Below are 137972 nucleotides of genomic sequence, written 5' to 3' on the forward strand. Positions count from 1 at the left end.
AGTCAAACTCAGATCCTGTCACATGACAAGACGTTCGTTCTCTATTGAATCCTGAGGATACACACACATGGACTTCTGCAGATACCAAAGACGCACATGATAAATGCAATTTAGATGCAACTGTTTTTGTGCAAATTACATCTGTTGTGCGAGTGACAGAATTTCCAGAAGCCCACGTATTCCCACTTAAAGAAAAAGAGAAAGTCGTCACTAAAGTTACTCAGTGTTGTTGCTTTTTCATTATACAGTTCTAGCACTCAGAGGCGAGTAGCGCACTCGTTTGGTATCAGTCATGTCATTTTCTATTACTTCATAGAACCTCGCAAAACCATAGCACATTCACACTCAGAGTTACAGGACCACTGGTTGGACCACCTGTACAACCACCCCTATTGTAGTGAGTTGTAAAACATGATTTGAATGATAACTTATTTCCAGCCACTACATTCTGGGGCGGGCCACACGGTGGTGTTGTGGTTAGCACTCTCGCCTTGCAGCGAGAAGACCCAGGTTCGAGCCCCGGTTGGAACAAGGGCCTTTCTGCATGGAGTTTGCATGTTCTCCCCGTGTGTGCGTGGGTTCTCTCCGGGTTCTCCGGCTTCCTCCCACAGTCCAAAAACATGCAATGTGGGGATTAGGTAAATTGGACACTCTAAATTGACCATAGGAGTGAGTCTGAGAGTGAATGGTTGTTTGTCTCTATCTATGTGTGGCCCTGCGATGGACTGGCGAACTGTCCAGGGTGTACCCCGCCTATCGCCCGATGTAGCTGAGATTGGCACAGCACCCCCCGCGACCCTCTGGTGGAGGATAAAGTGGTTAGATGATGACTGACATTCTGGGGCTTTCAGCTAAAAGATATGCTCTGAAGTCTCACACTAGCAGACTGAATATTCATATGTAACATTGAAATATTAACAACGTCTGTTGCATTCAAACCATTTTCAAATGAGTTGACAAAACCCTGAGCTACAGCTCTTGTGTTTCTCAGTATAGTGGTGTTTAAGTCTCATTTGACATTCAACAGCGTCTTTACATTAGTGAAGAGTCTGAGTGAAAATGCACATAATCCTGAAAAAACGTACTTATCTACCTTATAAAGTGTATTCTACTGTTCGCAGTCGTTCAACAACAAAAATCACCAAACGTCAGATACTGCAGCCTTAATTTCATTAAACATTTACCAGTGATTGCAGGCAGAAAAATTACATTTACAAAATACAAAATGACGTGCAATTCCATACTTTACAAATGAACAATTGAGTACTTGTTTGCGTTGTAAAATGTAAAAAAAATGTTTTGCGATTGCAGATTGTTGCTTGAATGCATCTTGTGGCTGTTCTTCTAAGCTCTAAGTTAACTCGCCCCATTGGTGACCTCTTTACCTTGCAAAATATAAGTGATAATCCTTCCCTGTTTTTCTCTTATTCCTCCTTCACCAGTTCTGGACCAGCGCTACAACACGTTTGCCAGTTAAGATCACTGTTTGACAGCCTTTTCCAAAAGGAAAGGGGGCGGTTTACAGAGTGACACAACCATCAGAGTCAGTGGAGAAAAGCAGCAACTTTAGCTCACAGGCACACACTTACTGGTCCACTGCTGTCTTGATTGATAGGTTATATTCTATATTATTTTGATTTTGTTACAAACTTACCAAACAAGGCAGCAGTAGACCAGCAGATGCTGTGTCCTATGAGCTGCCAGGCTTGTGGTGTAGTGACACTGAGGACTCTTAACCACGTGTCACAGAACTGAAGCTCCAGTACGTGACATCTTCATCCTGTATGTTGGAACATACCCGAACACTATCGGTATCTCATGTCAGAAGAAGCAAACACAACTTTTCCTGATTCAGTCGTACTCCACCTGGCTTTATGAGCACGGTGTTGCCAGTCGTGTTAAAGCGATCACTTCCTCTGGGTTGACATGCATCACAACACTGTTACTGAGAAATGCAGACACTTCTGTGAACTCATTTGGCTTCGATGTAAAGGTAAATTCATTTATATTTAAAAGTTACACACTCCAGCTTTAAATGTCAGCAGGCAGCTAAATAGTAATGTGGCCTTTTCTAAATCACGTTAAAGTACATCCCAGTGTTGAACGATATATTATGGCACGGTCCTAGCTGGGATTGGCTCTACATTGCTCCACTGCCTTTAAAGGATAAGTGGTACTGATGATGGATGATTAGATAGATGATTAATACCCTGACAACAAATAAGAATGAGAATACACTGTGTTTCAGTAGCATGAAGACTTCAGTATGATCAAACTCACACCATGTGCTTATTCCAGCCAATGTTCATGGATAAGCACTCTTCTCTTTAGTCATTGTTAGTATATATATATATATATAAAAATAATAATAATAAATAAAAAAAAACTTGAATGGAACTGTTTTTTTGTGAGACAGTTATTTCATTGACCTTCAAGATCAGCGAGGAGTACATTTTTCAGGCCATGTTTTCGGATGTGAGGGGAGTAAATATTTTATTCGGTGTAGGAGGTGTTTTGCCATTCAGACGAGCTTGTGTGTGTGTGTGTGTGTCCATGTACTGTCTGGGAGGCTCAGCCCAGGACGTAAATCTCTATTGTTATGGAGTGTTAGCGCTTGTTAGTGAGTCACAGTGGGTAACAAAGGATCATGGTTTCCCTGAACAGACGAGAGTCTTAAAATCAAAGCTTGGGAACAATGAAAATCAAATGACGTGTTTGTCACAGCAAACTCACCACTGATCCTCGTAAAATCATAACCCTATTAAAATAATCAGAACCCAATTACTGCTCGCTTACTTCATGAACTAAATAACTTTGCTTTCTTGACTCGCTTTATGTAGGATAACGAGCGACTGGCAGTCCAGCGTGTGCTGTAGAACTGAGAAATAAATAAATAGATATTGGTAAAGGAGCGGTGTACATGGATATATGGAAAATCACAACCTTTTTGAAGTCATTCATCACAAACGTTTATATGCAAAAATAAACAGCAGTTTTTTGTTTCTCACACAGTAAACTGTCTTACCAAGATATTACTCACTCCTGAACTCAGAGGTTTCTACAAGAGCAAGACCCAAGACATCCTCTCCACCACGACAAAGTCTTCCTAAAGACTCTGCCAAATACAGACTCGACCGCTGGAAAGCTTCCGACACTTTACCACCAAATGAAGCTCTTCAGAATCCTTGCAAGTCTCTACCTCAAGGTACTCACCTGCCCAGAAGGGGATGGGTTGTCCTGAACAGAGCCAGGAGCGGAGCAGGCAGAACTAGAGACAACCTACTGAACTCAGCCGTGTCGTCGTGGTCATCCTAAACACATTCAACACATTCTCTGTGAGTGTCCACAAATCACCAGTCAAGACCTACATGAAGCCAACCACAGAGCCCTGAACTGATTGCAACAATGGAATGAGAAGGTATGATGATCACTTGAGATGTTTCCTTCTTCTCCAGTGAGTCTTTGGTACTTTTCTCAGACCTGATATTTGTTGTATAGATTTATCAGGTACAGTCGCTAACTGACCTGATGAGATTTGTTTATAATGGTAGTAATGGTCACAGAAGTTCAGAGGTCACAGAGGGGTTTGTAATAAAAAGCTTCATAAATTTGAAATTTGGGTGATACAAGTTTTAATTATCCAACAGAGCATGTGATTGGAATTTTCTAAATTTAATATGCAAAAATATAATTTTGATCACCTCACAACCTCAAAGCAGCTCTTGTGACCTCAGGTTGAGAACCATGGCACTAGAGGTGATAACGGTGTATGACCTTAAGATGCGTTTATACTGTAAAAGACAAGGGAAGACAATGCAAATTAGCATGTAACATAAATGGTTGTTGCTGTTGAACGAACTCTCGAGGGAAATTCAGCCAAAGAGATAAAGATTTCAACATTTCGTCCAAATGTCGGTAAGAAAAGTAAGAGGAAATGAAAATGGTCTCCTGTAGCAAACAAGTCACACATCACATCAGATGGTTGGGATGATTGAAGCGTGTTTGTTTCTTTTGTCAGACCCATAAACTGCTACAACAGCAAATGTGTCACCTGTGCAAGGACGCAATAAATCAAACAATCCTTAAGTATTCAAAAATATATTCAACTGTTCTTTTGGGCTTGATCTGCCAGGCCATTAAATCCTCGCTGAGTCATTCTGCTGGTTCTTAATTAATGAGGCCACTTTGGAGATTTATACTTAGGACCAATTACACCATCTATGACTCTCTGGCAGAATCAATCAGTGCTGTTTATATGGCATCATAAGTGAGTAAGCAACTCCCTTGATTGGTATAATGGCATCTATTCAATGTCATGCTTGGTTAATTAGTCTCTGTGCTCACAGTATATGCTTCTTTTTCTTTGTCATTTGAAAATGCATCACCTCAGGTGTTTTTTTCAGGAGAAATGTTTGACATAGGACTTTCTGCTTGAGCCCCGTCTGCTACAGTTGACAGAGGTAAAGCATCGTCTGTCATTATTCCAACAACTGTCGTTATTCCAGATTACCCAAATCTAATCTCTGAAGTGTCATTCTTGTTTCTATTTAATGCATTTTTAGCAACACAGGTATGTACTCGCATACTTGAGAAGTACGACTAGAGTACGTACTCGCCAAGTACGGGAGTACACAAGTACAAGCTCTTCAATTGGAACTCGGGATGTCCCGATCCGATATTGATAAAAATCCATATATATTGTTATTATTTTCACATTTAGTTTTTTTTTTTTATTAATCCCCTTAGGAAAAGTATTCCTCCCCATTTTGACCCATCCTAGAATTAGGAGCAGTGAGCTGCCACACTGAGTAGCGCCACCTTGCTCAGGGGTACCCCAGCCCTTTTTGGCCAGGTGGGGATTTGAACCGGCGACCCTCCGGTTACAAGTCAAGTTCCCTTTCCACTTTAAGTTATTTTTCCAAATATAAATATTAAATATTTTAAATATTTAACTTAATTTATTTTTATTAAAATATACAGTACCATCTGGAAAATATTACAGAAGTGTAGCGTGTATATATGTATGTATTTAAATACATGTAGAATGACAGTGCGACTTTAATATAATTCTAAATAAGTAAAACATTAATAATATACAAACTTTCAAACTGTCAGGTGAAAACATTTACATTAAAAACAAAATAACGCGTCAACAACAAATCTATCAATCACACCAAGTATCTAGAGATCATTTCAACACGAGAGGCCGAGGTAACGCTGCTCTGTCCACACAGGCGGAGCTGTTCATCTCTGACAACGTCGCTGCCAAATTATAAATACGTCATTTAACCATAAAGCATTGTCGCACTCTCTGTTATGGAAACATCACCACTCCTGATTGACTAAAGCGCAGTTATAATTCCACACAGACTTCAAAAAGTAAAGTGTGACTGAACTGTTGAATGCACACATCTCCGCTCCAAAAATGTAACCTCTGTTGCAGCTTCAGAGTTAATAACACACTTTGCTTTTAGCCTGACGACCTGACAGCATTTTCAAACCATTCAACAAAGTTTTTTAAAGCGCTTTGTAAAAAAACAACAACAAAAAAACAGATGCTGCTGAGGAAAAGTGACAACTTTAACCTGAACTTTAACCAGCCATTGAACAGCAACAGAACTTTGTTTAGCGTTTTAAGTGTGAAAACAGCAAAATGAATACACATATGTATTATATAGTATAAAACAAAACTCTGTAAAACGGGTGACAGGTAAGCATTTAGTTATTTAATAAATCAGCTTGGTTTATTTATGTGTTGGGTCCAGTTTCTAAGATGTAACCTGTTTTTCATCATTTTCAGTTGATATATTTTTGACTGGACTATTAGTCAGACGAAACAAGCTGCACTTGGAAAATAACGATGGTGTTTTTTCACCACAAATCCAGTCAAATGATTTATCATACAAAATAAACCACCAAATAAAAGTATATCATTTGTCTTGCCAATGGTTCCAGGTGTTTGGTGTTGATGCTAACCCATAAACCTCTTTCTGGACACTTTGTTTTCCAACCTGCTGACAGTTAAAACAAATCAGTGGTGCACACTCAGCCATGTACTGTAACTGTATGTGCAGGCAAAAGTACACAATCGCTAATATTTAAAATTGGAAACGTAATTGTCTTATGTGTAATGTTTAAAGTTGTTAAACTTCAAGTTGTTTTGAGAAAGAGTAAAAGTAAAAACATGTCTCCATTAATGGCATCCATGTTCATGACCTCCCCCGTGTTTTTTTTTGTTTTTACAATAAATTAATAAATTGTAGTTTCAAGCCATTTTACTCCAGAAATCTTAAAAAAAATAAAGGAAAATTCAGGTTTTATTAATTACTCAATCTGCAACTGCAATTCCCTACTCCCACTTCCATAGACACTGACAGCAGTGTCACACTCACCACTTCACAAGGGCTGGCCATCAGGCAGCGTGTCCCTGGATTATTTATCATCAACTCTGCTATGGATATGCCTGTAGTGCTGCCCCCTTGTGGTCGACCAATGGCTCACAACCATTGCTTTATGTTTAACTGGTGCGAAAATGGGTCGGTTAGCTGAGAGCACTGAGGTCCTGAAGTCTGAACGGGAACTTTCAAAGGACTGTGGACCTGGATGGGCCCTTCATTTTTTGACACTCTGAATCACTTTGTGGTTTAAACATATGGAGGACGGAAGTAGAGAGGAGTCACTAGTACATATCTGTTAAATTAGGGAGGGATTTCCAAGACAACTTAGTTGGTAATAAATTAATGAAATTTAAATGACCATTTTGGTGGTTTGCAGTTGTTTTTAGTGGCATCCCTCTCAGCTTACCCACCCTGTATCACCCCAATTTTTCTTGTTCTTCCACTTCTTCTTCCTTCCTTCCTTCCTTCCTTCCTTCCTTCCACTTAAAACACAGAAACAGAGGCTGAGCCAAAACCTATCATTTTTTTATTCATGCTTTTACCGGCCAGCAAAAAGAATTGGATTCCTTTAAAATGGAGCAGGACGAACAGTTTAAAAACAGCATTATCCTTCCAACAACCTTCAATCAATTAGCCTTCCTATTTAAGAACAAAAAAAACACTACTAATGGGCACTAAAGAGTTCTGGCACACACGCATACACACACATAAATCTCACTATTTTTTGTTAGTTTTTTAGTGATGGGCCAGTAACCTCAACATTAACACTGGTGAAAGAGGGCAGATGTAGACATTTGCAGGGTAATCTGTGATGCACACTGAGAGCCAGTTTTTCTGCTGCCCGTGTCCGACACACACACACACACACACACACTGCAAACCCCCTCTGGATGGTGCAGCCAACAGAAAATGGGTAGAGATGCTCCACTGGCTCAGCGTCCAAAATAAACTCCAACTTGAGCTGAGAGTGAGAAACCATTCAGAATAAACAGCTGTCATGCTCACTAAATCACAGTGCTGCCCGACAACAGAGAGGCTCACGGCAATTTCAATGAAGTGTAATTGCATGAAAGCTGCTGAAACACTTTGAAAATCATACATAATCGCCAAATGCATCACGGCGGTCACCTTCTCACAGCCCTCGTACCTGCGTCTTACACCAGACGCTAACACTTGACCAAATGTCTTGACGCATGGCGTCTGTAGACCATTTTCCAGAGGAACGCCGTTTTCATCATCTAACAGACAACGCATGTCTTTTTCCTCGCATACACATTCCTGACAAACTGGACGTCTCTCCATCAACTCAGTGTAGATGGACTGCAAAGTGTCCTGAGCTATAAATCTATTAATATTCACATTAGCCTGTCTCCTGCTGTTTTGGCATCGCAGGGCACAAAATCCATCCAGCGGTTCTCAAACATCTTATACCAAATAGCACCTTCAAAATATCGAGTTCTCAAATGAACACCATTATCACCAACGTTGGAATATTTCGCTAAGCTAAATTAGATTAAGATGGAGCAAAAGATAAGGTGAGTCGAATTATTGTTATTATTTTATTTATCATTATTATTGTGTTATTTTACAGGGAGAATGTACATTTTTGTGTGAATTAGCCTTAATATTGAATCATGTATTTCTTGTAGCCTATGTGTAAGTTTATACTTGCTGTAGCACAGCAAGGAATGACATCATCCCAGCCTGTTTGTTGTGAGCTGTATCTAACATAAACTGCATGTGAGCGTTCTTCGTCTCAGCCTCTCAGACGTGTCCAGCCTATGCATATGACGCAGATGTTATTACAGTTAAAAGTTGCGTCTTGATTCCCTATTTCTTCACAGATGAGTTCATCTGTATGACTCCAAACGCTCCAGAGTGTTTGACACGTGTTGCAGGTCGACCATAAATGTCTCGCACCATCTGCAGAAGAGAGACGTGTCAAAAATGACGGGGATCAAACACCACTGACAGCCATTAAAGCTTATGATGAACCTCAGTTTTGCTTTTTCAATTCTTTTTTAAACTACACATCCGTGTATTCAAAAGGAAAGAGTGAAGCAGAAGAGAGTGAGCAGGTCCAAATTGCACATACAAAGTGTGAAAGCACCAAAAATAGAAGTGATCACATGTTCGCAGACAAATGAAAAGGTCAGTAATGAGAAAAGCAATTGAAATGAGGAGGAAAAGGTCAAAATGATAGAGAGGGCGAAGAAAAGCAAGCAATGACACCAATAAACCACACACTGTGAAGTGACGCCGTCTATGAGTGTACATGTCAATGCATGTGGCCTGCTGTAATGATACAGTGGCACAGTGGAGTGGGGCGGGCGGGCGGGCTGCGGGTGTCAAGCTTGATTCCTCCAACATTCTCTACTTATTAAACAGAAAGGGTAAAGGAGAGACACACAGAGAGAGAGAGAGGAGGAAGTGGAAGAGGAGAAAGCATAATGGCAGAGGAAAAAAGATGGAATAGTTGATAGACGGAGGGAACTGAGGGAACACATACACTGCAAAAAAAAGTTTCTGGAAGTGCAACTTTGAGAAATTTTAGCCAGTTGTGTTTTAATGACCTTGTTTCAACATACATTAGAGTCTAGAAGTTGTTGCAAAATATGCTTACGGATTGTTTTTGTTTAAACAATAACATTTAAAGAAATTGCATTTCTTTATTGTTGGTGTTCATTGATGTCATGTATACGTCTTTCATATTTGAGCTAAGTTTGGTCTTTTTTGTTGACAAATTCAGAGGGAGAGACGGTAAAAAGAGTCAAATCCTGACGGAACATGTTTCATATGAATTCATATTCAGTTACACACCACTTCCCTTAAACTAATGTACTTTGTTTCAAGCTAAACAGTATATTTTCCATTTGTTGAATGGAGTCTATCATTAATGTTCAGGGGGATGACTTTAACATTCCCCTAGAGGCCACATCGAGTAATGTCGCAGGGGACAATCACTGAATTGTTTGCTTTTCTAATATTGTATGGAAAAAAAATACATTTAAACGATGTGTGAAATATTGACCGCGGGAGGAAAAACATCATTCATTTTTATAACTACTGGACATATTTTAGCATATAATTTACCAGCAGAGATGAAGATGGAAGAAGAAGATGGAAAGTGGGGAGAGTCAATAAACTAAAGATCACTTTCATCAAACCAAAAAAACAGGAGTTAACAACCTCATAAAAACAAGCCGTATTAAATCATGCTCATTCGGTCCAACCCAACTCTTTCTCAATCGACTTTTCCATCTCCTCTTCTAACCTTTATCCCCCTTTTTCTCTCTTATGTTCTCTCAGGACTGATTGGTGCTGCCAGATTTTGATATGAAAAACATTTGTTTAACACCTGTCCACTGCTCATCTCCTCTGGTTCTCTCAACTCAATCCATCCTGTGTCTCTTTCCCTCCCTGCCCGTCTGTCTCTCTTTCAGTATTCAGCTCATTCTCCGTCATCTTCATCTTCCTCTAACCCTCTCTCTGGTGTGTGCGTTTTTTTGTTTTTTTTTATTGCAGAAGAGGATATGAGTCATGTGTGATTCTTCGATTACTCCAGCACATGTGGACGGTCTATAAATCCATCATCACGTGGTTCTCTCTCTTTGCACACACATATTCTTTGAGGAGAGGAATTGAAAAAGAGATGTGGTTGGGAAAAGAAAGAGACGTGAACATGGTGGTCTAGGTGTGTGTCCAACCCATCAAATACACAAACACACAAAATGAGGACACTCATGGACATAATGCATTCCCCAGCTCTTACCCTAACCTTCAAGATTCAAGATTCAAGATTCAAGATTCAAAGTGTTTATTGTCATATGCACAGTAAAGAAACACGTTTCCCTGTACAATGAAATTCTTACTTTGCTGTCCACTCAAAACACCAGCATGAAGTAGAAAAGAAAAGAGATGCTTTTGTAAAAAAAAGTATAAATATACATAAGAAAAATATAAATATTACAAAGAAACTAAAATAACATATATGCATAAAATAAGTGTAAACATATGCATATAAACAAGAAATAAGAACTGTACATAAAGTGACTGTACTTAACCATCACAACTAAATGGCCCAGTCAAAAATGTGACCCGCCTCCAGAAAACAAGCAACAAGTCGGCCCAGCACGAGTCGTGTCAATAAAGAAAATATAAATCAATCAATTGTGAGTTTCACTTTTTGCAGAATATACAAGATGAAATCACAAAGAAGCCACTCCACGTTTCAAATAACAGTTTAGGGAGCCTTAAAAACAAAAACTTTGATTTGAGTTGTTATTATTTCAATTTGGGTTATTTAAGAGAAAGACAGAAAAATCCTGCTGGTTCCTCGTTGGATGAAACTGAAGAAATCGAGAGGAGTGATGAAGACGACGAAGAATCCCTTTAATCATTTAATGTCCTTTGGTCCTCACAAAGATACACCAAGAACACACACACTCATGTATCGATCCAGTTTAAGACTTGCATTAACTTCCATTCATTCATGGCCTTATCCCTACACCTTAACCATAATCAGTTAATGTCTAACCCTAACCTTAACCTAACCACAGTTCAAATCTTAGGCCTAAACTCAACCTGTGGCTCAAAAATGAGGCTCTGCCACATTAGGACCAGGTTTTGCTCTCCATTAGGACTACTGGTCTGACAATGTTGTGTTTATTCCAGAAAATGTCAGAAAATAGGTAACAAATACAAAAACACACGCACACACACACGCATGTAAACATAAAGAGTATAGGTTTTCAGATTAAGGTGATAAAGGCACACCTGTCAATCAAAGCAGAACCACAACATGAGACATGAGAGCGACAGAGTGCAGCTCATAAGATGAACTCATTATGACACATGGTCTCCCTCACACACACACAGCACAAAGATGAGTTTCATATCGTCGGTTGCTCTGCGATGATTCATGTGTTGGTGAGACGATCAGAAAGACGCACAGCTGTTCCCTCAGAACGTACCTGTTTTCAAATGACGACCCAACCCAATTACCTCAAAGTGTTTCTGCAGCGAGTGATGATTGTCTCGCCGCCTCCAGCTTAACAATGTAAAACAACCGAGAGAACTGTTCTGTTTCTGTTAAAAACAACAACAACAGTTTATAAAGTGTGTATAGTTACACATACCTGAACTTTTATTTAAGTTAAAGGGATAGTTCAGTTATTTATGAGGTACCAACATGTAGTCAGTGCTGACATTTGCATGTGAGACTTCCAAAGCAAACTATACTCAGTATCGGTCCAATATTGGCCAAATCACTGGATGGAAAATCTGACAGAAATCTAAAATCCGACCTTCATGTATACTGTATATCGCATGCTTAACCATCCACAGACTGTAGAACGTAAATACAAATCAGCGATAGCATATTAGCTGAGTCATGTTGTGGGCTTTTTATGGGAGAAGAATATTTGTTACATTGTTGGAGAATGAGGTTTTTGAAATAGCTTGAAATGGCGACAGGGCAAATATGTTGTTAACAGCGTCACAGTTTAAAAAGGTCTAAAATGACTATCTGACTGATATCGCGATAGACTGATATAACTGAGTTGCTCACCCAGCGCATATGCCAAAAAAAGTTTCTGACTTCCTGGTTTGTGTCCGGGTTGTGCGGCCCATAGAGCGCGCGCAGTGGTGCTACTCCCATAATGCCTCTCGTCCGCGTTCTCCACTTGCTTCGGGCTTCAAACCATGGATTTGTAAATAAATGTCAAAACCAACAATAGTGAACACAGTAAGCTATATCTAAGTATAATGACGTCATCGATTTAATGGTTCATTTAATTGATCGTGGCTATTAGTTTATATGTGTTGTTACAGGAATGATGTTGTTTTCTTGACTGATATGTCGTATGCTTGTCATCAAAAATGTTATAAAATACAAAATGTTGCTGTCACAGAACTCAGGGATTTTACATATTATTGTCCAAGAAATCCAAGTGGATTATTGTCCACGAGTGGCCACCATGACAACACTGTCTTCAAGGCAGAGGGGGCGGTGCTCTATCCAGTTCTTATAATACATCCATGGGAAGTATGTGCAGTTTACAAACTCAAGTTTCCATTTATAAAAGAATGACTAAAGGTGAGATAATGCTGCAAATATATTATTAACATTTCATAAATAATCTTAAAAGGCCGTACATTGTTATATTATTTTTTTTTAAAATGAACTCAAATCAGTTTTGTTTTGTCAGTTATGTTTTCATAAGAAACGAGCGCAGTAAAGTCAGTGCTGACATTGTAAAACATGGAAAAACAAAATCACAACAACATTCAAACTGTGTCTTCTTAACAATGTAAATCACCTTGCAAACCAGTGTAATGGGATTGAGTAATTTTAGTCCAGAAAACCTCTTGGTAAACACATGGAGACTGTGTAGTAAAACTGAAAGAGACAATCCTGTTGGGAAAGTTTCCCAGAGATGTCGTTAATCTGAGGAGGAGAGAGTCGAGACCTTTACGCTCATTCCTGTCAAAGCCATCAAATGCTTTTCAAACACTGCAAATGTATTTTCTCGATGGCAGAAAAAAAAAACAGATTACACAAGCCTTCAGAAACTGCTGCAGTTTAAAGTGGATTAACACAGACTGAGCAACTGTGTAAAACTCACTACTTAATAACACCAACACAAACAACACAGGATTAGGATACAAGACCATGCTGTAGTGGTCCACTCTCTATTTTACAACAGTTGACAGTGAATCATCAACACTTTATGGAGCTAACATCAGCCAAGGCTTTATAGCCATGGACTGGAATCCCAAGATGGCAGCCATTTATTCAGATGAAAATTGCTCAAGCGCATGAGCCAAAAGAAATTGCATGACCACAGATGCACATTATGTTTGTGACCTTGGTCCCTTACAGGCTTTATTTAGGCACAATAGCACTCATGTGAAAACAGAATTTACAAAACTGTCGCAAAGTTTTGAAAATATCGAATTTTAATGGATGAAAAAAATATTATACAAAGAGAAATGTAGTTTCATTTAGTACAGCCTAGAAAAACCGGAAGCATGACTGTCTTCCAGATTGGTGCAACCCATAATTCCATCTCTGGAATTAAAGGTATAATTATTTTGTCTTTATTGATCAGTAATTTCATCGTTAGAACTCTCAGTCAACAACAACGCTCTACGTGTATGTCGCGTAAGTAAAAGTAGCAGTGAGAGTTTCCGAGTTAAAAATCTAAGGTCAGGTGGCTTTTTCCTGGAAATTCCAGGTTCTGACTACAAATGGAAATATAGATTCGTTCTGGGCCAGACTATCATCAATCTGAGCAAGTTTGGTTCAGATCGGACCAGGATTGGCAAAGTTGTAACAGTTTGTTTTATTTAGTACTTTCTGCCACCACCAGGAGGCATTGTAGTAAAAATGTACCCCTGGTTGTCTTCAGCAACTACCCATCATCAATTATAGCAGGTTTGGTTGGTATAGGACCTTCCACCGTGAAGTGATAAGAGTTTTGTTCTCTGTCACGAAAAATGAGAATGTGCGCCAACTTTGGCGCCCCCTATCTCATACGCCATGCGACATTTTAAAAAGCTTTTGCTTATTTAATTTCCTCAAGTGGTTCACAGTGACCTCACCAAGTTCAAAGGTGATCGCACAAGAACTCTAGGACTAGTTCATTCAAATACCAAGGGTCATATTGTCTTTGTCAACAGGGGGCGTTGTTCCCGAAATTTTTTATTTCCATATAGACGTCTTCTGGGCTGGACTATCATCAATCCTAGCAAGTTTGGTTCAAATGGGACTAGGATTAGGACTAGGAGTTGCAGCAGTGTGGTAATGGTAATGGTAATGTTGCATCATTACCATGGCAACATCATGTAACGATACGCCATCATCTACCTTGTGTTTAGTGTCTTACATGTGTTACCGTCTGTACGTGGTTTAGACCAATCACAGAGCAGTTCAGAGAGAACGTGTGCTTCTATTGGCTGTTTCACTGCATCGACTGTGCACGCAGGTCTCGTGGGTGGAGTCTAAAAGAGGGTGAAGGCAATACGCAATAACACAATGAAGCTCTATTCCAACTGTAATCTACAGCCATGGTTCTCAAACTGTGGTACGTGTACCACCAGTAGTACACACGCTTCCTCTGGTGCAGAAAAGTAGAAATACTTCATTAGTGTACAAAGTACAACATTTGTATACTTTACTTTGTTATTTGCATTTCTATCAACTTTTACTCCATCTTACTTCATTATTACCAAATAAAATCACAAGAAGAGTTGGTAATGGTCCGTCTTCTCGATGAGCTGCTTTTCACTACAGTTTTGCCATTCGTCCATTCACGGGTCAAGTGTCTCGCTCAAGGACACGCACAGACTAGCAGAGCCAGGAATTGAACCCACAACCTAGCACTGAGCTGCCATGGCTCAATCCTAACTCCTCACTTTTTTAATACTTTTACTTCTAAAATGTTTATATCTTATTTTATATCAGAAAATGACTTTTGATACTTAAATACAGTACATGTCATATACTTTAAGACTAAGTATCCCTTTTAGTTACCTTGTACAAGACTGCTCTGGTCAGAAATATTGTTGTGTTTATTCCAGGGTATGTGATCAGGGTCCGGAACCGGAGCGCATAGAAAATGAAATGAAAAACAAACAATAATAATAATAAATTAAATAATAATAATAATAATTAATAATAATTAACTTCATTTTAATCTAATTTCACTATTCCAGAATGTGAAGTACTGTATATGTGAGGAAGAGGAGGAAGATGATGAGAGAGCAAATTATCCCATGGGTAATAAATCTGCCTCCTGATTGAGAAGCAGTGATCGAGAGTCTCACAGTAAATTAAGGGAAACTTTACCATATTCTGTAGAGGAGAGAGGGGAATGCTAATGTTTAAGTTATTGAAAAGTTATTGAAAGACAACATCACTGATGTTAGAGGCAGAACGACACAAACCCGTTCACTTTGTTGTCAAAACAAAGACATGAATGTTTTTTTCAGCTGCGCACAAATTCTGCTGACAATTGCTAACCTTGAAATAAATATAGAGCAAGCGTGTGCATCGTTCAAAGGACCTGGAAAACTGGAGTGTTCCAAACATCTGCAGTGATATTGATCTGTATACGCTACTCAAAAACATATTTGAACTTAAAGAGCACAAAAGAGCACAAACACAGGTATGAAACAGATTTGTGAGTAATTATCCACAATTCCCACTGGTTCTAGGTGACATTACTGACAATGGCACTGACAGAGGTAGGATGAAAAATTGGAAATGAGCATGCGGCACAAACATTGTTTTCATCTCCGTGCTCAATAAAATATTATTGAAAGAAGCTTTAAATCAATACAAAATCCACAACTCTTTAAGTATGTGTTCCCCATTCACTTAAGACTTAAACATTCAGCCAATTCTCTACTCTCTGAGGGTCACAGTCACACTCATGCTGACATCATCGTGGTCACTGTCAGTGTCCAGTTTATCGAATCAGCATGTGTTTGGACTGCGGGAGGAAGTAAGTACACGGCTCACGGTCAAACAAGGACAAAAACAATTGTGATGAAGTTGAACTAGTTTCCAATGAAAAACAGTTTCATTAAATCGGTTTTAACATAAAAATGGTCAAATGTTTTAGTTATAGATCAGGTACCATCACTCTCAACACAGCACAGCCCAGTCTGAACACAAAAGCCTTTACTAAGGCATGTTGTTGCATTATTTTAGACCATGTCCATCCATATCCATGATGTTGTGCTTTGCTTAAAGGATGTATTGTAATATAGCAGCAACATCTATAAATGTGATGTGGTAAAACAGAATAAAACAAAGCAATGTACTTTTTAAATTCATCCACCTTATGCAACAGAAAAGCTGTGAAAACCCGTGTTTACATTTTTATTTATTTGTCAGTGTTTGTATTTATTATTACTTTTCTTTTGGTGCACGAATGTGTCTGTAAAACACTACAACACAATGCTTTATATAATTATATTTTTCTCAGTATTCAAGCAGGAGAAAGGTAAGCTGAGATGTATCTTTATTTATCTCACAAACTTCAGGGTGAGTTTTAGTGGCTTTGCTGCTGCTGCTGCATGAATATAAGCAAAAAGCCACGTGGATTATGATGTGACAGTTCCCATTCATGTTGCACAGTCACGTATCAGATATATACCTGCTATAGAACCATGCACATATTGAAGTCAGACCTATTCATTTTTTATTTTTGAATCTTAAACAAAATAAGAGAGACAGAGGGGGAGTGGCACCTACAGTGTCATCAAGGGAAGTGACACTGATCAGATTTGTAAATGAGAAAGTCTGTGTCAGGTAATATGTAACATGGGTTATTTATGTTATGTCAAACTAAGTCAACCTCCTAAAGATAAGAAGCTTTTTTATGAAAATCTGATTTTCATTAATCAGTAACTTGATGAGTGGTAACGTCCTGTTTGACAGAGACGTGGAGCTTTGATGTGCTTCTCTTTTACCTGCAGTGCTGCTGATGCTGTGATTGCACAGTCCAGAGACTCAGTGAAGCATGAACGCTGCCGCTTCAAACCGCACTTAATCACACACTGCAGCACAGAGTAAATATCTAATCACACACACCACACCGCTGATGCACACACTAATGTGTTTATCATGCACACACACACACACACACAATCCAAATGTACGCCGATAAACACAAACAAATACTGACATGTGTCTCTCAGGTATGGAGAAGGAATTCCATCTTTTTCCACTTTGTGAATCAGTCAGATGAGGAGGTGTGCATGCACACACACACACACACACACGCACACACACACACCACTGTTTGTGATCCATCTCACTGCCACACCTCAATGGATTCAATCATAAGGGAGCGTTTTTCTTCTTCTTCTTTTCCGTTTTATTTTCCTTTTCTCTCTCTTAACTACACACAAACATTCAGGTTTGCTCAGTTATCCTTTGAAGGACTCTGCACTGAGTTCCCTTCATCTGGCCACATTCACCAAATCCACCAAAGACCTTAACCTAATCACAATTCAAATCTTAGCCTTTCACTTAAGGTAGCTCCCTCAATAATGAGGTTCCACTTCATTAGGACCAGGCTTTGGTCTCCGTAAGGACTACTGGTCCTGACAAGGTCAGTGTTTTTAAGGTCTGAAGGGGGAAACATGAACACACACACACACACACACACGTTCTCTCCCTCCTTTGTTTCTCATTTGGAACTCAATAACTTCAGTGTGGGCGTTCCCACAGCTCTCAACGTGAAACTAAACACAGATATGCAGATATGCTACACGCTGAGTTATTGCCAATATCAGGCATCTACATACATTATTTAATGAAGGTATATGCATGTGTGTGTGACAGTATAGAAACAAGTTACAACTGCGGTCCATACACTCAAGCTGCACATGAGTCAATCCCTAACCCTGACTTCTGACATGTTTAACTGTCAGAGCTGGACCTAGTATCTCTGTCAAGTAAAACCCTCAGATTGTTTGAATCACCAGCTCTTCATGCAATAACTGTTTGTCTGTTGTTGTTGTTGTTGCTGTTGTTGTTGTTTTTGTAAAAAAACAAACCAGAAGCAGTCGACAGATCAGTTCCCGTGTGCTGAGGGATTTTTCCATATCAAGTCAGCAGGTGTGAAAAGACTACAAGAAGCAAAATGTTTGATATTTACCTCCAGCGAGCAGGAACGCATTAACTTCTGGGGCGGATCTGATTTAGGGGTTGGTTAGAGGAATTTCTTTTCCTGCTTCTTTTAAAATGGTGATATAGGGTGTTTTTCATCATTTTTATGCATTTCGTCAGGAATAAACCATTTTGAAAAACATCAGGGCAGTGCAGGGTGCTTATATCTCTGAACAGATACAATGTGGGATGGATCTGGATTTTATAAATGGAAATAAGTCTTTTTTTTTTTTAGGAGTAAATATGCAGCAGCTCACATTTCAGTCGTTTTGCGATGACCCCTGCACTCTGTGAAATGGATTTTGTGTTATTTAAATGATTTTCTGAATGTTTTCAATTTCCTGTTTTTCCTGCATGTTGAATTGTCGTTTGTTTTACTTGATGGCGATTATTCCATCTATGTTTACGAGATTGTTTTGCTCTGCCCTGATGTGATAGTCGTGTAGTGTGTGCGCTCCCCAGTGTCTCTGTTACACTCTCTGTTGTGTTACTTTATTTCCTCCATGGCAAACCACTCCCTTCCCACTTAGCACAAGGTGTAAATGATCTCTTCTGGTTTGGTAACATGACGTCTGGTAAATATGTATCGTGTGCAGTCAGGGGTTGATGTCACAGCAGACTTTTTTAATCATCAGCACATATGAAGTTGTTTCTTCCACCGAGGAATAAGGAAACGAGGAATAAGGAAACGAGCCATATCTAGAAGCCTTAGAATTAAAGTTTTGACTCTGTTAAAATAAAACTACTGAAGATCATCCAGTACCAGAGAATAGTCAACACTATGAAACACTGGAAAATGTCCAAGCAGCAGCCACAGATATATTTCCAACGACTATAAATTCATTATTTAATGTCATTCATTCATTCAACCGTCCACACAAACATTATTAAAGGCCACATAGACCGGAAGCTCCAATTAACGCTGCGTTTGTGTGTGTGTATCTGCGTCATTACCTCGTTTATGAAACCCTAAAGTTTCAAAACAAACAGTTCAGCCACTGCTGAGAAAATAGGGTTTCACTGTTTTTCTGGGCTCTGCGAAGCGGATCGGCACTTCCTTAATTTGATGTCGTCATCAGAAATCCTCACCACCGTAGCGCCTCCTGGTGCGGGCACTAGTCCGGGCACATCCGGTTGCGTACATTCAACCGCAGAAGAAGAAGAACTACTCTGGTTGTAGCTGCTGAGATGCAGAGCATCCACCGTGCCAGAGGGGGAGCTGTGTATCTGAGAGCTGGCCTATCTATTACGTCACTTCCAGGTACCTGGCCAATCACAGGACAGTGGGAAAGCTCTCGTTAGCTGGCCAATCACAACACAGTCCACATTCTGTGGGTGTGGTTTTGGTCTGAAACAGCGCGGCTGACGGGAGCGTCAGTGAGGAGATATTTTGATTGGCTCGTTTGCAGCTATTAGGAGGTTTTTAACCATGAAAACAAGTTAATATACGTAAGTAGACCTCCATAACTAACATATATGTGTGATACAAGCACTCGATGTCACCTTTAAAAATATCTTTATACACTATATGAGGCCACTTTGTAATAGTACACAGATGTGGAACTGAGCTGCTATTTCCATAGTTAGAATTATTTACAAAAATAAGAATATGGACCACTTCTGCATTCAAAAGCAAGACTTTTTGTATTCTGTTTGAATAGTTGTAACCTCTGCAGGGGATGGTATAAATTAAAAGCCAAATTATGGGATGTCCTCATCACTTTGATTGATATTCAATACATTGTTATTTCCTGAGTGACTTAACTTAACTTCTGGTTTCTAAAAGTGACATGGTGCAGTTTAACACTTTCCTCAACAAAGCTTTAAATGCTGTTACACTGTATACATACAGTATAGTATATATGCTTACTCAGTTCAGTCAGGAATGACATGCTCTTGCATGCTTTGACAGTTGTATTAGTTCCTGTTTAGTTCCAGTCTCCTATCATCGTCTTCAAGTCTTCATCGTCTCATCTGGTCCCTCATTCTTCATCTTTCAGTCTCATCACCAACACCAGTGTCTGGACTTTGTCATAGATTATCATATACACTTAAGTGTTCTTTTCACTCTACAGTCCTGTGTGCCAGCAGAAATCTGTGAAAATGAAAGCTCTTTTGTTCAGCACCTTTTCCCCCGAGCAGCTGCTTGTAGCTTTTCTCCGATGGCAGAAATCAAGGCGAGTATCTGTCGAAACTTCCCCGGGAAAATATACACACGGCAACAGAGGCAAAGAGGGGGAGTGATAGGAAGATAAAACAATTGCACACTTTGACTGAAACATGTGCAGTCAAGCCGTCTGCTGCCAAATCAATATTTAATGAATTAAACTTCAGCTGCACAGTTAATGAGTTAATGATGTTGACTGTGTGGGAAACACAGGTCACATGTGTCCATGAACATCTTTATATGGTTTTCAGTAGACGTCAACAGGCGGTCACATGGTTGGTGAAGTGGTTGGTGCAAATGCAATATGGGGATTAGGTCAATTAGACACCCTGAACTGACTCTAGGTGCGGCCCTGCGATGGACTGTCCACCCCGCCTGTGGCCCTACGTCAGTTGGGATTGGCCCTGCACCCCCTGTGGCCCTCATGTGGAGGATAAAGCGGTAGAAAATGTCAAAAGATGTTCTCAGACTTTCTACATTAATCTTCACTACTGCTCATCCTTTGACGATCACAGGGGAACCTTATGTCATGGCCCCTGGTTTCTTTTTTTGTCAGATTATTCTCTTTGGGATTTTTGTTATGTTTTTGGGGTTTTTTAACTTAAGGTATCTCATCCCCAAGGCTCATTGTTAATTGGACACTCTAAACTGACTCCAGCCAAGAGGGCTACAGTTCATCCAGTGTGCTCCTAGTGGATAAATGTGTGGATTGCATCAGGAAGGGCATCTGGGATTAAAAAAATATTATAATATTAAAAAATGTTGTGTCTGGTTTACTGGAGTTTCTCCTTCTGTGTACTTTGTTAAGTGTTACTTCCCCTCCTGTCTTACCTTTAGCCTCACTCTGTCATACATGTGTTTAATCTGTATTGGATTATCCCTATCTCCCTAGTGTATTTGGATGGTTCATTTGTTTAAGTTCACTGTTAAGTTCCTTATTTCTTCCTTGTTGCCCCTGTTCCTGTCCCCGGTGTTTCTAGGTGTTTTACTTATTGTCATTTCCAAATGTTTTGTGTGTTTTTTTAACCCTTTGTTTCTTTTTGATTTATTAAATTATTATATTTTCTCTCCTGCATTTGGGTCAAATTTGTAAAAATACCTTAAGTAATCCCAGCGGACGTGTGGTAAGAGGCATGGTTCACTCTGAAGAGGACATCACATCACCATCACTGTGTGTAAAAAAGGTAAAACTAAATAAAATAATAATAATTCTAAGACAGTGTCATCTATTGCCTCTGACATAAATAAATAAGTAAATAAATGTGCCTTTAATGGCATTAAGACAAATAAAGACAAATGTAACAGACGCATCCAGGGTGAAAACAATACACTCTTTGCCTTTCACGTTCTTTTCATGACAGTTCATTGAGGAATCTCCACAATCCACAGCCTCAAGACACAAAGCTTACAGGTGGAGCCCTGAACTATGGAGGTAGGTTGACTAATTAAAAAGGGAAAATCCTATTTACACATCGCAAGAACAGCTTGACTCAACACTGAATTCTCAAATCTCACCTGAGGCCCCAAATATTGCACTGCATCTGAATCTGAGAACCTAAATCCAACTGTGTGTCAGAGCACAGCGGGTTGCAGCGTGGAGCGTAAATCAGATGTTAAAACTAAATGGAGACGTCCGATCTTATTTACTCCTGCTCCTCTGCTCCTCACTGTGTCCTAGTCATTGCAACTCCTCCTCTCGTCTTCACTTCCGTCCACGTCTTTCTCTCCCAAGTATAAACTCTGATGTGCACGACTGACTCTTAAGAAAAGAGTTAAAGTGCAGAGGTATTAAACCTACTGTGGTTCACATGTCCACATGCAAACCCAGTCACCAGGAGATTATTGTATGTTTATGCAAATCATAAATACTTGAATTATTATTATGTTCTTCTGCTGAGGTCAAACTGTCATAGGCATGATTACAGACCAAAAATAAAGGTTTAACCCATACATCTATGTTTGGGGTTAGGTGTTTAAAAAAAAACAACAGTATTAATATCTAGACTCCTGATTTTTCTTTTTGTTAAATCAGTTTTCACAAAAAAAAACACCATCATTCTTCTGGCAGTCGTTGTGCTTTCACACTTTTTCAGTGCAATTTAGATTCTACCAGCATACGTTCATTGCTTAAACAAGTGCCAGTGTCTCCAAACACACACACACACACACACACACACGCCTCTTCTTATTTTTGGAGAATGAGCTCTGTCTGTGGTTGTAACTTCCTGCATGCCTCCAGATAAACAGCATGTTGCTTGATAAATGACTCAGTGACGCTGATGAGATTCACTGATACTGCATGACAACAGGAGAGTTTAGTCCTATAATTGTGTCCCATGCAAAACTTAGACTTAAACTCTCCTGTGTGTCACATAATAACAACAAATCTACTGATACGCGCACACGTAATCAAAAAGGCGATTGTGTTCATTTTAACACTTTCTCATATTTTTCTAAGATAAAATGCTGAATGTCAAAAATGTCAGTTGAAATTAATTTAGAAATAATGATTATAAAAATAATACATTAAATGACCTCTGAAAAAAATTATTATAAAATAATAATAATAGCAATAATGTTTTTTTTTGTTTTTTTTCATAAAGACCGGATCAACTCACTCGGTGAGTGGTTATTTCCCTTTGAATGCATTTTAGACTTTTCATCCAAGAGGAAATCACCATGGCGATGTCTATATTTAGGACCAAATGAGTCTTGCCATGAATGAAACACAATGAGTTAGAGTTCAACATGTAGTCAGTGACAAACTCGCTTTCACAGTATGAGACGCCCTGACAGTTATTAAAGGTTTATTATAGCATGTTCTCCTCTGCACATCTGTTCACCATGGGCTTCTGTTTTAATCAAGACTTTCTCTTTGAGAGTCTTTTGAGCACTGCAGGCTCTTAATGGCTCTTCTGAGGTCTAGATTCAAAATAAAACTTTTTCTTTTGTTTCCTTTTGGACATCAAGTTATTAAGTGGGCTGTCCAAATGAAAAACAAAAGTCTAAACGACACACAATGAATAACAAGCATGTTCTTCACTGTGGCTCATTTCATTAAATACTGTCTCCCAGTTTTGATGACCTTTGACCAGGGGCTGTTTTGAGGGACCTCGGGGCCTTAGATTTGACTTTAGTGTCATTGCAGTCTCAGAATACAGTAAGTTGTTATTGTGGACTTGGATGTAAGCAGCAGATCTCAGGGGCCCCTCCTCAGGCAGTGGTTTGCCCTGTTGCTGCAATGACCCTGTATCTGCATATATATATATATATATACATATATATACTTATAATTATATCCATAAAAAGCATAGTTTTATTCAGATTGTGTATAATGATGTGCTTTTTTTGACATTTAAAAAGAATTGTTGTCGTGAAGTCATGGGAGAGGCGGAGTTCCTAAAAATCGCGGTGACCATGGAGCGGTGAAGATGACCATGGAGCGTTTAACAGTTACATCCCTGTTGACAAACAAACACAATCCTCCTCGTCTCTCACTCTTCACCCGCTCACAGAGCTTTGCCGGTACATTAACGTGAATTGTCCATTCAATTCATGAATGAATGAATGAATCACACAAACATACTGGTGAGAATAGTTGCCCTTGGACACTTGACTATTCTCTAAATGTTTTTATTTCACACAGTGAGGTCTTTCACAGCAACAACAGGCGTTCTAATCAAGGGAACGACAGAGAGATGAAACAACCAAGACAGGTGTGCAACCATGTGCTCTCGCCGTAGCAGAATCACTACAATTAGAATGTTCACAGCTAACTCAGTTGGTATATGTTGCTGAAATAAGACATTTTACAAGTTATTGTATTCCCTGTGCTTTACAGGAGAAGCATGAAGAAAATCCCATTCACACAACACATCGTCCTCTTCCTCGACTCCTTCCTCCTCCTCCTCCAACCGTATATGTTTCTTTATTTACATTTTGTTTTGTTCTTTTTAGATTTGTCTCCTTGTTCATTTTAACCCTTCATAGCTCCTCGTCTTTCCCCTAAAACTCCATCCTGCCAGCAAGAGCCCGTTAGCGCTGTTAGCATAGACGGCGGACACTGTTTACATTCTACTGAATGAGGCCTAAAACTAGCTAACTAGTTTCCAGCCTCCGACCAAGAAATCTGTGAGTCATCGGAGAGCGTTTCACAAAACAAAGATAGTTCTTGACTCAGGGGAAACTAAGGGAGGGAAACACGAGTATTCAAAAACTCTAGTAATGACTGGCTTCATGCAAATGCAGTGACGTGTTCCTCTCCAGTCAGAAAAGGCTGTGTAACGATCTGCACCTCAAACCCGACCTAAACTCCAACAACTGTCTCTTTAACGAGACATTAGTGCATCTGCTTGTGACTCGGGTGAACCCTGGGAACCATTGACCCTCAGAGCGCCGCATCACTGCCACAGACGCCTCACTGACCGTCTCACAGCACCTGCTGCTTTTCAGTTACATGTCTCCAAACTGTCGTTCCACTTCTGGGCTGGGCCGAATCACACGGACCAGCCATCGCTTCAGTAAAACACTTGCAATTAGCCCGCGTGACATCGTGCTGCTGTGTTTAGAGGACGCTTCCACATCACATGCGTGCTTGTGTTAAATGAAGCCTGGGCGTGCCTCAGCGTAGGTAACACTCCATTATTTGTCCATTTCATCTGCATGGCTGCCTGAACATTATAACACACTAATTAGAGCTGTAAACACATGCAAAGATAAACACCCTGAACCATTTACTTTGCTAATTTCCCTGAGCCCCGGTCCCTGCGTCTTGGTCCTTGTGCTCCCGCTCTGATTCCGCTCAAGTGATCACTCTTGACTTGTCTGTCTATAAGGACATCATTTGTTTGTTCCCTCAGCGACAAAAGAGTGACCTGTCCTGACCCCGGAGGAGATGCGCAGGGAGGGAACAGTTTCATCTTCATCCCTGAATAGATGTGATTACATCTCTGGCCAGGGTGGTGGGGTGGGGGTAGAAAAAGGGAGGGAGAAACGGGGTGGGGGGGTGAAGGCAGGAGGTGACAGGAGGGAAAAATAAGAGGTGGAGAGATAATGACAAGCAGCGAGGCTGAAGTGGAACAAAGCGGATGAGGTCTCTCACCTCCTCTTGTTCCTCATCTGGGTCACTGCTGTGATTACCCAAGACGAAATGAGCAGGAAACACTGTTCCTTAATATTGTTTAGGCAGATGGATAAGGTACATTAGCCACAGCGGCACCGTTGTGTGGTCTGCTCTTGTAGAGCTCAGTGGGTGCAGCATGATTAAATTCTTACTGTGGTAAGCTGCTGCAGGGGCTCAGGTTCTATGGATTTACAAGATAAGATGACAATGTTCCAGTAAGGAAACAAATGTTTTCTGAGGCAAACCGTGATGGTCGCGAGGCACCATGGTCCCCATCATCTCAAATATTGAACCATCCTTTTATTATTTACTGTACTATTTGCTCCCATTTACTGCTGTTAACCACATATTGGGAGTTAGTTCACAGAGATAAGCACGAGGTAGGACACAAGTTAAAGTCTGAGTCCCAATCACCATGGCTGATGGATCCATCCATACATAAGAGCTCCGCCCCCTCTGCCTTGAAGACATTTATATATCTTTATTTTCTATATTTTAAATTCATGGAGTTGTATGTTTGTGTCTGGGAAATGTACAATATGAAAACTTAAAGAGAAATGAAGGCCATTTTTTATAAAATATTTACTTTATATATATATATATATATGTTTACTTATGTTAACATATTATCGCCACTGGTCACCATGGTCACCAATGAAGAAGAACGAGAAGGTGCTTGATGATGTCAAATTCATCCCAGTAAATGTAAATTAAGGGGCCACCACAGCAGACACCTGCTTTTTCACTCATTCAATTCATTTGATGTGAACGCCTGAAACAACCCTCCTATTTATCCAGGCTTTGGACCTGCACTCACTGCAGTGTTCTGGACGTGACCCTCCGCCCTCCATGGCTTTGGAGAATACAGAGTGTCCAATTAAACAGTAACTTGCTCAGAAAAGTAACCCAGCCCTTAACCTGTCTGAGTTGCTGCTTCAGTCCCATGATTTGTAAAAGTCTTCCGTTATTCCCTGAATCTTTTTGCAGTTACACAGTGATCTTCTGTCGTTACATCAAGAGATGCCAAAGAACAGGCTGATGGAAATCCGCTCTCATCTGTCGTCCAGTCCAGGTTTTTGGTTCCATGTATTGCAGGTTTCATGTCCACATGTAAGAAAAGAGGAAATGTTGAGTCAAGTTGACCAATGAGGTCATGTTGTTGTTTAGTCTTAATTATATCAACGATAGTAAGTAAGTGAGAGGCTGAAACTCCAATGAAGAACCTGCCTCCCGTGTGTTCAGCACGGTTCAGGGGGTTTTATTGACAAGCGAGTGACAGTGGTGTCAGTATATTACGCTGCACTTTACTGTAACGTGGAGGCATTAAAGGAAAAGAAATGTGGCAGTGTTTCAACAACAGCTGCCTCACTGTTATTTCAAATTGAAATAACTCTGCGACGACAGTCGTAATGTTCCTCTATGAGTAACAGGGTGAACACACTGAACACACCGAGGTCTTATCCACACGCAAACTCAACTTCTCTTTTTGTTTTTGTTCTAAAAACATTATTGTTTCAAATAACGTCTTCATACCCACAAAGTGACTCTAAAGGCTGTAATATATATGACAGGTCTGTATGCCGTGCTGTAATGCTGCTGCCACAGAAATACACCAAAAACGATTAATAGGGTTAGAGAGGTGGGGCTATGACATCATCACTTCCACGTGCAATATACTTATGTCATTTCCTATGCTCATCCTTTATGTGTACTGTAAATATCAAGTCCATACTGTGTTTACTTATAGTCTTAGTGTTAATATCTTTACATATTGTACGGTTTTTGATAATGCATGTTATTATATTATTATATATTATCTTTATCTTTACTGTCTTTGCTGCTGTAACAATGTAAATGTCCCTACTGCAGGACAAATAAATCTTATATTATCTTATTTTATATGACATCAAGTTACGCACTTTCCCAAATATGAATGAATAAAAAGTCAAAACGTTTAAAAATTCTCCAAAACTGTTGCCATGTCTACAGGCATACAGGCCACTCTGCCAAAGATGGTGGATAATTCAAACTAATCTGGTTACCAGATTAGTCTCCAGCCTCTTTTCATCATTAACGTCTGGGTGAGAATGGATACGAGCGATGATTATAATGCACACTGTTCACGCAGCCGTTTAAAGTCATTGATATAAAAGTAAAACCTCTCCATGGTGTTTTATTCTGGTGTGTTTGCATCTGTGACGTCAAACATGACTCAGCAAAGGGGACAAAAACAGGAAAGCAAGCTCCTCTGCTTGTATTGGAAAAGGAGGTTCATCACAGACATGTTTAATAAATAATCAAATGAAAAGAGCCATTAACGTTATCAGTGACACCTGGAGCAACTGCGGCAACACAGGTCTGGGGTTCAATCCCCCGGCTCTGCTCGTCTACATGTCCATGTGTCCCTGGGGAAGACACTCTGATGATCGCATTCTACTGGACAATACTCGCTGTTCTAAGGAAGAAAATAAGATCATTTTCCCATAAAGTTCCATCCAAATGGATTTGTTTTTGGAGCCGACGGAGTCGCCCCCTGCTGGCCATTCAGTATATCGTTACCTCCAGGTTGTCTTCAGGGAGGAAAGCACCAGACGACATCCATGTGTTATCTGCGGTCTATGTGAAAAGTGCTTCAAGACTAGAAAACGACTGTGACGTGTAGATTGTTGTTGCCTGGTCATTGTGGCTCTGCTGACTATGGTGAACGCTTGAGCCTCCAAGTGAAATAACAGCAAAACATGAGCTCACACAATATCATGAGCAGCTAATCTGAGTCGGGATTAAAGGCAGGGAAATTCATATCAATAAAAAAAAACCCTTCAACTTTCTCCCTGGAGACAATTCAAAGGCTTGTGGAGCAGTTATAAGACATGACATGATACACACTGGAGCGAGGCTCTAAAGTAAAACAGGAAATAGACAAGGACAAGATAAAACAAGGCAATATACTACAAAATAAGACAATTTAAGTCCAAACCAAATTCACAGCATCTCTCCAGTTCACATGTATTGTTTTGTCTTAGCTCAGTGACACAAACTTCCCTAAGTGTTGCTGCATACATGCAAATACAGATTTTCTCTGTGGACTTTGGTGTGGGAGAGTGAGCAGTTTACTAACAGATATGGCCTTAAGGTGTTATTATAGAATATATTATAAGCAGCACTCATTTGTATCATGTGTCCTCGGTGGTAGCCATGTAGCTGTGTCACAAGCGGGTTCTCAGCATAAGGGGCGCAGTCAGCACCAACCCTGAACTATCACTTGAGTGAATCTGCGTTAATAAGAGAAAAGACAGTCTTAAAGAGACTTCAAATAACTCACTGTGAGTGTCTGAAAAGAGATTGATGTGGACACTTTTGCAGCTTCAGTCTTTCATTCTGGGCAGAAGATGATGAACTGATGAACACAGAGCAAACACAGAGACACACTGACTACACATGGACTCTATTCTAAAAAGTGGCCTCATTTTCTTAGTTATTTACCTAATGTCCCAAAAATCAATGCAGTAATGGCTTCTGTTGTCCAAATACTAAATGCCACACTTTTAATACACAATGGTAAATAAAAGGTGACGGGTAATAAGAGGACTAACACATTAATTGCGCCACACATTCATTTTGTGCAGCAAAAATAAAAAAGAAACAGCAGGAAACTTTTTGGATGAATGGAGAGTGGACCAAAATGGGGAGGACAGATGTTAAAATACAGAGAAGGGCTATTGTGTGTCGTCAGCACACTCATGCAAACAGTATGTTTACTCTGCTTCTTTTCACTTACATGGAATTATTATTATAAAAGCTGCCAAGGCAATAGCACCAATTCATTCCTACTACTCAGGGACACACAGGCCTCTCACAATGGCCCCAAATACAATCAACAAGGACACACACACACACACACACGCACACACCTGAGGAGTGTTATCTGAGTTCTGCCTCAGAAAGCACCACCACCGCTGCGACTGCTAGATTTGAACCAAGGCCACGGATAAATACAACTGAGACCTTCCTGTGTCATAATACCGCGAGAAAAACACACTTTTCGAGAAAGTGTAGTGGCCTCAGCTTCGATTTGTCCGTCCCATCTCCGTCCTCCCACACATCTGTCCTCCCACACATCTGTCCTCCCCGCACAACACACAAACAACACAGACGTCACCCCATCACACGTACAACCAAACAAAACTACTGTGATGATATTCAGGCAGCAGGGTGTCAACATTATGCACCTCACCCCGCCTCACCTGTGCGTCGTCAAACACAAATCGGCTCACAGAGCTCCTCCCCCTGTGGCTCTGTGAGCCGATCCGCCATACATATTCAAAAAGTCAACATGGGTCACAGCGTGACTTGGCACACACTGTAAAACTCTGCAAATGCCAGGATGTAAGTATACGTACATGTTCTAGTTGATCCTCATGCTGCGGCATTTTTATATGTGCACATGTGTCAGGAATCGAACCCACAACAACAACAAATATAGAAATAATCCGTGTTTAAGTAAATATCTTTGTAGGCACATTGAGATGTTTTCTAACATGAAAATAACTTAGAAATAAAACAAACTTTCTAGCTATTTATGCTTTTTAACATCAAATATATACACTTCTGCCTGAACAATGACTGTGATGCATTCAGATGTAACAGGAAACAATTAACTAACACAGGTGATCTTGCAGGAAGTGATGTCATCAGGAACTCGACCGTCAAAATAAACTTCCCTTAATAAACCCAGACATGAGCGTCACAGGTTTGAATCTTCTAATAAGATGTTCAAGACTTCTCTATAAAGATAAACAGTGCAGACTTGTTTTCTTTAAGCTCCGCCCCAATTCAATTCCCTTATTCAAACAAGTGAGATGTTTGCGTTCAAACAGATTATTAAGTTTCCTGCTTAGACATAACACAGTGAGACATGAGGTTGCTGCTTGTAATACAGTCAGTTTAAACTGGTAGATGAGGGCAGAGATTCCCAAACACTGGGTCGTGACCCACAGACGGGTCATGGGATTTTTTTTGTTTTAGTTTTAGTTTTAGTTCAGATTTATGTTTTGAATAATATACATGAAGTTGTATTTTTTTTCACCTATTGGAAATTATGTGTTTACAAAATTAAAATGATATTAGGTGTTAAATTTGCTCCTTTATTGTAATTTGGGTCACAATCATTGACTTTTGTGTAAATGTATAAATTGTAATTAAAGTGAATTTCCTGTCGTATGTTTGTCACGGTTGGTGCAGTGGTTAGTGCTCTTGCCTTTGCAGCAAGAAGACCTGGGTTCGAGCTCCGGTTGGAACTGTCACATTCATTTTGCATGAACAATATGTTTTATGATGGAATACTGTTATAACAGTTGTTTGACTTTTTTTCAACTGACCTGGGGCCAGAAGGTCATTGGGCCCCAGGTCATGTGACTTTGAAAGCCCTGGTGAAACTCCTCCAAATCCTGCTCTAGCCTTCTGCTAATCCTATATTGTGATATATACGATTGTCTTGTTATGTACTGATCGTTGTGATATTATCCTCATTGTGGGCAGTGTCATCACATGTCTTATGAATTATGTTGTGATTCCCACGCTCAGGGAGGAGCTTGTCCGGCTCTGTTACAAGAATTTGGTAAAAAAAAAAAAAAAAAGAGTTGCCAGGTTTAATGGCACTCAAAGGAAGCAGAGAAAGTTTGATTCAACGCTGATTTATTCTCACAAAAGTTGAGGAAAAACAGGTGTAATTTAGTATATTATCAGTCATGATCTCATCGTTGTGTCGTAACAATTTCACGTCTCTTAAAACTTTAAAACTAAACCCACAACTAACAATGATGTCCACCTCATAAAAAGGTGGAAAAACACCAAACTGCACAGTGTCATGTGTCTAATGGAACTGAAACTCACTCAAAAGTTATGTCTTACACTTAAATGAGGGAAACTGTGTCAATATTCAGAAGTTAAATTCAATTTAAAGTTCAACGGTCAGATTTCACAAGTAAAATAGCTCATTTAAATAACTTTAATTGGGTTGGAAATTAAAATGTACAACCTTGTGTAGAAGAGATGTTTCTTTGTCATTATTCCCTCAGTTACAGTTACAAACACTGAGTGAGCGGCAGACAGACAATCATTCGCTGGAAAACACCCACATATTCTGACTTGTGTGTAAAAACACACACACACACACACACACGTTTATTCATGGAGAAAGTTTGATTGACATGAAGTGAAATGATTTCCATGTATTGACCTCCTGCTTACGTGACATTGTGTGATTATTGTTGTTGACGTGGATCATTCTTACAAGCGTTGGCCATTAATAGACCGAGGGTTAGTTCTTCATCACGTGAGAATGAAGGTTTACAAAGTTCACACTGTAAGTGGAGCTGCAGCTAACGATTATTTTCACACTCGATTAATCTGTCCATTGTTTTCTCCATTCGTCGTTTGGTCCAGAAAATATCCAGAAAACCTGGAAATGATGACGTTCTCAAACGTCTGGTTTTGTCCACAAAGCAAATCTTTGTTATCCAGAGCAAAGAAATGAAGAAAATACTCACAGTTAAGAAGCTTAAACAATCGGAAATCTTGTTTAAATCATGACAAAAGCTTTGAAGCGATTATCAAAATAGTTGTCGGTTCATTGAGTAATCGATTAATCGATTAGTTGTTTCAGCTCTACTTGCAAGAGCATCATATATTGCTGCTCCGTCACGTCCCTAAAGAGTATGTGAAGGAGACGTCAGTATCCACTGAGCCTAACCTGGATATTTATCCTAAACTTAACCCCAGTGGTTTTCTTGGCCCAACACTAACCTCAATCTCTGAGTGAATATTTTACCACTGCTCTGCTCTGAGCAGGTAAAACACATGCAGACCGCAGGCGGACTGTGTTTGGACCCTGCAAACCTTCACTAGTAATCAAATCTCAGGTGTCAGCGTGACCAAATTCTGCTCACACACACACACTCTTCTCCGTCTGCTTCCACCTCTCCGTCCAATATGTCCCATGACTCTGGCAATCTGTGTGTCATGTAAAACCAAGTGGCTCTGGGAATTCAGGAGAAGAGACAGAGAGATAAAATTGAAAGTGTGGTAGAAATGTTAAGTGCTGAGTGTGTGCGTGTGTGTGCACGTGTGTGTGTGCACGTGTGTGTGTGCACGTGTGTTGCTGGTGGTTAGGGCAATGACACACTGTAGAAGTGACAAGTTTCCTCTGATCAGCAGAGTTTCAGACTTGGAGGCAAACACACACACACACACACAAACACACACACACAGTTTCTCCTCACTGCAGTGACATGCAGTCTTTCTCCTATTTTGTTTTTTGTTCAATTAAATTAAATACGCAAAGTTGTGTAAATTTCTGGAGTGTGATGTATTTGTTGAGAAATGAGTGAGAAGTACTGACTTGTAATTAACCCCAAAAATCAGAGAAACTAGATGTTTGAGAAGGTCGTGCAGGTTATGTTTGACTGCCTAAACAACTAATTGTTAAACTAATTATTTCTCTCTGTAGAGGTTTTACCAATAATGCAGATGTATGAAAACACATCAGGAAACGTAGCCTTGTGCACACACACACACACACACACACACACACACACACACACAGACACACACACACACACACAGACACACACACACACACACACACACTCCTCCTGGAGCTACAACAGTCTTTTCCTCTGTGATAAATGTCAGCCTCCCTCCTCCTGAACACATATCGATGGTTATTTGGGCTTATTCCTCCAATCTGTTGTTCACCCTCAGAGCCGAGATGGAATCCATTTCTGCCTGGTTGGCAGCGAGGGTGACAGTAGGACAAGGTAATTTGGCCGGCTGACACCCTCTAGTATCTCTGTGTCTGAGCTGCTGAGCTATATCTCGGCCCCTATTTCCAAAGTTTACCTCAAACAAACAAGAGCGTGCACAGATTTACCAGCGTCCCCCTCACAGCGCTCTCCTCTGAGACGTTCACACTGGTAAAGCTGAAATGAAACACAGTTGGGACGCTTGTTAACTTTCATCTGGCTTTTGCAAACAATCTCCCGAGAAAGAAAAGGACAAGTTCTGCAAACTTTCTTTTATTTTTCACCGTTACTTGAGTTTACATCTGCTCAAGTACACACATGCTTGTACTCTTATCAGGTTTCTGTGGGAATTCAAACATTGAACTTTGCAATAAAAACAGTGCGTGTCCTGCAATACTTGTGTGCACTGGAAAACTAATTTAAAGACGTACAGTTTCGAATGTTTTTATGAGTTTTGAGTCCAAACATGAGCAGCCCACAGGCATGGCAAGTAAACATATATCTCATTTCCCAACAAAAGGGTGTAAAGAGACTTCTAAATACTCCAGCCTTCATCAAATATCCATCTGTGTCACAGTAAGTGTAATGAAAACAAATTTGCTTCGCCTGTAATCGCTTTTGTGTGCACACACTTTATGCATGAAACAATGCATTAAGCAGTTTAGGTTTGCAAATGTACAATCATCTTGGAGTCACTTTTAAAGGGACAGTTCAGGTCGACTGACGTGTGAGTGGTGGACAAACAAACATGAACAGATTTTAGCCCCTTAACTGCCAGATGAGCCATTACTGCTCACTCTCCTTCACCAAAATACACAGAGAACATCTAAAAACACAAGAGCTGCTGGTCCACATGTGTCACTTAGCGTAATCATAGCAGTCGAGTGGAAATGCACCATATGTAACAGAGGTGTTGTGATGTAAAATCTCTAAATTTGATTGAGAAAAGCAGAGTTTCAAACAGTGAGAGGAAGTCAGTCAGTCATCATCTAACCGCTTTATCCTCCACCAGAGGGTCGCGGGGGGTGCTGTGCCAATCTCAGCTACATCGGGCGATAGGCGGGGTACACCCTGGACAGTTCGCCAGTCCATCGCAGGGCCACACACAACCCCACATTGCATGTTTTTGGACTGTGGGAGGAAGCTGGAGAACCCGGAGAGAACCCACGCACACACGGGGAGAACATATTCTTCAGATATCGTAGATCTAAGCAGCTGTTATAGGCTAAGCTTTTGTTAAGTGTATCCAGGTTGATCCCAGTGTGTGTGTGTGGGGGGGTGCAGGGACACCTCAGTCAGCATTGACTTCATGTCAGTACATGCTTCAAAAAACCCTCAACTATCACTTTAAATACTTACAGTTAAGGTCGAGTAAAGTGAAGCAGATAATAAAATCCATTTAGGCACTTCAGTATGTATGATGGTCACTAATGAAAACAACTGTTAAAGTTCAAGAATCACATCAAAATCATTGATAATACATTGTGGCTGATCACAGTCATCACTGGTGCTGTAAACATGTTATTGGAAAAGCTGCACAACATCACTGTTTTGGCAGAGCATTGACAACATTAAACGACTTTCATGAAAGAAAAGACCTCTGTTTTTATTGCTGTTTAACCTGTCGTGCATGCGACTGGTGCGAGGTGCAAGCGGGCCAACTTCCTGCTCGTCCGTGTGAGGAACCGTATGGAATGATCAGTGTGAGGGATCTGAGCCACAGAAGAGAGTCACATGATACTGTCAAATTAGAATGTATTAAAGGTAGGAATGAAGAAAAGGTTAATATATATTAACTGCTGGTGATTTTCCCCTGGATCAATTACGAGGGTGGGCTGAAAGGTGCATAGGCCGACTAAGAAGAGCTAACGCTAAAGCAATTAAACTTGATGTGCATTATTATATGTAACCTGCATGGATAAACCCATGTTTGAAAGCAAACTGAGGACTTTGGCACTGTGTTAGTCCCTCAGGGACATTCGTGTTGACATGGTCGCTACAGGACGGGATGAAGCTCCAGCTACATCAACTGTGCAATAGCGCGCAGGCAGGGAGAGCGCTGAAGATGACCCGAGGTCCTGGTAACGTTCCACAGCCACCACCCATGGTGATGGATGACGTGATGGAAAGCACACCAGGCTGCTCGTGTGGCAGGAGAACTTGGCAGGTGACCCAGAACGAATGTTGGGTGCACCGCTTAGGCAGCTCATGCAAGGGAAACACACTAAATGGACAGACGTATTAGGCCACGCCTGTTAAGTTTGGATTTCAGGTTCAGCCCATTATCTCTAATGAAGGACAATGTTAACGCTTCAGCATAACTTTTTCAACAAAGGTCCTTTTCTACTCCAACATGACAAAGCAAGGACTATAAAGACATGGTTTGATGTAGGACTTCACTGGGCCCTGACCTCAACCCTATCGAGCACCTTTGATAATGAACTGGAACAGAGGTTGTGAACCAACCAATGTAAGCTGTTAGAGCGACAACAAGGGGATCAACTCCATATTAAAGTAGTGTGTAAACGTCATTACAGCCCCTGTTGGTGTAATGGTCAGGAATCTGAATACTGTTGTCCATATAGTGTATCTGCAAGCACATTTGGTCAAATTCAACCATTGCATGATAGTCAGCATATGAACCTTTCAGCCCACCATCTGTACTGATGTGCAGTTTGCTGGTTTTGATCAGGTTCTGAATTCACCTGGCGTGAAATGGCTGGTCAAGGAATTGTCTGGAGGTTTCTGAGAGAACCAGAACAAATAATAGAAGTAAAAAACAAATAAAGTAAAAAGTTACATATTTGGCCACGATGTACCGTATACATTGAAAATTGAATTCAAATAAAACTAATTTGCTCATGGGGCAGTGCAGATCGTGTCAGTCTCGGTCAAAGGATTTACTGCATGTCAAACAGCTGTTTAATCTATCGGGTCAGTACCATGGCAGAGATAAAGTGGTCCTGTCAACTTCATTTAAAGCCTCATAAGAGTTTTGATGATATATTGTGGATCACATTGATTGTTTGAACGTGTCTCAGAGATCAGTGGTGATGACAGGTGTCACTCCGTGGATGAGCAGCGTGGGGCCCAGGTCCCGGGTCAGCAGCTCCAGCTGGTGTAAGTAGGCAGCGTAGCGCCGGGTGTCAGCTGGAGGGCGTGGCAAATACAGGAAGCGCACAGCAGGCGGCGGCCTGTCCTGGTCCAAGATCAGCTGATTGACAGCCGACAGGTAGTCATCCGACAGGCGCGTGGTGTTGCTCGGGAAGCTATTAACGTAATCATTGATTTCGTCTTCCTCATCCATTTTTGGCGTATTCTCTTCATTCGTGCTATCAGGGGAGGGCGATTGCTCTTTCTTGCCCCACGTGCCTTGGCGCTGCCAGTGTAGCGCCACCTGCTGGTCCCAGGAGACTGGATATATCTGAGCTTTAATTCTCAACTCTTTCAGAAGCTGACGGAGCTTTCCCTCCGAGCCTTTCACACTTCGTCCGTCCTCCACGCAAAGGAAGAGACGGAGCGTGGCTTTTCGCCAAGCTCTCACCATGTTCAGGATACAAGCAAGTTGTAGCAGGAAGAGAGAGCAAGTGTCGACGTAGCTGGAGCTGTCCGGAAGCAGAAGGTTCACCGGCCAAACATCCACGTACACGGCTCCCTTGAATGGTGAGGAGGAGGGAGGTGAGAGGACCTGAGCTCGGTCAAAGTTGTGGAAGTATCGAGCCAGCACCACGTTCTTCAGCATCTTCATGGCATCTGCAATGACGGCGACATACTCCTGAGGCCCCAGAACCTTCCCATCACCCAATTCCCCATGATCCTCTCTGTCACTGGACACCCGCAGAGAAGCGAAGTGGAAGAGAGGAGGTTGTTGCTCAAGCTCCGGAGAAGAACCCGTGGAATCGGACATCTGACTGACTGACAGCGTCGGATCAACCAGCTTGTCCTTTGGAAGACAGTCGTCATAGAATCCAAGGACGAGGGTGTTTGGACGCATCCCACCTGGACAGACGGGAAAAGCCAAAGAGAGATAAGAACACAGAAAAAGAGTGGTTTCATTTGGACTCAAGAAGCAAGTCAGGAAGGCAGGAAGAACCCAAACAAAAAAACCCTTTTGTTTGAATTCAAAAACTAAAAAAAAACATGATTCTTGAAAGTCTAAAGTAGTGAAACGACACAGTAACAGATTCTGACGACTGCACTTATTTAAGAATATCTTGTACCAAAAGAGACATAATTCACGGTTGAATTACCGACACAATTTTAAATCACAATTAAAACAGAAGTGGTGAGAGTGTCACTGATGAAGTGTCATTTTATGTGTAAGCACTAAAGGAAACTTGAGTCGCAGTTAAGATGGAAATACTGAGAGGAGTTCTTCTTTCAAGTTCAGTAATAATGTTAGTACACTCATGGAGACTGGTGGCAGTTTATCAACCACACTCCCAGAAACTTCCATGTTCCAAAAATGCAAAACAAAGTGCAAAACAAAGACAAAGAAAAGTATAAGACTCACGCTGCTCAACAGCCTGCAGTTGCCATTGTGCGATTTTCTACTGAATAATTTGTCACACATTGTCAAAAAGAGACAGATGTGGACTGCAGACACAGGCCAGTCAAGTTCACACACTCTGTCCACCAAGACATTCTGTCGGAATTTGTGTAGAATCAGGCCTGGGATTGTTCTGCTGACATTTAGTTTCTGGGGAAAGGACGGGAGCACATCGATATAAGCCTCTGCATCAATGGCACCTTCAAATATGAGCTGGATTTTGTCTTTTTGTCTTTTTTGTCCACATACAAACTGAAATATGGACTTGTTTGACTTTCTTTCAGTCCACCTGATTTCTTGATGCAACAGCGGACTGTGTTACGTGTCAGTGATTTTCTAATGTGCTCCCAAACACGTGACACTGTCCATCACAGTAGCATGATGGTTTATCGTACATCTCCTTCAGAGGGCTCGATGTTCACACAAAACACTTTCCGCCCTCGGTCTCTATGCACCGAGATTCCCGGTGACTTCCTGAATCTTTAGATGGTGGAAAAGCAACATTGTTTGTAATCTAGGGATGTCCCGATCAGATATCAGCGAAAAAACGAGTATCAGATTATATCGGACTACTGCCTCTAAAATCTCCGATATCAGCGCTCCGATACAACAGTCCAGCAGCGCCCGTTGTGATCACGTGGGCTCTGTGTGTTGGATGCATGTAGATCCCACATGATCACAGCAACTCTGAAAACACCCCCATTAGCACTTGGTACTTTCATCCTAATGAAATGAACCATAGACTGTATGAAATTAACATGGCAAAAAATCCAATATTCTTATGATGAAGGTTAAAATTGATGTAACCATTGGTTAATAATAAATGGGTCAGTTTTTCTCATACCTACTGTTACTGACTATTGTTCTCTGTTTAAGTAATATCACTTGATCAAGCCTATTTTAACTTACCACACTACAAAATCAGTCATTAAAGTATGTATGATTTGTGCTGATATCATATCGGATCAATATCGGTATCGGCCAATACTCAAGGCTGCGATATTGGTATTGTATCGGAAGTGAAAAAGTTCCTAGTGGATAGTCTTTTTTTTATTATTATTATTTTAATTTTCATGCCCTTACTTGTTAGTAGTTAACCTTCTAATTCTTAATTCAATTCCTTGAAAACACTGAAAATCGATGATGTGTGGTTTTAACTGACAAATGAAGGTTTTTGGAGGTTGAGTTTTCATTATATTTTTGAGAGAGCATTCCAACGTAACCTGAAATGGGGTTTGTGAATTGAAAAACTAAAAATACAAAGAAGAGGAAGGAGAAGAAAAATAATACCTCCTATTAAACAGGAAATAAAAGAACTCAAGGGAGGGAGGGGGAACAAGGACAATAGAACAACTTGGAAAGAGAATAAAAATTATTAATAAGAAATTGATGATTGAGAAGAAGGCAGTAATTCAAGATAACATCATAACATGTGTCACCTGCCGTTAATGAACTAAATAACTAAATTGGCAGAAAAAGAAAAGTTTAGAGTTTGTATTGTTGTATGTGACACTGGACCAAAATGAATGAAGTAGTTAATAAGAAGAGAAATAGTGAAATGAGTTAATGTGCTCATTTAATTGTGAGCACTGAAGTAATAAAAGATGTGGCTGTTAAACATAATTACATAATAAAACAAACAACGATGACCACACTGACCTAGTCCAGAGATGAAAAGCAAATGTTGGACACCATGACGCACAGAATCAGCCAAGGTGAGGTTGACAAATGCTTTGATGTTTAGATGGTCCACCAGAGATAACCAGGAGTCATACTGAGACTGCAGAGGATCTGACGGCAGGGTGTCTGCAAGACAAACAAAACGCCGTGAGCTCAGAAATGTGGCTGACAGTTCACTGGAAGGGAGATGATTTTCAGAGATGACGAAGGACAGCGATGCACTGAGAACAAAAGGCATGCGAGGATGACAGAGCCTGAGTTACAGGCCGATCGGCAGAGAGATGCGAGACGAGATGTTGAGACGATGGTGCTGCAAAGACAACAGATGCATGAGGAATGACAGTGAGAACAGAATGTGAGACAGAGAAAGATACATGTGAACGGGCAGACAGCTGATCCATCCTTTAAAAACACATCTATATACAGAGGCCAAAATACCTGTGGTAGTTTCAGCTGTGTTCAGTTTCCATTCTAACTTTCCATTAGGAATAGTACCCTTCCCTTGGGGTACCAGAGTCAAATGGTACGGTAGAAAAACATCACTACTTTGCAACCGGTGTTTCTTCAACTCCCAAAGTCTAGTTTTTGGCCAAAGCAGAAAGTACCATGCCACACTGATAGGGGGCAGTGCTGAGCCCCATAGGCACAGTGGGTAACAGGTGCACGTCGCTGCATGCTCTTCTTCTACGCCGAGAAGGATTAGGCGCATGGGCTTACAGTATATATATGTATATATACATATAAAGGTAAGACTATAGACAATTGTCAATTTTAATTAAATAAAAGAGAGATCAGCCAAAAAGAAGCGTTTTTTTTGCGTCATATTAGCTGCAATATTCATATCCCTAGATCATTTGTGTACCTGCACAGATGCTTTAATAAATAAAAACTCACCTGGGACTAATGTTTGTGTTAACCAGCAGCCAAAAACCAACTCAAAATTACTGACATTTAATTTAAAACTGAGCAGAAAGTTTTCCTCACTTACTTTGAGCAGATGATGCAGATGATTTATTTGCATCTTTGCTTTGACTTTGAATATATTCTTCTCACACAAAAAAAACAGTGCTCCATTTGAGGTGAACATAACATAAGCAAACCTGTCGTCCAACTGAAACGTAACTATGGCTTTGAAAACGTATTTCTCTGTTTTTGGTGCAGTATTTTTCAACTCAAATATGCACATGTGTTACTGAGGTTACGGCAAAAAAGACAGGGTTAGGCAGTAAAAATGAAAAAAAGTTGAAGGGAGTCGAACCCTTGTCGACCACACTCCGGTGCTCTCGTCACTGAGCCGACTGCCAATGGCGACTTCAGCTAAACTACTAGATACCACTTCCATGGCACTACGAGGTTGCTGTCATGTATACAACCACTAGGGGCGCTGGTTTTGAAAACGTAGACATAGGTCGTAATTCCTGCATACGACCGATGTGTACATTTCATTGGAACAGGCACTGAAAATATGACACGTGACACAAGGAAAAACTGATTTTGGTCTCTAAACAATAACCCTCTTAAATCTATGACATCTTAAGAATGATGTTTTCTGGTTTACCGAGCCATTAGACAGCATTCTCCAAAAAGGGACTCCCATGTTACCCTATGGACTTTGATGGTAGACAATGAGCATTTCACAAAGGTTTCCAGTCACAAAAGGCTGCCTAAATATGAGAAAAGGTGATAAACGTAGTCTTAAAGCATCATAGACTTAAGCAGTTGTAAATTATATTTATTTATAGCCTTTTGGTTTGTGGCTTAAATGAGTCTTTAACTTTTTTTTCCTTCTAATGGAAGTAATATTTTCAGAGAGAATGAGCATGCCTGTCTTATGATAGCTCTCTGCACAAATGGTGCTTTCCACAAAACGGCTCGACTCCACTCGGTTCGGTATTGTTTTTCGTTAGCATAATACCTCCTCAACATGGGCGGAGTCATCTTAGCACGGCTGCATGAAACTTGAGTCACAAGTTGAGTCGCGTTGGAACTGTGTTGGACACATTTTCTTTGTGTCCGATTGAAGGAAAACAGCAGCTCGACCAGTGAGAGAATAAATATATGGTAGTACATTAAGAGTGCAGTGTGGAAGTAGCTGGGAGTCCTGAACAACAAACTCCTTTTCAATATAATTACATGAATGAATGACTCCTTCATATTTCTCAAGACCAAGTGTCCCTTTGAATGAGAGAAGGGCTCTTTGGTGGCTAATGAACATATTAGTTTTCCACTGCGAAACACTCAAGAGGATGTGGATTCTGCCGACTCCATTCAGAGCCAGTCCCAGTGTCCCATCAACACATAAAGCCCTCTCTCCACACAGCTCCTCAAAAGACAAAGAAAACAATCAATGATTCCGCTCCTTTTAACCATCTGAGTGTGTGCCTCTGCATTGTGAGCATCATAACTTCCCTCAGCGTTCAACAGCAGCAGATAGGACTAGCATGTTAAAAAGGGCCATTAAATGATGCACTGCCTCACTGGAAAAGTGTATATATTATCATTTTTTGGGAACATTTCTTATCGCAAACCAGGCCAGAAGGACAACACTGCAGTGGTGATATATTACTTATTGGTGGTAAAGAGTAAAAGAACGAATCACTCACACTGAGCTACAACTTCCTCCCATCACCATCCCTGGTGTGTTTTGCTTGTAATTAATAGCTGCCCTCTCACAATGAGCTGATCACGGCTCAGTGCTTTTCCTAGACCACAGTTAAATCAAAGCAACACTGCGCAGCATGTCTACGATGATGAAGATAATTCACTGATGAATATTACGCAGTTAGCATAAAGTATACACAGTATGTACTATAATTACATGGACTACTTTAAAGTTTAAAGGTCCAGAGTGAAATATTTAGGAACATTACCTACTTACCCAAATTTGTATAGTTTGTATCATTGTATTAAAGCTTTAAAATAAATGTTTTAATTGTTTTCTCTGTTGACTTTTATTCAGGTTCCCCAGACCTTGGTTGACATCAAATTTAAAGACTTTTCAAGGACTTTCCATGACCAATCTCCTCAAATCTAACGACCAAACGTGCTGACACAGTTGAAGATGGGAGGGTCCACAACACCACAAACAATGCATGGCATGAAACAGTAGGTGGTGTCGTAACAAACAAGGGAGACATTACCTAAATATCAACTTCTTTCTTGCACCAAATTGTCTATTTAGGATCATTTTCAAATAATTTGCATTTTCTTTTAAAATTCACAAACTTTCAAGGATTTCAAGGACTCGTGGGAACCCTGCTTATACACTACTCACAAAACGTTAGGGATATTCGGCTTTTCAGACCTAAAATGCACTATAACCTTTACAGGTGAACTTAATGTGACCTGAAAAAAGTGGTTAAGTTACATGTTAATAGTATTATAGTCTAAAGTGTAACATTCTAATCATTCAGTACAATAGGAGACTCAACAGTTGCTCAGTGTGTAGAGGTTTGAATCACTTTAAGAGTCCTTACTCAAGTCTCCCAGCTGTACGTGTCCGAGCACGTAAAGGCCGCTCTTCTTGATGTCGTTGATGAAGGTGATGAGTCCCACAGTGCTGCGAGGGTTGGAGACCATCAGCAGGATTTGAGGCCTCCAGAACTTGACATGGTCCTTCCTCACATCCAGCATGAGCAGGTACTTGCGTACCTACAGGGAACAACACCGGTTTGTTAGAACAGTTGTTTTTTTTTTACTATTATTATTTTCAACCTCATCTTCCTCCTCCTCATTTGACCCCGTGGCCCACATCAGCAACAGAAGCAGCAGAAGCAGACTTGTTTTTCTAATTACATTTGAATAATAACAACAGAGTTGATAAGTGACAGAACTGGTGCAGAACAAGAGGAAATTCCATCTGCTTGCAAGATCACTACCAGGTTTTATTTCTCCCACATGTTGAGAGACATTCAGAGCGTCAGTCAATCTTGTGAATAATTAGTAAATAAGGATTTGGCACGGGTTTCATTGGGTTCCTGTAACGAAGCATCTCTTATTTTTCTGTCAATCCTTTGCTCCTCATTGCCATCAGCTCTATCATATTGATTTATTTATGCGCTGTTTCCTTTGGGATTCCATTGGCAGCAGGAGTAAACTGATAACACCGATTGAAAAAAAGATTGAGATGCCCAGAGTTTAAAGCTGCGTCAGTGTTGTCTTTTGGCAAACTTTATGTCTGTTGCTATGATATCATCCCCCGCTCTCCCACTTCATAAGCAGAGAGGACTGAGAAGGCATTCACTGACAGCTTCTTTAACTTAATGTCATGGTCTATCACTTTTTGGACTTTGTCTGTTTTGAAAGATTGAAGGTGTAGTTCCATAGACTTCACAGCGGTTCTGTTTTTATTGTTTTCAGTGGCTCTGTGTGTCTGTCTGTGTTTCCGCACTTGCCAGTATGACCAACACAGGCTTGTTGTGTGAATGCAATCAGAGTCCGCCATGTCTGATTGCCTTGAAGATTGATTGAAGATTGAATGACTTTATTCCTCGTTCACTTGAGTGAGTTTCCTGATTTACATTGTGGGTTATTTCTGTGTCCCTTGTCGAGGTCTACTTCCCAAACTCTGTCCAGTTTTCCCATCTCTGTGACCGTGTGCCCCATCCTGATGTGATTCGTCTGTCTCTGTGCTCTCCAGAGTCACTTAATTCATCCAGCTCTAGTCTCCACCCCCCATGTTTCAGCTCCCTCTGTTTAACATCTCTTTGTGCTTTTGATTGTTTTGGGGGGTTTTTTTGTGGATTTGTTGAAAACTTTGTTGCGTTGTTTTCAATCCGACTCATAAGGAATACTTCAACATTTGATCAGCTCCATGAGAAGGTTGTTAGCAAGTGTGGCAATTTTCAGATGTGAACCAGAACATTTCCAGAAAATTGGGCCGCTGACATTCTCTGGTATTGTGGTTCCCAAATGACACAGAGGATTGTCTGGGCCACAAGCTTTCACAACAGCACGGGAATATCTGCAACATTCAGCCCAGTAGTGGCACCAGACTGGAACCACCTGGAAGAAGGAAACGAGCTCCACTCCACTCACTCCCTGTAAATGACCCACAGCTTTTCCTGGTGCTCTAAAGTGGACTCCCTGAAACCCCCGACCTTCCGCTTGGATGACAACCTGCTCTACCACTGAAGCACCACAACCCCGCCCCAATGCATTGAAGTCAGTAACATACTATAATTCATAAGTTAAACACTGGTGAACATTGTGTGTTTTGCTGTATTGTGGTTTGCCTGAGCAGAAACATTGTAGCTACTGAATAATTCATCATAAACACAGACACAGTACAGGGTTTGAAAAAATGAATCTACCTAATGCCTCTCAGTTTTGGAAAATTCATGAAACTGAAGACATTTAGTGTAATTTAAAAGCAATTTAATGGTTTTACGCGGGGTCACGGGCAGTAAGATGGATGCAGTTTTTTATATGCCATACAGACATGAGGTTGGTATCGACCTCTTTTTATAAATCACAACAAGCACAATCTGGAGCGTTTCCTTTTACATACTCTGAATATAGCTGTCCCTGTGTGTAAATGTATCTCATGTGTATGCATGCGCCGTAATATTTTAAGTGCAGGGGCTAAAATGTAGACTAAAACATTCCATCTCTAATAAACATCCCATTAGGATATGAGACTAAAATCCAGTGTGTGTGTGTGTGTGTGAGGGAGTGTGTAGGCATGAATACATGTGTATTATTCATTAAGTGGTATTAACAAAAGAATGTACCCATCTGTGACTGCAAATGAGCAAACACCAACACTGTAACTGCAACTGTGCATCAGTTTGTATTGCGATGCACGCTGTAACACACCCATCATTAGGATTCTAACAGTGTGCTAACAAGGTGGCATCAAGGTACCATTAAGGAAATGTAACCACGTGGAACAAAACATTAGATCTGAACCCAAACTCTCTACCAGGAGTCATTACCACTCATTTGATGCTCTTATTGGAATTAATGACCATTAACTCAGCAACGACATGTCTGCCATGTTAAAGCTGCTGCCTGCACCATCGAATCCATGGGAGTGAGTGATGGTATATTGGTGCTAAGAGAAGGATGGGGAGGGGTGTGTGTGTGTGTGTGTGGCGTGAGCACAGCAGAGATGTGATGTGAAGAAACCAGGCTCCTATTGGACAATACCAGGTGTCAATCACACTGGCGTCCACTCGTATGTCCCTCACTATGTCTTGTATTGTCCTCTAAATGGGAACATAATTTACAAAGTTGACATCATCAAGCCCAACTGAATAAGACCTGCATAAGACCAGTTTACTGATGTTTGGTAGAGAGAGTCGTCAACCACAAGGTTGTGGGATCCGATGCCGATGTGTCCCTGGGCAAGACACTTATTGCTCCGGATGGCTGTGACGGCAGCGTGTGAATGGCTGAAATGAATGCAAGTGGGTGTGAATGGGTGAATGTCAACACTGTAATGTCAAGCAGGTGTGAGTGGTCATCAAGACTAGAAAAGCAGACTATTCAGACCATTTACTATTTCTCTATATGGTCAAAGCTCAATGAGAACCTGAAGATGCAATCATTAGCAGCACCGCTGACATCATCATCACCCGCCATAATAATCCACTGTTTTTATGGTCGTGTCCAATAATTCTTTCAAAAATACAAATAACACAAAGTCCCCGAGACAAAGCCTCCATTCATCGGATCATCTGTCTCTCTTTATCTCTCCATTCCCCAGTCTTCTCATCCATCAGGCTATCATCATTTCTCTGTCGCTTCAGTCTCATCCATCACTTACTTTTTCGATCACTCATCTCTTCTCACTGCTTATATTCTGTCTTTTAACTCCTGTGATCCTATCAGTGATTCTTGCCTCAGTTTGTCTTTTTCTTTCTCGTCCTAACACGGTTGTCAGCCTCCTGTTATCTCCAGTTGTGTGTGTGTTTTTTTTTGCTGCCGTTGCGGGCAGTTGTGTCTACTATCCTTGCTTCAATGTCACCCAGTTGGCACCCGGCCATACCAAGTACTGCTGCCAGAGCATGTACGAGACATGAACATTGCACACATGCAGCTTCCACTTCTCGGAACATAAATTGTCTTAAATTGGACTGGGCTCATTTCCAAAAGTGGGTTAAAAAGACTAGAACGAGTTTTAAAGAATGGAGGATCACTTAGGAAAAAAGTAAAAATGGGTTTAAAAGCTCTAGATTTCAGTATTACAACAATACATCATTATTTGAACACAGTGTAATAGATGACAAATCAGTTCCGCACTCTCTTTTGTGGCCTTGGAAAGTCCCTCTCATGTATCAAACTGTCATAGAAACCAGTGCAGCTCCTTCTTCTTCTTCTTCTTCCAGTTTCTCCCTGAGGGGTCATCACAGCGGAACACCCGCCTCCATGTTGCCCTATCTCTTGTGTCCTCTTCACATCTTCCTTCACAACATCTATGAACCGTCTCTGTGGACTTCCTCTTTTCCTCCTGCCCGGCAGCTCCATCGTCAACATCCTTTGTCCAATACAATCACTATCCCTCCTCTGCACGTGACCAAACCATCTCAATCTTGCCTCTCTTATACGTAAATCTCAGCAGCTCCGCCTCCTGACGTTTAGACAGCGCCACTGTCTCTCAGCCATACAGAAAACAGTTCAGATCTGAGTGGAGAAACATTGTGTGGTTCAAGGTTCATGTTGCGTAAGAGCAATTAGATGCTGATAAATGAGGTGGTGGAAAACAGTTGTCATTTAAATGTCACATTCCTGTACATCCATGGTTCCGATGGCTCGTCAGTCTAGTTTACAACAAGGAGAAACGCAATCTGGCCAGGAAGAGGAATTTATCTTGAATATAAAACATAAAGTGTATAATTAATTGAAAGACACAGTTTATGTGTATAATTAATCTAGTTTACTACACTTACTATATGAAGGAAAACACTTCTGACATCGATATCAACATCAATAAGGAGCCAGGAGCCCATTACTTTATCCGGTTTCCATCAATGTTAGGCAAATGACACGGAGGAGAAACAGACACACCTCTTGCATCCGAGCGGGTAATCGTAAAAAAAACGTGAACTAGACAAAATTTGTATTTTAACAACCATGTCGCAACAGAGTTATACAGATATTTCAGGTCAACCACTCAGGCACTGTTGATGTTTAACCGTCATTCAGTCCACGAAAAATAGACATATCATTGAGTGATGACTGAATGTCCGTCAGTATAGTCAGACAAACTTTACTGCACTACAATTCACCACCATATTGACAAATGACAATCTTTTCACTCAATCGTGGTAGTTTTATCAAACAAAGAGAGGAAAAAGTACAAGAAAAGAAACACACCTGCCATGTTATGACTTCCTTATGTCTGAGTTTGAGGTCATTGTGCATCTGTTTCTTTTTATTCCACACATGTTTGTAGTTGCTTTAGTGCGTCCAAGATAACAAGAGTGCTTATCACCTTATTATCGTATATGCTGGTAAAATGGGTACCGGGTTGGCTGGTCATATTCCCGGCCACAACTGTGGCTCTGCTGCTTCTTTCTCACATTGAGAGAAACAGGAGAGACGATGAAGAAATCCGAATGTGGAAAAAGAGAGGAAGGGAGGGAGGATGAGGCAGGAAAGCACAATAAGTTAAGTGGTTGTAATAATGCTCAGCCTCTTGACAAGCTTTTGGCAAACCCAGCCACTCTGGGCCCATAACCCCTGCCCACAGACTTGGCAACCGTTCCCCTCGGCAACAGGCCCACCTGGCAACAGTGGCCCCTCTCCTTGAGAGCAACAGGCTCCCAGGATAGAGGACACTGGGAGCTGGATGCTGCGGAGCTCTGTGTGTATCTGTGTTATAAATGGAGAAAATGGAGAAAAAGAGGAAAGATCCAGATGTGTGTGTGTGTGTGTGTGTGTGTGTGTGTGTCTGGTAAACGCGATACACACATGATCGATAGCTGCTGTAGAAATGACAAGGTGGTGTTCTGTGTATCTGTGGGGGGAGGGAAGAACGTGTGTGTGTGTGTGTGTGTGTGTGTGTCGGCTAAATGCAAAGCACTTGGCTAACGGTCTGTTTGTCTTTGTGCGTATGTGTGTGAGTGCGTGCACGTCTCTTTAAACCTGATGGAACGATTACTTGGCAGAGGCACAGGCCCTTGTAAACCTGGAGGGATGAGATTTTAGTTGCTCGAGTAATGACAACGCTGTTTGAGAGAGAGAGAGAGAGAGTGTGTGTACATACTTGTACTCCACATTTCGTGGGGACCACTTTGAGTGAACCTGACATTCTGGCTGGTCCTTACAATCTTTAAGATAAAGATTAGGTATCTCACAAAGATAATGAGTGTGTGTGTGTGTGTGTGTGTATACTTAAAATGAAATGAGAAACCACAGGAAGTGAGGACATTTTGTGAAAGTGAGGACACACCTTAAAATAGAATGAGACTTGGTTTTGTGGTTAGGGTTAGGTTAAGGGTAAGGGCATTTGTGATGGTTATGGTTTGGGTAAGGGGCTAAAGAATGTATTATGTCCATGAAACCTGGTCCTAATGAGGGAGAACCTCATTTCTGAGAAACTGGTTGAATTCAGGATTTAGGGCTAACATTTGAAATGTGCTTAGGTTATGGTTAGGGTTAGACATTAACTGGTTTAGGCTGTCGAAATGAATGGAAGTCATTGTGAATCCCTGAGAGGATAGCTGCGCAAACATCTGTGTGTGTGTGTGTGTGTCTCAGACCTGGTGGAAAATGAGAGCCTGGCTGATGTAGCCCCAGCTGGATGTGGGGCTGAGGTAGTGAATCAGCAGGAGCAGCAGCAGCATAAAGGCAATACTGGCTGAGGCATAGATGGCGTTGATGAGGAACATCATGACGGCACAACCCACAATTCCCAGCACACACGTGTGCCAGGTGAAGTAACGGAAGGTCGGCCTGAGAACACAAGTGGAGAGGTCAGAGTTAGGACGGAACATTGCAGAATAAATAACGCTCAACAGTTTATGATGTGTGAACTCTGACATTGGTTATGTAGGAGGTACATGCAGCATTTGTGCGAGCAGCGTGTTTACAGACGCGTCGAGAAGCTAATCTTCCTGACGCTGTATCCATTAGCTTCACAGCAGATATCTGGTCTTCAAGCGTTACCCAGGTGAGCATGCTGAGCCTTGACCGCTCAATGGCTAGATGGATAGAAGATAGAAGACTTTGTGCTGAAAAAGGCTGTGCTTCATTGTCATGAGTGCCGTGGGTCTCATACGGCACAAGCCTCATATGTTGCACTTGTTTACTTGTTTGGACTGAAGCAGTTTTTATTTGTGGTACGTTTCTTGTTTTTATTGCACACCACCTCGATGGTGCATCTTTTTATTGCTCATGTGGAGCAGGGCTGATTGAGCCCAGTTTATAATATCAATGACTGTATAAGGACTGAGACTGTCTATATTTGTTCCCTGCACTTCACACTTCTGAAGTGTTGTTTGTACTTCATAAAATTGGGCCCTTATCAAAATTGTAAAGTTGAAAGAAAATGTGATAAATGAATGTGATAATTTTAATAGATTTTTGGTTGATTTTTCTTATTTTGTACAGACAGTGTTTATTTGGGGAATGCATGCAGTGGGCCATCACAATAAAACTAGGCATTATGTTTTAATTCCACGACAGGAGATACGTGATGGGACCTAAAATTCGTCAGTATGTCACTTCAGGCACCAGAACCCTCCGAAAAATCCTCAACCCCAGCAGCCTGGTTGGCAAGCTAAGCTAAAGATTTAATGTTAGCATGCAAACATCAGCAGCAGCTGTCTGGAGTGGACGACAACGTCAACTTTAATTGGATGCAGTTACGAAACAAGCACACTCGGTTCACCTTTCGGAAAGAAAGCAGTCAATAGTTGCTTCTCCTTATTCTGCCTTCTTTCTTTTTCTGATACCCCAATTTATGATTTTTGGGCAGTATGATGACAGCTAGCACCCAGGTCATTCAATCTGGGAGTTACACTTGTCACCGGCGCTGTCTATGGGTGGACTAAACTATTTTGCGCCTCCAAGAGGGGGCCCCCAGGATGTCCAATATGTTGGGAGGACTGTGACAGTGACATAAATTTATCAAAATATTTGGAATAAATTATGACACCAATTAATTGGAGGTCCCAATTTATTCAAAATAAAAACGAAATAAAAAATAATTCAGGATTTTCATGGGCTCTCTCCCTACTCGGGCCCTGGGTAGCCACTGGTAGTGGGCGTGGTAGTCCCCCCACTACCATGCCCATGTCGGTTGATATCGGAATAGGAAATTAAGTGTTGGACAATAACAGCTGTTGGACAATAACGACTGAGCGTCAGCTGACAATCACAAAATGATGACTATACCTATTTCTTCCTGTGATGTTTTCATAGTCTTTATCGTTTATTCCGTCACATTATTATTTTGCCAGCCTCAGTTGTTCATAGCATTGATTGTACAGTATGTCGACATGATGTGGGGACTCGGGAGGTCACTGGAGTTCATGAAACCAGCTTTCATTTTGTGACATAGAACATATTATGACGGTAAACCGTGGCCATAAAAGGATGAACATGATCCCCAACAAAACTCAGACTGTGGTATTCAAAGCATGACTGACTGGATTCAATGACAAGAAACCAACCGCATTACACCAGCAGCAGTAGCAGACTGAGCTGTTGGCACCAGGAAAACTGGGTTCACAGATTTATGCTGATGCAGATGATGTTGAATTGTGATTCTACTATCTGCACTCAGCAGACATCTAGATTCATCAGACCAGGCTATGTTCTTCCAAGAGTGGAATCACCCATCTAAGAGTTTGTTGTTATCACAGTTCTGCAAAACAACCATGTTCCTATAAGTCACCAGTGACTTGTTGGTGATACATTACTTTACATTTTAGCTCTCGTTAACTTTATCTTACTGCTTGGAAATCCATCTGGAACTAAGTTGGCAGTGATGTGGCTCTGGGTTTGTTCAAATTAAATCTGTGAAGCGGTTCTTTTTCTGTTGTGTTTGGATATGGCTTTTGTGAGGTCCCACAGGATTCTGTCCTCGGTCTCTGTTCATTAACTAAATACATCCCAGTGGGTCATGAAAAAAAATGACCCACCCTGTCAGCTTTTCCTTTTTTTTAATCTATAATAATAAACCATATATATTGTGAACATAGTCTGACTCAGAGAAGACAGCACTGATTAACTGAATGCCTTTCTGCATCCACAGTAAAGTGGTTCTTCAGCAGATCTATCTTAGTTCTACCTCCCACCACAGAGCTCTCAAGAGGGACTTCCCAAATGCCAGTCCTTTTAATTGAGAATTATATGAAACAGGGCTTAGAAAACAGTATAGGAAATGCATGTACTGTATATATAGAAATAAAATGGTTATCTATCCATCTGGGCAGCAAATTAAATTGGAATAATAATTGAATTCTATTGAGAGCAAAGTAATGTATTTCAGTCAGATTATTGCCAATATCTGACCTTATTCCCACACTACTAAGTCCATTTTTAGAAAATAATTTCAGATCTTTTTCAGTCAGATCCTGAAAACTCCCACCTTATAGTCTTTAAACATGACTGGAATTCAACACATTCTTGTTCGTGCCTTGACTCTGAACATCGATAAACATCAAAAGGAATGTTTTTTTTTATAGATGATTTCAGTGTTGGCAGAAGTGAAAATCTGTAGATAAAGGTGTTATATGAAAGAAATGTATTATATTACATCAGACAATGACCTTGGTGTGTCATCAGAAATTAAGGAAACATGTAAAATACTGGCTTCGCTGATAAAGAGCCAGTATATTCACAAAATAGATTTTTATTTGCAGGTTGCGAGCTCTGTTTGTGTTTCTGTTGGTCCACACACTGCCGCCCACCAAACAACACAGCACTTCAACATGAGGGTTAGGGTTAAGGTCTGTCATCAGAGGGAACCGAGTAGGTAGGTGTTATGCATCTGGTTGTTACCAAACCTCAAAAGTGTCACTAGCCTTCTCAATAATGTCTTGATTACAGTAGAGGGAAAAAACAAGGGTCTGCAGTGAGGGACATGACAACAAACATGGCCAGTGTTGATGCTTTTATCCTGGGCAGCAGCAGCAAAACGAGTGTGTCAGCTAGATTAGCAAACACTCTCGCTCTCCCTCTTTTTCAATCATGTTTTGACAGTTTGTTACTGAGCCCCTGTCATCACCCCAGCCAGCCTGACAATGTGGGCCCCATAAGGTTATATGGGGCCCACATTATGGGGTCCCATATAATGTGAAATTACATGGGGCCGACATTATGGGTCCAAAGTGGCCCATGTAACTGAAACCATACGGGACCTGCATAATTTACCCATTTTAAGCCCATGCCAGTACCCATGTAGCCTGGAAAGGGTACTAAATGGTCATGGGCCTGAAGTGGGCCATCACGGGTGGGGCCACTATGGAAACCACAGACTAACTTGCTTGAGACCCATATTGTCAATCAGATTATAACTCTTATGGGGCCCACATGGACATGCTGGCTGGGTCCTGTCATCATGTGATAATTGTTGTAATGTTCTTAATTGCCTGTAAAAATGTATTGGCTTTATAAAAATAAAACAGACAGTGGGACAGTTATACATAGTACATGTAACACGGGGTATATGTGCATCTCTGTGTCCAACTATGGCACTTTCAGGAACTGTTTTTAAACACGAGAAGACACTGTTTTACATGTATCATCTTTATTGATATCCAACCTCTGATAAGATCTATCTGGGTGGATGTTAATGCCAGATCTGAATGGGTGTCACCGTAGACTGTAAATAAAAAGTGGATGTAGTATTCTTGCAGCAAAATCAGCTAATATATATATATATATATATATATAGATATATTTTTAACCGGGGGTTCACAGATGTCACATGCAACCAGGCTCCTATTAAACAATACCAGCTGACAATCACGCATATGTGACATGGTAAATTATTTATTTACACACTATCATGTGTGAGGTCTATTGAAGAATCTACCTAATCTAAGAATAACTGAGGTTTGAGACCATTAATACATTAGTAAAATATTTACTGACATTATAAACCAAGCTGGAAGTAGAAGCTCATTTTCCCATAGACTTCCATTTGAAACCAGTGGCGATGAACTGGTGATGAACTCCTTCCTGGGCTTTAGTTTGTTTGACTGACACTGAAAGGCTATACGTTCATTCCACTGTTGTGAAAGTGTCTGACTTAGACCATCTCCCACTTGAGCTCATCATATGTGAAAGCAGCTTAAAGAAACACCTCATTTTAATAAGTTTCAGTTATTTGGAAGCTTGGAGAGTAAACATGATCAAATTTGAAGATAGTGACTTTCAGCACATCATGTCTGCTGAAGGAGACAGCAGAATTAAGAGCTTGTACCCTCACAGCCAGGCAGTAAACACCAGGAGTCATGCTAATTTTTTTTTGTTGGTAATGTCCGTGTTATTACCTTGGCTCACCTTTATTCAATTTGATGGTAATTTTGAGGTTATTATTTGCCATGGTGTTAAAAAACATCCTGTTCTTTCAGTCAGTGTGTTGCTGAGGCTCTGGTTATGACTAATGCTTGGCTTTCGACATCATTATTTTTTAAAAACTGAGCTTTACCACTCACATCTCTACACTCGGTGTTTGCAACTGAGGCTCCAGTTCAGGCTGCAGCAAACATGGCCCCTGATAAGTGTCAGAAAATCAAGTCTTTAACATCAGTACAAACTACAGAAACATTTGAAACTATAACAAACCAAAAACGATGACTGAATCGCAGTGTCAAACAAACCATAACGACTTCTCGCTCATGCACACATACCTACAGAGTAATTTCCTAATTTGTGACTGCATGGGCAGCGTCAAAACAAATTAGGTGTGAATGCTGGGACAAGCGCAATTAAAACAAACACCACACACGGATGATAAGCTACTGCTGGCATCAGACCTCTTAGTGTTTCGATGCATGGGCTGGAATTTATATACGGACGTGTGCTACAGCTGTGTTTAATGTGCAATGCCTTGCATGTGTGCGTCATTTAAGTGTAAAGGACTTTCAGGGGTCATGGAGTTGGGTGCAACACAGCGGGCAGAAATGCTCACATTTTTAGAGGATCATGCATTTGACCCCAATTTCCCTGCAATAGCTGTGGATGTGCAGATAAACAGCCATTTAAATAGCCACAGCTGTAATTACACAACATTTCTCAAATGATCCACTGGCCTCCTCCAGGGATCAAATCTAGGCTCTTAACGCGGGAGAAAAGAACCAGTCTGCACCACCCAGCAGGACAGAGCTAATGTATATCGAGAGCATAGCAGGAGGCGAGACCACCAAGATGCTAAATCAAAAGAGAATAGAACACAGGGATCGGAAGAGAGCCTGTCATTTGCCCACCAATGGTGAAGTTTTCCTCACTGACAACAGGGGATAAGGAAAAGATGAGCAGGTCTAGGGTTAGAATATATAGAATTCATATATATATATATATATATATATGTTCTAGCTGCTTTTTTAGTCAAATACTTAAAACTGAGTCATCAAACATTAACATATGAGCTAGTAAAAAGCAGCTCTAGATATGCCTCTGTCAGTCGGTCAAACTGCAACATCTCAGCAACAACTGCTTGGTTTGCCATAAAAAAACGAGTCAGACATTCATTTGTCTGAGGGTGAATGAATCCTGCAGGGACATAAGTTATCCTCTGACCTTGAGACTGGTCAGAGGTTTTTGAGTGGAATGTTTTGACAAACACGGATGGATTGCCATGAAATTTGGTATACTCAATTTTGCCTCACCTCTCAAGATGAAACGCAACAACTTTGGTGCATTTTTCATCACCACATCAAACTTTATGATATTTCAATTTGATTATAATCGGATTTAACGTTTTTTTTTGTTTTAAATAATTAAGCTTTCTGGTTTTTCAGCTTCATAAAGGTTTCTTTGCTCTATATAACAATGATCAACATTTTCAACATTTTTTAATATTTTATGGACCGAATGATTTCTCTTTATTACATAAGAAAGTGGGTGTCCAACGTTATTTTGTGGAAGACTTCCAGTTTGGCATTTCTGATTTGTAATTATTCAGCTTTATACAAATGGGTACATGGTAAATATTTATACAGCACTTTTCTTGTCTCGCTGACCACTCAAAGCTGCTTTACACTTCAGTTTGGCCATTCACCCAGTCATAGCCATTCACTCACACTTTCATACAACACATCCATGTGCAGGGCATTTACTATCACTCATCTTTTTTATACCCATTCACACAGGAGCAACATGACGTCTAGAAAAAAGTTATTGTATGTGCATCAGGGATTGCTATTGGTTTAAGTGAAAGTAATGGAATGGGACTAGTTTTTTGTCATTGGTTGCAAACAAGATGGGACTGTAGATGTAAAGCACCATAACAACTTTCTCCTCCTCTGAAGAACAAGGAAGCGCTTCACTCGTGGCTGAAAGGCTTTGATTTGAAGAAGCCACCCTGTGTGTCTTTGTTTAACTTTACTGGAAATAAACTGACAAAAGATCCTCGAGTACAGGAGAAGTGGCTATGCTATGAAATGCTGGTTCAAGGCAACATCAGCAGCCACAGGTAAAACTAGAGCTAATTATGACGGAGTGTTGAGTGGTGTCCCCAGTAACAGTTGAAAACCTCATTATATTGTCTGCTTCATTAATTCATTCTTTCATTTCATTTATTCAATAATCTTTAAAAATATCCTCATATATCATATTATATAATATATCATATTATATTATATTATGTTATGTTATATTATGTTATGTTATATTTTATTATATTATGTTATATTATATTATATTATATCATATTATATTATATTATGTTATGTTATGTTATGTTATGTTATGTTATGTTATGTTATATTATATTATATTATATTATGTTATATCATGTTATATTATATTATATTATGTTATGTTATATTATATTATATTATATTATATTATATTATATTATGTTATATTATATTATATTATATTATATTATATTATATTATATTATATTATATTATGTTATGTTATATTATATTATATTATATTATATTATATTATATTATATTATATTATATTATGTTATATTATGTTATGTTATGTTATATTATATTATATTATATTATATTATATTATGTTATGTTATATTATATTATATTATATTATATTATATTATATTATATTATATTATATTATATTATATTATATGAGGCCAATTCCTCATGTCATTGTCCCACTACACAAAATTACACAGATATTGATGCTTCATTTCCATTTGTTATCCAGAGTTTAGCATGTTTTGACCTCATTGTTAGGAAAGGAAACTCGCTCCGTTCACAAATATAGGTAATCGTAATAGGTAATCCTAGTTACTTGTGCAAAAATAGGGTGTATACAGTAGATTATTCTGATTTACTGGGAGATAACATGTCACTGAACTGATAAAGCTTAACTCATAATGTTTGAATCTTGGCATTATTATAATAAGTTCAAAAGTGAAATAAATAAACAGCTTTTAATTGGAGATTAACTGTAGCTCCTCCTCCTCCACCACCTCACTACTGTCCATTTTATAACTGAAGCTCCACATATTTAAATGTTTATTTCTCATTAATAAAGAAACACCGGATTGCTCATTGTGTCAGTTGTCAGCTTCTCTCCCTTTAGCATTTTCTGACATATAGCATCACACAGGCCTGGTTTCCATGTTGAGTTTGAGGCTTTTTAACATTCAAACAGATGAGTCTTTTCTTTATGAAAAATAAAACAAACTTCCTGAGACCACATGGGAGTCAGAGAGAATGTCACTACGCCTAATGATGTTAGAAAGCATGGTTTCATTGCACCCTCCTGTCTCCAACTTTGCTTTTATTTCTTCTTGACTTTACCGCTCAGCATCGGCAGTGCCCTCAGTTCTCCCATCTTATCTCTCTCTCCATCCCATTGAACAGCTGTAATTACGATAAAAGCTCACCCACCCACCTCTTTTGTCTCTGCTGTCCCTCCATCATCAGCGACTGCAGTCCCTTCTATACAATCACCTCACACTCAGCCTTCCTTCCAGCTCTGTTTCTCTGGCGACTGATGTCACTTAGCTGACACAGCAAAAAGAACCCAGAAGTAATCGCCGCCAATCCAGTCCTCCCAAGATATTAAAAAAAGAAACGTTGAAGATGGAGAAAGGGGACGAGGCTTTTGCCAAAAGACACGTCATAATTCAGGGAACGCAGGGATAGAAAGTTTATAATCACTACACACACACACACACACACACACACACGGATGAGTTGTTACATCAGAAAACAAAATGGATTGACGTTAAGAAACTATTCAAGATCTTAAGAAATGACCTGATTGTAGCTTAGCCTGACGTTGAGATCAGTCACTCACAAACCTCATAAACCTCATAAACACATCATCATCATCATCATCAAAGAGTCAAATTACATATTATGTCCTCTTCATGTCCTGTCTATGATTAAAGCAGCCGTCAGCAATGTTGTCTGTCATTGCTATTAGCATTAGCATCTCTTTCCTCCTCCCTATGGCTCACCATAAACATCATTGGTGAGGAGGAGGGGCTTGCGTTCACTGACATTCACTCTGACCTCACAAGTAGAAAGGAGTGTCTGTTTGTGGCACGGATGTATTATAAGAACTGGATAGAGCTCCGCCCCCTCTGTGTTGAAGAAAACTGTGTCATGGTGGTCACTTGTGGTACTGCAACATAAATACTCAAGCAGCCCAAAAAGCAATTTTCCCATTGACCACAATAGTAAAAGAGACGCCTGTAAAAGTGTCCACAGGACACCTGGAGACACGGACACAGGCTTCTATAGATCTTTATATTCTATATTTTTAATTTTGTAAAACCTAAATTTGTAAAACCTTCGTAAAGGCCATAAAAAGCAGAACAATCTTATTTCCCAGGGTCACAGGTGTGTACGAGCACAGCAAAGCGCGGTCATGTGACGTCTCGTGAACGCCGCTACTGTCAGGGAACCATACGATGTGACAACTTTATGACAAATGTGAATACATGAAGGCAATGGGGAGTTTAGTTTTACATTTTAAAAAATATTACAACAAAGCAGGTTTTAGTTGTTTATTTGTCACTCATTAGCATTTATTTTCAAACTTATTATCGATGTATTAACGAGCTGCTGCGTGGATTCATTGAGGGGTAACTGATAAATGATGAACACATGAATTAGAATGGGAGATAAACATGTCGAGTGAAAGAATCCGGAGTTATAAAACAACTTTGTTATTGTTCCTAATAATATGATCATGAGTCTGCAGGTTTTCTGGCCTGACTTTATTTTAATATTTTATGATTATTATATTTACCATAAAATGTAATTATAACGGTGACAGCAACATATTATTATCTGTTGTGATAACTCATTTCTGTTACAGTCCAACTTTTGTCAAATGAGTTCACACAAAGCTCTCACAAAAGTTGTTGACGCTGTGGAAATCTTTGCATGATATAAGGGAGATGACTGCGATCAGATTTTGATGTGGACACTGGAGACACATGTTAATACCTGTTCCTCCGCTGCTGCTGTATACACACAAATGTTCCCTCAGTCAAGTCAGATAGTTGTCAGCAACTATTACTCCCGTCAGTGCAACACTACCAAACAAAGTTTACTGTTTATCAAATAATGCCTACGAGAGAATCTAAGACGAAACTGACACTGCAGGACAAACACAAGAGGCTGATCTTGAAATAAGGTTTGTGATCTGAAGTGAGGCAGTGCTCCTTCATCCTTAGCCGTAATCAACTCATATCATTTCATTAACAGATAATGATCCTCTAACAACCCATTTTCTCTCATCTGTACAGACACAGCTGATGATCCATCTGGATTTTTACACAACCCAATCTCATTTGATAACACAGTCTTGTCAAATCACTCATATTCCGACAAAAGCACAAGGTCGAGCAGAGGTTTTTAAAGCTAATGGTTTGGTTGGTAAATTTGCACATTTGTTAGAAAAACAATGAGGGTGGTGTTGCATAATGCAGCGGTAATCAGATGGAACCAAGCTGCTGAAAGTAAATACGTCTTTGCAGACAGTTGTTGCTTTTCAGGCTGATTTCTGCAGTTAAGTTTGTTTAACTCATTAATTATATATATATACAGTATATGTTTTATCTTTTATCTTATATGGTGTAAAAAAACACTCTCAGTGTAGTTCCACTTTCATTTTCTTACATAATTCACAGACAAAACTTGTATGTGGGAGTGTCACGATCCCAATCACAAAGCAGGTGAACTCCACTTTAACACACATGTAAAGACGTGTTCGCTCTTCTCGTTCACAGTTTAACAACATGTTGCACACAAACACAGCCCACTCGTTCCCTATCTCTCTTCTGCAGCCTGGATTGCAGGAGTCTGCTCTCCTTCCTGTTCTTCAGCATCTCTCTAAACTTAAGCCAATAATAAAAATGGTTAATGGTGCAACTAATCCAGGAGAAATGAAGCACTGGATCTGGATCAGGACATGCCTGCTTGTGTCACTGCATGCAGCACAGGAGGAAACATTATGTCCTTGCTGATGCTTCCTTATAGAACCTTGTCCCCTTGTCCCCTTGTCCCCTTGAGGAACAGTCGACCAAACTCACACAATTACAAACTATTCTTTTTAGGACACTGCACTGACTTCCATTGATTAGGTCAGCCTGAAAGTATTATGCCGAACCTTAACCTAACAACAATTCAAATCTTTGCCCTAGACTACTGAGAAATGTCCTAAACAGGTAACAGACACACACAAACACACACATATTGTCCAATAGGTGGACAAACTCACACGTCAATGATCAGGGAAAGAAAATATCACCCAGCTTGACTTTGATCTCACATAAATTGAAAACTGTCCACAAATTACACTGCACTCTCTGTATTTTCTCTGTGTGAACACACACACACACACACACACACACGCACGCACTCACACGCACACACTTAACAAGCAGACATCTTTTCCGCTACATCATAATTCCAATCCCTCCCTTTCCACAACAGCACATTTAAGGCAAAGGGAAATATTTCTGCTAAATTAGTTATGCTAATTACAGAGCAGTTCTCAGGGGGAGAGACGGCACTAAATGGCTTTTAATTCTTTTCGCCTGGAAAGAGACATGGGAGAGAGCCAGGCAGAGAGCAGAGTGAAAGCGGCAAAAAAATAAAAAAATAAATAAGAACACAAACAACTGGTGTTAAAATTTGCCCGGTGACAAAGCAACAATGAACCAACAGCGTGACCAACTCGGGGTGAAGAGAGTGAAGGCTCAAAGCAGGCGGCCGGCCAGACAACAAGCAGCCTTATCAGCTCTGTGGGCCCTCGGTCGCCAGGCCAACAGGGAGAGGAGAGATGGACGGTGGGAAAAGTTTAGCGGTTAACTTTGTGTCCTGTAGCCTTTGCCAGCGGTCACACAGAGATAAGGAGGCCTGAGCAGATAGCACACAGCAGTGTGCACAGAGAGCACCAGAGGAAACACTGGGCACTCTGACTGAGCTGGACACAGAGTTATTTACTCTCACACACACACACACACACACACACACACACACACACACACACACACACACACACACTCTTCAACAACAATTCCTAACTGATATATACAGCAAATACTGGTGTTGACAGTGCACTCTTGTGGTATTCTAAGTTGATGCATTCACAATTTCAGTGTTTACTTTAAAGCTGCACACAAAGCTTGTAGAACATAACAATAACAACAAAAACAACAACAATGATAATAATAATAAGAAGAATAAATAATGATAATGATAATGATGATAATAATAATAATAATAATAATAATAACAATAATAATAATAATAATACGAATATGAATAATAATACGAATATGAATAATAATATGAATATGAATATGAATATAAATATGAATATGAATATGAATAATAACAATAATAATAATAATAATAACACACATAATGATACTACTAATAGAAACAACAACAATAATACTAATACTAATACTACTACTAATAATAATAAAAACAATTACCAGAATAACTACCATTTTATAATACCATTTTTCCATTTTTCCAATGTATTATTCAAAAATGTCTGAACCAAGATCCATACAATTCTGTGAAGGAATAGAATATGATCTCACAACTTAAAATGGAAGCAACAGCTGAATCAAAAGACAGCTGCTCTTGCCATGTTGGATGTATACAAAAGCTTCTATATGTCACTTCTCTGCCTGCCTCTAGTGTGATTAGAGTGTCTATTACTTTCAGAAAAGTTAAATACTCAAATTCAATATCAAGTAAAGGAGGCAGCTTTTGTCAAAGGGCATCATCCTATAAGGCGAGTCACTCCTCAACTCCATGTCAATGCCCTGAGTGGGGTATTCACTCCTCATACTGCTCTGAGAGAGTAAAAGGAGACACTTTAATCCACTTATCATCTGACTAACAGTTCAATAAATTCCATTGTGCCGTGAATCGATATTATGAAAATAAATTGGAGCGTGTCTTTGTTTTGTTTACACTTTTTCATACCACTGATGTGTTCTTGATGTGCAAAGCCATAAATGCTCTCACGCGCCTTTCCACTCATTTCCGACCGGCACTGCAGAAGAATACATATAAGAGCAAATGCAGCGCTGGAGGCAATCTGTCATAACCATAAAGTGATACATGGTGTTTTAAGTGCTTCTCTGTAAACAAACACAAACAGTAGCAGTTATCATGTTTGAAATGGATTTCACAGCCTGTGGAGGAGTTCAATCAAGAGAGGTATGTCTTTAAAAATAAATAAAAAAAATACAGGTTATTGGATTTATATGAATAGTTTTAGGAATCAAAGATTCGGACGACGACGCGTTTTCTGTGCGACGCCAACATCAAATATGGTATATCTCATAAAAAAAGCTGCAGAATGAAATGAATACCAAAACCTCAGGTCGTATTAATGTCATGATGTAATCATCAAGCAACACACACACACACACACACACACACACACACACAGTCCATCCTCATGTTATGCTGCTGTGCAATGAAAATGGCTTAAGGGAGCTTTTATAAATCAGGATCATTGCAAATGTCCCAGGAATACAAACCACACACAAAAACTTGGTTTTATATCTTAGTGAGGACACATCATACACATCATATATTCTCTCGCCTTCTTTACCTTAACCATCACAACTAAGTCTCGTACCCCAGCCCAGCCTCAACCCAATTATTACTCTAACCCTAAAACCAGGTCTTAACCTTGAAAGAGCCCTTTCATGTTATGGAGCCCAGACTAAGAGTGGTTTGTATGTGTTTTGGGCCTCAGATCTATATAAATACAAGTATACACACACACACACACACACACAAATAAACACCAGATTTATATCAGTAAGCATCTCCACACAATGTTTCTCTCACATTCAGTTCAGTCTGCACACAGTTTTACTGCTCGTCCCTCTTCAATATGGGGCAATAAGGAGTGGCCACTTTTTATGCCTTTTAATTAGCACTCTGTTGCCATAGCAACGTCCAGTTGGCCAACGACCACCTACTTACGCTCACACACAAACAGCGACAGATGTATGAAAGAAAGGGTAGTTTGCGTGCGTGCAACATAAAGTCACATGACTGGATGGATTTTTATTAAAACTAAAGAACTCTTAGTGTGTGTGTGTGTGTGTGTGTGTGTGTGTGAGTGTGTGTGAGAGTGTGGTACCTGAAATTAGGTGCAGAGGCCCATTCCAGAGCTAGGCAAGCTAGATCCACAGCAGCGTACACCAACAGGAAGAATATGGTCACAATGCTGGCAATGGTGTTGAGCTTCCCTGAGAACAACACCAGCTGGAGAAGAAAGAACAAAGGAGGAGGAGGGAGGACAAAAGAAGAGAAAGCAAAGATACATTATTGGCATTTCCAGCAATAAACTATGACAATGATGGACAGAAAAGAGCAGTTAAATGTCTTTGTTTCCATTTCTACTTCCCATATGTACATCTGATGTAATGTTGGTCTTTTGACATTTTCAGAATTACCTTCAAAGAAACCTTTATAAATGACCTCTACTCCTTTCTTCTCTCTCTTAAAATCCATAATTCATGAATGACGTTTACACAGAAAAGTCTACTTCATACAGTAAATGTGTGCTGGAGGTTTTATACTGTGCACTTCTGTAAATTACATACAGGACACTTATCACTGTCTATGCAATGGCAGACGTGTGGAACCCTGAGACACAGAGGGGCTGAGCTGAGTAGATACGTCATAAATATTGCATTTCACCTGTTTGCAGATAACTTGTGATGAATAATAGACAGATTAAGGGGCAATAATAAAGTTGTTTTTTCTTCATTTTGTGCAGATGCTGCTCGTCTCTGTGCTGGGGCGCCACGGTGAAGTATCTAAAAAAAACTGTGGATCAATCACGGATCAATCAATAAATCAGCAGCCGCTCAGAGACAGTGAGAAAGATTTCTGCTGTTTCTCCTTGTGACAGGATCACTGTTCCTGTATCACTTTAGAGTGTTTACATATGTCATTCATCACCCAACACTACCACACAGTATGAAACAGAGAAGGCAACTCAAGTTAAAATCCTGCAAAAGCTGTTGCATGAACATTTCTGAAGTAGAAACTGAGTTTCCTCAGGCTTATTGCACCTCGATAGGTTTTAAATACATGTATAACTCAAGCTCAGGAAGTTTCCCAACTTTTAATATGGACTTCATCAATTCATATTAACAAATCAATTAACTATTGAACGTTTGTGATTCCTTACAAATAAATAAAAAAAGTACATGCTCATAAGAACATAAATGTAGAAGAGCAGTAACTATTGTCAGCAGTATAGCAATGTCATTTCCATCCGTCTCACCTGATCTTCTCTGCTGTATTGCAGTAGAACAGCACATAAAGGCCTATAGTCATGGCATGCACTGTATCTTAGCCAATAATGTGCTGCATTCAATAATTGTTAGTAAACATATAAAGCTAAACGAGAGGGAGCAAAACACAAATGAGAGGCTGAGCGCCCTTAGAACCCCCCTCTGGCTCTGTGTTTAATTTCAAAGTCCACAATTAATTTCTTTAATTATTTTATGGGTGAGGTAACTTGATGAGTGTGTCAATGGAGGAGCAAAAAGACAGATTATCACTCGGGCCAAATGCAATTGTTTTGCTGGCCTTGAGTTTGACATGTGATGTAGAGAGTAAAAATAAAGAAAACATGGACAGAGATGATGAGCTTGGGATCAAACCACCAGTAAATAATATATATAGTATATATCTATATATATATACATATATGTATATATATATAGATATTTATATATACATATATATATACATATATAGATATATATGTATATATATATATATATCTATATATATATATATATAGTATATAGGATTGTTGACAGCATTTGTAGGAAGAAAAAAAAAATGGATTCAAATAAATTAAAATTCAAAACATAGGTGCTTTAAGTAAGTTCTTATCAAGACCAGAGGTTCTAAGATTAAGAAGCATGAGTCCACTTTGGTCGCTGGAAACCTCATGAAGATTTTTCTTTCTGTTAGATATGCTTATCTTTCTCTACTGTGGCTGGGAGGTGACATTAAGGATAAGTTTAACCAACATCGAGGGTGCGATACAGTGAAAAAATAAAACTGTTCTACATTTTCCCGGGGACACTTGAATGACCACAGGTGCTCCCCTGGCTCCACTTTGCGAGCGCTGATTTCACTTGTAATTAAGATGGTATCTAGGTGTTCTCGCAGCCTACAGCCGCCATGCAACGATTTGGCCCAGTTGAGTAACACTTAGAATCTGTAGTGCCCAATTAAGAGGGCGGAACGTCTAACAACCCTGACAGCACTTTAATGTATGTGATTTGGCCTCACTCTGACTGAAGAGTGCTAGGTGACTGCTAATAGAGAAAGTGAGAGTTGACCCCGTTATAAGTGCTGCTCCATTTCATGCTCTCCGAACGTGGCTGTGTGTGTAGGATACTGCATTACTGCTAAAGCCAGGAATGTAGTATCCTGTTACCACATGTTACCACATGTTACCACCTCAAATGCAGTACATCCTGGTAAAGATAAACAAAAATCAACATGTTTACGACATAGAAAGTTCTCCCAAGGACGCCAATATGGAAGTAAAAATATAATGAATATCCACCAGGGGGCAACAACTTCATATTCATAATGGAACTCCAAAAATGTTATTTGAAAATTCAATTGTCAAATATACGACTATTTAAACTTCAGCTAGTAAACCTAATGCAGGGTTCACTGCATGTTGAGCTGATGGGAGTCACTACTGCGATGCATTCACAGACCCTGGTAAATTTCATCACTTCTTCAAGGTGCATTCAAGACATGCCATCACTTCTGCAAACACACACAACAACTAAATGATTGCTGCCACCTTGTGATAATCGCTGGAGTAGAAATATATGCTATTTTTTTTTTTAAATAAATGCAATCGCTGATAAAACATCTGTTTCGAAGAGTCACAGTAACTGATCAACCTCCCTACTTCATCTATGACGTCAGTAAACATTCTCCTGAGGAGTTAATGATCTCAGTCACTAGTGTCAGCTCTTCTTCAATAGCACAGCTTTGTGAATGATGTTCCCACTTAAGAGAAAATAGACCAGAAAGTACTGAGTACTGATACTGAGTGAACACGTGTGTGACTGACAGTTGGTAAAAACATCAGCATTGTGCAGGCCAAGGCACAGTTTGAACTATTATATTCTAATTATTTTAAAGCAGTAGTACTTAACGTGTAAATGCAAGTTTCTGTTACAAGCAAACCGCAGTCAAATGGTAAATAAAACACATTCTGAAGAAACAATATAGATGGTATCAGTATCAATGTGTAGCATCAGTACCATAGCGGTATCAATACAGTTTTAATGATAGCCTCAATAGGAGTATTGATAAGTATCGGTATCAATAAGAAGTACTGGCATCAGCCTCAGTGAAATCCTAACGATACCCATCCCTAGTAAACACAGCATAGATGTAGACTCATTGTTTTCTCGTATAAAACATCAGGCAGACACAGAGCAACATTAGCGTCGGATTCAGGCCTTTATCAACTCCTGAGGGAAATATCTTCCTCATTATCTGACAAATGCTCAACAATGTCCACCAGCTACTTCCTCTGCCTGCTGTTTGGCTCTGAGCAGGAGGTGTACAGTGGATTTTGTTAAGAACGTCTGCCCGCTGTGACTGGAAATGAGGCTGATGAGAGCGCAGCGAGTGAACCAGAACTGTGTAAAAAACCAAAACAAAAGAACAAGTTCAAGAGTTCAATTAACTTGTTTGAGGAATTGACTCAAACTTATCAATACTATTCATACTTTTTCAACACCAACAGTTTAAGTTTCATCAAGCTTTTGGACTTTAACATTAGTGTGTATTGCGTGGATTTTTGACGGTCAATGTGCGTATTTAATGTCAGACACACAGTATTCTTAAATAGACACACACACACACACACAGAAAAAACCTCGCACAAAATCAAACATTTAACAAGTTTTCATTGAATTCTGGAAAACTCAGCAGGCAAAATCTAATTATTATAAACTAAATGAAAAATACACAATGAATATTTTTTTTATTTTTAAAATAGCGACAAATCTAGCGTCTTACTGTGGGCGGAGAGTCAGATATACACACACACACACACACAGTCACAGACGAGCTGTGGATGTTCAGTGCAGCAGACTGTGTGTGGAACTGATCTGTTCCGTTTATTCAAGTAAAAGTAGGTTTTGTCTTCTCCTCTCTTTCACGTTTGTGTCTTCAGTTACTTGTCACTGACTGTCAAACAATCTCCCAACACAAGACAGAGAATGAGATGGGAATATGACGTCATTGTTTTCCTATAATATCATATTCGCTGTCTCCACGGTAACACCATGCCGATGTGTTGAGATTTTCCCTAAAACACTGTCTCCATGTGGACACAATGCCTCTCGATGCCACTTTATCACTGGTTTATTTATGTGGCATTTTTTTCCACCCAACATTTTTCACGTGACAACGACCAAAAACCGGCATATTCCGGGTTGTTTTCATTTATTTTCCGTGCTGATAGAAAAGGATAGAATCTGAAAAGTAAACAAACTTTCAATTTCACATCCATTAGTTACAGTACTACAAAGTAACCCTCAAACAACACACACATGCTTTTCATCCTCCAGTGGTAACCATCCTAAAAGTCAAGCTTAGCTAATTATTCAGCGTGTCAATTACAACCATCAGCTGTCAACAGTGGTTTTTAACACTTTTAAGTTACAACAGTGGAAATCCTCCTCATCACACCGACCTATGTCATTAAAGGAGGACTAAAAAGGTCTGCATAAACATTAAACCTTTGTTCTACTGGACTGAATTCAACTTTTGTTGTGGATATTTCAATATCGTCAATTTCAAAGGCACTTTCTCAATCCGTGCACGAGCCGTCGGGAGGGATGGTGCAGAACAAAGAGGGAAGTACCTGAGACTTTCTCTCCAATTACCATATGCTTTATGATTGGCTGTTGCAAAACTCCACTGAAGTCGGAGCATATTTCCTGCAGCTCAAGGGCGCACAGTCGATATTTATGGAGAGGTGAGAGCGGCGACTCTAACATCACTAAACTGGCGACCATGAAGCAGAAGTAAACTGAAGGGGGGAGAGAAGGGAGAGACGGGAGAGAAGGTAATGGTGGGGAACTGAGATTAATAATGTCACATTATTAACAGGCGGCCAGAGTGAGAGGGAGAATGACAAGAGACCAAACCAAGGAGTAAAGAGGATGGAGCAGGGTACAGAGAGAGGATGAGATACTGTAGAAGAAAGGAGAAGGATGCATGTGAGGCATCATCTCTGTGCACAAAGTCTCTCTCTCTCTCTCACTGCATGTGTGTGTGTGTGTGTAAATGTATACTTATATATATACAGTATGCAAAACCTGGTCCTAATGAGGAAGAATCTAATCTAAGGTTACATTAATCTTAGCGTTAGACATGAACTGGCTATGGTTTAGGTTTGGGATAAAGCTTTGGTTAGGGTGTCCAAACTGTGCATATGTGTGTGTGTGTGTGTGTGTGTGTGTCATCAGTGTGACCATCTGAAAGACTTTTTACTGGAGAACAGTGAGCTTTAAATTCCCTGAAATATGAGGCCTCATGCAGACACTTATCAAATAAAAAGCTGAGTCACTCTTTGGGATGAACTAAGATGATGCTTTTACGTCTGCCAGAGCTGGCTCCTCAAGTGTGTGTGTGCCCCACAATAGAGAGACTTTTAAATCTGACTTTAGACGCAATGAACTTTGAAACTCATGTTCAATGTTTTAATCCAAAGAAATCACAGACTAGACAATCCAGTCAAGACTCAAGACCACAGACGGTTTCATGGAGGAGATTCCAGGGATTTGGGATCACACAGAAAGTTGCCTGATTTCATGTGACTTCAGAATATAAACACAGAAACGGACACGGAGGTGGACTGTCGGCATCGCGCGTTAGCTGCTGTGTGTGTGTGGGACGTTTTGTGCTGAGAAATGCAAAAACATCGCGGATGATGTCATGACTGAGAAGACGACAAAAGTATGCAGCCGTCTCCCGGGCAACTTGCTCTCATTGGTTATTGCAGGGTAAATATGTTTAAACATGTTTAATATTTGAAATTGGGAAGACTCTGATGACATTACATGTGTACATTTGTAAATCCCTCACACTACCAGCACCAACTGGTCAGATAATCTGTTCAAATCAGCCTAAAATTATCGGAATTATCCTCTAGTGTGGGGCAGGTTTAGGCTTCAGTTTGGAGATTAGTGTTAACAGCTAGGATTTATCTTGTTTGTTAGATTGGAGACGCTAGCAGCGTGAACACAGTGTGTTAAGGTGAAGTCTGTTAAAAACGTTTTGACGAGTTTAGACGAATTTAGACGAGTCATCCTTCACTTCCACATTCTGGGGAAATGTCTGGAGGATACACTGCTGCTACTGAGGGTGGACGCAGAAGTCCCAAGAGAATATTTGTGACATATGCAGAACCTCCTGAAACCTTCTGTGACACGACAGGCTGAAGACAGTGCCTCGTTTCATTCATTCACACTCTGATCACTCTGATTTACATTATGCTGAAAGCTTATAATGGAATTATTCATAATCTGGAATCATCACATTTTTTTCCCACCACACCTGCAACTCTATCCACTTCAAGCTTCTCTTTAGATTTCTGTTTTTCTCGTCTCCTGGAGTCTGTCTATTTTCCCCCTGTACTTCCAATAAAAGAGGGCTCTGCTTGTGCCCTCCTCCTCCTCCCCCTCCTCCCCCTCCTCCCCCTCTTCCTTCCTTTTCATCCCGCGCTACGAGCGTTCAAGGCAAGATTACAATCAGACTTTGTCATCAGTGAATCATTCAAATAGCGGAGGAAGAGGCAGGGAGAAAGAGGACAAGAGAGTCAATAATCTCCGATGGCGGCAGTGCAGCTAACGATTTCCATCTAATTGCTCCTCCTCCACTCCTGGAGAGTGGGGCTGGGGATGAGGAGAAGAGACTGAGCGAGGGACAAAGAGTGAACGCAAATAATGACAAGCCATTCAGCCTTTCACACTTACCTCTGATAATGATGGGATCGTCAGGCCTATTTGCTCCTGAGATCCTCCTCCTCCTCCTCTTCGTCTCTCTATCCTCACACACCTCCCCTCTGCTAATTTTTTTCCTCAGAATTGTCGTTTCCACACTCAGGAAACATAACAGAGGTGAGCAGATTTGTGCCTACTTCAGGTAAAGTAAAACAACAATTGTATTCCTTTAAATCATTCATTCATCCTGATGTCACTCAAACCTTTCATAACTTCCAGTGTTTAATGGTTTATTTTAATAGGTTAGAGTTAGAATAACTCTGACAAGCCCAGTCAATCATATTCTTAATCAGCTATTATGGACTGTTGGAGGACAAAGACAATTCCTTTCTCTACAGTGCAAGATATTAGGAACTCATTTCCCAAAAACCATCAGCAGAAGCTCCAACTCTTCACCACATTGGTGGAAACAATGGGAGGCTCCGCCCCCCCCAGCCGGGACAATATAAACCGTGGACCGCACCGGCTCGTCTGTTGTTGATTCATGGTGTTTAACGCAGACCTGGTTATCGTTTAAAAGCGGCGGCGGCGGCGTCTGCTCGTGATATTGTTTCCCCGTTTGTTGATTTTCGTATCGTGCCGCTCCTCTCCGCACGGACGCGATCGCGTGGCGGGAAATACAAGAGCGCCTTTGATCTGTGGAACAGATTAAATGGAAGTCTGGGCCAGATAAACTGTGATCACGAGAACATCCCCGTGTTGTTTTGTTTGTGTCACTCTGCTGCTCTCAGCGTGGATTGTGATCACATAGTGAGACGGAAGATTTGCTTTGACGTGTGAAACAGCAGTTTAGCTCGAGTTAACTGTGTCATCACAGACGACACATGACTACCAGGTGACGGACGGAATCTGAGCACGTCTCTGCGGCCATTTTGGTTCCGGAAGTGGGTGGAGCGTCACCCTTCCACTTCCTTCTCTCCTTCTTCGCGTTTACATTCCCAACTTCCTGTTTTCCCACGCAGTCACTAGCTGACAGGTACACGCACACACGTACACACACACCTAGGTGCATGTTTGTGTAGGTAGTAGTTTAGAGGGTCAATATTGTTAATTATTAATTGTGTTAATTAAGGTTGACTTGTTGTTGTATTCAAAGTGCTATTCTCTTTGTCTTTTGTGCTTGTTTGATTGTGACAAGGGTAATTGCAAAAAGCCAGTGTGCGATTTTACACCTTCAACCTCCGCATTTAAGTATTCCTATTTTTCATAATTACTAATTAGATAATTTGAGACTGATCTGAAAGGTTGTGAAGTGACAGTTCATTCACAACCAGTGATTCTCCACTGACTGAGAGGAGTGCTCGCCCTTTTTTAATTGTAATTAAAAATGTAATAAATAATGAATTATTCAAAAATATACTAATTATTAATATAAAATCATAAATGTCATAAGCAATTACATTGTTGACCCTAACACTTCTTTATGGGATACATTTGAACTCATTTGAATAGATTTAATAGACATCGATGCACTGAACTAATGAAAGACACAGATAAGCTTATGACATGGTGGAAAACAACCTTAAAGGTCCAGTGTGTAAGATTTAGAAGGGGTTATCTGAAGAAAGTGAATGTGCTACACATAAGTATGTTTTTATTTCAAGTATATAAAAACATGTTTGACTTCCTAATGTTACAATGAGCATGTTTTTGTGCTAGCAAACGGCGCTCCTCATGAAGCGTCCATTCATTCATTAATTAAAAGGTTGCAATATTGTTTTGTTTACACAAAATAGACAAAATTGAATTTTATGATTTGATGGATGTGGTATTTTCCTGTAAGACATAAATTCAATCATATCATCAACAGACTTTGAATTAGAATTGCAGTTTAAAACCAGACCATAACTTTTAATATATGAATTAGTGCTGATGAGTAGCTAATTAGTAGTGCATGTATTACCACAAGGTGACAGCAGCAGCAAGCACTTAGTTAGTGGACTGCATGTGTGTTTGCAGAAATTATAGTGAATAAATTAAAGTTTAATTTATTTATTAAATTATTTATTAATTATTAATTATTATTATTATTATATTATTATTATGATTATATATTATATATATATTATATATTATATTATTATTATATATTATTGTATTATAATTATTAATTATTTATTAAAGTTTATTAATAAGTATATATATATATATATAAGTTTACTCCTCTAAGCTCAACATGCTGTAGCCCACTCGCTCTAATTGTAAAGTCTATCATGTAGCATGTTTGGCGAAAAACACCATAAAGACTGTAGTGAAGTTGGTTTGAAGAAAGCGGACCGTTGTTGGTACAGAAAGAGTCAATGTGTGGAACTTCAAACTAACTTCACAATCATGGATTCTTAACAAAGTTATTGTGCTTATTTTGCTTATTGCTTCTAATTGTCAGGATGGACAATGGACCTAAACACACATTTTCAGCAAACGTGGCTGTTAAATAATTTGCAAAAGGTAGTAGGTGTTAGTGATATGTCGCCGTTGTTCCTCGTGTAATACAATAATCAACACACCAGTGCAAACTTGATGCGTCCTTGATGCGTCCTTGTGGTGGCGCTGCTTAATTGAATGAGGGAAACTTGGGCAGAAGTTACCTGGCTGAAAAGTTTAATACTGTAATAATATTAATAACAGTGTAATAATGCAACGACCATGATAATCAATATGATGGAGGAAGCTACACGAGAGCTACCAAGAGGGGTCATTTTGACTGTTTTTGATTTTTTTTTAGTTGAAATAAAACATGAGACCATGGGACCCTGACTTTTCCTAAATATGTGTATTTATTGTTTTAACAATGTTGTTGAACAGGTTCTGGTCATGTCTACCTTTAATTACCAAAGCGGTCAATTAAACAATATGATTATAAATGACGTAACATGTCTATTTTTTGATAATTACCACTAGTTGTTTTATTTATGCTCATTTTCAATGTCTATATATATCAATATCAATCTGGTGATAGTTCAAAACCCTGGGTTGCCTGTTGTGCCAGGGACTCCACCACAATCTGAACCAGATCCAGCCATAGCAGAAAGGCATGAAGAAGCAAAAGATGGCACAGTATGCCAGACAGTGAGAAGAAGATAGAGTCAGATTCCGAATGTGCTGATGGGAAGAGACAAGACGCAGAGACCAGTTCAGAACCAACAAACGCTAAAAAACCCATTCGCTGTAAAAACGTAAGCGATGACTCTGATGGGGTTGAAGTTCATCCGAAGGCAGCTGATGGAATCAACAATGCAAGTGTACAAAGAGGCGACGACGACGGTTAAATATTACATGTCGACAGAAGTAACTTCAATAAAAAGAACATTAAAATCCAACAAGACAATAAAGCTGAGCCACCAAAAAGAAGGGGATAAGGAGACAAGCCGAAACGTAGCAGGAATTGGACAGGCAAAAATGGTGGATACCCTTCATGGTAATGCATATTTACGCATAAATGTGCTTGTAACCTATTGCTTTAATATATAACTGTACTAGTAATCACTTATCTATCCTGCAAAATACGCTACATGGTCAAAACATGTATCAGGCACCAGTATTCCACCGTCACAGGTCATTTCTGATACAAGAAGCCCAGCTCTTCCTAGTGGACAATAAATGTTCATACAGTGGAAACAAAGGTTTCAGTGTTTGCTGCATATTGTTCAACCAACGTGACCTAATCCTATGTAATCATTTTAGGCCAGAGGACTACATAAAAGAACGGTCCTGGGTTGGGGTCTGGTATCACCCTCACAGGAAACTATGACATCAAACAACTCTGAATGAACCAGCTCTGTTTGAAGATGGGATTCTCTCAAGTTGCACAGCAGGCCTTTCTGAGAGATTTGCCTGTGGAGAGTTTTAGTGACAAGGCTTCACAAACCAAACAATGGTTGTCCTGCTACAACTCGCCAACCTTTGCATTTCTCACCCACAATAAAAGCAGCGTGTTTGAAGGCTCGACCTCGCTAAAATATTTAAAACAAGTTGGTGATCAACTTGTATTCTTGATCCCTTAAGCTTCACAGTTGAATGAATGAATGAATGAAATTTAGAAAATAGTTAAATATTGTTTCATACCACAGTCCTAAAATAAGAGAATCAATACAAATAAATAAATAAAAAACAGATTTTGTGACGCAGGTCTTTTAAAGTTCAATATTCACAGTGACTCATGATTGAGTATTTTTTTCAATGTACATAAAATATAGAACATTTAAATGAAATGAAAGCAAACTGTTCCTTTGTGATTTGTAAAAGGGTTATTTCATTTGAAGACTATTATTATTTGGCCCTATTGGACATTTGATAGATACAAATAAATGATCAAGTAACATTTGTGTACTCTTTATTTTTGTGCTTAAATTGCCGTGATTTACAAGGATCAGACCGTTCTTTCATGAAGTATTAAATGTCTGTATTGACGATTTGTTTATCTGCACTAACCTGCACAAGGAACCAGGAGATGAGCACAGAGACCCAGGGGTTACCGTTGCGTGATGTCTTCTTGGCTGGAGACAGAACCTTACCTACAGGAATGAAAAGAGATTTTGATGAGAACAACACATCTTTCAAATTTAAGGAAGGGCTGGCCTGAAAATATCCATCTGCATTCTCTAGTGGACGCTTTTATGAAAAATATCAGCACTGACCTTCAAAACCCAACGTCAGTGAAATTCTGGATGCATACGTGAACAGAAAGGTTTAATCAAAAAGGAAAAAAAAAAGCGGCGCTGAACGACCAACCTTCGGTTAACGGGAGAAGTTCTTCCATAGTGGTCTTTATTAAATGTCAGCAAGCATCGCTTCTATCCGCGGAAAACATTACACGCTTTTGGAGACACCATAGGCGTGGAGTCAGTGAATAGCAGGAGGACATTTCCCTCTGTAATCCTTCACTCAAAAGTGATGCCTGTTGTCAGCACTTACACAAGTTCACACTCGCGCGCTTTAACTTCAGCTTCTTCTCTTGACGCCTCATCCTCCTCCTCCTCCTCCTCACTGCTGTTCCTGATGATTTTTGACAATCTACTTCCCACAAGCCTCCATGAAATATTAATGCATTCGCTTACATCTCAGCTTCCAAAGTTTGCTGCCAGTGGACAATCACTGATTGATTTAATGAAGGTTATTTCAAGCAGGAAAAATTGTTTATTTAATGACATTTGGCAAAGCATGTTGTGCCAATGTTGTGCCTTGAGCTCTGCCTATATTCTGTAATTGTTTTATGAAGCAGAAGAACTGGGGTCTATTGTAAATAAAACAGAGCAGGTTTTAAGGTGCTTGATAGGGTCGTCAAGTTCGATCTGAAAGTACACACATCTGGTTGAATTTGGGGGCAAAGTCTCCAACTCCCTTAAAAACCTCATTCGATAGCAACACATACACCCCAGAAGTGCATCACACCGTATGAAGTAATTACCACGTGGTCCAGCAGAGAGCAGTGAGCGCAGCAAGGTTTTACAGCCATTTTAAATGGGTGTTTAGCTATAAAAACAGCGGAGGAGATCGACTAAATCACACCAGAGCATCTATAAAGGAACGTGTGGAAGTTTCCGGTTAGAAAATAAAATAAAGAATTCACCAGCTCCATGTCAGTCTTTTTGACAGATCTGTGGTTATCGGTGGTAATTAACTGTGTTTGCCATAAGCTTCTGCAATGTAGCTGTACCTTTGGAAACACTATAAAGTCCTTCTATTCTATTCAACAACTGGTGTCCATTCATACATATGTGCCGTGCATTATCATCTATTTTACTCTCAACATCGTTTACAAAACTATAAATATAAACTAAAAATGTATAAAGTGTACTCTGACGTTTTAAATGAGAAGTCGAAGCTTGTTTTCGTACTGTTGTAAGCAGCAGAGTTGTCTCAGTTTTTATATCCATCTATAAATGCAAGGTCTGTCTGTCTGTCTGTCTGTCTGTCTGTCCCATATCATCGAGTTAAAATCCTGGAACTGTAAAGACTATTTGACCACCTTCATCCTGAGGTTGTGGCAAATAAAGGTTCCCACAGGTAATGTCAGATATTAAGCTCTATGACTTTAGTCAGCATTTGAATTCTAGTGTTAGAAAATATCAATTTGAGAAAAGGGGGAAAAGGGAAGTTTAATTAAAACTATTAAGGCACATTTACCTTCTGAAGCATGTGCAGAAAACTGATGACTAATAATCTGTAGATTTAAATATTTTACAAATCAAATTTGGGGCACATGGGTGACAAATTCATTTGTCTTGTTCAACAATAAATCATTTTACATTTCCTCTAATTCTTTCTAGATACTTTTTATGTTGTTTTATGTTTTATTATGCAGAGGAGTTCCACATTTCCTTTGCTAAACAACGGAGAACAAGTGAGATCCACGATGAGGTGTTCCGGCCTCATCGTGGTCTGCAGACCCTGCTGGCAGGTGAAGTTGTGAAGCTGTAGACCTGGTTTGGTCTGGTTAATGCTAGATCTCTAGCATTAGGAGGGTTGGATTTTGTGTGATTGTGTGTGTGACTCACAGACAAACATATTGCATATTTTTGGGGGTGCTATCCACACATTTAGCTGTGTTGCTCATTCCACAGAAGCACTATATGTGTGTGTATATATATATATATATATATATATATATATATATATATATATATATATATATATATATATATATATATATATATATATATATATATATATACGGTATACACATAAAAACTTGGTAAGGAGACGGGGGTGGAAGTGGGAGGTGAAAGGTGTTGTTGGTGGTGGAAGTGGCATTTATGAATTTATGAGGAAATTTCAAAGCAGATAAATATTTGGAACTAAATCTGTGCGACTTTTAAGTCCAATCAATGCAGCTGAGAGAAGACGACTATGGGATGGAGGCAGACAGAGGTGAAGGTAAGTTACAGAGATGAAAGGAGTGGAAAATATGTGGGATGGCTAAAAAAAAAAAAAAAAATCATCCTTGTGTCTGTTTGTTGGATGGATGGGAAATTGATGACGCTCAGTTTGCATAGGACAGTGCAAGGTTAAGCAGTAAGTCGTGTGCATGAATGACAAGAACACACACACACACACACACACAGAGTGCTCATACTAAGCATTTCCTCCCATCTTTGAGAGCATTACATCATTTCTACCTGTGTAGTCACTTTCTCTTCATTAAACAGATGAATGTGATCAAAGTTAATCCTTCCCCTCGTGGTGAACAGCTCAACTAGAGTCAGATGCCTCTGCTCCGTCTGATCACGCCACAGAGGAAGTCACACTAATACAGCCATTTATCTCCCCTGACACACACACACACACACACAGACAGAAACAGGCCAAATCAATGTGCAATAGGCTTAACAGAGGAGCAGAGGATGGGATGAGAAAGTTGCTCACAGTCATTAATAATGACAAAGGAGCAGGAGACGCACACGCACAGAGTGAGATGGAAATCACTGCTGCCTTCAGTGGATACTCAAAAAAAAAAAAGACTGTGACTGACATCACAACTCAGTGTTTTGTGTTTAAAGGCAAAGTGATCGTGATCGTTTGCCTGCTTTTCATGGCAGTACTGGGCAATAATATGACAACACAGTATCAGATTCATTACTGTCATTAAAAATCATCTTCTGTGATATGTGAATATGTTGACAGCCTTATATAAACATAAAATATGACTTATGTTGAGCTTCAGTACAGAGACAGTAAGAGTCAACTCTGTGTGTGTGTGTGTATACAGCAGCAGCGCGGTGGTGGTGGGGGTTTCCTGTCACACTCTAACCTGTTTGCAGCAGACTGTTGCTGTCAATCACGGTAACTGACATTTGTTTGTATTTAAAAGTCACATTTCAGTATAGTATGGAGTGTGTCATTTCTGCAGCTAAGGCTCTGTCTCTCTTTCAAAACAACAAAACACCTAGCTTGATGATGTTGGGGAGTAACAGATCCTGTCTTCCCTAAATTTGATTTATTTTTTAATTGCACACATTGTCACAAAACTCGCTCTCCGTCTGTGTTTATCTGCAGCAATGTCTGGATTTGTCATATTTGTCACCAGCACAACACAAGTAAAAGCTTCACTGTTCCCTGTTTCCAGTCAATGTTTCCTATTATGGTATGTTTGCAGGACCAGCAGATGTGTGGCTTCACACATTTTATTGAGTACAGAGGAGTAGAGCGGAAACAACAAACTATTTTGATAATAACAACAATAATAAATAATAATCATTTTTGTATTTCAAACAAGCTCCCTGATTTATTTCTCATGACATTTATATGAATTTTATAGAGATACCTTTTCCTCAAAAGAGAGAAGAAAAACACAACACATGATGTGTTGCTGTGTCTTGGAGACCAAATGTGAAAGTGAATGTGTAATGCACACCATCCTTGACCCCCAGTACCACAGAGGATACATGAGAGTCATGGTACTGCTTTGGTCAAGAGAAAAGATAAAGGCCGCGGTGGTGAGACTGTTGTGGAGGGCGGAGCAGCAGGTGTGGTGACCAAAACTGCAGGGTTTGGGAGGAAGACGCTCACCTTCTAAGAAAAAGGACTATGGCAGCCTCTGGCATTGTGAGTAACGGGGGGGTCAAAGACTGTCAGGTGTCAGCAGGTTGTAAAAATATACATGAAACATTTAGTGTAAAATAAATCTGTGCACACTATCCATTGCTTGGTTGGATGGCTGACATTTATATGTTCATATAATTATATTCCCTGTGTTTGATGGTCATAGTGGAGTTGTTTTGATCTGCCTCATGTCTGTGTGTCTCTCCCTCTACCTCCATCAGTGGCACCTGCTGCTGCACAGATGCCACATGAGTCTGTTCCTTCTCTCGAAACATCAGCAAATACACGACTCTGTATCGGCAGATACTCAACAGTAAGAAGATTGGATTGTGACTGGAAGGTCAAAAAAAGCTAATCAGGACATCTCTAATTATTGACGTCTTTGACACTTCAGTGTCAGGGGTGATTTGTGACAGAGGGATAGCAGCAAAAGTGAAAGGGAAGGTCTACAAGACGTTAGCGGGTCCTGGTGATCTATGGTATGGTTTGGAGACAGTGGTAATGGAGCAGGAGGCGGCAGAGCTGAAGATGCTGAGTGACCAGGATGGACAGGATATTTGAGGGACAGCTCAGGAGATGAAGTAAGTCAAGGTTGAGATGGTGACACTCGGTGTCTCAAAAGTGATATATCGTTGGATGCAGTGAATACATATTTCACTGTATTGAATTCCCCAACCCCCCCCACCCCTATGGACAAAGGATGTTAAAGATGGAGCTGCCGGGCAGCAGGAAAAGAAGAAGACCATCGAGAATGTTCATGGATACTGTAAATGAGGACGTAACAAAACAGGACACAAGGGAGAAGATAAGATGGAGGAACATCCACTGTGGCGAAGCAGAAGAAGAAGAAGAAGAAGAACAACAACAACAACAACGTCTTCCATGAAATAAGGTTTTGCAAGAAAAGTGCAATTTTTTTAAAAAAAAAATGTAAAAAATTATAATTATCTGTGTGCTAATTATTTTTACTGGAGGTTAAATAGCCCTTACTTAATCCTGTCTTTTTGCAGTGTATCCTCAAGTGTATTGTCCATTTTGGTTAATAAAAAATACAAAATTTAATATATGTCACAATAACATTCACGTTCATTTGATGCCTTTAAAAGAAAAGTTTCTGGGGGCGCTGTTGAGCAGCTGATCAAGATTTTAAAAAATGGCTAAACAGACGACACTTAAAGACTGTGAGAGCAGCCCCAGATCCCGTGGCTCTCAGAGACCCAAAACTACAACGGTGGTTGATGACGCTAACGAGACGGGTGGCCCACAGGACGACTTAGCTGCGGTGCTAAATGAGCTGCAGTCTCTTCGTAAGACTGTTATTGAGATTAACACTAAAATAAGTACTCTCGATGACTTTGGGGGAAAACTTGACAATGTGGAGAGACGTATAGCGGAGATGAACGGCTCTGTCGATGCAGTGCAAAAAGGTTTTACGGATCTTCAACAAGATATCACCGCTTACGCTAAGCGGCTCACGGAGGCAGAAGGGCGCATAGGTGACGCCGAAAACGACCTGCAGAGTGTGAATTTGAAGTTGACTGACGCTGCTAAACGCATCGCTTGTTTGGAGTCGAAGACGGAAGACCTGGAAAATCGTGCTCGGAGGAAGAACCTAAGACTGGTGGGTCTCCCCGAAAGCGCTGAAAAGACCCAGCCCATGACCGATTACATCCAGCGTATGCTGCCGGCCTGGCTGGGACTCGACGCCAACAATTCGTTCACATTGGAAAGAGCACATCGCACTCTGGCGAGACCAAGACCGGACCAAAGCAGAGCTGTAATCATTCGTTTCCTGCGATTTCAAGATCGTGAGCTGGTCTTCAACACATCCAAACATCGTTCCCTCACCCACGAGGGTCACAAAATATTCTTCGCACAAGATTTATCAGCGGAAACCATGAAGGCACGGAGCTCATTCAATGCAGTGAAGAAAAAGTTCATTGAAGCTGGAACGTTTCGGGGATTCACCTTGCGTCCCTGCAAAATGAGAGCTCTACATAACGGAAAGTTGATCTTTTTCTCCACACCAGAAGAAGCTGAGAACTTTCTCCCAAACAACTAAAGTGCCGAGGTGTATAGGTAACTACTGAAGGACATTTATGGACAATACAGGTGCATTTTAGCTTAATATAGGTTTTATTAAGTCAGATTTACATATATTTAGTATTTTTTCATTTATTTTGATTACATACACAACTGCTACTACCATTTTGGTGGACACTTTATTTTCTGTACCTTTTATACACTTGTTTATTTGACACAGGCTGCTGAGGTAGTTACATTAGGGAGTGTTAATAACACTATGTTTCATGTCTATCATTTTAGGACTATACATGTTTGAATGTTAAGGTCGAGTTGCGGGGCGCCGCATGGGCTGCCTGAGAAAAGTGCTCACAGTTAAACCACTCCTCATTAGTGTGGATTGGTATTTGCCCTTACATTGTTTAGTTTAAGTAAGGGGAGGGGGGAGGGGGAATTCAAAGGTTATGTGTTTTTATATGTCTGTTTTTTTATCTTTTACTTTACTGTTTTCATTTATTTCTTCCTCTTGTTTTTGGTCACACTCAACATGGTCATCTCTCTTACTGCATTTGTAGTAACATGGAAAGTTCAGAATTGTCTGATTTAAATTTTACAAGCTGGAATGTCAGGGGACTCAGTAAGCCAACTAAACTGAAACAGGTAATGAATAGACTTAAGAACCTACGATCGAAAATAATTTTTCTTCAGGAAATTCATATCACAGTCACTGAAATTAAACAAGTGCGACGTAGGTGGCCTGGCCAAGTCATACATGCCACATATAATAATTATGCTCGGGGGGTATTAATACTTATTCATAAAACGATCCCTTTTCAACTTACTAATATTATTCGGGATCCTCAAGGAAGGTTTGTGATCGCTCAGGGTAGGATCCTGTCCCTCGCATTGAATTTGGTCAGCATATATGGTCCTAATGAGGACAACCCAACATTTTTTGAAGATTTCTTCTTAACTTTGTCTTCCCTATATGGCCTAAATATTATCGGTGGGGATTTCAACTGCACTTTGAACCCTTCGGTAGATCGCTCTACAAAATGTGATCCTCATAAAAAATTATCTAGAAAAACTATTTTACAATACATCACAGACTTAAACTTATCTGAAATTTGGAGAAAACTTCATCCAGATAAATTGGAATACTCATGCTACTCAGGAATATATAAGTCCAGGTCTCGTATTGATTATTTCTTAGTATCACAGGAACTGGTATCTAGAGTTAAGAACTGTTGGTATGATTGTATAGTCATTAGTGATCACTCCCCCATTTCCATTTCTGTACAAATGGGGAAACTTCAACAGTCTCCTCCTTCTTGGCGACTGCAAGTGAGGTGGCTCAAAAATCCAGAATTTGTTAAATATGTAGAAGATGAGATTGACTTCTACTTTCAGGTCAACACTAACCAAACTAACGCATGCATTAGATGGGAAGCCTTCAAGGCTTATATTAGAGGGCAAATTATGAGTTTCACGAGCACTAAAAACAAAAAACAAAAAGCAGAAATTAATAAATTAGAGAAACAAATAAAATCTTTGGAAATAGATATTAATGATGAAGATGACACTGATAAACAAAAACAGTTATTGATTTTGAGAACTGAATACAATAATTTAACATCTGATGCAGCAGCAAAAAGTTAACTGTGGTTGAACCAGGCATTTTATCATCAGGGAGAAAAAGCGGGCAAATTATTAGCTTGGAGAATTAAAAAATTACAATCTGAAAGAGCCATTAATGGCATAACTACTCAGTCAGGGGAGATATCAAACGACCCTCGAGATATTAATGATACATTTAAAGAATTCTATCAATCACTGTATAGGTCAGAATGCTCTTCCTCTCCTCCTTGCAGAGATACTTTTCTTAATCAACTTCAGTTTAAAACACTTACAGAGGAGATGAAGGAAGATCTGGACAAGGACATCACAATGGAAGAACTATTGCAGTCCATTAAATGTATCAACTCAGGCAAAGCTCCAGGGCCTGATGGCCTACCAATAGAGTTCTATAAAACTTTTCAGAAGCAGCTGTTGACCCCACTTTTAAATATGTTTAATGAGTCATTCAATAATGGCATATTACCACCAACTTTGAGACTCGCTACAATAATTCTTATCTTGAAACCTAGGAAAATACCAACCAATTGCTCCTCATACAGGTCTATTAGTCTTATGGGAGTAGACACAAAATTATTGTGTAAAGTCCTTGCTAAAAGGCTAGATCCATATATCCCTTCTTTAGTACATTGTGATCAGAATGGGTTCGTACAGAAACGTCAGGGATTTCATAACATTAGAAGGGTCCTCAATATAATTCACTCTAAAACTAACACCAGGGATACGGCACTTCTTTCTCTAGATGCTAGACAAGCGTTTGATAGAATCGAGTGGCCTTATTTGTTTGATTTGTTGCCAAGATATGGACTTGGGGGAAAATTTATGAAATGGATAAAGTTATTGTATACTAGTCCTACAGCTTGTGTAAGAACGAATAACATTTTATCAGGCCCATTAAGGTTAGAGAGGTCAACCCGTCAGGGCTGTCCCCTCTCCCCATTATTGTTTATTTTAGCCATTGAGCCTTTAGCCATGTCCATTAGAGCTGAAGCTAATCTATCAGGTATAACAATTGGAGGTCATGACCATAGGATATCGCTATATGCAGATGACGTAATTCTTTTTTTGTCAAACTTATCAAACAGTGTCCAGACGTTATTGCATTTAATTAATACATTTGGTCAGTTTTCTGGATACAGTATTAATAATGAAAAATCTTCAATACTTTTCTTGAATGAAGAAGAGAGAAATAATCCGGTTATAGATACACCTTTTTTTAGTGCGAGGGAGGGATTTACCTATCTTGGGATCAAGATTACTCCCCAAATGAATACAGTTGTTGAAGCAAACTATGACCCACTGATGAGAGAGGTACAAGATTCACTTGAAAAATGGACGACAATGCCAATATCAATGATTGGCCGGATTAATTTAATTAAGATGACTATCTTGCCAAAGTTCTTATATTTGTTTCAGTCACTCCCATTACCATTGCCCAAAAACTTTTTTAATGACATTAATAGTGCGTTTTGTAGATTTATCTGGAACGGTAAAAAACCTAGATTAAGACTAAGATTACTATATTTGCCATATGATAGGGGTGGACTACAGTTGCCCAATCTACAGTGGTATTATTGGGCTGCTCAGCTGCGTAGTTCTATGTTTTACTTTGATACACACTCTCCTCCAGCATGGGTTTCTATTGAACAAGCATCAGTGTCTAAGTTGCCATTAAGCCTATACTTATATTCAGCAGATTTTAAAACTTTAAAGAAAAAAACAACAAATTCCTTTCTTAAAAACTCTATTGATATTTGGTTTAGGGCTCATAGACATATGGGTGATACACCCCCCATCTCTCAATTTTCACCTATACGGGATAATGCGCAGTTCACTCCTGGCAGGGCAGACGGTGGTTTTCGGGCTTGGGCCGACAGGGGGATACGAAAAATTGGAGACTTATATGTTCAGGGCAATTTATTAACATTTAATGACCTTTGTGTGAAATATTTAATTCCAAAAAAAAATTTTTTTAAGTATTTACAGTTGAGGCACTTCATTTTATCAAGGTGTCACCAGGCTACACATGAGCCGCCGCTGTCATGTCTTGAGGGTATTGTGTTAAAACACATGAATGGTAGACGGCAAATTTCTACACTCTATACTGCACTTGTCTCGCATGATGAGGAATCTAGTCATGATAGAAGGAGGGCATGGAGTTTGGATATTAAGGAAGATATTGAAGAAGCTGAGTGGGCGAAAGCTTGTTTAAAAGCTCAATCTCAAACCATTAATACTCGAATGAAACTGTTACAACACAAATGGTTGATGAGGACATACATAACCCCTGAGAAACTCAACAAGTGGTCCCCTGACATTCCAGATACATGTGTGAAATGTTTGACTGAGAAAGGTACTTTAATTCATTGTGTATGGGAATGCCCGAAATTGGTAGCTTTTTGGAAAATGGTTGCTTGTACTTTAAGTTTGCTTACAGGCACTCGGGTACCCTGCGTAGCTAAACTCTGTATTTTGGGGATATACCCAGATTGCTTTTCTGTAAACTCTAAGTGTAAGACTTTGATCAACTTTGGCCTCCTGCAGGCCAGGAGGATGGTTGCACTATCTTGGAGGGAAACTGAAGTATCCTCTACACAATCTTGGATTAGGGAGATGGCAAGGTGTGTTACATTAGAAAAGTTAACCTATGTAATTAGGGGTAAAGCACAAGAATTTGAAGAGGTGTGGACACCCTTAATTAACTTTCTCAAGCAACAATAGATCATACTTGTTTGTAAGACTATAGAGTGTGACAATTTGATTTAATATTTTAATTTTATTTATTTATTTTATTTATTATTATATTTTTATTTTATTTTGGTGTCTGTGTATACAGCAAGGTTTGCTTGTGTATTATTGTGTAACTGGTTTGGTATGGGGCGATTTGTTTATATGTTCTTATTGAAAATCAATAAAAACAAAAAAAAAAAAAAAGAAAAGTTTCTGACGTGCATTTTCCATAAAAGATATTTTTCAGTGGACTGAAAACCTCTTCAGCCTCTGTCAGCGCACGATAGATGCAAAACGGAGGCTGCGTGTCATCGGTGGTCTGGTAGGAAATCTCATGCTTGATTTCCATGTCGCCTTCTTCCCAGTTTGCACAAAAACTCTTGACTTTCCACATTTCCACAAATGACACAAATACTAAAGTGTGGTACATTCTGATGACTGAAAAATCTCAAGCCTCGAGCTACCAAAAAAAAAACCCTGCAGCAACTTTAAAGGCCACTTCCCCGAAGGACTCTGCAACCTACCGAACAAGTCGTCCCTGGCCAGAGCGTAGAGGATACGCGAGGCTCCGATGAGGTTGCTCATGGCAGCGGAGAGCGTGGAGGAATAAACCCCGATGGTGACGAAGGGTTTCCACACATTAATGTCCCTCAGGAAACTGTAATCCCTCTGAAGCAGCACACTGGGGATGGGGGAGGAGAAAAGGCAACACATTGATGTAAATAGTCAGGAATGTGAGTTTGCTTTAGGCCTTTAAAATGAATTTAGTGAAAAGGAAGTTCATCTTCAACTTTATTATAGAAATGACAGTAGAGAGAAACTGACTTAACAACGTTCAAAGTGTTCGATTATCACAGTGTTGGAGGCTTTTCAACTAAACCATGAAGAAACCATTTCATGACAGCAGTTACCTTTTTCTGCAATAATAATAATAAATGAAGTAGACCAACACGGCCTTCAGGTTGGTGCGACGTACACATTAGATGTGAGTACTGTGTGTGGCACATCTTAAGGGGCTATATTCTAATAAATTATAATGCTATAACTTAGGCTCAGGTTCTCAAACTTTTCATACCACCTGAGAAAAACTCTCAAAGTTACACCAACGTTTAAATACAGAACAAAGTCAGCTACAGACTTTATTCCCAATAAGATCATTTGCTCTCTCATCATCCTCCTCTTCCTAACATATACTTCACACACTGTTATAGTGACATCAGATGAAGATGGAGCGAGAGATGAGGTGACTTTAAATATTATTATTTTGTTAAGTTTTCCACTCCCACATCACATACCCATGCACCCTGGTATACACAGTAGCACAGAGGAAGCTTGCGTACCACTGGTGGTGCACATACCAGAGTTTGAGAACCATGTACTAAGGCTACTGAGCCTGGTCTGAAGAATTATTCAGCGTATGTATATACAGTAAAGTATAGTGGACTATATTTTTACACTTCACAAGTGAACAATGACATTCTGATTATTATTATTATTATTCATGTTCCTGTTCGACCCAGTACATGAACATGATCACATGCAACAAGCTTGACTCTGCTCATAATTTAAACATTCAGACCCAGACATCCAGCGGGTGAAAAGGTTGTGTGTCATTTCAGGCTCATTTTTTTTTCCTAGAGGGTGTTCAATGATAAAAAGACTGAAGAGGAAGTCATGATTACTCTGCCAGGGTGCCTAATCATGTGAGTGAGTGTGTGTGTGTGGCGGAGAGATCAGAGAGTACAAACCCCACAGCAGGGTGTGCATGATTACGGCCTGAACCCCCCCCCCGCCTCTTCTCAATAAAACCCAGCCGGAAAGATGTGAATTAGAGTGCAAAATATTTCTCCGTCCTGCTGTTCTGAAGCATGCATCCAATCCATCATCCGTCCCCCATCTCTCACCACCTTCAAGCCCTCATCATGGGATTGTCACAACCTTTCTTTCTATTTTTGTGGCTTTCCCTTTTTGGACTGAACATGTTGGGTGTTTTTTGTTGGTGCTTTTTTTTTGACTTCACTACGATATTTACTGTATCATAACTTCAAAATAAAATGCAGCCTTACTGCATGAGACACCAGGGGAAATGCTACGTACTCCAATGCGAGTATTAAAATGTCATGACACGAACTGTTTCTAACATTTATGCATTGCATTTTTTTAATTTGGCATAAAACATACAGTTTGTAGAACAATCAAAATAGAACAATTAAACGAAAGCGTTTGCATTGCAAATTAGATTTGACACTCCCTTTCTTTACATACTTGTACCAGTGTCCATTCTTTCCCTCTACTCTCTCCCTCTCTCTCTCACACACACTTTCCTTTTAATTAAGAGTCTCATCACATTTTCTTTCAGGTCCAGTGATTTTAATACTTACTATCATGGCCCTATTATGTATTGTTCATTCCATCCAAAGATCTGAACACACTATTATTTCAAACAGAGCCCGAGAGGCAGCCATTATACACACACACACACACACATATATACTTTGATGTTGCCAGAAACCAACAAAATAAAGGTTCTTTGGAGAATTTATCACCCTCAAAATCATGAAATGCCAACTACTACTACTGTGTGTGTGTGTGTGTGTGTGTGTGTGTGAAAAGCTGATGAACAATTGCTTTAATCAGAGCCCCTGACATATTCATAACACCAACAAAACCTGCTCAATGGTCTGATACAAAAGTGCACATTTGAAGAGGTGTCTCTGTGTGCTTTGAAAAAAGAAGGAGACGCACTAAACACGACGAGAGAATTAAGAGTGTGTGTGTGTGTGTGTGTGTGTGTGTGTGTGCACGTCTGCGTTGGAGAGCAGTGACTGATGATGTGGCTCAAACCTCATAGGCTGATTATTAATTTCTCTGACGTGCAGCAGAAGCAAAATAAACCTTGAACAAAATTTGACATTTCCAAACTCGCTCTTAAAATAAAACCAATGCAAACTGTCTGACACTTAGGAAAAGTGTGTGTGTGTGTGTGTGTGAGAGATAGGGATGTCACTTTAATTTAGATATCCATTCACACTTGGGCAGAAAGTTCAAACTCAATCCTTACACTCCAGTTTGAGTTCAAAATATAAAGCTTAAAACTACAACACCTCCGTTTTGTTTTTTGCTGTAAAGACAGAAGGTCAATCATTGACCCTCGCTGCTTTTACATGAAATTTCAGGCAACTTTATTGCAGAAATTTGAAGAAAATTAAAGGAAATGTCAATATTCAGTTTTCAGGTGTATGACTTATCATTTCCTGAAAGTAAAAACCTCTTTCACTGGATTCTTATTCCTGACCTTCCCATAACTGACTGTAGAAACTTAGAGGTAAGTGAAGGAAATGTCAGAGTAATCTTTGTGCCAAATCTGTGGAAGAACTGCATGCATTGCATTGCAGTGATGTGATGTGTAAAGGCAGGGACAGGACAGCACGCACCGCTGAATGTGTGTTGCATGAGAAACCACCGTATACGGAGTACTTTTGGTTAGTCGTTGTCACTTAACACAGTCCAACACTACATCAAGCATCACAACCTGACATTGTTACACAAAGACGAAGCCATACATGTATGTTGCCAGACACGTTGCCATGTTTTCTGGGCCCAGACTTATCTGAGATGGACTCTACGTCAATCTAAGATTTAAAAAAAAAACAACAACAAAAAAACATTCAGGCTGTCATGAATTAAAAATGCAAAAAAAGCATGTGTAATGGAGAGGATCCATGCACACGGCATGGGTGGTCTGCATTAGGAGTGAGTTAAAATATTGATTTGCTGATATTCTTCCTAGTGCAATACGATAATTGATAAACCAGGGCAAACATTGATATTTAATTTAAATTAAGGCACTCTAAATTAAACAGTTCCTGCTAGTTTCACTGACTGGGTGTTGATGTCTCCTCACGGCGGCACTGCGGGATCATGGCGGAGAAAAAATACTTTGTTCTCTATGTTGTGACTAAAGAGAGAAATCCTGCACTTTTAACTTTTCACGGACATATCGTGATTGACTTGTAATATATTGATTATCACACAACTGTTGTCTGTGGTATCATGGACCATGTATTGCAAATCATATCCTAAGGTACCATGTGATTCTCACTCCAAGTCTGCATATATATATATGTATATATGTATATATATGTATATGTATATATATATATATGCATGTATACATATGTATATATATACATATGCATATATATGTATATATGTATATATTTATATATATGCATGTATACATATGTATATATATATATATACATATGTATATATATATATGTATATATATGTATATATGTATATATTTATATATATGCATGTATACATATGTATATATATATATATATATACATATGTATATATATATATATATGTATATATATATGTATATATATATATATGTATATATATATATATATATATATGCATGTATACATATGTATATATATATATACATATACATATCCATCCATTGTTTCCTGCTTTATCCTCCACATGAGGGTCGCAGAGCTGATGGTGGCAGTCCTAGCTGGTCACCATACCGACCATGCACGTGGGAGGTGCTAGGTGCACCGCCACGTGCAAAAACCAGAATACCACAAAGGAGAATAAAACTGACTGACAGGGTTTTTGCAATAATTGTAAAAATGACTATCACAGAGAAAGACACGATCTCGAGCACAAGTGTAAAGTGAACCTCACCGCAAACATTTGAAAAAACATTTCTGACTTGATTTCAACTAAGTGTCATTTTAACACTTTCTGATTTAAATGATATTAAGTGTTGAAATCATTTGACAGAGTTGATCACGTCAGTGTTAAATCAACTCTGCAGCGGCGCAATTAAGCTCTGCCCACCCATGCTTCACTGCTTCGGTTGGCGACAAGACAGGTCGACTCCATTTTCCTCCTCTGATACAGTTCTACGCCGTACGTGTAATTAAACTGAAACTATTATAGTAATGCTGTTAACTGCAGTATGTTCAATGAAACACCTACATACATATGTATGTATATATATATGTATGCATATATGTATATATATGTATGCATATATATATACATATATGTATGTATATATATATACATATATGTATGTATATACATATATATAGATATATATATCTATCTATATATATATCTATATATATATAGATAGATATATATATCTATATATATATGTATATAAATGAGGATTGTTAAAAAAGTCCTCATAGGAATTCCCATCTTGCACTAGCCAGTGAGAAGAAGAATCCTTGCTATATTTTCTTTATTATATGTTAAGCTTCCTTATTTTAACCCTAGTCATGCTGCAGTTTGGAGGTATGGCTGCTGACCACAACCAACAGGGTCAGCAGCCATACCTCCTTGCTGCTGGGCATCAGAAGAGCAAGATTGACAGCTTCTGCATCACCATGAATAAGAATCTCATCCCTCGGGGCATTTTTCAAAGCACATACAGTGTTTCGCATAAAAGTCTGTACATTGTACCTTCATTCATAATGTTCTAATATAATGGTGAAAAGGCATAAATAAATGTGTTTGAAAACGAATAATTATGTTTGTTGGAATTCAGTTTTATAATTTAATATTTACACTACCCAAATAGTAAAAAATATTTGAACTCCGAGCAGTGTTACTGATCTAATCCTCTCGTGTTATTTTAACTCTGTTTTAAATGTTTAACTGTTTTGAAAGAGTTCATTTAACTCTGAAGAGTGTGGAGCTATATAAACCCACAAAAAGTGTTGAAATCAACTCTGTGGGAGTTGATTCAACACTCGACTTTTTGCTGTGCAGCGAACAGACAGACAGATGTCTCTGGCAGTTATAGATACAGTACAGTAGATGTATGCCGCATCATGAAGAGGATATTCAGCAGACTGTTGAGCAGCTCAAGTCTCGAAAACAGCGAGAATGGACAAACATTCTCCTTTCAGCTCCTCCCTCTCTGCATATTTGATTTGGCAGAGATTTCTACAACGGATGCCCTTCCTGACGTCACCCTCCCATTATCCGAGCTTGGGACAGGCACTAGCTCTTGACCTCTTGACCTCAGGGAACCCTTCAGGTTCATATCTTGATTTTCAACCCACGGTTCGATTAAAGGATCGATTTATTTATTTTGGGGGGGAGTATGAAAAAAAAAAAGAGATATTCAACAGAAAAACTGGAATAATTATTAAGACACTTATTACAATTTACAAGGTGTGACCCACCTATCACCCTATGTCAGCTAAGATTGCCACAGCACCCCCGTGACCCTCCTGTGGAGGATAAACAGTAGAAAATGGGTGGGTGGATGTAAGCAAAATAATTTCACTTCTGTAAAATTCTGTAAGTAAAGTAAATGAAATCCTCCACACGCTGAGTGTCAGAAATAACAAAAAAAAAGCAACATTTTTCTTTTCTAAAACAAAATACTGATACAAAAATAAACAGAACTAAACTCTATCGTGGAGATGATTTAAACTTAGGAAACAAACATTCTGTGTGCGCCATAAACCACAGATATGTAAACGTTGACCACATGAACCACAAAATAACTATGTGATGCGTTTTCTCTTTCGCTGTCCCCTGTCCCATGTCCCCTGTCAACTGTCCCCTGTCCCCAGTGCAGTGGCTGCTGGGGCCCGAGCACACTAACCAAATACTTGAACTTCTCAATCTCGACCCCCGCAAACGGGCAAACTCTTGCTCACTCGTCATATGTTTGGAAACATGGTCACATGACACGCAGTTGGAGGAGGCTGGATGTGAAAATGTATGTTCAACGTATTTAAGCGTCCATTTTTTGATATATTCAGTAAATAGTAGGGATGCACGATATATCGGCATTAATATCGTTATCGGCCGATGTTCGTCATTTTTTAACATATCGGCATCGGTGCAATGAGTAAAACTGTAAACAATGTTTATACCCGTCTAATTGCTGTTTGTGTATGTGTGTCGGGAAGGGGAGGCCATGCGGCATTTGTTTGGGCACATGACAGCGTCAGTGACGCAAGCGCAGCACGAGATGATGTGTTGTTGCCGGGAGGAAGGGTTGTTGACTTTATTTACGTACCCAGTATAGACGCCCTTATCTCGGTTACAGTAACTTTGGCAGGGTATTATTTTTATTTATGTTCATGTTTGTAATTTATGATCCAAACTTTCTCACGGGAGTTTAGTGAGTTGAGGGAGTTAAACTGTACTTTCATTTAGTTACACACTTGCTACAAGTGCAGTTGTAGTTGGTTACTTGTGTCTTATGTGACCTTGTTATTTGGAGGTAAAACATGTTTTGAAAATAAAGGAAGACATTCAAAAATTCAGCTTGCGTGATTTTCATTCTGTACAAATTTTTATCATCTCAGAAACTTTTTTTTTTTAAAACATATATCGATATCGGTAGATATCGGTTATCGGCCATAGCAGCAATATTAATATCGGATATCGGTATCAGTCATATAAATAGTCATTTAAAAACGTTTAGTAGCACTGACAGCTGTGAAAACACTGAAAATCTTCTGTCTGTTAACTAAAGGTTCAAGTGAATGAACAAATTAGATTAGAGATTTTTATATCATTTTCTGGAAATGGGGTTTGTAATATTTGTGTGTGCAGGCAGGAGAAATATCTGAGTATCTCTGAAGCACTCGAGTGTGTCACTGGAGAGTGAGAGAGACAACACATTTTATAATGTTGTGTTTCACATGCTCACAAGGGACTCAATAAAATGTGTGTACAGTTACCTCTTTAAGACTTTCTCTGGCATAAACACTGACTTTTTCAGGACCAGTAGTCTCCATGGAGACCAAAACCTTGTCCTAATGATGCAGAACCTAATTTCTGTGGAATGACTATAATTTAGGACTAAGATTGTAACTGTGGTTAAGTGAAGGTTAGGGTTGAGCATTAACTGGTTGTGGTTTAGGATAGGGATAAGGTTTTGGTTGGGCTGTGCAAACTAATGTTAGTCAATGCAGAGTCCTTAAAAGGATAACTGCTCAAACCTGTGTGTGTGTGTGTGTGTGTGTGTGTGTGTGTGGGGTCTGATAGTAATTATTGATCAGCTCATCCAGCTGAAATGAGCTCTGCCATCCAAATAAAGAGGGGAACAAAGCGTAAGTGAGTGAGTGACAGATTAAAAGAGCTCATTTAGAGAAGAGGAGGAAACAAAGCTAAATGACTAAAAGGAGCCCACAACGATCGTTTGGCTGATTGTTCTCTCTCCTCCGGCACTGCTCCATCCTTCAGCTCATTTGTTTACCATTTTTATTCATGCCCTCATTTGTGTATCCATGCGTGTTCATCTTTTAATCCATCATTTTGTGTGTTTGTGCCGATGATAATTCACCGGCGCTTTGGTCTAACATTATGGATTCATTATCTGCAATTTTTCAAATGGGATGAAAAATGACGTGCTGACAACAGACGCGTGTGTGTGTGCGTGTGTGCGCGTGTGTGTGTGTGCTCAGGTGTAATCTAACATGCGCATAAGCATTCCCATCACACAGTGAGCTTAAGCTGCAGCTGATCTTGGTCGTCTCAGCTCACAGAGTGCGAGGTCACCCCTCATCAGGCCTAATGCAACGATTCAGGTACTTTAAAAAAGCTCCAGAACGACCAAATAAATGCTCAAGTCGGGTCAGATCCACTGAGTGAAATGACTCTAACATCAGTATTTTACGTGAACATGTGTGTCGCTGTAATGTGGACGTGATTCTGTATGTCGACTCCCTGTAGACCTTCTTATACAGCATTTACCACAACTAGGATTTTCTTTTATTTGCCCTTCTCTCTTCAGGGCGGGCAGGTACACCACTGGTGTGTTTTTAAAAAAGCCAGCTTACTTACTCCAACGGGGAGCCCCGACCCCAAAAAGTATTCATATAACTGACAGTAGTAGACAATGAACTTCCTGTTTAGTGTCTCTGAATGGTCATGTGATATATGTTTTTAAGCGTGTTTGTATGGAGAAACTTTGAAATTGTGCTTCGTCACTCATCTGGACTGTTTGCTGGCATCATCTTCTTCATCATCACTTTCTTCTTCTTTGTGGCAGAGTGCTATTTGAAACTTCCATGGGATATTTACACAAGGGGGTGACCCATGTCATGGGCGACCTTACCCTACCATTGTAAAGAATGGAACATGTACTGTACTTAGTGTACTGTACCGTACCAAAGCGATCCATTCCACTTGATAACTAAATCCATTTCTCGTTGGTTTTGTGTTTGTTTTGCAACTAAAAACAAAGAAAAAAGAAATCCCTGTGAACAATAACTACTTCACCATGGGTCAGAAACTAGTGAGGATGAGTTTGCATGAGTGTATAAAAAGAAAAGTACAGTGACCATTTGTCTAACTTACAAGCAGCTGATTAAAAGTACATGCCAGTAGCGTGAGGATGCATAAATACAGGTCACAGTTATAGGGCAAGTGAAGGGCACAGACACAGAAGAGCTGCAATATTTTCTTCCAGCGGACCACATGCTGTTTCAAGTGTGAAAGTCACTATTTTCAACTTTGAAAAACCACTGCCTTTGTTGCACCCCAGTGAGGGTATCATGAAAGAGAGTTTGCTGCCATACTTAACTCAGGAAAATGATAAACGGTGAGGGACTGTCCAGGAAGACAGATGGACAGAGGTGTCTTTTCATTTGCCTCCTCCAAAAGAGATTATGGTGAGCTCCAGAGGCGAATATATTCTTAAAATATTAAAGGGATGGATCAGTTTTTTTTTTTAAACGCAGTTGTGTAAGACACTGACAGCATAACACTTTAAAAAAAGGCTAAGATAATATCTACGACTGCCTAATTCAACAATATCTTGTGAATGTGTTTGCTCTTTATCTCACTGTTAGCAGTAAAGCTGACGTGTGTGTTGCTATGTAAACTGCTAACTGTCAACACTGAAGTCCATAGAGACAATAATAGATTTGACATCACAGCACAATCCACTGCTGCCTCCATCAGTGAGTTCAAATGTCTTATTGTGGGACTTCAGTGTTTGAAATTATGATTGGATATGAAAACCTGCCAAAGGGGGCAGCAGAAAACCAGCAGGCCCCCCCCCACCCCACCACCACAAGAAAAACAAATTAAATGAGACTGATTTGATAGAGTGAGTTAGGCAGATGTAGATTGTTGTACAGACGAGCCGTTAGTTACGTGGCTACAATCAGTTTCTCTGACTGAGAGCAACACACACACACACACAGCTCAGTCAACACTGAATACAACTGCACTTAAAAAACCTGAAACATCCTTTAGGTTGATGAGATTTTGTTCATATAGTTTGATTACTTTGGTCTACATGTGTCAGTTATGAGTGACTCGGATAAAAAAACATCTCAAACGATGTCTGACATCAAGACAAAAAATATGAGCATGCTTGTGTTTGCTGTGCTCACTGGACACTGTCTGTCCAGCCTGTCCTTCCATTCTCTGTGTTTCTCTTCTCCAGCCATCCCTCTCCTGGATCTGTCACCCGTCAGCAGTATTCTCTCTCCTTTCTCTTTCCTCTTCCTGTCCATCATTCATGCATCCATCCACACGGTGGAACAGTGTTCCCTCCTTTTGTCACTTACTCCCTATTGCTCCACTGCAGAGATTCCAGTCACTTTCATCTTTAACTGTTGATGTGGAGGCTAAACTCTCAACAACACGTATGCCCTCAGAGATCCACAATGCAGCGCAGCAACACATGACACCGCCCCATTCAAAGTGAATGACCAGTGTTGCAATTAAGCTTCATGAAAGCTAGTTTAGTTTGCTGCGTGACGTTGAAAGTAGCTACTCAATGTAAAGCTATCACTATATGCATAACAATTATATTTTAATGTTATGTAGCGACACAGATTGGATTTTCACATTTCCACAATTGATCTCATAAAACATGTGATTTAAAGTAACATGAAATGCATATAACTGTATATTCAGAGCATGTGTACTTTCCTAACTTTGGTTACGGCATAGTGAATCCAGACACCGCAGACATAGGCTGGACAAAATGACATACAGTGGTATGCACGCTTCCTCTCGTGATACTTGGAGGGAAATCAGAATACTGTTCTACTGTAAATACCATGGTATGTGACCGGAGTGCGTAAATGAAATAAATAACAAAAAAAATATATAAATAAATGAAATAATAATAATTGAAGTCACGTTATCTCTTGCTCGATCTTAATCTAATGTTGCTATACCAGTGTGTGAAGTCCTATATAAGTAGTTTTTAAGTTTTGCATCTTGATCTATTTCAAATAGTCACAGTAACCGATCGACTTTTTGTAATCATAATTGAATAATTGAATACTTATTACTTGGATTATATTTAATTCACTCTGTTCCTGACAAGTAGCTAATGCTAGCCAGTTAGCCATCTGCAGAAATTAGGTTTGTAGTAAATGGTCTGTGCTTTTCTAGTCTTAATAACCACTCAAAGCAGCTTTACATTACAGTTTTGCCATTCACCCATTCACTCACCGTTTCATACAGTACATCTAATCAACGACCTTCAAGTTGAAAGACAACTCGCTCTACCGCTGAGCTTCCGTCGCCCCGTTGTTAGCGTCTTGTCAACACAAACCAGTAGTGAGAAGTTGTTCAGTTTTGGTCACATGAAAGGAATACACAACAAAATGAACTATGGATCAAATCAATGAGAATCTGGAGATTGGTGTCAATATTGCTGCTTTCCATTTGTAGCCAGAACCTGGAATATGTGAAGTCATGTACACAGATGTGTTCATGTTTGTTTCACAGTTAATCTGTAGTACACTATAGCACTGATTTTTTTTATTTATTTATTTTTTATCTGCAGACATGTTGCTATGCTGTTTGAGTCGTACTGAATTGATATTGCTAACAATGGTTAGCCCGAGATATGTTTGTATCCATGTTTAGGTTGAGGTGACATTACTCCCCGCTCCTACTTCCGAGTTCCGATGTAAATGGAACATCGCATATTCAGAACAGTGTCCGTTTAATAGCTCCTCTGGTGTTTTCTGTCCTATAACATGACAATTATCAGCATTAATAATTCATCACACCAGCTATTGAGGGAAAAAAAAACACTATTTTACATATGATTTTACAGTTTATGTGCATAAAAATATGGCAGAGATAGCTGGAATCCTAATGAGTGGATTAATGCATCGACAATGTGTTATAAACCTATTTCAACCAGCGATTACGTTAAACATACCTGAAAAAAAACACATTGAGTGTAATGTAAATGCAATTCTGAAGTGACAAGGTTAATGATGATCCACAGTATGTGCTTCTTTACCCTGAATATCCCAAAACACAGCTGTCACTTCCACTACCTCAAACTGTATTGTCTCATAACCCTGAGTTACAAGCATGGAGTTTAAGTGGTGGAATAATACTAACAAGTGGATCGCGAGTGTACGGAATGACTAAATGGAGTGGCTGGAAATTGGAAAATGGTGGAATGAAGAGCAGTCATAGAAGGAAACGATTAGATAAAGCAATTTAAAATGTGAACGGGGAAAGGACATGGACACCTAGAGAGGTGGTAGGGTTAAGGACTGAGATAGAATCAGTAGGAAGAGGTGTGTGTGTGTGTGTGTGTGAGTGAGGTGGTGGTCTTGGTGGTGGATCAGTTTAAGTTTTTGGCCAAATGGAGTCAGTCTGCTTTATTGAAATGTTCTTGTATAAGGTATTGACGCAAGGCTGCCCATGGGGACAGAAGGAAAAAATGATTTCAGCCATTTAAAAAACGTACACCTGCTTAAAACTGCATTATTTATCATAATATACTGAATATAATATCTTTGATACTCTATCTTGATCTTAGATGGCCTTTTCCACCTGGAAACTGAAGTTTGTATATCGCTCACTCTCATTTTTTTCCAACTTTTTAAATGACTTGTGTACATGTTTTAAATAACATGAATACAATTATGTTTCAATCCATTTTGAACAGATAAGTCACAAATGTGCTCTCGTCTCAATTGTTAGTTTTTAAAAAGTTTGGGAAACACCGTTTAAAAGAGGTGTTTGAGGATTAGGACTAAGGTTTCAGGCTTCACTTTACATCAGGTTTGTGTTCGGAATTGAATCATCTACTGGGATTTGGGGGATTAATTCAAACGAGGACTGCAAGCAGCACTGAACAGGCCCTTGAAAAATATGTGTGTGTGTTGTGGGAGTATTAGTGTGTGTATTGGGGGAGGTGTCTAACTGTGAGCGTGTCTTTGCTTGAATGAATATGCACACATGGTTTTCCTACTCCCTCTACAGCGTGTGGTGCATCAGTGACCTGTTGGCTAATCCGCCTCACACTATAGAAGCTTTTGTATTAATAACTGACTTGATAATTCTATTAATTTGACTGTGCCGGGGTTTCTTTTGTCGCGCTATCTCTGACATGCAGCCTTGTGAATGTGCATGCAGAAAGTGCAACCCCCCCCAGAGTCTCTCTCTCTCTGTCTCTCTCTCTCTCACACACACACACACACACACAGTGGAAAAGAGCTTGATAAAGTAGCGACAGGGCAATCTGTCATGGCTGGCTAGCTGGTCACACGAGGTTAATAGATTCTACTACTATCTCACATCCCCTCAGCCTTCAACACAGTCATCGTCACCGGGCCTCTTACCAAACTGGCATATCATCAGCGATAATCTCAAACCAGACTAAATATGGTGACACTCTATTAACAGTGACCCTGGAAACCAGTTGTATGGCTTTTACATCCAAATGAGCCTTTTTCTTTGCAGCGCTAACATCCGTGAAGCAGAAAATGTGCTCATTCGGTGGAAAGAAAAGAAAAGAAGAGCGCTCAGTATCCGTCACCACATCTGCAAAGTCAATCTCAGGAACGGGGCTCCTGTGGAGATGCTGGAAAATTCCATACCTTGCACTGAGTTGTGTTGCCAGACTGGAATGCATCTGACCAAACACTCGACACTAAATTAAATGTGTGAACAGAAGTAAAGTGAATTTATTCTGCCAGAGAATCCTTACGCACATTCTCTTCCAAGAAGGAAGTGCCACGGTTTTGCAGGACTCCAGAGAAGTCCACATGCAGAGCGTACGATGAGAACCACTTGCTGCATCTGATGTGAAAATCATGTGTGAAGTGACTGAAGGCGTCAGTTCTGGGTTTAATTATCTCATCCCTCGTTATAATGAGCGCCCGCTGACGAGCCCAGTGTCACACCTGAGCGAGGGCACGACATCGACATGAGTAGGCGTCTGTGAAGAGGGGACCCTCACAGAGCGGTATAATCATTTTCAGAGGCCACGCCCACCTCCCTGACATTTACTTTTAAATACAACTGCTTTGCCTTGAAAATTATGATGCAGAACTACAATTTGCCAAGGGTGGTAATTTAGAAGAGCCTTTTGTAAAGGTTAGTTTGTCACTCATTAAATCTTGCCCTTTTTAAAACAGGCAGCACAGCTGACTGTGAAGAGAGCAGGACTGCCACCTTTTGGACGAGTCAGGAAACTACAGCTGAAATTCCCCCTTATTGCTGTCATAAACAAACGGACACCAGAAACGTTTGTGAAAGGACACAAACTTGTTTATTTTTGTTATCCATGCATGCCTTCTTCACAAGTATGTACTTTCCTTATGTTGGCGTTCTTGTATTTGTTAACTGGTATAAACACTAAACTTGTCACGACCAGCAGTCCTCATGGTGACCAAAACCTGGTCCTAATGAGCTAAAACCTAATTTCTGAGGAACTAGTTAAGTTAAGGATGGTTAAAGTTAGGGATATTGCTTTGTTTAGGTGGTAAAAAAAATATCCTAAGAAAATAGCTGTGCAAACCTGTGTGTTCTTATCTTGATTATATTTATTATAGGACTGTGTACGAACTTTTATTATTAATCCATCAATGTATTACTAATCTATTTTCTCAATTGATCACTTAGTTGTTTGGTCCAAAAAATGACAAAAAAAATTGTTGATCAGTGTTTCCAAAACCTTCAAACGATGATGTTCTAAAAAAGTCTTGTTTCGTCCACAAATCAGAAATATTCAGTTTGAATGATTTCTTTGTTATACAGAGCAAAGAAACCAGAATCTATAATCAAGAAAAGAAAAACATATAAAACAATGAATCAATTATCAAAATAGTGGCCTAATATCTTAGTAATTGATTAATCTGTAAGGCCTAAATTATCATGTACCACTCATTAGCAAACAAAACTATGGTGAAGGCCATGAGTGTACGTACTTAATGAAGTGAAGAATGGAGAGAAAGACCAAGAACAGGAAAAAGAAGATGATCCGTGAAGTACTGGCTGATTGAACATGATGGATGCCAACTGCCATTAAATACCACGAAAAACTGATGGCTGAATGATTGTGAATTATGTGTTCATGCATGTATAGATGTGATATATACTTAGTGTATATTTGAATACACAATCATTTATGTATCTTGCCCATCTGTATACTGTAACTGCATGACAAGGAAAAGATAACAGCAGGTAACCTGGTTGTGTTATGCAGGGTGATTATCAATGACAGCGCTTTGCTTTCTCTTTTCACTGATCCACCACGATTTTATTAAATAAACACATACTGAACAAAATGCAGCCCCTGGAAAGGTTTGTGATCTCACATTCATACAAAGTGGCCAGATTTCTCCTCATTTCTAGACCCGTTTGTTCACAGACAATATAAACTACTTGAATTATTCTGCCGTGATAAATGTGATCACTAAACTTTTATGAAGCACTTTTCTTTATTGTACTTTATTATACTTTGTGTTGTGACTGTGAGTAAACTAACCTCACGCAGCAGAAACAGCAGTGAAAGTAAATGTTTTTCTAGGGGCAGAGTAAAAATACATCGCAGCATGCAAACCCCTGCTTCCTTTCTATTATTACAAAATGAAAGTTGAATATTAAAATAGATTGCACACCTGTAAAGCAGCCTGACACTATTGGCCCACTTCTAATCTCCTGATAGTAGCTTGTGGCCAGTCAGAGGCTGAATTCTTGTGAACACACATGTCAGATATCGTCTGGTGACTTTCTTTTTTCCACAGTGCACACAATGACACTATTGTGACACTATCACGAGAGAAGTGATCACATGGAGACATTTAGTAATATAGAGAGTAAAATAAAAACAAGCAGCAGATTATTGTTCAAAAATAACCGGAATAAGTTTAAAAACAATTAGCTGGAATAATGCATGTGTAAGTAAAAGAGAGGCAGCTGTCCTTGCACCGAAGAACGTTATAACCACTACAAAAAGAAATCATACAAAGATCACTGTTAATACAGTAAAATTATGTATGAGCTTTGATGAGGGTAAGAACCTATAAAAGTAGCACTGGTAAGAGGAAGTGGACTCTAATCCTGTGGTTACCAAACCCTAGGTCAGAAATCCACAGGTCCCAAAACAAATGTGTTGATTTTTCTAACCTTTTAGTTCAGATTTAAGGGCATAATGTTTCAAATTATGTTTACTAGCAAATGATGTGTTCACCCATTCAAAATGACTACAGATATGACTGTGAATTATACTTTTTACACAAATTAACACAAATTTGTGTATCATGATGTTGTGATTTGGGACAATAGCTTGCCATCTTTAAAAAGTGGGTCCCCACGTGCAAAGTCCTGAGCAAGGACTGCAGCAACGTGTCCTCAAAACACCTCCAAAAGTGGTTTCTTTGATCGGGTCCGAAGACGCCGTCATGATGAAAGTCCAGACCTGTACTTAGCACAGGTGGCTGTGATCAGATCACTGAGGACGGATGTCAATACCAGGTCTGAACGGGCTCGAGACGACTTTGAACGCAGCATGGTTGTTGTAGAAACTGCTGGTCTATTGGGATTTTCACACAGAACATCTCTGTGCTTATGAATGGTTGAGAAGTGGCGGTCTGTTGTTGCCAGATGTCAGAGGAGAAGAGTGGCCAGAAAGAGGCAACAGTAACTCAGGTAACCACTGGTTACACCACGTAAGAGGAAGTGGGAATGAAGAAGCAGAAGAACACTCCTGACACTTTTATAGATGGACTATGTACCTCATTTAGTGGCTGGTTTGTGAAATGGCCTGATCACAGTTAGGCAGTGGAGGAGTCGACTCAAATGCTTCTCATTCACTTTTGCATGGTTCCCACAGGTCCTTGAAATCCTTGAAAGTTTGTGAATGAAAAGAACTTTAAGGCCCTTGAATGTTTTTAAAACCCTTAATAGACATGGGTCACTTAAAGTGCTTATTTTATGCTTTCTTGTAAATGTTATGCAAGAAAGCAGTTAAGTTGATATTTATAGGCAAATGTCTAACTTGTTTGTTACAACGCCACCTACTGTTTCATGCCCAGCATTGCTGTCCACATACACTGTCCACCGTCTCTCTCCGGCGTTGACGTGAGATTCCATGCAGAATAATGAGGGTGCAAATGACATGATGCCTAGGAAACGCAAATTCCAAGATCTCTGGTTCAACTTTGACCAAGATCTCAAAGACAATCACTTGTACAGATACAGAGCGAGCTGCCAATCAACAAAAGTGCAGCTCTTACTAGTTGCTCTCCCTCTCTAGAGGTGTCAGCACATTCAGTCCTTGAATTTGGTGTCAGCCAAGGTTGGAAATGTTCAAATTTCCAAGCATCAGACAATCAAAACATGTTTAATAAAACTGAGGCGCTAACAGGTGCTAGCGAAACCACTTTCATATGCTGAGCGTCAAACGCGCAACCCCAAAGTTCACCCAACAACGCAACATTTGCATCTTGAAAATGTCACTGAGTTGAAAAGTTTGACTTAGGAAGCACAACAGTCAATTCACACATTGCTTTGCATTTCCAAAGTCCGGCCCGTGGGCCAATCATGGCACTTGGTTCTCGGTTTGTAGGGCCCGCAGCTCCGGTTTTATAATGTAGTATTCATGGCTGGGGAAGGACGTAGACAGAAAATCAGCCTCAGTCATGTGTCACCCCCTGTAGGTCAGCTGATAAGGAGTTGCGCTTTGAACCCAGGACTATCACCTGTGACAGACAAATTCTGTCTGTTATGTTATTTGACTCCAGATGTGAAAGAAAGGCAGATTTCAGTACACTGACACAAACACAAACTGTGTGTTTGTGTCAGTGTATACTGGAGACATAACGGTAGTTTTGCGCAATCTCATGACCCCACCCACGTTGAGGAGGTCTGTGAATGAATGGAAAAAGACGGGCCTGATACCAAACCGGAACCAAGAAGAGTCAAGTCGAGTGGAGTCGTGCTGGAACAGTAACATAAAAAAGTCCTTATTTGCTTTTTGCAACTGCTGCATCTTTATCAGTGACCAAACAGAAACTGTTAGGGACATAAACACTGTGTGAAACAAGTCATAAATCCCTTGTCAGACATTTGTACTATATGATTATAAACAGAAACAAGTGCACAATAAGGAAATACCCTCTTGGTAGCGATTACCCTGGTGCTTCCCAGGAAGTGCTTACATTTTGTTCTTTTCGTTTTTGTCTCACTACAAAGATAACACTCATATCAGTTCAGTTCCCGGTCAGCCTCAATAAACCAAGTGACTGTGAGCTAACTGCAGATAAGACAAGGAGTGATGTTTCTGCCATAACACCTACAGCATACGAGAGGATTTGTGCATCTACTGTATTTCATAACCAGACGGTCTGCTCACTCTGAGGAAGTACAAGTTCCACTTTCTACACCGCCCACAACACAGTTCCCTTAGACGCCCAGCCTCTTTAACAGGAATTCTATAAGCCTTTCCTCTATACGGTAAATCATATGATGAGAGGGTCCACGTGAGACATGAGCTTTCACACATACAGTACAGGTCATGGCATGCAGTTGACACACACACACACAAACACACACAGAGGCCTTGTGTGTCACATGTCCAGATTCTGTTGGCACCTGGCATCAGAATGCACGTCAAATGTGTCTGAAGTGACTAGATCCGACTGTACTTCCTAGAACCTTTTGATTTCATCTGTCGTGAAAGTGAAACCACTGCCACACACACTTGCACACACACAGTTGGATAACTCATTGTTTGTGCTGTCAAGTATGATGGACGTCCCAATTTCATTGTGTTTCTTCAATAAAAATAAAGGCACGTATTCATCAATTCCTCCATCCTGTGAAACCTGAGACGAGGGCTTGGCAATGTATCAATATTATATGTATATGACAAGATGGTCTTAGATTTTAGATATTGTTAAAACATGTTTCACTGATAATCATCATATTGACTTTGATTTGGATTTTCTTTTGTTTTTCCACAAACAGCCAGTACCACGACGACAACGTACCAAATAGCGAGTTTTTATTAAATGTACAGTACAAAGTCAAAGTTTACTATGAAGCATACAGCCCATTATAATCCATCCACACGAAGGCAACTATTTGCAAAGCATTTCTTTAACTAATGATAAATGCCTGAGATGTTTGAAAGTCTTTCTATTTCTTCATTTTTATTAAAACCTAATGTATCTCCTGACAAAGCAGACAAACCACCTCAGTGTCCGAACTGATGTTCTAACCTGTCTACTGTGTTTTTACACTAAAGATATGAAACTTGTCTGAGTTTGTTTTCGTTCACATTGATTTTGTTACATTTCCATATAAACTACTACTTTGACTGACAGAAGCTTATCTATAAAATTATTTAGCAATTTCACTCAAACACTGCTCAGTGAACAACACCACCAGTTTGGCTATAATAGTAAGCATGTCCATGTGGGCTCTGTAAGGGTTATATATGGGTCCCAAGCCCCACTCCCATCTGAGGCCCATGTTACAGAATCCTGCATAATTTGTCCACTTCAAGCCCATTTTTCATTTAGTACCTACTTACTAAGAAAGGGTGCTAAATGGACATGGGCTTGAAGTGGGCAAACAAACCACAGACAAACCACCGTCCACTCGGAACTCCCGGACGTACATATGACAGCACTGCAACTGCACTCTAATGTTACTCCAAAAAAACTGAGAAAACGTTGTAAAGATATAATAAGATATATCTTTACAATAATAATAGATATAATAACAGAAATGCAGACAGAATGAACCAAGCCAGAGGAAAGAAAGGGAAATAATGTGATGTTTGATTGAGTTTACAGTTCGTGCCATTTCTGTGTGCATATTAAGCGACTAGAAAGAAATCTTTCAGGACTGACTTAACCTAAATACTAAATGAGAATGCACAATTCAGTCAGAACCATCTGCCACACAAATTCTGCAAGGTGTGAAATGTTGTCGTGTGGGTATTAACAAACAAGTCTGTATGTTTTTCAAATTACCAGAGCTACTCAACAATCCATATACACACACCCGGGCAACTGCAGAGGAGCTCACTGAGGGAAATGAACCACGTTTCACACCTGCGTGGATCTACATGATGAGTCCCGCTGTTTCCACTAGTGTGTTTCCAGCTGTGGATTGTGTGAACAAGGCCCCCACACACAAACACCCATGTCATGTGAGGGGAAACCCTTATGGCCTCTTTGCTGGGTCATGTGAGTGTGGGCTCAGTATTTACGTGGTCTCATGTCAAAACACAAACACCTCCCACACACACACACACACACAAAGATCTTTTATTCCCTGACTTGACCAACACAGTACAGTGAGTCGAGGGTTTGTGTGTGTGTGTGTGTTAGGCAGATGCATGGCGAACAGTGTGGCAGTGAAAATGATGGCAGTATTGATCTCCAATGCTCTCTTATAGCCCTGTCATGTCAGTTTAGCACCTTACCAACACTTAGCAACGCTTTAGAGCTCCATCACTCAGTAAATCACAGACAGAATGAGACAGATTGGAGGACAGGAAAGACAAATGAATAAAGAAAAAAAGTTACACAAAAGTTACACAACTTTTGCACTTCTAAACTTAAAGTGCGTGTAAAGGTATGAATAGCATCTCCTCTGAATGTGTGGCCCCAAATGGCCCTCAATTTTCACCTTTTCCTGCCCGATACCAATACCACAATCTCAAGTATCTACCAGAGTCGATATGAGCCTGATAGAGTTGTTTTACACCATTTCAACTATATTTCTGAGAACAAATATTCTAAGCAGCTAACAACATGACTCAGCTGAAATGCTATTGATTACATTTTTACAGTCTGTCTGTATTGAAGCACCACATATAGGTTTGTATTTGTAATTTTTGACCAGTATCAGAATCATATCGGCTCATTCCTCACACAGAAACATGGACTTAGCTTAGTGCTGACCAAAGCAAACATAAATGAAACAAACATTTAAAGAGGCATCATTCAACTAAAGAAAGCCATAACTCTGGATGGACACGTTTACTTTAACCTGACTACGACTAGGATCCACATGCATTTAAGTATAATGCTACTGCGGAGACATACATAGATGTAGATGCACTTGCCAGCTAATTATAAGGAAATGTGTGACAAGTGCAGTTTAAAAAATTAAATCAAATTGGAAATTCAAATGCAAGGAACGACCACAGGAAACCGGGGTTTGATGTCACAGTCTATAAAACCAAAAACAGGATAAAAGACACCATAGTAACATTTGAATGTTTAGATACTTGTTTTCCCAATTCTACTTTTATAAGTTGGGTCCAGAGGCTCTAAAATATGGCCATTGGGCAGCCCGTGGCCAAGTGGAAAGGGAACTTGACTTGTAACCAGAAGGTCGCCGGTTCAAAAAAGGCCCACCCGGCCAAAAAAGGGCTGGGGTACCCCTGAGCAAGGTACCCAAACCCCAATCCTCCCCGGGCGCTACTCAGTGTGGCAGCCCACTGCTCCTAATTCTAGGATGGGTCAAAATGCAGAGGAATACTTTCCCTAAGGGGATTAATAAAAAACTAACTTTATAACATGTAGATGTGCAAACATGAGGATCACTCACCATAATATCTGATTCAGGCCAATTGTTGTCAAGTACAGGGAAAGGGACAGATGTCCACATGTCCATAGGAACTACTCACACACTGTCATGTGTTTTCATTATTTGCACCTGGTGTGTGAAACTATTCATTTGGAATGAATAGAGTTGGAAATCAGGCTGTGCTGATGCTCCAAATGTGTTTGTTGAAGCAAACCCTGTTTCCATTATCTGATAAACACTGACTGAAATCCAAACAGCACTGCACTTTTACTCTCATCAACTCTAAGCTTCAATTAACGTGTTTGGATCTGTGAGGGATTTATGTTCAATTATGGACCATTTCAGTGTTCTGTTTGCTGTGTGTGTGTGTGTGTGTGTGTGAGAGAGTATGTAAATGTGTTACTGACCGGTCACAGGAGCACGCCTCCAGCACGCAGAGCAAGTTGTAGATGATGAAGGTGAAGATGACAGCAGTGATAGTACCACGGGGGATGGAATAGCTGGGATTTTTCAGGTCACCTGTGGGACAGACAGTTTTAGCCAAGCTATGTCCAAGATGGACAATCACACACACACACACACACACACACAAAATCCCGACTGTCCTACCTGACATGTTAGAACCAGCCATGATGCCGGTGCAGCCGTTAAACATCACAGCGAAAACTTTGGCAAAGGTCATCATAGTTCCTGTCGTGTAATCCACCGTGTAATCCGCTGTGGGGGGAGAACACAACAGTTAAGTCGCTGAAGTCGTATGTATGTGGTCTTAACATGGACGCTTGGCTTATAAAAGCTATACATGAGAATTGGTTATATAACGACAGCACACTGGAGTTGTTGATCCACTGGTGGACTTCTCTGTGGACTTAAGTACAGGAGAGTTTCAAAAGATCTGACCTCTCATTTTAATCGCATATACAAGAGGTTTCATACTGCAACCAACTGAATACCCTTTACCTCACCTTAATTATGAATACTGTCAACATTTAAAATACCCCGTTATGTATGAGTTCATTCAAATCACATGTAAAACTATGATTTTACGTCTGTGTGTGTTTGCATCCTTTTTAGTCAGATCTTGGGATAATCCAGAGCTTGTTGTGACTAATAATTATCACGTGTGTCTGGGTGCATGCCTGAGTTACGGTCTTTTGATTATTAATCACATGTTTGGATACGAGTGCCAACAAAAAGAGTCTTCCAAGTGCACAAGAAGAACCAGAGAACATTCACAACTGTGACATTTCACATTCATCGACAGACGTTGGTAATCATCTTCATGAAGGTTCTGTGAGAGCCTTGATTAATGTGATTAGCGCTGATCTGTCTGTTTCATGTTAAACTGGCTGCTGTGACAAAGTCTATAATAGATCAGACAAAGCGTCTTGTCTTCTGCTAACAGCACGAGAGAAGGAATTCTAAAAAAATAAAAGTACACATGCGTGCTTGGAAGCAGTACAGAGCACACAACTCTTTGCTTTCTTAACAAATGCAAAACATTGCTGGTGAGGCGATGGCTCATTGTAAGGGGCGAAACTTTAAGTGATAATTCAGGTATTTAAAGGGGACATATTATACCCTATGTCTCTGAGTTAAACTAGTTCCCTGGTGTCCTAATGAACATGTCAGTGACATGCTTTGGTCAAAATACCATAAGGATGAAGCATCATAGCAGTTCAATAACCCTGCTAAACCCGCCCCTTTCAGAACGCTCGCTTTTCTGCATGGTCCCTTTATATGCAAATGAGACACAGGCAAACACACGCCCACTTCTTCCAGGGGGTTTCTGATTTGTCCTCTTTACAGCGCTCACTCGCTCAGCTCCTGTTCCCTCCGCTCCATTCCTCTCCCCCTCCCTCCACTAGTTCTCTGACAATATCAACATGGCAGCGTGTGCAGAAAACAGCGAGAGTGGCGTCACAGGAAGAGACGTCCTACATAAGGATGGAGCTGAACACTGTCCAACTGTAAATCAGTTAAAAACACTTAGGGACAGCACCACTGATCCACCGCTGATCGCTGCATAAACTGCTGCTGTATGTGACTGTATCAGACTGAGTCTGTGCTCCGGTCATGGAGGACGTACTGAACAAATATGTTTAATTAGGACGTGTCAGAATGGTCAGTTATGACCTCTATGTGACCTTTTCTTAACAATGTGTGTGTTTGTACGTCGCTGACTAAATACGGCGACCGCTGGCCGCAGTCTGATGTGAAGTGGTGCGAACACACGAACACACGTTTGCTGACTTTATCCGGCACATTAGCTTCATATATAAAATCCTCTGTAAAACACTGTGCTCCACTGTGCAGCCACCAACAGCACACTTGTCCCTCCATGTTGACATAATACCGCTCTTCCTCCCTCGCCTGCACTCTCGCAGGGACAAGGTGGAGCTAAGGTGGAGCTAAGGTGGAGCTCTCGAGGTAAACTTACTGGTGTGGTGGAAACATTTGTGGTGAAATGCGCATGCTGCCGTCATAATGCGCAGGGAATTCAACATCGCGTGTTTTATCGCCTATACTTACACTAAGGGGGACCACGAAAACATGACTGAGTATTCTTTTTCCACACTTTGGCGACTGGTAGGGCCTCCAGAGTCCCAAATATAAGTATTAAAATGGTTAAAAAGTTGATTTTGCATAATATGTCCCCTTTAAGAAAGCTTAGTTTACTGCACCAAAATCAGTTTGAATCACTTGATCTGATCACATCTAGAACACATTCTGCCAGGTCTAACTGAGGCTTTATGTTTATGTTATGTATGTTAAACCCCCAAATCACAAAATAACACAATTACATGGATGGATTGGTGTAGTCAGGTCTTTGTGACAATGCCATTCTAACAATAACAATTTTAACATGAAAATTCCAAACTTTGTATTATTTTATTTTGATGACATTTTGCATTTCAATATTTCTACACAATAATCTTTACTTCACGTTTCTATCGCGCTGAAAACCCTTTGCACAGCAGCCATGTTGACATGTTTTAGCAGGAAAAGCAAAGCTAAAAGGAACTAACTAAATAAACTTAACGTAAATTATAATGAGTAAATGACTAGTTTTGGTTCAAATAATTGAAGAAATCCAGTGGAGCAATTTTTTAGACCACTGACACTGCTTTTCCTTCCTCATGGGTTTTGTATAGATTTAAGTAGGATTTTAGTAATATTATCATTTAATATTATCATATGGACCAGGCTTCTCCATCTTACCCCACAAGTTCCCAAGCAGCGTGTCCAACTTGAAGCCAGTGAAGTTGGCTGTGGTGGGAAGCCCGGGGTCTGTTCCATTTATCCCTGGGTTGACTGCGGCCGAGCTGGGCAGAGTGATGGTGCGAGGCCCAACTGCAAAGAAACTGATGAAGATGGTGCCCAGGACAAAAATGACCACCAGGAAGATGATGAAGGTAGCCTTTGCATAGATGTGGGCTCCCACCAGGCAAACCAGCAGACAGAGCAGAGCCACGCCCGTGCCGTAAAGCAGAGACCACCAGTAGCCTGATGGCAAGACCTGGTAGGCAGAAGTGGCCACAGTCCCATCTAAAAGAGGAAAGTGTCCAGAAGATAATGTCAATGAATTTGGTGGAACTTTTAGCCAGGAAACTCTATCTGAGCTCCTCAATCTACCATGCTGCATTTCACAAGGTGTGAAAATCAAACTTACCTTCTGGCAACCCAAAAGTGCCCAGAATGGCCTCAACCAGACCAAGTACAAAGAGAGCACTGCCACACACGTTGGCGAAGAAGAACATGATGCCGATACTTCCACCAAACTCTGGACCCAGCGCTCGACTGATCATGTCTGAATCAAGTTTAAGTCAAGTTTACTTGTTTTGTTGGATACACAATAAGAAGGTATGGACAAAGTCAAGACAAAGTCATCACCGGCATTAATAATTGTATGCGTGGAAACATAACCTAGATCCACAATTATAACAGTTCAGTGCTCTATTATTGCACATGGTCTCTGTTTAATGTATGACATTCATGAAACCATCGGCACATGGTCAAAACCACAAACTGTGATCAATCAAGAGTCTTCTCCATTTCAATTGTGAGAATTAAATTTGGTTGATATTTACCACTGAACAGAACCCTGCAATAACCAATGACATTGATCTGTTGCTTACTTTTGTTTTGACCCATAACTCGTACAAGCCAAGTTGATTCCGTCTTCCCAGCCATGACTTACACACACAACAGCTATTAACCGACGATGCCGACAATCCGCCTCCATGTCTGTTTATATTCTGAAATCACGTTGAATCACGAGAGTTTCTGTGAGATCCCAAATCCCTGGAATCTCCTCCCTGAAATAGTTTGATAAAACGCCAAGTGTGTGGTCCTGGGTCTTGACTGGATCGTCTAGTCTGAGCTTTCTCAGGATTAAAACATTCAAAATCGGTTGCAAAGTTTGTTGTGTCTGTGGTCTCCCACATTTTAAAGATCAACTTAGGTTTGAAAATCCTCGGGCAAATATCGGGCAGGTTTAAATGAGGGGTGCACAAGAAAAAGGAAAGACATTATGAATTTGCCATACTGTGTGTCTATCGTTGTGACATTGTGTGATTGGTTTAATGAGGTGATTGCACTGATATGCAAAGCTAAAAAGTGTGTGCAAACAACATCTAACTAAATAACATTCATCATAACATTAGGGAATTCAACTGAGCAACAAATGCTGTACTTCGACGAGACGTAAGAGTTAGTGGGTGGTCTGTCAGACTTTCAAATTGCATGATATTTCTGCTTATTGTGCACGGAATCTGTCAATTAAAACCTAAACATTCCTTGGTCCGTGTTTCAAGACGGGTCGGGTGGGGTGCAGTGCACTCCCCGTCCCCTGGGTCCACCAACAACCCCCGATGAGGGGCGCAGCCGGCGGGCGGGAGAAGGCGCAGCGAATGTGTGTCCGTGGCCCCAGGAAGCGGCGAGGTACGGCCGGAGGCACCTGCCACCTTCACCCCGAGCCTTTCCAAACTAAAACTGACTAAAACTAGTCTAACACCTTTCTGAGTTTTCGTCAACTAGAACTGGACCAAAACTATCACATATAGAAGTGACTAAAATGTAATTAAAACTAATAAGCATTTTAGTCCAAAAGACTAAGACTAAATGTAAAATGGCTGCCAAAAACAACACTGCTCTAAATCTTCCTTTTCTGTGTTTTTTCATCTGTTCCTCGCTCATTTTCCAGTCATTAGAATCTGCTTACAGTGTCGGGAGCTGCTCTTGTTGCAGCAGTGAAACTGATTAAAGATGAATGTCAGTGACGGTTGGTTGTACACAGTGTCCAATTTGCCTAATCCCCAAATCTACATGTTTTTGGACTGTGGGAGAAAACCAATGCACATATTGAGACTGGAACTAATGAGAGCATAAATGAAGTTATGTCAGACAGATCCATCGGTCATGGACGTGAGAATAGTTTTGACTGAATGAAAGAGCAAAAAATTGTAGCGTGGTATGTTTGGTCTAATTTGCCTTGCATGACGCTGCTGTGCATGCACACATTACAATGCATACACTTTATAGAGTGAACCCATAGACTGAATATAATCTACTTTCTGCCAAAGAGTTTATGTTTCATTTGTCCGTCGTCCATTTGGTAAAGTCGTCTTTCTGAAAAAAACGTGGGAATGTAGGTTGTGGTTGTTTTTACAATTATTGACCAGGACAGATATTTATTTAATAACTCCAAATCCACATTTGGATCTGTGACAAAACTGTAGGAAACTGAGTGTTTTTCAACCTAAAAATAAAATAAAAAAAATAAAATAAAAATAAATAAATAAAAAATAAAATAAGCCCTTTTTGTAAATCAGACACATGATGGTTAGAGCTGAAACGATTCATAGATTAATCGATTACTAATTGAATGGACAACTATTTTGATAATCGGTTTGAAGCTTTTTTCATGATTAAAACAAAACTTCCGATTGTTTACGCTTCTTAAATGTGAATATCTTCTTCAGTTCTTTGCACTGGAGAACAAATAAATCATTAAAAGTCAATCATTTTGGTCTGTGGACAAAACAAGACATTTGAGAACATTATCATGCCCAGGTTTGACATTTTTTAAGGTTTTCTGATATTTTATGGACCAAACAATTAATCGAGAAAATAATCGACAGGTTAATCGATTATGAATATAATCGATTAAACTTTGTAAAAACAGTAAACTATTACGAGCCACAACATAACACAATTTTATAAACAATGTTATAATAATATTATAATTATTATAACAAGAATTTAGATTTGTCTAGTGCTTTTAAGGGACCCATGGCCACAAACAAAACAAAGGACAAAACAAACTATAAACTCACAGAAAATCATAACTCGAGTTATTAATATTAATGTGTACTGTAATATGATTCCTTGTCATAGCACTGGACACAAATTCCCATTCCTGATAGTTTCTGTGTGTGGTTTGTATTGTTGCCCTTTTTATTGTATTGTTATGTTTTATGTGTTTATGTGTGAAACCCTGCTGCACCACAACATTTCCCCTGGGGAACAATAAAGTTGAAGTTGAAAAGCCTTTATGGACAAAAGGCTTTTTAAAGATTTGACTACACTGTACATTTCACGGACTATATACTATTTCTTAAATGCCTATGATTAAGTTCAAGGTTCAAGGTTCAAATCTTGTGCGGGTTCTACGAGTCAGTTGTAGGAGACAGAAACACACTTAAGTATAAATATAAATATAAAAGTATAAAAGTAGACCTCAAATTAAAGTCTATACAGAGTATAAAGTAATAATAAAAAAATGTAGAAGATGTGGAAAAATAAAAAAATATATAGTCTCTTATGATTCCCTCTGCTCTTTTCCTACAACGCTGCGTATACATGGAGTCCATGGTAGGAAGTTTAGTCCCAATGATCCTCTCCGCAGTCTTTATGACTCTCTGCAGGGCCTTCCTCTCTGCCTGTGTGGTGTTCCCGTACCAGACAGTGATGCCTGCGGTGAGGATGCTGATCAGGCCTCTGTAGGCCAGGGTGAGAGGACGGTGGTTCAGTCCAGCTTTCCTGAGCAGCCTGATGAAGTACATTCTTTGCTGGGCTTTTTTCACTGTGGCTGTGGTGTTACAAGCCCAGCTCAGGTCAGATGTTACCTGCAGTCCCATGAATCTGTAGCTGTCTGTCCTCTCCACCTCAGTCCCGCTAATGAATAGAGGCTGTAGAGGGGGGGGTTTCTTCCTGAAGTCCAGGATTAATTCCCTGGTCTTGTCTGTGTTGAGGAGGAGGTCGTTCTCCTCTCCATAGACAATGATGTTGTTGACCAGGGCCCTGTATCCTGACTCGTCATCCCCCTTGATGAGCCCCAGGATGGTGGTGTCATCAGCGTATTTAATGATGATGGAGCTGTCCTGGGTGGAGACGAGTTTGGGGCTGAGGCAGCAGACCTGTGGTGATCCGGTGCTGACTCTGATTTCAGCAGACACCCGTCCTCCCATCTTCACCGCCTGGGGGCCTTTCGGTCAGGCAGTCCAGCATCCAGTTGCAGGTGGGAGTAGGGACTCCAAGGTCTGCCAGCTTTACGATCAGTCTGCCTGGGTGGATGGTGTTAAATGCAGAGCTGTAGTCCAGGAAGAGCATCCTGGCATACGTTCTGCTGCTCTCCAGGTGTTACAGGGTGTGGTGAAGAGCTAATGCTACCGCGTCGTCCACTGATCGGTTGGGGCGGTATGCGAACTGGAGGGGGTCCACAGTGTCTGGAACCACATTGTTGATGTGGGTGAGAACTAATTTTTCCAGGCACTTCATGGCGACTGGTGTGAGTGCCACTGGCCTGAAGTCATTTAGGGTGGGTATGTCGGGTCTTTTAGGGACTGGTATGATGGTGGAGGTTTTGAAGATACGGGGGACTACAGCCTGAGATAGTGATGTGTTGAAGATATCGGTATACACACCGGCCAGTTGTTCTCCACAGGCCTTCAGTACTCTGGGAGGCACTCCGTCGGGTCCCACCGCTTTGTGGGGGTTCACCTTCTTCAGAGCCTTCAGGACCTGTGTGTGTGTCACCTGGAAGGCAGTGTCCGTGGGCTCACAGGAGGTTTTTGAGGGCGAGTCTGTGTTCAGCCTGTCGAACCTTGCATAGAAGTTGTTCAGGCTGTCTGGGAGCGTGACGTCCCGGGGGTCTTTGGTTGTTGTGGTCCTCCTGTAGTTTGTGACAGACTGGATTCCCTGCCACATGCTGCGTGTGTTGTGGTTGTGGTAGTAGCCTTCAAGCTTTTGGGAGTGAGCCCTCTTCGCTGCTCTACTCCCCGTGGTCTCCTGACTTGAAGGCCTCCCGCCTCTTCAGTTCAACCCAAGAGATAAGCGTATGCTTATTAATCAGATTATATTATTGGAAACGTTTAAATCTTAACCCATAAGGCTTGAATTTATTCAAAATGTTTTGAATGAAATTACTAGCAGAGCCACATGGTGATGTAGTGGCTAGCATTGTTGCCTTACAACAAGAAGGTCACCAGTTGGGATCCAGGTGCATTGGATACTCTAAATAGACTCTAAATAGGTGTGCGTGTGAGAGTGAATAGTTGTTTATCTCATGCATACATGCATGTTGGCCCTGTGACGGACTGGCAACCTGTCCAGGGTCACCCTAACCCTGCCTATGTCAGTCATGCGACCCTCATGTGGAGGATAAAGCGGTAGAAAATCAATGAATTCAATTTCTAGCAACCGCAAAAAAGATATCAACACATCTGCGGGTCACGGCCCAGTTACCAGGGAGCACTGATTTACCAGATTCCTGGTAGGGAATCACACAATCATTCCAAGAGCTAAACAGTGTCTCATGGTAGCTTTAATAAGCCAATGAAGCTCCATTCCTTGTCTCGGACAATGCATGAACAAATGAAACAAAGGCGGCAGTTGTGTTTGTGTTGTGCTGTATGTGACGTGCAGCTGTCACATGACGGCGGGTTTGGGGTTTGAAAGGATACAATAGGCTCCTCCAGCATCCAGGGCTCCATTGGTGGAGATGGCGCACACTGAGAGCACCGTCATACAGATGATGAAGTAGGCCACCAGGAACATGGTGATGGCTTGGTACAGTCCACACTGGCCCACCACAAATCCTGGACGAACACAAACACAGGTCAAATGAATGAATGCATCAGTGGACCAATCACAGGATGCTTCATGCATGTGTCATCATTCAAAAAAAACTGTGAATGACGACATGTTTCATATTGTGGCCACTATATCGCAGTGGTAGGAAATACCCAGCCCTAATTATGAAAGCAGTAAATTATATATCAATAGAAAAGCAAATAATACATAAATGAGAAAGTAAGAGGTAAATGTTTTTAAACAAATAAATAAATATTAGACTTTGAGTATACTTGCTCTTGGCAGACATTTTTGACAATTTACACATATATATATATATATATATATATTTTGCAATACAACATCAATACATCAAAAAGAAAAAAATGACATGACAACAGTTTAATGTAGAAAAATACTATCAATGTGTTAAGGATGCGGGTTCAAAAACAGCTCTTATTGTCAATGTCCAGTTCTTTATAGAGTAGAAGCCTGTTCCTTTTTTTCAATGCAAATTAGCTGGCTGAACTCACACCTTCTGGCTTTGAGGTCAGCTTCATTGTGATTGAAAAGGGAAGTTCGACTTTCCTGGGAAAAGGCCATACATGCCGAGCGCAGAGGATTTGAGATACATGCAAGTATATCAACTAAAAGTCAAGCTCAGGCAAAGAAATCTGCAAATTCCTCTTACTTCATGATGAGAACTTTCCAGGGAATATTTCACAACCTCAAAATGAAAGTGGTAGCCTGCCAGAGCACAAAATGACCAGGCAAAAGTTTCCAGCTGCACTGAGAGATGAAGTGAGATCACATGTTAAAATAATTCCAGTCTCTTTTCCTTTTTTAATGTTGAGATCAGGAAGGGATGCATGTGCACCAGGAACATGAATAACTCCTCAAAAGGTGAATAGATTCAGGAATTATTTAAGAATATGACTGAAGGTATAGAATAAGGCTGGTTTTACTCACTTTTCACTCTGCTAAATCCAATCAGATATTAATGACAATACCTATCAATACTATTCTTATCACCTCAAAAACAAAGTTAAAGATAAAAACCTCATAACGAAATGAGACCTGGAAAAATGGTGCATATAAAAGTGCTAAAACTAATCCAACTTTTATCTTTAACTCCTTTATCTTCTTTATTCTACTCATCTAATGGATGCATGTCAGGATTTTCAACTTCTGTCTTCTGTTGATTTCTTTGGCTTTAGCCGCTGTATTCTTTTCAAATGCAGCAGCATGAATGTACCTTTGTGTACGACAAGAGCGCCATAAATAACACGGCCTCGCCTCAGTCATGTGACCAAGAAAAGTTAAGAAAGCGAAGACGTTCAGAGAGGAAAAACATTAGTTAGTTACAGCAGGAGGACAAAAACCTCGAAATGAGCAGGAAATCATTTTCCCCCGTGAAGAAAAATCTTTTCACAGCGGCAACAACCACGACTTAACGGTCATAACTTGGGAGGATTGACTAGAATAATATGCAAACTCCTGGTAAAAGGCAGACAAGACAGAAAAGCACTCAAAAACACACACATACAAACCAAGAGAGTTGTGAAATAAAGTTATTTGGCCTGATGCAAACAACAAACATCCTCTGTATGAAAATAATAGACGGGGGAAGTGTGGTGAAACAATGCAACAGCTCATAACTCCGTGGTCCTGTTGTGATTCAGTGATACACTACACTGTTTGCCTGCCAACAGAAGTGGGAGCTCTATTCTTTTTTTGGCTCTACTTCATTTCCACTGCTCATAGATCTGACCCACAGGCAGTTATTGATTTTGGTGCTGACGAATGCTAATCCTAATACATTCGGCCAAATGCAAAACTCACTGGCCAATCATTTAATATTCTCAGCGGGACGACAATCCACAGTTATACAGCCATGACGTGGAATATCCTCTCAGTCTGGTCCAAGATCAGACAAAAGCCGGAGAGACTACAACAAGCAAGAATTCAAAGTGGCTGCAGTGAAGCTCAATGTAGCACCATGATGTCGATAAACATGATGATAATTACTGGTTTTGTCATGATTTATTGTCCAGGCCGAACACCTGTGTGTCTATTTGAGTATTTGTACTGTATATGTGAGTGGGTGTTCTTGGATGTGTGTCTTTGTGAAGACCAAGACCTGGGTTTAGGTTTATAGGGTTGGCCAGTAATGTTGCTTAAAGTTATGTCTCCAGGAAATGAAGGTATGTCAATATAATGTCCTCTGGAGTCATGGAAACCAGACTGTGTGTGTGAGTGCAGCAGCTGACATCTCACGAGACCGCGAGGGAGGGGCAGGGAAGGTGGAGGGAAAATGAGGGAGAGTTGGAAAACAACTTTAAGTTACAAACAAAGAAGAAGACGAGACATAAACTTCATGTCTGTGAAACCTGCTATTGCATTATGATGACTAGTTTCACATCAGGAGTGTAATTCCCCCACCAAAGGAAAACAGGACCTTTACTCTTGTGTTGTGTGGACATTGATTACTCATGTACTCATATTCTAATCTGCCTAACTAAACAACATTAAATGAAACAAGACTGACTCCCAAATAAACAGAAGAAGGATTTGAGCAGCACAAACCAGTAAGTTGCACTTCCCTAAAGATTTTAAAGCACAATAAGAGAAATTTTTTTTTTTTAACTTCTGTAATTTATAGACCGTAGTCACCAGGTACAGAAAGTGTAACTGAAAGCTGTAAGACAGCCTTTTCTGACTGGAAACTAAAGTTTAAAACCACTCGTTCTACCAAACTTCAAAGAGAACTAAGAATTTCAAACTCCAATGTCACAGTATAACATATTCAAACTGACAGACGGAGGCAGCAGTATACTAGAAATCTTTCACTTTCTCTATAGATTTGGTGAACTATCTCTTTAAAAGATCCATTTGTAAGTCTATAGGAAAATGAGCTTCAACTTCTCAGTCTCCATTTAGTGGAACATACATGATAAAGCACAGCCTGCAGGTGGTCACGGACACTGTGACTGACAGCTAGTGCCATCCAAAAGGTGCCTGCTTACAAAGTCTTATATATGCACACACACACACACACACACACAGAATTTCACTTCTGTATTTAAACCGTCTTTGTTACACACCAGTAGTAAACACACAAAACACACGCAGGAGCAGTTGGCAGCACATAACTGCACCCAGGGAACATTAGGGGTAAGACACCTTACTCAGGGGCAGCTCAGCCCTTTGACCTGTCTCTGGAATCAAACCGACAACCCTATGGTTACAAGCCAAATTCTTACCTCGTAAACATCAATAAGTAGGCAAATGTGTCCCTGCTGACAGGGAGCGTGAACTGTGTGAGGTGTGAGATAATGAGGGTTTTAATATGAAAAGAAATGTAATAGAAATGTGAGAAATGCCATGTTTGAATAAAATGTAGTGTTTGCATTCGACTCGCTAGTTCATCTCCTTCAAATCAGATGAGAGCGACTAAAAAGGCTCCATTCATGAACACAATGAGGTTTGTCTGTGTTGGCAGGTTGAAAAACAACTGTACTGAGTTGTTGAACTGCAATGACTTCCATGACATGCTGTGGAGGGATGGAAAATGGCCCATTAACTTAAGGGAGGGGATACTGACATTTTTCTCCACTTCCCTAAACATTGTGAAATAGGGTTTTTTTTATTGTTTTACAATAAATTTCTCTGAAAATGATCCAGAAATCATTATGAAACTAATCAGAAATCTGGGCGGCATGTTAATATCTATGCACAGGGGAAGTTTGGTCTGGATCCAAATAACAAGATTCATCCACTAATGTACTTTTAAAGGGGATTATCTTTCTTTACTTACAGTGCAGCTGCTGTTGTGTTCATTAGAAATACAATTTATGTGGTATATGATATAAAATAAAGCTTATCATCATCATTTGATCAATATATGCCATCAAGATTTCAGTAAAGCTAATCGATATCCCAATATATGAGGATATAAAGCTGCACACAGTTTGTTTCTCTGGACTCTGGAGATGTTTGTGCTACTCAAAGAGTGAGAGTGTGAATACACTCTAAAATAGAATGTCTTCTGTTTATAATCGCTATTAATTAATGATCAGAAAATACCTTTCAATTCTGAAAATATTTTTTTTCTTTTGATTTTTTAATGTTAAATGAAGGACATTTATTTATGTGTTAGAAACAATGAAATTGACTATAACAATTTTGCTATAAGCTTTAATTAAGCTTACAATGAAAGACGTGTCATTAGGTGACATTATAAAAAGAGAATTTTGATAATTCAATGTATTTTTTAATATTTATAATTATTAGTGTATATCACAAAGGTTTTAATATAACTTTAAAAGTTGATTTAAAACCAGGAAAGGTCATTAAGGATAATAAGACATCTTGTCTCATGTCATAATATAGATATAATATCGATATATTGCCAAGTTCATGTCTGAAAACATCAGGGTGTCCAGTAAAACATGTGGGTGGGTTGCTGGTTTGAAGCCTGACACTGTGCCTCTGAGCAAAGTTCCTTTTCCATTTGTATACAGTGATATGCACTTTGTCTTCAATGATGATGTGTCTGACTTTGCTGTGAGCAAACTTCCCCTTGTAGGATAGAGTTTAATAATGATGATGATGATCATTATAACTACATTTTATTTTAAATCCTGACTTATTTGGAACATTTGTTTTACTTATTTTACTCTGTATGTCATTATAATAATTCAATGATTCTGAACTTAGATTACAAAAGTATCAACATTAGAAATTCAGTGTGAACTTTGCATTAATATAAATATATAATATAAAACATACAAAACTAACAATAATAACAATATATAAAAATATCAACAAATCTAAATCTAAAATAAATAACACCTCATGTGTTATTACGGTAATAATACCGATACGCTTATCATTTAAAATCTTTTTACCTAAATAACTTCGCAAATTGTTCCTCCTATAACTTGCTTTAATGACTTTATTTATCAATAAATCAACAAATAACCAGGCAAATAAATACGCAAAGAGGGTTGCAGTGATTTGCGTGGACTGACCTATTCTGAGGAAGACCACCACGCTGAACATGGAGAGCAGTGTGGGGATGACCACTCCAAAGAAGGTGGACAGTTTGGTGGACTGCTGCTGCTGGTGCTGCTGCTGCTGGTGGTGCTGGTGGTGCTGGTGCTGCTGGTGCTGGTGGTGCTGGTGCTGGGGGCTGCTGCTCTGCTGCTCCGGCGGCTGACCGGCCGGCGGGGACCTCGGCTCGGACTCATTGACGCTGGCGGAGAGGCGGTAGTGGAGAAGCGGTGTCCGCTCTGCCATGGTGACGGCCGCTGTCTGTGGAGCTTCAGTCCCTCACGTCGCCTACTGTCTCTGACTGTTTTCTCATAAAGTTAGTAACGGGTTTCTCAGTGACCCGTGACCAATAACCAACTAGTTAACCACAGCTGACTACATAGCTAAGCAGGAAAGTGCCTTCGTTAGTGATAAAATGACTTAAAATGAAATACGGACGTAGTAAACGAGATAGGCCTTTGATAAAGTATTAAAATGTTAGTTACTTTCAACACAAGCTACCTAAGAAGCTCCAGCAGGTTGGGATGATTTCCTTCACAGACGACAGCGTACAATGTCATGTGACGAATTGACATCAAGTCAGCGCAAATACATTTACTGCTTCCGGTTTGCACCTTCAAAATAAAACCAATTATTAGGCCGGACCAGGGCGATATGGCAACATTACACGCATTAGCGTACAAGCCCGCCGGAAGTTAATCGTATTAGAGGAAGACTGTGATTACGGACTTCAAGATGAGATTAGGGATTCAAAACTGTGGAGGGCAGCAGTGCACTTCTCTGTGTACGACTGCACCCGACATGAACGCGCATCAGATGTTTGAGGGTTCGCTTTGGGGCAGTGCACTTTATTATCTGTGACACAAAAATATCTGCTTATAGACATTTAACAGACTTATATAGAAAGTAGCATTGGTAATACTGAGCTGTTTGAATCAACTGGTTTTCCTGTTTTAACTCATAAATACATTTGTATGTATAAATGATTTTATATACACTGTATTACATATTCAACATTTTCTGTTTGTATGATTGTTTTCTATTTTTAAGCATTATTTATCGATTTATTCTAAAAAAAAAAACCCAATAACAATAGCAGCTAACAGATATTGATATGAGAACCAGGGAATGCGAAAAGGAGAAAGATTTGAGGTCATGTAGGTCACATGAGATCCCCAAAAATATTTGCAGATGTCACCAGATGCAAATACAGTGAACACAAATATTACATCATATAACATTTAAATGTGGATATGAGGCTCATATAAGATATTTTATCTGACATATTTTAATATTTTGTAATTCATGTTTTTGTTTTGGCAGAACAAAGAATATATGTGTTTAAAATAATTTGGCCATGTCAAACATTGGTTAGCTCTGATATTGTAGATACCATACATAGAGGAATTGTTTTAAAAAGTAAATACTTCCATATTTTGTTTAGTAAATGAATGCAGAAAAAAGCTCTCTGTGTATATACATGTGGCTGTAGATAAAGAAGTGTAAGATTAGACTTTATTGATCCCACAGTGTGGACATTCACTTGTTATAGGAGAGAAAATACAGAGAGAAAAACAACAGGAATAAAAAATAAAGAATTTAAAAAATATTTACATAATATGCACCTTTTCAAAACAGAATAAAAAAAGTAACATTAACAAACAACATTAGTTTCACTGAGACATTGCCTAGGTTTTCAAATAAAGCACAATAAAATACTGTAAACATACAAAGACTCACTCATAATAGGGTAATAGCTGCTACAAACATCATCATCGCAGTCTTCATCAAAGCAGAACCACGTGAATTTCATTCCGGATGTGATCTGACACTGCACCTCACACACATCACCCACAGAGGGCGCTACAGTCACAGTGTTGAGTCGGGGCTCCAATTTCAAAAGTCCAAATAAGGAAAGAATTCAGTCAAATCAAAAAAAAAAAAAATTTAATTCAATATTTGCTCACCCCACCGGCAGCCATGTTTTCAGCGAGATCCAGAAATATGTAATTTGTGTCGGTACATCATCCTATCACTTTAAGTTGCACTCCTATCACTGATTAGGATTCTTTTTATTGTCATTATGTGGACACTTAAGGAGGACAATCAGCCATCACATCTGTCCACGTAATCCTGAGCGTGGACCAGGATAATCCACACCAGGAAGTGAAAATCCCTGTTATTCCATCTGTGCGTGAATGAGTGCCTCATGCTCATGACATTAATAGCTCTTCCATACATGTGTGTGTGTGTGTGTCTGTGCACAGGACAAGGGTCCTTTGCATCCCATTATTTTGCCATTGTGCGTCATACGGGAAGAGCCATCGCCATGGTAACCCCAAGCATTGAGCACTTTGTGAAAGGCTGGGCTCCTCAGTCTCTACCACACTCTCTTTTATCTGAACACAGGCCATTTCTCCTATTTCACACACAATGGTCAGCTGGGAGACAGAGGGGATGGGATCAACTCCGGGCTTTGCATCTTGTCATTTTTTGACACTATGGGATGTCTCTACTCCTGAAAACATCATCAACAACATGGGATTTGCTACCAAACAGGATATCTTCACAACATGATGTCACCATTGTGTTTCTTTATGGATAAATTGGATTGTTGACGTTTCTGCTCTGACTGAGGCTTTGCTTTTTTAAGGATAAAGAGTTGTAAAACTGATTTGTTCATATTGCAGAAAGGTAAAGAGTTACGAGATTTATTGTCCTTGTTTACTCTCTTGACCTTGCAGTGGATGGAGAATAACAGTCTCTGTAATGGACCTGAAGACTTTTGAGCCCAAATAATGCCAAGAAAGGCACAAAGGGAGGAAGATGAGGAGAAATACACAGATTATTATCATCCATCACTTTCCACCTGTCCATCTTGCAACCAAGAGTACGACGAGGTCCTGATCCTGCCTTGTTCTCATACCATGTGTGGTCACTGTGTAGCCACTGGAGAGAGAAGAAGCTCAGGTCAGCCTCTCCACCGCCTCAGCGTCAGTCTGCCTGTCTGCTCTGTGCTGTGCCCCAGCTGTCGACGCCCTGTGGAGCTACCATGCAGGACCTGGTCATCCGCCACTTCCTGTTTACCAAAACATCCTTCAGTGCGTCGGGCACACATCAGCGGGGAGATCCAGTCCGAGGAGGAACCATCTGAGGATCACTTTCAGCTTGTGGAGGTGAGAAATCCAAACTCAGGAGAGAAATATGTTTAGATGTGGTACTACAGTGCTAGAGGGCCACACGGTGCTGTAGTGGTTAGCACTCTCGCCTTGCAGCGAGAAGACCCGGGTTCGAGCCCCGGTTGGAACAAGGGCCTTTCTGCATGGAGTTTGCATGTTCTCCCCGTGTGTGCGTGGGTTCTCTCCGGGTTCTCCGGCTTCCTCCCACAGTCTAAAAACATGCAATGTGGGGATTAGGTGAATTGGACACTCTAAATTGACCATAGGAGTGAGTGTGAGAGTGAATGGTTGTTTGTCTCTAGCTGTGTGTGTGGCCCTGCGATGGACTGGCGAACTGTCCAGGGTGTACCCCGCCTATCCCCGCGACCCTCTGGTGGAGGATAAAGCGGTTAGATGATGACTGACTACAGTGCTAGAAACATAAATCCCCTAATTCCCCATGTGAATTTGACAAAAAATGTACTTATAAGTAGTGTATGGATTTTACAATATATTTAGTGTATCGTGGTGGAAAATGATCATAACTCAAATGTTAGTAGTTGTAGAATAATTAAAATTTAAAAAATAAAAATGGTGCTATATGAGTGCATTTAAAAGATATATGTATATATATATATATATATGAACTATTCTTATGGCTCTTTTTTTGGAGTTTGAATATGTTGAATATGAGTTTGAATATGTATTTCCCCAGACTCCTGTGCAGTAAATGAAATATGGCAAAAGCAGGGGACAGTATAGAATATGTAGTGACTTGTGATGCATAATATACTTAGCTTACTATATACTATACTATACAGTGTGTCCTTTTATGTATAATTACATTCACTCCACCACTGCTGCTATACTTACAGCAGCCTCCACGCTGCAGAGAGTCAACAGAAGGAAGCTCACACAGTTGTTTACACGGTGAGTATGATGATGTATTGAGAGCTCCAGCCAAGAAGAAACCACATAATCCTCGGTATCAACCTACTGTAGCGTGTACACTCTCCTTACTTGACCCAGAATCCAATGCTGCTACATCCCCAGTGGATGGCGCCATAGACCTGCAAGAGGAGGACATGGCGAGGTCTGTCTCTGGTGAGGATTCAGACTTGATGTTTTTAATTCCCAAACAAAACACGTTTAATAGGTTTACAGTGTGTGTCATAATAGATGACATGTTTGGTTATTGTTAACAAAAACCACAAACCTTCTCTTCTTACTTTCATTTCATTTTCCCTAGGACTGCGTTTTGCTCTGGACTCTTCCAGTCTCCCCACATCCCTCCGTCTCTCCAGCAGCTCCCTCACCGTCACCTACCGCAGGCCTCAAGGCAACAAGGTGCAAAGGTCAAAGACAACATCTGGCCTGGAACTCCCACAAGTGCGTGGCGACGTCGTGATCGCACGGGGGCAATATTACTGGGAGGTGGAGGTCTGTAACAGCTCCATGTACAGGATTGGTAAGGAGTCACTTCAGTTTGTGCGGGTTGGTTTGATGCCAGGCTGCTTATTGCTTCCAGAAACCCTCACCGTTAGTCAGCAAGGCTGTGCTTGTTTAAGCCCATTTAAACACACGTCATCAAACAACTATATAGGTCACAGTGCCACCAAGTGTTTAGAACACTGACAGGACATTGATCATGGGTTAAGCAACTTTGGGGGAAAACAATTCCAGTGCCTTTTGTCAAAGTACAGGAGCAAGTCTCCCATAGTGCATGTTGTCTTGAACTTCACCCTCAGCTTCTTTGGTTGAACTTCCCTGACTGTCATTTATGTCACTCACGACATGGCTGCGTTCACAAACAGTAGGAAAGTGAACACATGGCCCGACACCTGCTAAAGTCTCCAATATCTTAAAGAATCTTTTGCACCACACTCCACAAAGAAAATCGTTACATCGTTACTCCATCAGTAAATTCAGATATTTTATTTTATGATGTACGGTGATTGAAATACTCTATTTGGAAATATTAAGCGACGCAAACTAAGCTAACAAGGCAGCAGTAGACCAGCAGCTCTAGTGTTGTCACGAGCTAAAAACATCAATTTTCTCCATGGACTTTGGTGCAGGAAAGTTAGCATTGTACAAGCCTCCGCTTTCTCGTGATGGCTTAAAGTGAACACATGCTTATATTATTGTTGTTAAGTGTCTAAAGTCTGCTTTTCGTTCTGTCCCTGATGAAATCCATGTTTTATACAACCACATAACAAAACACCTGAACTAAACTGTCTGGACATTTTCAGGAACACATGGATATGTGTGTGTGTGTGTGTGTGTGTTATTTTATAGCTATATTTTGTCTGCACTACAGTTGAAATGACATGTGATCTGATTATTATCTGAAGTTTACCTTTTAAAATACTGAACTAGTTTAACATGGATGAATGAATCTCTACCCAGATCATATAAAAGATGCTGAGTGAGTATCAGCAGATTGAATCGTAGAGACATCACTTATAGATTGATTCAGATTCAGATTCAGATTCAGATTCAGGCTTTAAATTACAATGGTCCCCTGAACCATACATACACATAAATTGCAAATAGATAAAACAAACAGGCCGAAGCGACATAAGCAGCTGCTTGCCAAATAGTGTGTGAAGAAAAAAAAAACATTTTAACATGGTAAAGAAATCTAAATATATTTAGATTATGTAAAAAGTGTTGAGCTCAAGTTATTTGGAGTAGAAGATTTGCTCATTTAGTGCATAATTTGCACATCTGCTCTAAGTTTTAGAAACCAAAGTCATTAAACTGGTTTACTTGTTTAAGTGCAGGATCACCACAGAGTGTGAATTAATACTAGGCCACTTTTGTGATTTTACTGCCCTTTAATGTTAAAAAAACAAACAAAAGTGACACTGGTTTTGGTGAAAAGAACACAATGGTGTTTATACTTCTACAGTTTAACAAGGACAGGCTACTCTGAGGTGCTGCTGCATGGGGGCAAATCAAAAAACAATGACTATCAGCAAGTATTGGACAATATTACACTGAGTTTTGACTTGATGTTGTCAGATTGTCAGGCTTTTCTGTAAATGCTGCTGAAATTAGCTTCCATTTTCTTTGTCTTTCTCAGGTGTGACCTCACGGGATGGTTGCTGTGGCTGGTGGCTGGAAAGGCAGGGTCGGTCTTTTTGGGTAGTGTACGATGGGACCTCCGAGCCGATCTGCACTGTCCCGCCTCAGATCAAAAGCCTTGGGGTTTTCCTCAACATTGGGGGCGGGGCTCTGAGCTTCCACAACCCCGTGACCCACGAACACCTGGCCACGCTTCCTACCCGCTTCAGTGCCACCGGAGTGCGCCCAGCTCTGGGCCTGGGCCAGGGCTGCCTGAGGCTGCGCTGCTGCCTTCCTCCTCCTCCACACATCTTCCTCAGCAAGGACTCAACATACAAAGGACCTTGTGTCACTGGTGGAAGCCAGTGGCGCAGGGACATTCCCTTCAAGTCTGTGAGGAGAGTGATACAGACGTTTGAGCAGCTGGCTGTGGTGGAGTCAGACTCTGGCGTAATGTCCAGTTTTAGGTCATCGTCCTCGAACTTGTCTTCCCCTCCAGATCTGGGCAGAACCACAGGGCAGGAAGCTGCAGCTGAATGAGAAGGAACTTCTGAAACTTCCCTACTGCTACTCTCAGCAGTTTGATTTCTGGTTATCAATTGAAAGGCTAATTCATTTTTTTTTCATCTTGAGGGACTCTTGGTTGCCTCTCTCCACTCTCTGTGTGACCCCGGACCTGCAATTGTCTCCCTCTCCCCATCACACAGGACCTTCCTCTCCACCAAACATCCCCTGCTGGTTGGTCTCTGAGCTAGAATGAGTCCCCTATAATGTGAAGTGTGAGGAAACAGTGGGCTTTAAGCAGCAGGACTCCTCGGTTTATCTCTGTGTGATGGTTGTCAGACAGTAGGGGGTCCTGCAGTAGTACTGTGCATGCTCCTGTAAGTGTGTATATACAGTGGGTGCATTTGCTCAATCACTCACACATTTTGCTGTGTTAGTAAACCAAGAGGGAACCATGTACAGACGGCAGGGGTGGGCGACGGCGAGGTGCGAGTACAGTGACACCGACGGTGTCAACGCGGAGCAGAGACAACAGGTGGTAACACACGTTTATCCCGCGGCCTCCCTTCGCTACAGGGCAGTAAGGGCTGTCCTTTTCTGACCCTTTGAAAACCACAGGACGCCCATGACACTTCAAAAGAACAACAGAGAGCAGGAGGGACAGTGAGGGAGAAAGAGAAAACAGCATGCATGGATTAAAGGCAGCAGGTGATGAACTGGGAAGAAAGAAAGAAAGAAAGAACTGAACATAGGAAGAAGAAGCTCTGAATACATCGACTGTCCCATGCAGGCCACACTTCTGAGAATGTGTTCTCACAAGTTGTCTTGGCACATTGCAGTTAGTCTTGATTGCACACACACCACTTAGTGATCTCTGCATTTCAAACATCCTTTTTTACACAATCGTGATGGCATTTTTCCCTAGAGCAACAGTGATTGAAAATAGAAGTACCAATGCTTGCTGCTGGGGGCCCAAGCTTTTTTAAAGACAATTTTTGTACCCGTTAAGTTAAGTTAAGTGAAGTGAAGTGAAGTGAAGTCAAGTCAAGTCAAGTCAAGTTAAGTTATCAAGTTAAGTTAAGTCAAGTTAAGTTAAGTTAAGTTAAGTTAAGTTAAGTTAAGTTAAGTTAAGTTAAGTCTAGTCAAGTCAAGTTAAGTCAAGTTAAAAAAGTTAAGTTAAGTTGTCAGTTAAGTTAAGTTAAGGTTAAGTTAAAGTTAAGTTAAGTAAGTTATCGTTAAGTCAAGTTAAGTTATCAAGTTCAAGCAGTTAAGTCTAGTCAAGTTAAGTTAAGTTAAGTTAAGTGTCAAGTTAAGTTAAGTTTAAGTCAAGTTAGAAGTTAAGTTAAGTTAGGTAAAGAAGTCAAGTTAAGTCAAGTTAAGTTAAGTTAAGTTAAGTCAAGTTAAGTTAAGTTAAGTCAAGTCAAGTCAAGTCAAGTCAAGTCAAGTCAAGTCAAGTCCATTTTTGGCACACTTCCCTTGGATCACCAGAGTTAATGGTATGCTAAGTTCACCCACAAACTTTAGCTGACTGGGTGACAGAATGAGGCTCCTGAGGACAGTGGCGTACCTGTACCTGTGTACGCTGTCGGCAGGGTGTGGGCTGTGCCCCATGGCCATGTAGCGTGAGTGAATGGGTGAATGGAAAACTGTAGTGTACAGCGGCTTTGAGTGGTCATCACTAGACTAGAAAACGCTGAATAAATACAAAACCATTTACCCCGACCCTTGACCTACCCCAGGATTTGAACCCCCCAAACGAACCTGCGTTACAAGCCCAATTCCCTTCCCCTTGGCCACTGGCTGCACCATGGCCACATAAAATTATGAAAGTGGAACATTTTTTATGTTTCCATTTGGACTCACGGTGAATTAAAATGGTGTTTTAATATCTCAATTTGGTCATCTTTTCTTTGGCAACTAAGACCCCGTCTTGTGTCTTTTCATCATTGGCTTTTAGCTCCACACACCCCTGTTTTTTTTGCATGTTGGCCACAGACTCAATTGGACAGATTCTGGCAAAGCGAATGGTGAGAGTATAAATTTTTCCTCATTTTCTCCCCAATCCTCGGGGTTCCAAACCCCATTTTGTAGAACTTCTGCTGCCAAGGGCTATTTATACTTGGCACCTGTGGCAATGTTCATATTTATTTTGCCTGTGGCCACTTATGATTAAGAATAGTAGAGCCCATTGAAGAAATCATTTCTGTCTGTTAATGTGGCCTCTGTCTCTGTGGAAGGTGAACTCTTGGGAGTATTTAGTGAGACAACAAAAAGCAGATGTAAAATACATGAAATCAGTTAAAAGGAGGCTCCTTAATAACCACTAAATGACCTGAGAAAACATCAGACTGTCTCTCGCACCAAAATCCACAGAGAAAACTGACATATATAGATCACTGCTGCTTTATCGCTGTGTCGTTTGCTGGGTTTGAGTCATTTACAGGAATCTAAACAGAGGATTTCAAACACCAAAGTCACATAATAACACATTTGAAATGACCGATGAGGCAGCAGTGGGTCAACAACTCCTGTGTGCCATTATTAGTGTTTTAGTATGAGTTTAGTGCAGGAAGTGAGCAGTTTACAAAGCTGTGGCAAGATAAATCAAGGCAACGTATTCATAAAATCTTGACGATTTAAGCAGATGTCGGTTTTATTAGGTGAGTTTTTTTTTTGTTAAGAGGATTAAAACTGTTTTTCCTGGTGTCCCCACTGGTCTACATGTCTCCGCAGGCTTTGCCAGGGGCAGTCAACGTGACAGGACCTTATAACGGGCAAGGTATTTACCATGTGAGTCGAAATGATGGTAACATTTTATTTTGACTCATATTCATCTGATAAATGACATACAGTAGCCTGTAGACTAGAAGTTGTGCTCTACAGATTAGATTATAATCCAGACCCTAAACAAAAGTGTCTGTTGACTATAAATACTATTTTTGTGTTATTAAGCATCACTGAGCATCTACTTGTGATTAGTCTGTCACCATATGATCACAAGTATGATCAATTCTTAGATTATCAGATGACGGTAAACATGAAATCACAGATGAAATCACTGTTACTTCATTATTTTCGGTTCAAGTACCACCTGAGAAAATATAGAGGTCTTGAAGTAACAAGTTTATCACCACGGTTAAAATACAGTGGTGTAAACAGGACTTTTCACAGTGAGATCATTTGCTCTCTCATCATCCTCCTCTTCCTCACACTGGAAAATAGATTAAGATGGAGCGAGCGATAAAGTGACTTTAATTGTTTCATTTATTTTTGTGTTATTTGTTTAATTTTCGACGCACTATGGTCAAAATTCTTCAGCTCCACTCCGAGTACCACCAAAGGTGTACTTGCACTGGTGGACTTGCATCTGTTAATGTGTAAATGTGTCAGTGTTAGTCTCTCGTTACTGTATTTGATTAGATTTCAATGTATTTGTACTGATTACATTAGTCTCTTGTGTCTCTTCTCTTAATGGACAGCACTTGTTGAAGTGTCTTGTTGTTGAAATGTGCCAAATAAACTCCACGATGTGGGTCTTTATTGACTGAACAACAGAACAGAGAAAGCAGTTATATGCATTGAACAAACAATTCTTAGTTGGGGGGTTTATCTCCTGGCACATCCATCACACATGTCACATCTATGAAGGGCTGAAATTGATATTGTTGATGTTGTAGATAGCTCACACAAACATCTGTCTACTCTTGGTCTTCTGATGAGAAATCTACAAATATCAGTTGATTCTTTTTAATCTAATCTAAAATAACCAGCTGTGGTACTAAGGGTACTTTAATCTGTAAAATGTGTCACTTCTTGCCAGAATACAATGGAACAGTGAACCCTTCAGGTACCCTTCCTTCTTACATTTGATACATATATCAGGTATGTCTGTATAATATCTGTTATCTTATTATGTGGAGTTATATATGTTCTCATTGACCACTTGTATTGCAGAACGTTCAGGCTAGTATTAGTAAATGCACATTTACTCCACAACAATAAAATACTGTGTCTTAAGCTTGGTTGTTGGTTAAGAACAGTAATGCAATAGACCGTCAACAACTGTGAATACAATTATTGATTTTCAAATGATCTACCAGTGAATTTTTGTGTCATTTTTATACAATAATTCACTTTTTTATCAATAGATTAAGTTTTAAAATAATAATCATTTATTTAGTGCTTAGTGTAGGGGGCCCTCAGGTCCCTTTGGCCTCCAGGTACATTGTAACGCCCCTGTTCACACTACATTTTATATTTTTGTCATGATCACAGGTCACCTGCTGAACATATGAAGAGCTGCTTGGTGCATCTTCATAGTGTTTCTGCAGTAATAAAATATTGTAAAATGTGGTATTAAATTACTTCTAAGGTTATAATATCTCTCAGCTCTGTTGAAGTAAAGACAAAAGCAAAGTAAAGGTAATCATGTGTCATCTCCTACAATGATACAACCCTTGTATGACTAACATTAAATCTATCAAGCACATGAATACAAAAATAGAGTTAAAACTACATAGTGATAAGTCAATGACATGTTTATATAAGTCCACATACAAACATCATCATGTGAAAAATGATGATAACTGTGTTTGCGTGGAATAAAAAAACATCAATCAACAACGTTACTGCACCATGCACGTGCAGCAGGATTCTCATGAAAACATGACGTCACTATTTTTTACAGCACTTCAACTATGATACCAGTCAAACACGTGTTGTTGTTTTACTCTGTCTCTGCGAACAAAGCGCTTCATTATTGAGTGTCTTCTTCAGCTGTAAGCACACAGGTGTCAAAATAAACCAGTACATTTGGAGGCTCGCGCTAATTGCTGCAATAATGACTGTCACACCGCTCTCTCTCTGTGTGTGTGTGTGTGTGTCTCTCTCTCTCTCTCGCTGTCTCTCTCTCTGTTCTCTCTGATAGATCTAGTGTCTCTCTGAAGTTTCGACCGTGTCTGCGTCAGTATGAATAAACATACACTTCTCTCTGCAAGACTCCCGCCATGCATTTACATGCAGGGGGAGGAGGGAGGAGGAACCCCCACCCTCTTTTCCCCCTCCCTCTGCTGAGAATTAGCTTCACAAGTGAACGCATGCAGTGCGCCGCCTCTTATTACCATCATTATCAGCATCAGCATAACAGTGAGTGCGTGGAAACTGTGCTGTAAACGCTTTAAAGGACTTTTTGTTGCTCTGTCATTTGAGGGGCTTTTTTCTCTCTCTCTGAGGTACATCCTGCGTTTTTACTGATATGCAACAGTGATGAGGAGAAATGAAGTGTGTGTGTGTGTGTGTGCGCGTGCGTGTGTGTGGCTGTGAGGACCAGGAAACGCATAGGGAGCGAGGACATTTTTGGGAAAGTGGGGACATTGTGGCTGGTCCTCACATCTTTAAATGGGTGTTGGGGGTGTAAACCGTGATTGTGGGAATAAAATGTGCTGCGATGAATAAAGATGGGGTAAGGAAAGTATTATGTCATTAGTGTCCTCACTAAGTATACTGCACGATAATGTGTGTGTGTGTTGTGGGACATATTTATATATAACTGTGTATGTCTATATATATATACATATACATTATATATATATATATATATATATATATATATATATATATATATATATATATATAGACATATACACTTATATATATATATATATATATATATATATATATATATATATATATATATATATATGTCTAATATAAACATTAACCTTGTCAGGACCAGTAGTCCTCATGGTGACCAAAACCTGGTCCGAATGATCTCAGAACCTAATTTCTGAGGAACTGGTGAGCAGCCCTAATGTATCTTTAGTTTGGGCTGTACACATGAAGTCTTCACAAGGATATATTCACCCCTCTGTGTGTGTGTGTGTGTGTGTGTGTGTGTGTGTGTGTGTGTGTGTGTGACCTCACTTCTCCTTGATCTGATCATTTGTGGCGTTAAAGATCATTTTCCAGCAGCTTCTCATAATGAGTCGCCTCCTTTAGATGTCTGCGCGTGATAGAACCTCACTCTCTCTCACACACACACACACACACACACACACACATTACATGCGTGTTTGGAATGGAATGCACTGGGAAATGCTCAATTATGTATATCATGGCAAATCTAAACATGAGCCAGAAATCACTTCAGGAATATATCAAACGGAAATCACATACGGTCTAATGACTGTCTTCTATATGTTGGTGCCACAGATCACCCTGTATATATACTGTATACTGTCCCAGGGCTCTATTTTTAACTGATATAAACACACAAGACTGGTTTCATTCACTGTGAACAAGGCTTGATGTAAAACACATCATGTACGTCATGTTGGTGCACAGCGTTTCTGTGACGAGTAACAGGTGTGTGTGTGCGCGCGCGCGCGCGCGTGTGTGTGTGTGTGTGTGTGAGAGAGAGGGGGAGAGAGAGAGAGAGAGAGAGAGAGATGCACATCTGCCAGAATATGGTTGAATATTCACACCTCCCACTCAGACCAACAAACAGGATGCGGTTCCACTTACTGAGTGTGTGTGCGGCGACAGACAGACTTGGGGAGGGTGGTGGTGCAGGGTGTGTGTGTGTGTGTGTGTGTGTGGGTGGGGTGGGGGTGGGGTTAAACAGTCGTTTATGACCCGCAAAACGGGCCCGTCTGACAGAGCAGAGCAAATACACAGACGGAGCCGAGAGTGAAGTCTGTACTGCATGTTGATCCAGATGCTCCTTCCTTTATGGATGGATGAAACTGTCCTCGAGTACACATACACACTCGCGAGTCATGCGTGAGCGCAATGATGTCACGTGTGTATCTGTAAAATCCCTACATATCACTGAGTCAGCTGGACGTGGTGTACATTGTGTCCTGGATGACCAAGAATCTTCACAGATGTCTGTTCTCCTGTAGCTTCTCCTTGAGCTATGATATTCATTTATTTACATATTTTTAAAAAAGCAGGACGTCGTGTCTTCTTCTAATTATCCCCCGATTGGATTCATGCGTTTGCTATACTTCGTGGTTAATCGAATGTATTGGGCCGTAAATTCATCAATATAAATAAAAACAAAAAAAAAAGATGAGGTATGAACTGCATTCCTCGTGTTTCGCTTTACAGAAACAAAATCCCTTTAGAAAAACACGAGATTAGAGGTTTGTTCACGCGAGGAAAAGAAAAAAAAACACAGCACGCGACAATAAAACATAAATTCCAAATCTCTAAGTAACGCTGATAAATTCGGCATGTCGTTTTGAGTTGAAATATTGTTTGAAAAACTATGACCACATATGCGTAACGTGAGCAGTGTTGATGCTGGATGCGGATTACATGGTGGATTCGTCTGCACGGAGAGTTGTTTTAATCAAATCGTGTTTTATTTTTCATGTCTGATCGCGAAGTACAAGACAGAGAGTCGGAATACACAACATCCGTGTAATAATAAGTGTACTGCGCTCCAATAGACATGTTAGCATCCAGTCTGCCTAATGAATCACTGTGCAGCGCGGAAGAAAAGCGTCGCTTATCACCCGATGATGAACCGCAAACAGCCCATCATTGACTCCCATTGTTGCGGGGGGGGGGGGCGCGCGAAGCTCCACACCTGCGTGGAAGTGGCTCCCACAGGCCACATAATGTGACACGTTAATAAAAGTGACACCTTCTCCTCCTTACACCTCGACCCCGCACTTTTGGCACGTTTTTACGCGACGGTTTCGTATAAAAACAGGGTTTAGAGTCTCCAGAGACTCTTTTCTGTGGAGTGGGGACTTAATAGAAACGTTTTCTTGTTGTTGTTGTTGTTGTTGTTTATTTTATTAAATGACAAGTGAACAGTGTATGCTGCCTCACAACAGCAACACTAGGATCATTTTAACTGTAGACACGAGGACAACACATACAGGAAGCTGTGCACATTTATTATCATCATTTGAGGTGATTATGATCAATATCCCTAATCAATCACTCCTTTATTCCTAACATTTCAGCCATATAATAAGCCTGACCCTTCCCGAACCCCTTGAAATAAATCACCCAGAGAAGCACTACAGCAATGTAAACTTGAACCGCAGAGCGTTTGTCCTGGTCCCCGAGGGACCCCCGAGAGGAACTGGACTATTGCTCAACTCACTCTGTTTTGTTTGGTGGGAACGTTTCCCAGATCTAAATAGGCCCTAATAAATTTCTCTTGTTGTTGATGTTGTGAAGCACCACGCTGGCCACAGTGAGCTCGGAGAGATTTGAGGTGAAATTACTTTTGGCACCTGTAACCATGTGAGGGGGGCCCCTACAAATTTAACCAAGTCCTAATATATGGGATTTGAAGCAGACTCGTCTAGGTACAGGCTTCTCCTGGCACGCCAAAGGAAACAGTGAGGTCTGTCGGAGGACAACGGCTTGCAGAGGGCCAGGAAGAATTGAAACGTGTTGCTTTGAGGCATTCCAACTATTTTCATTTGTTTCTGTTAAGTCACTTAGGTCTCAGCTCTGAACACACTTGAAAAAATAGACGTTTGCAGCCATGCAGCCACAGCAGCAGACACTCACACATTCCTTACTGTACATGATGTGGAGATTCACACTTTTCACCACACGGAATTGCAGATGTTCCTTCCTCACTCTCTCCAGTGAGCACTGAGGTGGTCTACGGCAACAATAACAACAACCGTATGACAGCATTGTGTTAAAATCTGAATAGAACAAGGAAATAGAAACTGTCTATTAATTTCATGTTGAATGGAATTTATTTTTAATCAATAATCGAGAGGTTTGGGGGGCCTAGGCAAAAGTGGCCATGGGGGGCCCTTTTTGGAGACTACACCACCATGACACCCTAAATCTTAAAGTTGCCTATTCACTTGCTGTGTATGTATAAATAGTTTAGACAGAAGGTTGTCAGTGGAGACGTTTTACATTTATAAATATTCATTTGAGAAATTCATTGAGAAATGAACAACATAAATCCTATACTGTTGTTTGTTGTTTGTTGTGCACATTCCATCCATGACCTGAAAGGAGCAGGAAGAAGAACAACGGATGAATGTCTGAAATCCAGATCTGTGATGTTTATTTCCAGGATGTTTCCATGCAGCTTCTAATACTTTGCAGCCATTTTCAAGGGCAATGCTCCTGGTAAAAACATTTCATCCCTGTTTATTAAGCATCCTGACTCTGAATCACCACCAAACAAAATCTGCCTTGTGCTACAACCTTTTACTTTTTTTGAGTGAAAAACATAAATAAATAAAATGGTGAGAACAGACGCAAGACGAGCATCTATCAGCAACTCTCCCTCATGTTCACTTATGTAGAATCTGTCTGATGTAACATACACAGACACAGACTCGTTTCCATATCTTTAGAGTGAATGTGAATTGATGCGAGGTCGTCGACTTCCTTCTCCATCAGCCTCCCCCAACCCCCATCCCTCCCATCAACCGCCCCCCACACACCTCCTCCTCCTCCCTCTCCTCCTCCTCCTCCTCCTCCTGGCCGGTGGCTGCTTCAGGCTGTCAGGGCAGCAGGACTATAAAACAGGGAGGGACGGGACCGTGGAAGAGGACAGACGCACCACCTTCTGTCTACGGAAAGAAAGGAAAGAGGGAAAAAAAAGAAAAACGAAAGCTTGTCCAAAAACTCGGGGAACTCTGGACACTTTGGAGGATTTAAGGACGAAGCTGAATCAATTCATCGAGCGCGGCGCTTTAAAAGTACGGAGCACTTGAAAGGTTTGAGGGAAATCTTCAGTGGACAGAAGGAAAGAGAGAGAGAGAGAGAGAGAGAGGGAGCGAGAGAGGAAGTTTTGGGATGCTGCTTCCCCGCGCGCTCCGTTCCTTGCTGTGCGTCCTGAGCTGCGCGTGGCTGCGCACCGGAACGGCCTCGCGGCTCAAGTCTGCCGCTCTGCCCATCCAGTCAGAGAGAGAACCGCTGCCCTTCAAAGGCTTGTCAGGTAAGAAGACACAGAGTGTGACGTCACACAGCGCTGTGACGATGATGATGGTGGTGATGATGATGATGATGATGCAGCTGCACTCAAGTTAAACATGTGTGCTTTTTGGATTTGGATCATGCCCTTTAGGGCCGGACCAAGCATTTATGGGGCCCCAAGCAGAATTAGATTTTGAATTAGTTTTTTTTCTCCCAGTGGGGGGCAGTAGTGAGCACATGATTACAAGATTATAAAGCCTAGATTTTGTTTTTTAAAATCTAATATTTAGGGCTAGACTACTTGGGATGAATTGAGTACTTTGGTCCCTAAAATGTCAGATAATGTCG

At 40.2% G+C, this 137972-nt stretch overlaps 3 protein-coding genes across 3 annotated transcripts in view; 2 read left to right on the forward strand and 1 right to left on the reverse strand.

The window, feature by feature from the left end:
• Positions 1–35575: 35575 nt before the first annotated feature.
• On the reverse strand, positions 35576–121540 carry zgc:153039 (uncharacterized protein LOC767698 homolog). Its single transcript, XM_044032162.1, has 13 exons — positions 120954–121540; positions 115812–115946; positions 110519–110656; positions 110068–110394; positions 107455–107562; positions 107253–107364; positions 85539–85696; positions 74518–74600; positions 63150–63274; positions 49112–49304; positions 42881–43055; positions 39384–39530; positions 35576–37174 (listed from the first exon to the last, which is right to left on the reverse strand). Exons 1-13 carry the CDS (start codon positions 121219–121221, stop codon positions 36213–36215), a joined length of 2931 nt encoding a protein of 976 aa, XP_043888097.1. The 5' UTR covers positions 121222–121540; the 3' UTR covers positions 35576–36212.
• Positions 121541–123394: 1854 nt separating this feature from the next.
• On the forward strand, positions 123395–128729 carry LOC122774016. The gene is made up of 5 exons (XM_044033064.1): positions 123395–124151; positions 125009–125063; positions 125163–125237; positions 125383–125601; positions 127222–128729. The coding sequence occupies exons 1-5, from the start codon at positions 123774–123776 to the stop codon at positions 127740–127742; spliced, it is 1248 nt and encodes a 415-aa protein (XP_043888999.1). The 5' UTR covers positions 123395–123773; the 3' UTR covers positions 127743–128729.
• Positions 128730–137201: 8472 nt separating this feature from the next.
• The window catches only part of chrd (chordin), an 18703-nt gene continuing 17932 nt past the window's right edge, over positions 137202–137972 (forward strand). Inside the window, exon 1 of the mRNA XM_044033063.1 lies at positions 137202–137646. Coding sequence (XP_043888998.1) covers positions 137505–137646 — 142 coding nt within the window. The 5' untranslated portion in view covers positions 137202–137504. The remainder of the gene's footprint in view (positions 137647–137972) is intronic.

This window comes from Solea senegalensis, linkage group LG8 (genome assembly GCF_019176455.1).
Source record: "Solea senegalensis isolate Sse05_10M linkage group LG8, IFAPA_SoseM_1, whole genome shotgun sequence".
In the NCBI taxonomy this organism is placed as follows: Eukaryota; Metazoa; Chordata; class Actinopteri; order Pleuronectiformes; family Soleidae; genus Solea; species Solea senegalensis.

Coding starts and splice junctions, on each gene's coding strand:
- zgc:153039 (XM_044032162.1), bottom strand. CDS start 121,221: ATGGCAGAGCGGACACCGCTTCTCCACTACCGCCTCTCCGCCAGCGTC. Junction 110,657..115,811: donor GGATGCTGGAGGAGCCTATT/GTATCCTTTCAA, acceptor AACTTGATTCAG/ACATGATCAGTCGAGCGCTG. Junction 107,365..107,454: donor GGCTGGTTCTAACATGTCAG/GTAGGACAGTCG, acceptor TCTGTCCCACAG/GTGACCTGAAAAATCCCAGC.
- LOC122774016 (XM_044033064.1), top strand. CDS start 123,774: ATGCCAAGAAAGGCACAAAGGGAGGAAGATGAGGAGAAATACACAGAT. Junction 124,152..125,008: donor ATCACTTTCAGCTTGTGGAG/GTGAGAAATCCA, acceptor CTATACTTACAG/CAGCCTCCACGCTGCAGAGA. Junction 125,602..127,221: donor CAGCTCCATGTACAGGATTG/GTAAGGAGTCAC, acceptor TGTCTTTCTCAG/GTGTGACCTCACGGGATGGT.